Consider the following 144,179-nt stretch of genomic DNA (forward strand, 5'->3'; position numbering starts at 1 on the left):
CAGTGTGGAGTTGTAGAAAGAGTGTGTGCTATGAAATGAAGAGGACCTGGATCAAATCACAGCTTTGCTGCTTAGTAGCTGTGTATTTTGGGCAGTTTATTTAACCTCTCTGAGCCTAAGTTTCCTTACCTATAAAATGGAGATAATGACTCATTATAGGGTTGGTGAGAGGATTGAAGATAAGGTATGTAAAGGACCTGGAACAGATATAATAAGCATTTAGTGAATAATTGTGGTTTTGTAATCATGACTGTCCTGCCAACTGATGATTGAAGTGGCCATTCCCAGTGACATGAAATTCAGTAACTGCTCAGGAAGCCCCCATCTCGTGTTTGGAGAGCTCTTTGGTGTTAGTTCTTCCTTTTACTGGGCCTAAATCTTTTCACCTAGAACTTTTATCCACTGTTCTCATTCTCGCCAGTGGGGCTGTGCAGGTTAAATCTGTGTAACTCTATTAAGAATGTAGTCTAGAATGGAATGTATGCTTTACGAGTGGTGTGACCAATGTGGATACTATAGATTTATCAACACAATTTAGGGTCAAACTAGCTGTCTTTTCCTGGCACCTACCCTTTTAATACCTATTAAATTTGCTGTTAATTAAAGCCTGTTCATCTTCTTCACGAGAGCTGTAGCCAAAGCGTGGGTCCTGCGTGCTGTACCTGTCGTAGTTTTGAGGGGGAGACTCATGTGCAGAACCTTACAATTAAATCTTTATCATATTGATTAACTGGTAAAATTCCATCTGAGTCATGCAAATACATTTGAGTATTTAATTAGTTATGATGTCGCATGGCATACCTGTAAGGTAATGTAACTGACAAATGGACAAGAACTTAACTGCATTTTCTTTAACAAACACTTATATAGCTTTTAATATGTGCCAGGCACTGTTCTAAGTGCTTTACATGTATTAAGTCATTTAATTCTCACTCATAATAACCCTATGTAGAAGTACAATTATTATTCTCAGATAAGGAAACTGAGGCACAGAGAGGATAAGTAATTTGTCCAAGGTCAAATGGCTAGTAAGTGGCAGAGCTAGAATTTGAACCAGGCTGTCTAGTTCCAGAGCCTGTGTTCATGCTCATTATGCCCTGTTCTCAAATTTGTCAAAATTTTAAAAAATTCTGTTGCATGGACTGTTAGGGCTCCTTAAAAGCAAGAAAATCATGATGAATTAGCACTGTTGGATCTACAACCTCTAAACTTTATAAAAGCACTATTAGAGTATATCATTTGAGTTGCTGTGGATTTGATTTATGAGAATACAAAATGTTGACTGGAAGCAATATTTAGCTCCATTCTAAGACTAGGTTTCTAATAATGTTTCATTTTATATTTCAACTATATAAATGAGAAGGAACTGATGAATGCCTCTGAATTTTGATCTTTTAATATGTACTTCATTCTGATAAAAATTGTCTTCAAATATTAAAACAACAATACATCATATTTTAGTTTTATTTTTAAATTAACATGGTAAAATTGTGTGTGTGTACGCATGTGTGTACAGTTCTATGAATTTTAATACAGTAGGTTCATATAACCACCACCACAATCAAGATACATAACAGTTCCATTATCTAAAAACCTCCCTAGTGTTACCCCTTTATAGTTACTACCTCAACCCCTGGTAACCATAGATCTGTTCTCTATCACTATAGCTTTGTCTTTATGAAAATGTCATATAAATTAAAGCATACGGTATGTAACGTTTTGAGACTGGCATCTTTTACTCAGCATGCCTTTGAGATTCATCCAAGATGTTGCATATGTCAATAGTTCATTCATTTTTATTGCTGAGTTGTATTTCTATAGTAGAGATGTACCACAGTTTGTCCATTCACTCGTTGAAGGACATTTAGGTTGTTTCTAGTTTTTGGCTATTATGCATAGAGCTGCTGTAAACATTTGTGTTTAGGTTTTTGTGTGAACAGATGTTTTTTTTCCTTAGAGTAAATACCCAGGGTTGGAATTGCTAGGTTATACGATAAAAGTATTTTTAACTTACTGAGAAACTGCCAAACTGTTTTCCACGATGGCTGTACAATTTTTTATTTCCATGAGAATGTATGAGCATTGCATTTGTTCTGGATCCTCACCAGAACTTGATATTATCAATATTTTTTATTTTAGATATTCTAATAGGATCTCATAGGTGGTTTTATTTGGCATTTCTCTAATGACTAATGATATTAACATCTTTTCATGAGCTTCTTTGCCATCTGTTTATCCACTTGGGTGAAATGTCTGGTCAAGTCTTTTGCTCATTTTAAAATTAGGTTGATTGTTTTCATGCTGTTGAGTTTTGAGAATTCTTTATATATTCTGGATACAAGGCCTTTGCCGTAGGTGATTTGCAAATATTTTCTTCTAGTCTGTAACTTACTTTTTTATTCTCTTATCAGTGTCATTTGTAAAGTGTTAAATTTTGATCAAGTCCAATTTATCAATTTTTTTCTTTTATGGATCATGTTTTTGGTCTCATGTAAGAGCTCTTTGCCTAATCCCAGATTATGAAGATTTTCTTTAAAGGTTTTTTCTAAAAATTTTATAGTTTTAAATTTTACGTTTAGATCTATGATACATTTTGAGTTAATTTTTGTGTAAGGTGTGCGTTTTGGGTTGAGGTTCACGTTTATGTTTACGAATGTCCAGTTGGTCCAACACCATTTGTTGAAAAGTCCATTCTTTGGACCTTTGTCAAAAATCACTTGGCCATATTTGTGTGGATCTGTTTCTGAGCTGTCTGTTCTGTTCCACTGATATAAGTCACTATCCCTTCACCAATACCAGTCTTGGTTAATCTAGTACAACTTAAAAATCTGGTAGTGTGATTCCTCCCACTTTATTCCTTTTCAAACTTATTTTGGCTTTTCCAGTTCCTTTGAATTTCTACATTATTTTTAGAATCAGCTTGCCTGTATCTACAAAAATTCTGCTGGAATATTTAATGGAATTGAGTTAAATCTGTACATCACTTTGGGAAGTTGAGTCTTGCTGTCCCTGAACATGATATGTCTTTCTATTTATTTGTCGTCTTTGATTTCTTTCATTAGTGTTTTGTAGTTTTCAGCGTAGGGACCCCGTTCATGTTTTGTTAAATTTATTTCTAAGTATTTCAATATTTTTTGGAGCTATTATAAATGGTATTGTTTTTAAAATATCAGTTTTGGTTGTTCATTGCTGGTATACAGATATAAAATTATTTTTGTATTTTTACCTTATGTATTGTGACCTTACTTAATTCAATTCTAGGAGGAGTTTGGTTTCAACTTTTGGTTTCAATCATGTCATCTGCAAATAGGGACATTTTTATTTCTTATTTTCCAATCCATATGCCTTTTATCTCTTATTCTTGATTTATTATACTGGCTAGGAATTCTCGAATAATGTCAAATAGCAATGGTGAGAGAGGACATCCTTGCCTTGTTCCTGATCTTAGGGTGAAAGCATTCAGTCTTTCACCACTGAGTATGTTATTAGATGTTGGCTTTTTGTACACGACGTTTATGAGGTTGAGGAAGTTCCCCTCTATCTTAGTTATCTGAGAATTTTTTTTTTCTTGAAAGGATGTTGAATTTTTTCAAATGCTATTATGATTATGTAGTTTTTCTTTAGTCTGTTAATATAGTGGATTACATTGATTGATTTTTCAAATATTGAAGCAGGCTTGCCTTTTCAGGACAAGCCCCACTTGGTTGTAATATGTATATATTTTTTTAAATACCTCTGGGTTCAATTTGTTAAGATTTTGTTTGATTTTTGTATCAATGTTTATGAGAGATATTAACCTATAGTTTTCTTTTCTAGTACTGTCTTTGGTATCAGAACAATGCTGGTTTTATAAAGATGAGTTGGAAAGTATTCCCTCCTCTACTATGTTTTGGAAGAGTTTGTGTAGAAATGTATCATCTCATCTTTAAATGTTTAATAGAATTCTACAGAGTAACCATCTGGGCCTGGAAAATTTTTTGGCGAGGCTTTTAACTATGAATTCAATTTCTTTATAGTTATAGGATTCTTCAGGTATCTATTTTCTCTTTGATGAATTTTGGTAGTTTGTTTCCAAGGAATTAGTCCATTTCACGTAGGTTGTCATGTTTATGCATGTAGAGTTCTTCATACTTTTCCCTTATTATCCTTTTAATGTGAACAGGGTCTATAGGGAAATCCTCTCTTTCATTCCTGATATTGATACTTTGTATCTTTTCTTTGTTAAGATTTATGGATTTTGTTCGGATTTATGAATTTCATTGGTTTCAAAAAAACAGTTTTTTTATTTCATTGATTTTTCTCTGTTAATTTTCTGTTTCCAATTTCATTCATTTCTGCTCTTAAGTTTTATTTCCTTCCTCCTGCTTGATTTGGGTTTATTTTGCTCCTTTTTTATAAGTTTTTTAAAGATCAGTGAGTTGAGACCTTTCTTTTTTAATATAAGCATTTCATGCTGTACATTTCTTTCTAAGTACAGCTTTGGCTGAATCCCACAAATTTTGATATGTTGTGTTTTCATTCAGTTCAAAATTTTTTTTACATTTCCCTTTTAACTTCCTCTTTGATCCATGGATTATTTAAAAGTGTATTGTTTACAAATGTTTGGAGTTTTTTAAAATTTTTCTGTTACTCATTCCTAATTTAATTCCATTATGATTTCAATTCTTTCACTTTTTTTAGGCTGGTATTATGATCCAGATATTGTCTGTCTTGGTGAATGTTCCATGTACATTTAAAATAATATGTATTCTGCTATTGTTGGGTGGAGTAATCTGTAAATATCTATTGGGTCCAGTTGGGTTGATGGTATTGTTCAGGTCTTCTATATCCTTGCTGATTTTCTGTTTACTAGTTCTATCTGTTGCTGAGAGAGAAGTGTTGAATTTTCCAAATATAATTGTAGATTTGTCTGTTTCTCCTTTCAGTTCTATCACTTTTTGATTCATGCATTTTGTGATGTCTTTCTTAATCTCTGATAATTTTCTTTCCTCTGAAATCTACTTTATCTGATATTAATATAGTTGCTTCTCTTTTGTTTTGATTAGTGTTCACATGGCATATACTCTTTCATCCTTTTATTTTTAACACACCTATATCAATATATTTGAGTTCAGCTTTTTGTAGACAACACATAGCTGGGTCATGTTCTTTGTATCCATTCTGCCGATCTATGTGTTTTAATTGGGATGTTTAGACCATTTCCATTTAATGTAATTATTGATATATTTGGATATAGGTCTACCACTTTGTTTTCTGTTGGTTTCCTTTTTTTCTTTCCTTTTTCCTGCCTTCTTTTGGGACATTTGAACATTTTTTAGTATTCAATTTTATCTCTTGTGTTTTTGACTATATGTCTTTTAAAAAAATTTTTAGTGGTTGCTCTTGGGATTAAAATATAAATATTTAATTTTCCACAATCTACTTAGAATCAACATATCTAACTATTTCAAGTGGAATGTAGAAATCTTCTCATCATTTAGATCCCTTTACCCTCTCCTCTTTATATTGTAGTTGTCTTATGTATTGCATTTACATACATTGAAAACCCCACCAGACACTGTTATCGTTTTTGCTTTCAAATGGGAAATATATTTTAAGGAACTCGAGAAAAAAATAGAATTTACCATTTTTGTTGTTCCTCCTGTATTCCTGATGTTCCAAGTTTCCCTATGGTATAATTTCCCTTCTTTTCTGTCTAAAGAACTCCCTGTAGTAATTCTTTAGAGCAGGTCTGTTGTCAATGAATTCTCTTTGTTTTCCTCCCCTGAGAATGTGTTTATTTCATCGTCATTCATGAAGAATATTTTTGCTGGATTTAGAATTCTAGATTGATAGGGTGTCTTTTTTTTTCCCCAGCACTTTAAGTTGTTCTGCTTCATTCTACCCTCCATGGTTTCTGATGAGAAATCTTCAGTCATTTGAATTGTTGTTCCCTTATAAATAAGGTGTCATTTTTTTTTCTTCCTGCTTTCAAGATTTTTTTTTTTGTCTTCAATTTTCAGCAGTTTGATTATTATGTGTTTGGGCATGAATCTCTTTGGGTTTATCCTCTTTAGGATTCACTCAGGTTCTTAAATCTGTAAATGCATGTTTTTCACCAAATTTTGGAAATTTTCAGTCATTTTTTCCAGATATTTTTTACTGCATTGTATTCTTTTTCTTCTTCTTCTGGACCTCCACTGACATGAATATTAGATCTTTTGGTTATGTCCCACTAGTCTCTGAGGTGCTGTTTATTTTTTTCCCAGTATTTTTTCTCTTTGTTGTTCAGATTGAATAATTTCTGTTGAGTTATCTTCAAATTCATTGACTCTTTCCTGTGTCATCTCCATTCTGTGATTGAGCCCATCCAATGAGTTTGTTATTTTGGTTATTGTATTTTTCATTTCTAAAATTTCAATTTAGTTCTTTATATCTTCTATTTCTTTGCATTCTTTTTAAGAGTATTTTCCCTTACTTCCTGGTACACTTTTATAATAACTGCTTTAAAACCTTGCTTAGCTAATTCCAGCCTCTTTGTCATCTCAGCATTGACCTCTGTTAATTGTCTTTTCCCACGTGAGTTGAGATTTTCCTGGTTCTTTGTATGCTGAATAATTTTGAATTGTATCCCGGACATTTGAAATGTTATAAGACTCTGGGTTTTGTTTAAATCCTATGGAGACTATTGATGTTTTTCTTTTAGCAGGCAATAGAGCTGGTTGAGTTCAGGCCACAAATTCCAACCGACCTTCTGTGGGTTGTGGTTTCAATGTCAATTCTGTTTTCAGAGCATTTGTAGTACTATTTGGATCTATCTTCTGTGTGTGCCACCACTCAGTGATCAGTCTAGGACATGTATGGTGGTCCTCTAGTTCAGTCTCAAAGTCTTTGGTATGTTGTTTAGGATCAGATCCATCCTTGTGTAGCCTGAGGGTGACCCTAGGAGTTTATAATCAACTTATCTGTTACTTTCCTGAGTTCCCCCCTCTTCATTATCTCTGGTACTTTCTAGTTCCCTGGACTTCTTCTTTTATTTATTTATTTTTTTTTGTGAGGAAGGTCAGCCCTGAGCTAACATCCCTGCTAATCCTCCTGTTTTTTGCTAAGGAAGACTGGCTCTGAGCTAACATCTATTGCCAATCCTCCTCTTCCTTTTTTTCCCCAAAGCCCCAGTAGATAGTTGTATACCATAGTTGCACATCCCTCTAGTTGCTGTATGTGGGACGTGGCCTCAGCATGACCGGAGAAGCGGTGCGTCGGTGCGCGCTCGGGATCTGAACCCGGGCTGCCAGCAGCGGAGCGCGCGCACTTAACCACTAAGCCACAGGGCCGGCCCTGGACTTCCTCTTTTAGACCTACAGCCAGAAAGCTAGGGTTTAGTTATCTGGCTCTGCTGCATACTTTCTGGGACTGTGCGATGCCCAAGGCCAAGCAGTGGAAGGACAGAAAGAACACAACTGGCGTTGTGCCCACCCTCTTGGGACCACAGCTTCTCCATAGAGAAAGTTTCCCTCCCTTAGAGATTTTGGTGCTGATGCATCCCCACTGCTACAGCAGTTATTGCCACTACTTGGACACCAGGATTTCCTGGGGCCTGGGCACTAGAGAACGAGAGAAAAGAACAAAACCCATCTGATTTCCATAACACTGTCTAAGCATTAGGAGATGCTTTTCCTGCTTCTTGAGCCAGAACTGGAGGGCTTCTCCTGGAGCTTTCTCTCTCTGTGCCCTGGTGCCCATTCTGAGTTTCAGGCTACCTTAAGTCTAGACCAGGGGATTCTGGTGAGGGAAAAAAACAAGGCAGAAAACTCACTGCTGATTCAGCGGTGCTTTGAATTCTGGTCTTCTTCCCCAGTTCACCTGCTATTCTTTACCTCCCAGAGTCCTCAAATAGCTAGCCCTGTGTTCCATCCAGGTTTTATAGCTATATTCAGTGAGAAAGACAAGAGGGAGTGTGCTTATTCCAACTTACCCAGAATTGGAATAATATATCATATTTAAATTGCTATTATGAACTGAATGTTAGTGTCCCTCCAAAATTCACATATTGAAGCCCTAACCCCCAATTATGATGGTATTTGGAGAGGGGGTCTTTGGGAGGTAATTATGGTTAGATGAGGTCATAAAGATGGGGCCCTCATGATGGGATTAGTACGCTTATTAGAAGAGATACCAGAGCTTGCTTGCTGTCTCTCTCCCCCCTCCCTCCCTCTGTCCCTCCCTCCCTCCCTCCTTCCCTCCTTCCTTCCCTCCCTCCTTGCCATATGAGGACACAGTGAGAAGGTGGCCATCTACAAGCCAGTAAGAGAGCTCTCACCAGGAACTGAATTGGCCATATTGATCTTGGACTTCAGTGCCTCCAGAACTGTGAGAAAATAAATTTCTATTGTTTAAGCCACTCAGTCTATGGTATTTTGTTTTGGCAGCCTGAGCTGACTAAGACAATTGCTAAAATATTCATGAAAAAAATTCATGGCACTACATATTGTGTCACTCTTCCCAATTCAATCACCACTTTTCCCCATAGTTCTACCTGAACATATTTTCTGCAAAATTTATTAACAATTTATACATAGCTGAATATCCAGACAAAAAAAAGAAACAATCCCCCAAAACTAGACTGTAGCTTTAGTGATCCAAATAATTTTTTATTGTTTGGTTATAACAGCTCAAATATATGTTTTGGTATGTCTATATTTTAAATTAATTTACTGCTTGATTGTTTGGTCTCTGGTCTCCTTGACTAAATTTGCTCAATGTTTCACTGTAAATAATCTCAAGGCTGAGTGGCCTAGGTCCTGTTTGGGCCCATTCTTTTTATTTTTTATGTCTTTGAGAAGCTTACCTCAAAGTACATATGGTTAAAAGCCCATAGTCCATTTATTTCACTTACAGCATGGTAAACTAAAAGAAATGAGAGTAGTGCTGAATAAATATAATTGAGTAGAAGGAAGATAAAGGAGTTTGCCTATCTTTTGCAGATAATAGTTTTAAATAAATTCATATATGAAAATAAACAAAACACTAATAATTCTAGACCATCAAAAATGAAGGGCAAGTCTTCATAATTGGAGTGGAATTAGGATAGAACTAAGCTATTGTCTCAAGTGGGCCGAAGACTCTAGAATAGATCAGTGAGCTTTGGTACCTAAGGCAATTTCCTGTTATGCTCTATTGGTCTCTACCAGATGGACTTCTTTCTTTTCTTTCTCCCCCTACTAATTTTTCCATCTCATCTGTTCCATTTTCTTTTTCCCTTCTTCACAATTTTTTACATCTATGAACCTGGGTTAATCGTAGGTCAGAATTTTTTTTTTTTTTAATTTTATTTAGTTATTTTTTTTCCCCAAAGCCCCAGTAGATAGTTGCATGTCACAGTTGCACATCCCTCCAGCTGCTGCATGTGGGACCCGGCCTCAGCATGGCCGGAGAAGCGGTGCGTCGGTGCGCACCCAGGACCCGGGCCGCCAGCAGCGGAGCACGCGCACACAACCGCTAAGCCACGGGGCCGGCCCCGTAGGTCAGAATTTAAAGAAGCTGCTGATCCTTGAGGGGAATGCCTTTCCTTTATCCACCTCCACCTCCCATCTTTTCCTTGTTGCTCGCTCCATTCCATTCCTGTTCTGCTCTCCAGATTGTCCTTCTCCCCAGGTGCCAAGCTTTAGCTCCGCCACTGTTAGCCAGAAGACATTGCTTAATTCAGCTTGGCTCACTTGAGAATAAAAAGGTTATTACTTATTCTGGAATAAGAATACTGTAGTTTTCCCCTCCTACACTAGAGGGGAATGCTTTTATTAAAGCATTACATTGTTCCAGAGTTGTTAAGGGGAATTTGTGAAATAAATCTCAGTTATGATTTGGCCACTTCCATCTTAGGGAAAATTAAAAGATAAATATTAGAAAATGATAATTTCATCAGACCTTGATTGAAAGAGAAAATTTAGCTTCTTGAGTAAAATTAGGAGTCCATATTCTGGGGAATTTTGGTTATTTTTGCTGCAACTGAGGACAAGGTACATTACTGTGTTTGCTTTATGATTAAAAAGGCCTCATAGACCTTTTTTCCTCCCTTCAGGGCACAGAATATTTAACTAAGTCTGAAATTTTCTCTGTTGATGGTTCCTTTGGGAAACAAAAGATGAAAATAGTTATTAAGGTCTTTCTAGATAATATCCCATACCAAAGTATAGAAAGGAAAATTTTATATGGTATGGTAATGTTATGTAATACATGGATGATATTATTATCTAAGGATTATATTATATCCAGCTGATGTTATATTTGTATGTCTAAGTATATATTTGAAAAAGTGTTTAGTCTTTTAGTCATTGAGTTTATAAATACTTAACTGAGTGTCTATCTGATATGTGAAAAACTGTGCTAGGCATTGTGAGAAGTACAAAGGTTTACACAAGAATTTTTTTTTTTAACCTCTAAGAAACTTCAGTGGAAAGTGGGAGTAGCTTCAGTGAAGCAAAGACTGAGATGTAGTTAGGGGTTGTCAGGGCTTAACCTAGAGAGTCTTAGATGAAGTTTTGATTCCAAGTATCACAATACCTTCTGGCGACTGTGAATGAGGCTGGTTCTTGGGAAGCCTGTGCTGGTTTGCTCTTTGCACAGTTCAGCTGGGACTAGCATCCTTCTGGTTTGTAGGAGACATTATCCAGGAAGCTATCTAGTCCATGGGGGAGGTGACGTCTCCTGAACCTGGCCCCTACAGAAAACTTTGAATGAGAAAAAGGAGATTATGTGCATTCTTGCTCATGTCACAATGTTGGACATGTGACTTAAGAGAAGCATGTGGCAGGTTAATATGAGTAGACCATTTCATTACCAAGCCTTGACTCTAGAGTGACTCAGAGGTAAATGCAGCTTATTTAAACTCTTAACTGAAACATTGATATGACATAAGATTATATCAATAAAAAACATAAAATTACTGTTTATTGGGGACATCTTGAAGGACTGGGGGAATCCTATTTTCTCATCATTTCCTGTTTCGTACTTGTTGATAGTTATTCCTCATTCATTCAGCATTTACTGAAAGCTTACCATATGTCAAACAATATGCAAGGTGTCAGAGATGGCAGCAGGGAGAATGCAATTGAATGAGATATAGTATCTGCACTCAAGAATAATAACAGCTAACATTGAGCACTTATATAGTGTTTACAATGTGCCAGTCTTGGTCTAGGTAATATATACACATCCTCACTTAATCATCATGACAACCCTATGAGGTAGATACTATTATTATCCCCACTTTACAGCTGAGGACACCGGGATAACAGAGAGATTAAGTAACTTGCTAAAGATCTCACAACTGGTAAGTGGCAGGGCAAATTTTGAAAGCAGACAATCAGGCTGTAGAAATGGTGCTTTTAGCCTCCACGCTAAATAGCTTCTCAAGGAATTTATGATCTGAGTATCCTTATCTTTTCAGGGTAAGGCAACAGGGAATGGTGTATAGGAAAGCAAAAAGTGACTCAGGTTAAGTGTTTCCTGTAAACTAACACCAAGAGTGTTTGACTCAAGAAATGCTTCAGTCTGTGCTCCAAAGAGAAGAATGGAGTAACAGTAAAGTATTAAATGCAGCAAAAAGTTGGAAATATTTACCAACAGGTGGCAATTCAGTTTAATTTTATGTTCTAGGGTAGAACCCTGCATCTTCCTTTCACATATACATTATGAGGGTTAATGAATACAATCAATCCAATAACATTTCTTTTCTCCCTTTATCTCTCCTTTGATAGAAGTACTTGTATAAAGGCTGCTTCACTGTGGAGGTTTGGGCCTGTATGGGCATGTCTGGTGAACTGATGGGATGGGTCTGCTGGGAGAGTCCTTGCAGAATAGTGGGAACCTTAGGGAGAAAATTCCTGAAGGTGGAAAATTATAGAAATGATAATAAAGCCTCAGCTGTTATAGGAAAGGGATGATTTCAGTACTTGTGGCAGTGAAGCAGTGTAGGGTCAAATTGTAAGAAAAACATGAGGTGCATTTCTGTAGATCATACCTATAGATCATTTAGTAGTAGTATGTAATCAATAAGTTTCATTATTATTTGTATCACAGTGCTCACTCCAGGATGTCCTTATAGAAACATATTTGCAGAGACCTAGGAGAAAAAATGTAAACATGTCAGGAGTCTTCATAAGACCTTACATATGCCCTTAGTGACCCTATACATTTCTAAATGTTATCAACAAATATAATAATAAATGGTGGTAGTTATTATCATTATTGCTCGGATTATGTCCTCATTTTATATTATCACTAATTTTATATTGGGGTCAGTGAGAAAATAGGATTTAATTTTCAAAATATTCAAATATTTAAATAGGTTTCTCTACACAGAAAGAGAGGAATGAAATTCATATGTATAGGCAAGGAACTTAATTGTCATTGCTGAGCATATGGATTTTGCTTTCCTACAGAAATGAACTCCTAAACTATGATTTTATTATCATAGAATTAATTTCTTGCTATGAGTCACTTTCTGCTTGTCTCACTATTGGATATTTGCTAGATCACTAGTATTTCTTCTATCTATCCTTCCTATATAAGTAAATAAATACTTTACTTCCTCTTTCCAGGCAAGTAGAGATTTCAAAAAAATGATGAGGAAATCCTTTTCCTTCTAATTGGTTCTTTGGCCTTTTAATCTCTCTTCTGCTCCCATTTAATAGTCATTAAAATGCCTCAGACAATTGTGGAGACTTCATGATCATAACTGTGATATGATCATGTTACACACCCATTGAAAGTTCTCAGCTTCAGGGCCAAGGTTTGGGTGATGTCACACAGCCTATGGACTTCCTGCTTCCTGGACTGGTTTCTGTGTTGTGAGAACAGGAAATGAGAGAAAGACGACCCCACTGTAATTTTGAGGTTCTGATTTGACTAGCATCTGGTAAATCTTGAGGTAATTCCATGTTGATAAATTGATCTAATTTATTCTTTTTAACTTGGTGTATAATATTCTAGCATATGAAAATAGTACATTTTATTTATCCATATTGATGGACATTTAGGTTCTAACTTTTTGCTATTTCAAATAACATTGCCATGAACATCTCTATATATGCTTTCTTGTGCACATGTATGAAAGTTTCTCTAGAGTAGGAGTCTTTAAATTTTTTTGTTAGCTTGTCCCACAATTTGGAAAATCTTTTCCTAACACATTTTATTTATTTATTTATTTATTTATTTATTTATTTATTTATTTAATTTTTTTGTGTGTGAGGAAGATCAGCCCTGAGCTAACATCCTTGCTAATCCTCCTCTTATTTTTTTTTGCTGAGGAAGACCGGCTCTGAGCTAACATCTATTGCCAATCCTCCTCCTTTTTTTTTTTCCCCAAAGCCCCAGTAGATAGTTGTATGTCATAGTTGCACATCCTTCTAGTTGCTGTATGTGGGACACGGCCAGAGAAGCGGTGCATTGCTGCGCGCCCAGGATCTGAACCCAGGCCGCCAGTAGCGGAGTGCGCGCACTTAACCGCTAAGCCACGGGGCCGGCCCCTCCTTACACATTTTAGAATTGGAATTAAATTTTTCATAAGTTTAAGCAGTTGCAAAAGAAATAATTTCCTTGTGATATTAACATTAAAAGTAGAATTCTTTTTTTTTTTTGGTGAGGAAGATTAGCCCTGAGCTAACATCTGTTGCCAATCCTCCTCTTTTTGCTGAGGAAGATCAGCCCTGGGCTAACATCCATGCCCATCTTCCTCTACTTTATATGGGACGTCTGCCACAGCCTGGCTTGACAAGTGGTGTGTTGGTCTACGCCTGGCATCCGAACCTGCGAACCCTGGGCCACTGAAGCAGAGCACGCAATCTTAACCACTGCGCCACCAGGCCAGCCCCAAAAGTAGAATTCTTAAATGTATCCAATGGAATATAAATACCATAGTGAATTGATATTTACCATAATCCATCAAAACTTTAACAACACAAACAACCTCTTCTCTTACAGTGGAAAATTGTATATCACTCCTTTTTCTGTTTGCACTTGAATTTTCTTTCTACTTCTGCCACAGATTTTTATCTGAATGTAATATACATTATATGTGAATATCATTTATGATCACTATCATATTTCTCTGCAACAAATTTTATATGTAAATTTAAATTGTTAAATTTCTTTGAGCATAATATTCCTATGTTCAAAATTCTTCTGAATTATCATTAATTATTTTTATTGATTAATTGATCAATTAAGTAATTTTAAATGTTATAATTATTAAACATAAAGAAAGATATGAATGGAAATTTTAAAAAATTGGCTTGCACATCATAAACGAATTTTATTTATTTCTAGAAGGAGACAGGTTCGGCATCAGTTTATCCCTAGTTTTTGCTTTTATATTGTAAATACTGAGGAATATTGTTCACGTAAATAAGTTGATGGTGATTGGAAGGAATTGTTTTAGTGATGTCACTCATTTATTTGAAAGCTTTCCAAATTACATGCCACACATAGTAATTTTATTTTTAAAGATTTATCAGTGGACAATTTGAATAGGTCTTCCTTCAATTTACTAGAAAACAAGCAATGTTAAACAATCTAACTTTCAAAAAGGTTAGTTAGTCAGTAGAATCATTCAGCTTCTCAACACCAATATCATTATTTCAGATTGTCTCTTTAGCTCCTTGCAAGTTTTTACACTGTGGGGTGGTACATTGTTTTAGCATTCAGACAGAGGTATACCTTTCTCTTTTAAAGTGGCAGAGAGGGCCCCTGTGAAAGGGGAGGTGGGGACCAGGAACCAGAAGGGCCACTTGACTACACTGGTTCTCAGGTAGATCAGATTGAAGAGGAAGTATATATAGAAATTAAAGATCTGGAATTGATCCCTTTAAACTGAGTGTCTCAGTTGTCTAGTTTGAAGACCACTACTCTGAGTTTTACTCAGAAGTAGAATTGCTAGTGTTGGAGTCTCCTAAGCTGTATGACTGTTTCACTGAATCCACACCACTGAGGACGTTGCTATGCCTCTCAAGGACTGGAAAGAAATCCCTCTGAAAGTCTCTATTTGTGAGTCATAGGAGTTTTCTAACTTTGGGAAAATCCCATGGTCACTTTATTTAAATAACTGGTGGCCAATGAGTAGTAACCCACCAGAGACACTTAATTTCTTTCTATAATTTGCTTTGTGACAACCTCTGGAAGTATTTTTATTCATAATTTTCCTTTAAAGGGCATCCTTAGTCTACATCAACAAAGATGGTACAAAGACAGCACTGTACTTGGTTTGCATTCTATGCCCTGAAGCAGAAATGCCTTTAAGGCCTCCTTTACTCTCTGTTAATTGCAAAATAAACAGATGTCTAATGAAGAAGGTTATTAGAAATATTTTATGCAGTTTGGAAGAACTAGAGGTCAGGATTGCTTGACCTAGCTTCTCATAGCAAACCCAAGCCAAGTAAGCTACCAAGGTAAGTGTACTACCAAGATAGCTTACAAAAATTAGGGCAATTCTTAGGGCAAAAATTTTCTGATTTACAAATTTCTGGATGTAGTTGAAAAGGACAGTACATTTCAAAAATAGAATAATGACCATTTCAGGCAGGACCCAGTTTAATTCTACTTTAAAGACTAAGAAGATTTAATGTGCCAAATTCAAATCATAAGGAAAAGTTGACCAGTTAATAGGACATATACCTCAACACTGTAAAATAAACAGGATTTGATATGCAGACATTCCTATTTTACAGTTATAAGTTATTTTAAAAATCATTGTAAAGACTATGGGGCTGGCCCGGTGGTGCAGCGGTTAGGTGCGCCCACTCCGCTTCAGCGGCCCGAAGTTTGCAGGTTCGGATCCCGGGCCCGCACCAACGCACCACTTGTCAAGCCATGCTGTGGCAGCGTCCCATGTAAAGTAGAGGAAGATGGGCACAGATGTTAGCCCAGGGCCAATCTTCCTCAGCAAAAAGAGGAGGGTTGGCATCGGATGTTAGCTCAGGGCTGGTCTTCCTCACCAAAAAAAAAAAAAAAAAAAACATTGTAAAGACTTAATATAATAAAGACTTAATAATAAAATATAATATTTTACAGTTAGCAAGTCCAGAAGAACACATTAATAATAAGGCATATCTTAATTAGGGCTTCAACAGGTGATAGGAAGAGGTTGGTCCCATGAGATCTAGCAGCCAATGGCCTGGGGCTACACTCTGGGAGGCAGCCAAGACAAAGGTACTATGTCCAGAAGAGAAATTTCAGATAAGACTTATGGCTCAGTGCTAGGTAAATGAGGGTTTTTTTTTTTCCCCTCAGAAAATAGACTTTCTATCCATTAGCTTTTTCCCAATTCCCTGGCTTCATGAAATTTATGTTAAGGATTTGAAATATTCCCAAATTAATTTTTTTTTTTTTGTGAGGAAGATCGGCCCTGAGCTAACATCTGCCAATCCTCCTCTTCTTTTTTTTTTTTTTTTTTTTTTATGAGGAGATCAGCCCTGAGCTAACATCCGCCAATCCTCCTCTTTTTTTTTTTTTTTGCTGAGGAAGACGGCCCTGGGCTAACATCGGTGCCTATCTTCCTCCACTTTATATGGGACGCCGCCACAGCATGGCTTACCAAGCAGTGCGTCGGTGCGCGCCCGGGATCCGAACCAGCGAACCCCGGGCCGCCGCAGCGGAGCGCGCGCACTTAACCGCTTGTGCCACCGGGCCGGCCCCAATCCTCCTCTTCTTTTGATGAGGAAAACTGGCCCTGGGCTAACATCTGTGCCCATCTTCCTCTACTTTATATGGGACGCCGCCACAGCATGGCCTGACAAGCGGTGCGTTGGTGCATGCCCGGGATCCGAACTGGCGAACCCCGGGCTGCCGCAGCGGAGCGCGCGCGCACTTAACCGCTTGCGCCACCGGGCCGGCCCTCCCAAATTAATTTTTTAAGTACCATGACCTTTGCTTACAGACCTCCTTTTCCTCTGGAGTTTCCTGAAATGTAAAACCTGTACATCTCTTAGGAAATGCAACACATTTGAGTACAATTAAGTAGCAAAAGTCCACAAAAAAGAACTGTTCATCTATTGTATTTAGAAGAGATAAAATTTCCCTTCTAAGCAAGGTCTGACAACATTAGGTTTTTCTATGATATTCTTTCTGATGTTCCTACAAGATAGAAAAACCTAAATCACAATGAGATCACCTAAATCACCTTTTGAACTTTTTTTTTTAATATTAAGACATTGTTAATAAGAAACATAACTGGTTAAAGTCTCGAACTGCTTCATTTTGTCATTAAGTGGAATTATACAGTGGCCCACCATTGGGCCACCAAGGCTAGGTTTAAAAAAAATTAAATATAAATTAAAGACACTACATTCATGTGGTCGAAAAATCAAAAAGCCTGAAACAAGAGCAACACGTACAATGTGAATTGTAGCCCTTGGCGCTGTGTCACTTGGTCGCCCTGTAAATGTCACCTTCCCACCTGGTGTCCTAGCATATCAGTTTCTTGTATATTAATAAGGAGAATGTTTCAAGACAGGAGAGTGGAAGGATGGAAGGAAGAGCATGTCTTAGTCTGTTCAGGTTGCTGTAACAAAACACCACAGACTGGGTGGCTTATAAACAATGGAAATTTATTTCTAAGTTTGGAGGCTCAAAGTCCGAGATCAGGGTGCCTGCATGATCAAGTTCTGTGTCTAGTGAGGGCCTGCTTCCAAATTCATAAATGACTGTCTTCTAGATGTAACCTCATGTGACATGGTGGAAGGGGAAGGGAGTTCTGTTGGACCTCTTTATACGGGTACTAATGCCATTTGTGAGGGCTCTGCCCTCATGACCTAATCACCTCCCAAAGGCCCCACCTCCTAATACCATCACCCTGGGGGTTATGTTTAAACATAAGAATTTGGGGGAGACACAAACATTCAGACCATAATAGAAGGGAAAGACTAGGCTTTATACAAAGCATCAGCAACTTTCCCCCAGCCATCTCTTGCAATTATTCTTTGTGTCTATATTTGAAGAAGAGGAAGAAATGGGAAGAGTAAAAGCAAAGAAAAAAGACATTTATGTGGGCAAGGGTAGTGGTGAGCCACTTGGAATTTTTAACCACATGCATGTATTACATGAATAAACTTCTTTGTATTGCTTTTTCCTCTCGTATCACTTATCTCGTCTCCACCAAGTATATTTTATTATTGTGAAATTTAGGTTTTGGGAAAAAATTCAGAGCTAATAGGCATAAATACTCGTGGAAGAAAGGGAAGCAGGGATGCAGGCCTCTACCACCCTCATACCAGAGACAAACTAACCTTTCTCCAGCACAAATTGGCCTGATGAAATCCAGAATTAAACTTTCTGTCTCTGCACTGACCTGCTAGACTGCAAATAGATGCGTTAACTGATTTTGAGCCCTGCCGAAGATGCTACCTTTAACCATGTGCGGCACCATTTTCATTGACTCCAACTCTTCAGCAGGTGGCAGTGTTCCCCTCTATTCCCGGAGGGTTTTGGCGTTTCCGTCCTTTTGAAAGAGCATGGTCCCTTTTCTTTTTTTCCCTCCACATATAACAGCTGCCTCCTTTCCATCCTTGTTTGGAAGATATTCTCCCAATGATCTTAGGAACTGAGGAGGAGAAGCAAATTTGCAATATGCAGCAATTCATGTTTTCATATTTGATCTTTAAGGCCCTAATCCTCATGGTCTAATTTCAGGACACTTAAGGGCAGAGAGTAAACATCAGTAATTGTATTGTTTACCTGTCTCTGTCTTCCCCTATTCTAAACCCTATTTATTGTCTCTACCTAGGCAGTCTTCTTGTTCCCTTCATTCACTCCTGTCCAAGGCTCTAAAATACCATTAAAAGCCATCTCTAATCAAATTTCTCTCTAATTACCTTACTTAGGTTTCTATAAAAGCAAGGTTTTTTTTACATATTTATTCACTGATGGGATATCAGGAAATTTCCCAGGCTCCAATCCAAGATGCCTCATTGAGTAAGTATGTAAACTGGGCATGTAAACCCTTTAGGCTTCAGTTTCCTCGTTTGTAAAATGGGATTGGGGAACTGAAGAATCTTTGGGATTTCTTGGATCGTAATCTAGTCTGCCACTGCCTTGAATGGTGGTGGTACTGTGGAACCAAATGATTATTTCTGGAGGATATTTTCTTTGAGCAGCAGAAGTCATTAAATAGTACAAAGAATAAAGAGTAGATCTAGTTGAGAGAGTTGATCTAGGAAGAAAGGGTGCTCAGGGTAAGATACAACCTGTCTACTACACAGCATCTCTACTGGCAGCACTTATGACAGATATTCTCATGTATTTCTGTGGTGCAGCAGACACCAAACAGACCTTTAGGCTTAAATACTGGAAATTCCTTAGCTTACTTATTGGAAAATGAAATTAGAGTTGAGCACTCTCCCTGGTTTGTTTGATATTCTTTTGATAATAGGCATTTGTTTATTTTTAGCCTTAATCCTATTGGGTGAAATCACTTCTTTACCTTATGAAAATAATAAATAATCATTGTAAAAAAACCTGCAAACCATACAGAAAGCAATAAATGAAAAGAGAAATTCCTTTTCCTCTGAAGCCATTCCTCCCCATCCTAACCTCACAGATAACCAGTGTTATCTTTTGTTTATTCTTCCAGATATTTTCAATGTATTTATGCAAACACACATATGTATATATTTATTATCACTTCTGTTTTATTTCACTGAATTTTAATGAACACTTTTGTGAAATATGTTAATCCTTGAGTAGAATTATGCATATACAATAGATGAGTGAGCAAATGAAGAAATTACAAGATTAAGAAATAAAACAAACTGAAAACATTCAGTTGCTAATCAAATTGTCAACTGATAGTGATGATTCTTAAATATTAGAGAGTCTAGGCAGAATTGACCATGGAAAACTGTTTTGAGGAGTCATTTATAGGGGAGAGAGCAAGGGTCATTGTAGTAGATGACCTCCATCTCTCTACATGCTTGCTACCAAGGGGTAGAGTCTATTTCCCCTCCCTTGAATCTTGACAGGCTCTGTTACTTGCTTTGGTTGATGGAATGAGGCAAAATGATGCTGTTACAGTTCTGGGCCTAGACCTTGCAACTTTAGTTTTTGCCAGGAAAATAATTACCATGTAAAGAAGTCTGGCTACCTTGCTAAAAACAAAGGCCTTATAGAGGCAATGTGCCTCTGGAGGATAAGAGGCTAAGGAGGGAGATAGGTCCAGCCAGCCCCTAGGTATTTCAGCCACTCCAGCTGAGGCACTAGCCACCAGTGATGGAAGGCACCTTGGATTCTCCAGCCCAAGTGAAGCCACTCTAACCAATATGTACATGAAGGAAAGACAAGCTGTCACCACTGCATCCAGTCCGTATTGCAGAATGGTGAGCGAGAAAATGGTTGTTGCTGTTTTAAACTGCTACATTTTTTTTTAAATGCTCATTTATTTAAAAATGAAAGTAGGGGTAGTGTGTTATGAACAATAGATAACGGAAACTGATCTCTGAAAGTTGGGGGCTAACATAACAAAAATCTAAAATGTGGCACTGGCTTTGGGACCAGGCATTGGGTGGATGTTGGAAGGGTAATGAGGGAACTCTAACTCTTAACAAAAAAATTAATTTAGTTTAAAAAATTTTTATTTTGAAACAATTTTAGACTTACAGAAAAGTTGCAAAAATGGTACAGAGTTCATGTATATTCTTCATCCAGCTGGCCTAATATAAATAAATTACATAGCCATAGAATAATTATCAAAACCAGGAAATTAACATAAGGTACAGACCTTATATGAACTTTACCAGTTTTTCTAGTGATGTTCTTTTTCTGTTCCAGGATCCAATCCAGGATCCCATATTTACATTTAGTTAATATGTCTCCGTAGTCTGGAGAGGAGACTCTTTTTAAAAATTTTATTGAGGTATAATTGACATATAACATTATATTAGTTTCAGGTGTATAATATAATGATTCGATTTGGTATACATTGTGAAATGATCACCACAGTAAATCTAGTTTACATCTGTCGCTACACATAGTTACCAAATTTTTTTTCTTTTTTTCTTGTGATGAGGATGTTTAAAGATCTACTCTTTTAGCAACTTTGAAATAGGCAATACAGTATTATTAACTGTAATCACCATGCTGCACATTACATCCCCATGACTTACTTATTTTATAGCTGAAAGTTTGTATCTTTTGAACCCTTTCACCCATTTCACTCACCCCCCACACCCTCACACCCCACCTCTGGCAACAACCAATCTGTTCTCCGTATCTATGAGCTTGTTTTTTTTAGTTGTTGTTGTTTGTTTGTTTGTTTTGTTTTTTAGATTCCACATATAATTGAGATCAGATTGTATTTGTCTTTCTCTGTCTGAGTTATTTCATTTAGTATAGTGCCCTCAAGGTCCATCCATGTTGTCATAAATGGCAAGATTTCATTTTTGTTTTTATGGCTGAATAGTGTTCTATTGAATATATATATCACATCTTCTTTATCAATTCATCCATTGATGGACACTTAGGTTGTTTCCATATCTTGGCTATCGTAAATAATGCTGCAGTGAACATGGGTTGCATATATCTTTTCAAATTAGTGTTTTCATTTTCTTCGGACAAATATCCAGAAGTGGAATTGCTGGATCATATGGTAGTTCTATTTTTAATTTTTTGAGGAAACTCCATACTGTTTTCCATAGTGACTGTACCAGTTTACATTGCCCCCAACAGTGCACAAGGGTTCCTTTTGCTCTGCATCTTCGCCAATACTTGTTATTTCTTGTCTTTTTGCTAATAGCCATTCTAACAGGTGTAAGGTGATATCTCATTGTGGTTTTGATTTGCATTTCCCTGATGATTAGTGATGTTAAGCATCTTTTCTCATTTCTGGGTTGGCCATCTGTCTGTCTTCTTTGGAAAAATGTCTATTCAGATTCTCTGCCTGTTTTTAATTGGATTGTTTTTTTACTGTTGAGTAGCATGAGTTCTTTATCTATTTTGGATATTAACCTCTTATCAGATATATGATTTGCAAATATTTTTTCCCATTAAGTAGGTTGCCTTTTCATTTTGTTGATGGTTTCCTTTGCTGTGCAGAAGCTTTTTAGTTTGATGTAGCCCCTCTTGTTCATTTTTGCTTTTATTGCCTTTGCTTTTGGAGTCAGATCCAGAAAATCATTGCCAAGATCTATGTCAAGGAGCTTACTGCCTATGTTTTCTTCTAGGAGTTTTATGGTTTCGGGTCTTCTAATCAAGTCTTTAATGCATTTTGAGTTAATTTTTGTGTACAGTGTAAGATAGTAGTTTTATTCTTTTTTTATTTTTTTAAAGCTTCAGTGCATAGTTGTGTATCCTAGTTGTTAGTTTAATTCTCTATGTGAGTCACCTGGTTCCACGACCAGGAAACGAACTCAGGCCACAGCAGTAAGAGTGCCAAATCTTAACCACTAGATCTCCAGGGATGGATCTAGTTTCATTCTTTTGCATGTGGCTGTCCAGTTTTCCCAACACCATTTGTTGAAGAGATTATCCTTTCCCCATTGTATATTCTTGCCTCCTTTGTTGTAAATTAATTGACCATATAAGTGTGGGTTTATTTCTGGGCTCTCTATTCAGTTCTGTTGATCTCTGTGTCTGTTTTTGTGCCAATACCATACTGTTTTGATTACTATAGCTTTGTAATAGAGTTTGAAATCAGGGACCATGATGCCTCCAGCTTTGTTCTTCTCTCTCAAGATTGCTTTGGCTGATTGGAGTCTTTTATGGTTCCCTACAAATTTTAGGATTGTGTGTTCTATTTCTGTGAAAAATGCCATTGGAATTTTAATAGGGATTACATTGAATCTGTAGATTGCTTTGGGTAGTATAGACATTTTAACAATATTAATTCTTCCAGTCCATGAGCATGGAATATCTTTCCATTTATTTGTATCTTCAATTTCTATCATCAATGTCTCATAGTTTTCAGTGTACAGGTCTTTCACCTCCTTGGTTAAATTAATTCCTAGGTATTTTATTCTTTTGGATGCAATTAGAAATGGGGTCGTTTTCTTAATTTATCTTTCTGATAGTTCATTGTTAGTGTATAGCAATGCAACTGATTTTTTTGTATTAATTTTGTATCTTGCAACTTTACTGAATTCGTTTATTAATTCTAACAGTTTTTTGGTGGTCTTTAGGATTTTCTATATGTAATGTCATATCATCTGCAAATAGTGACAGTTTTACTTCTTTTTTCTGATTTGGATGCCTTTTATCTATTTTTCTTGCCTAATTGCTTTGGCTAGGACTTCCAGTACTATGTTGAATAACAGTGGCAAGAGTGGGCATCCTTTTCTTATTCCTGACCTTAGAGGAAAAGCTTTAAGGTTTTCACTGTTGAGTATGATGTTAGCTGTGGGTTTGTCATATATGGCCTTTATTATATTGAGGTACCTTCTCTCTATACTCACTTTATTAAGTGTTTTTGTCATAAATGGATGTTGAATTTTATCAAATGCTTTTTCTGCATCTATTGAGATGATCATATGATTTTTATCTTTCATTTTGTTAATGTGGTATATCATACTGATTGATTTACGGATGTTGAACCATCCTCGCATCCCTGGAATAAATTCCACTTGATCATGATGTATGATCCTTTTAATATATTGTTGAATTCAGTTTGCTCATATTTTGTTGAGGACTCTTAATGGAGGCTATAAGAGTAGTAAGGAAATTGCTATTGGAGGCTGGAGAAGTGGTGTTATGTAGTGGCAAAATGTTTAACAACACTTACTTGCACTTGTGTACCTAATGAACTTGTAGATCTGGCGAAGGAGGTTTTCAGGCTGAATGTTCAAAGTGTCAGTTGGCTTCTTGCAGTGATGTACTTGTGATGTATGACAAAAGAAAGATATGTTAAAAAAGGAACTATTCAGTTTTCAAGCAGAATATAGAGGAAATGTACAGGACCTAGGAGAATCTCTTAACCAGCAAAAGAGCCTCAAATTAAGAAGTGGCTTCAGGAGCCTGCCTATTAAACGTAGCCTCAAGCTAAAGATCTAATCAAGATTCTGTGTTAAGGCTTCTAAAAAATTTAACATATTGCCTCATAGACCCTCTCATCTAGACAAAAGGACTTCTAAGAATCTTAAGGATGGTCTGACAGCAGCCATCTTGACAAGGCCCAAAGTAGACAGAGTTTTGTTTTTGAAAGAATTATAGATGTTGCTTTGTGGGAAGGAGTGAACTCCAATGAGAGTCATAGAAAACCCACAAAGTTTTAAAGAGAATCGTATTGATAAAACCACCACCAGCTTGGACTAAAGAAGGAGACAGTTCAAAATAAAAAAAAGCCTCTGGGCTCCCAACTTTCTATGGGCAGGAAGCAGGCTGAGAGAGCTATTCAACTATAAAGGGCAGACAGTTTCTGGTGGACAAGAAAGATTGACTCAGAGGTCAAAGCTGGACCTCAGAGTGGGGAGCCAAGAACACAGTGGCCTAGGAAACTACTCCAGGAAGATCAACCAGGCCCTAATGGAGAACTAGATCCTCAGAGTCAGGGTGACAGTGCTTGGCTGGCTTTCAGAATTGCTATGGACTAGTGACTGCTCTGCGCCTTCCGTTTTCCCCCTTTTTGAACAGGAGTGTCTATTGCAGTTATCATGTCCCTGTTTCAGCATCGTGTGTTGTGTATGTAACTTGTCTTTTTAGTTGACGGATCTGCAGGTAAAGAGAAGCAGCATCTGAAATGCCTCATCCACATCTGGGCCTAGTGTATATTACTAGGTCTTGGACTTAGAGCCAATGCTATAAAGAATGATAATGTGGGGAAAGGAAGTAAGTGTATTTTGCATGTCTGTGTGTGGGTGTGTATGTATATTGTTGTGGCCAGAGGGTGGATTATGATAGAGTGTTTCCAAATATGACTGCCAGTAATTTCTCCCATCCTGGCCACTCCTTCCATTAACAAGTAGAGTCTCTTTCCTCTCCCCTTGGATCTGGGCTGGCCTTGTGACTTGCTTTGGCTAAGGGAATACAATGAAAGTGATGTTCTGGGACTTCCAAACCCCGGCCTGAAGAGGCCTTGTAGCTTCTGCTTTCTCCCTCTTAGGATGCAGTCACTATGTAAAGAAGCTTGGGCCAGACCACTGAATGATGAATGGTCACACGAAGAGAGGGAGGCCATGAGCAATTTCAGCTGCCCCAGCTGAGGTGCCAGACATGTGAGTGAAGTCATCTTGGACTTTCCAGCCCCAGCCAAACTCACAGCTGAATGCAACCACATTCCTGACCCTAGCTGACATCATGGGGGAGCAGAAGAACTGTCCAGCTGTGCCCTTCCCAGATTGCAGAATTGTGAGAAGATAAATGGTGGTTGTTCTTTTAAGCCACTAAGTTTATGGTGGTTTGTTATGCAGTAGATAATTGAAACAGTTATCAAATGTTAGGCTATTTTCTGTTGCTTTAACTTCATGGGCTGTGAAGAAGTTGCAACAGTGTCAAACAGTCAAAACTTGTCTTGTCATGTTAGGTGTTTTTTCTCACTCTCTAGTCCAAGTCACAGTTTCTGAGTGCCACTTGGACATAGCGATGCCTCATCTGCTCTGTGGTTCTCCCAGGAGCTCCCAGCCCAACGTTTATTTCTCTGAAAGTGATAATTTCATAACAGCACACGTCTCTACTGAGATGTGAAAGGAGACATAGTGCCATCTGAAATAGCTACAGGAGAGATTAAGGACACAGAGCTTACAGACAATAATGGAAAATTCTCTTTTAGGATATAGTTACTTGTATGATCCATATCAGTGCCTTCTGGAGAAATGTCATGGGCAAAATATCTTTATTTAAAAGAACAGCAATATTTGTAATTAGGATAAATGAAATAAGGGAAAAGCCTTTGGACCACTGGAAGAATGGGGTGGTTTAAATTCAAACCTATAATTATTACATTTTTCTATTCTGTATTATTTAAAAAGCAGTGGTTAAACAGATAAAAATAGAGAAGACTGCTTAAAAATTAAAGCCATTGATTTAGATCTGTATTTGAAAGGTCAGTGTGTGGGAGATGAGAAAGGCACTATAGCAATCAGAGTGTTCAACAAAAGACATTTTAGCAGCAGGACCTACAAAGGACCCATCAAGTATATCACCCACATCAAGTTGCTGGTCATTTCACTTATCAAAGAAAATGAGAAAGGAATTTTCTTTGGATATTATGTGGGTATAGTAACCATACAGTTTTGGAATCAGCTGTTAGAAACTATAATTAAAGCTGGTTTATCATGTTCACTAATTATTCTATATAGTCAGTCTCCCTGAAGCTTTATATAATTCTCCATTTGTTACAAGCTTCTGTTTCTCCCTAGGACGTTCTAAATCTGGACATCTAAAGAACTGAAGTGTTTAGAAACCAATGCACAGTTGGCCCTCCATATCCACGGGTTTTGCATCTGCGGATTTAACCAACTGTGGATCGTGTATGTACTATGGTTACAATCACGGCTGGTTGAATCTGCGGATGCAGAATCTGCCAATACAGAAGGCCAAGTAAGGGACTCCAGCATCTGTGGATTTTGGTATCCACTAGGGTTCCGGGAACCAGTCACCCCGTGGATACTGAGGGATGACTATTGTAATATCTTTGCAACTGAATTTGAAAAAAGTATTTTAAAAAACTTTCTGTACATTAGATAGTAGAGGTTTCAGCTCTACCACCTGGGTAAGCAGATCTCTTGAGTAGAAGGAAAAAGTGAAGGAAAATAAAAATTGAAAAAGGATACATCAATATTTCCTTTAGGAACCTACTTAATGCTGGGAAGGGAAGGAAAGGAGGTTTTTATTCAGCAACTCCTAATAACCACCTGATATTGGTGTCAGGCTGGCCAAATATCTGCCAACATCGGTGAGCTTTTCATTCAACACTAGAGAGAAGTAGAGGAACCTAATGTTTAGAGTAGCAAAAAACTCATTTCCCATTTTCTTCCTTCAGCAGATGGAAGTGTTCATGGGCCAGTCTCGTATTCCAGCACTTTAGTGCTGGTGACGCACACCCTCTCTGCTCCAGAATAACTGTGCCCTGGGAATTGAAAAGGATCCTCTATCCTCATGCCTAACACAAACAGGGCAGGAATTAATCCATTTTCTTTCCTGGAAGTGGATTTCAGAACTTCTCAGATGCTGTGAGACTAACCCTCACATAGCGGAGGCTCCAGAGGAGGGGCAAAGTAGGGCAGTGCTAATAACATGGTTTCTGGGGGACAAGATCAGCAACCTGAGAAACAAACCTGGGACATTTTACCCCTCCCCAATCTACTTCCTTTCATTTAACTTCATCTTCATTTTCCCTTTCCCCACCTAGCAATAGTTGACTCTCAACTGCGCACAGCTCAGATTCTTACCATGCAGTCTAGAGGAACACCTAGAAATCAGGGACTCCTTATCCTTGGTTATTTGTAAAATAAAGAAATCTCTAGCTCACACTAGCCTGTGTGGACAGGATTTTCATCTTTGGAAACCAAATGGAGGCCTTGCACCTGCTCTTTCCAGGTTGCTCTCTATTTCCTTTTCCACTTGTGACCTTTGCCTCCCCCAAGCTGGCCAGGACCATGCACAAAACCAGCCTCCAGTACATATCAACACTGAAGATTCAGCAGGTTGCTAACTCCTGCAGAGCTCTTTTAAAAGGATGTTGTATATAAACGCAAAGTTTTACGGAGCCTCAGAGATCTCTAAGAACACTGTAAATACCCCTGGTTTAATTAGTAGTCTTGGAGTTAGGTAATGGCCTGTGGCTTCTAAGCTAGCTCTCTTGGGGTTTCTAGTCTTCAGGGGCTGCCTGCAACTATGATGTGCTCATATACAATCATCTTTCTCATAAACTGAAGAAATCCTCTTCAGACCTTCCTAGGCACCTACTCACAATTACTGCAATACACATGCAAATTGATTCCCATTCTCCCAGACCTGAAATACGACCCAGTGCCTCAGCCTAGGTCTCAACTCAGATACTTTTGGACTTAAATTGTCTCCCGGAGTTCTCTTCCCAGAGGAAAGAAAAGGAAGAAATTCCTAAATTGGTGTTGATTGATGCCCCTTCTGTCCAAGCAGAAAGTGGACAACTCGCTCTGCAACTGATCAATGTCGAGGTAAATGCGCTCCAGTTCTCAGCATTTCTGAACCAGTTCTCTCACGGGGATAGGTCAACCAATCGGGGCTGTAAGCAGACTTGACAGGTTTGTTCTGGGCTGACGGCCATTGACTGGGTTCTCCGACCAGAAAAGTCACTTGGCTGAGTCTACAGTAGGTGGGGCGCGCTCACCAGCTCAGGTGTAGTGACTGGAAGTTTGTTGCAACATCGGTGAATTCAAGCCGCGGGCTGCTGCAGGAGATACCCTTTTGCCCCGCGTAGCACAGCACCACCAAGTTTCGCCCTAAGGGGCAGGACGCTATCGAGGGAGTTGCGCCAGACCCCCGGGCCCAGCCCCTTCTCCCACGGTTGGGAACGCGCAGTGTTAGCCGACTCAGAGCAAGGAGTGGAATGTCTCGGCTTTGTAGCTTCTTCTGTGGGTAGCAGGCTAAGTATGGGACCAGCTTGGGAACTCTCGCTCGGTGGTCTGCAAGAATCAGCGGCGGCGGCCAGCGGTGCGGGGAGGCGGGGGCACGTGCTTGGATGTGGGTGCTTGTGTAACCAGCTCCCCAGGCGCCAGCCCCGACAGCGCTCCGGCGGGAGGCTCACCTGAGCCTGTTCTTCCGCCAAGACCCCGGAGGCTCTGGGGTCCCGCTGCCCGCACAAGGCGGGAGCACCCCGAGTGAAGGAAGAGAAGCACTTGGCTCTCGAGCTATCACAGGGGAATGGGAATTTGGAAAGTTCCCCAACTAGGAGCACACGTGACCGCCTCCTGAAAGTAGTTCCGACTGTAGCCCGTGTATCCCTCCACCTCCTTTTGAACCCTCCTAGGTCTCCTCGGCCCCGCCCACTCACAGGGGCTGCAGCTTCCTACCGTTCCGTACTTCACAGTCGGGCGCAGCAACCCGGGCTTCCAGCGTGCACGGCCCGGCTTGGGGAGCGCAGAACCTGGCCCCGGGGCGATCCACCCAGCCGGGTTTTCTTAGCGGCCCAAAAGGGGCGGGGCGAGGATAGCCTCTAAGGATCAAGCTGGAGTTCGACGCGGTGAACCGAACTGGAGCCCCGAAGGGAGAGATGCTGGGCTCCCCTAGGGGCAGATGTAGGGAGCCGCGGCGTGTATCCCATGCTTGGGGATCCGCTTTCAGTCCACTGGGATAGTTGTCCTTTGGGACTTAGATATTCAGGGGCTATACGCTCGGCTAGGAGCTTTCATTTTTAGGGCAAATGAACCGAATTAGGGGAAGCAGGAGGTGGGGCAGTGAAAGGGAGCCGGATGAGGTGATACACACTGGAGACACAATAGGGGGTTGTTCTTTGTGCTAAGACTGACACCTTGAGGACATGGGTGGGGGTGGGGGGAGAGGTGGAAATTCTCGGCAAAGGCTGCTGCAGTTAAATTCCTGCGAACGATTGTGATCCGACAGCGGTGCAAAAGGAGAGTGAAGCTGCAGGCCGTGCCAGGGAAATCTGGGGGTGGGGGCAGGGGGAGGGGTGTCCTCGCTGCAAGGACTGTCTCTGCGTTTCCCTGTACGCTGACCAGCGCAGTCACCTGGTCCTTTCCATCTGTGCACAGGTAACCTCAGACTCGAGTCAGTGACACTGCTTAACGCACCCGCCTCAGCTTTCACCTTCATTCCCCCCACACTTGCCCCACAACAGCCTACTTTGCCTCCGGCTGGGTTTCTGAGCAGAGGCCGAGGCTCAGCTCGTCCTCCCCGCCCTGCGTTGCTGCAGAAGCAGCCGCGGCAAGTGCAGCTACTGGCGGGCGCCTCGGAACAAGCCCAAGCCAGCCCCCGGACAGTCACACTGGGCATGCTCAGTGGCGCTTGCAGGTCCGGGGCTTGGCGCTCGCCCCCGGAGCTGTCGCTTCTGCCCGCTTCCTACCGCCCCTACCCTGCCCAGCCCAGTTCTTCCCTCCCCCGGCGGGGTCCCGTCCGCCTCCAGCCTCCCCTCGGGGTCCCGAGGCTCCCGGCGCGGCGGCGGAGGGGGCGGGCAGGCCGGCGAGCGGTGATGTGGCGGGACTCTTTGTGCACTGCGGCAGGATACGCGTTCGGGCGCCGGGACGCGGCTGCGCTCAGTTCTCTCCTCTCGGAAGCTGCAGCCATGATGGAAGTTTGAGAGTTGAGCCGCTGTGAGGCGAGGCCGGGCTCAGGCGAGGGAGATGAGAGACGGCGGCGGCCGCGGCCCAGAGCCCCTCTCAGCGCCTGTGAGCAGCCGCGGGGGCAGCGCCCTCGGGGAGCCGGCCGGCCGGCGGCGGCGGCAGCGGCGGTGTTTCTCGCCTCCTCTTCGTCTTCTCGTCTAACCGTGCAGCCTCTTTCTCGGCTTCTCCTGAAAGGGAAGGTGGAAGCCGTGAGCTCGGGCGGGAGCCGGCTGAGGCGCGGCGGCGGCGGCACCTCCCGCTCCTGGAGCGGGGGGGAGAAGCGGCGGCAGCGGCCGCGGCGGCTGCAGCTCCGGGCAGGGGGTCGGAGTCGCCTGTCACCATTTCCAGGGCTGGGAACGCCGGAGAGTTGGTCTCTCCCCTTCTACTGCCTCCAACACGGCGGCGGCGGCGGCGGCACATCCAGGGACCCGGGCCGGTTTTAAATCTCCCCTCCGCCGCCGCCGCACCCCCCCTGGCCCGGGCTCCGGAGGCCGCCGGAGCAGGCAACCGTGCCGAGGATTATTCGTCTTCTGCCCATTCCGCTGCCGCCGCTGCCAGGCCTCTGGCTGCTGAGGAGAAGCAGGCCCAGTCGCTGCAACCATCCAGCAGCCGCCGCAGCAGCCATTACCCGGCTGCGGTCCAGAGCCAAGCGGCAGCAGAGCGAGGGGCATCAGCTACCGCCAAGTCCAGAGCCATTTCCATCCTGCAGAAGAAGCCCCGCCACCAGCAGCTTCTGCCATCTCTCTCCTCCTTTTTCTTCAGCCACAGGCTCCCAGACATGACAGCCATCATCAAAGAGATCGTTAGCAGAAACAAAAGGAGATATCAGGAGGATGGATTCGACTTAGACTTGACCTGTATCCATTTCTGCGGCTGCTCTTCTTTGCCTTTCTGTCACTCTCTTTTATAACGTGGGAGTAGACGGATGCGAAAAATTTCCATAGTTTGGGTGACTATAACATTTAACCCTGGTCGGATTTCTAGATCAGATATATCTTGTCTCTTTTGAATGCATTCAATCTAGGGCGTGTTCTGCTAGATGGAACTCTTGCCTGGTTGCAAGTGTCAAGGCACCGATTGCTTTCTTAGTCTACCTGTGGGGTCTTTTTCTAAGTGCTATTGTCCGTTAACACAGAGTACAGTACACTGGTAGTGGATTAGTGAGCTCGGTGATCCGGTCTACTAAATGAACAGAAAAGTAGGCGCTTTGAGATTGAGCATATTTCGATTAAATCTTGGCTTTAGGCCCTAGATCAAGGGTATAGATCAGATTAAAATGAAAATTAGTGTTGCACGTACGCATGTTGCATCAGAATCTTGCAGTGATTGTTTTTAGTTTCCTGGGTTGCATTGATAGATTCTTTTAAAATGTGAGTTGTGGAGTGATTTGCATAACTTTAAGAATCGGAATCATTTTCAGCCTATGTGGTGCTCATTTGAGGCAAAAGTAGGTTTGTGTGTTTAAACTAAGTTAATTACAACTTTGAACGGCCTTTAGAAGTTTTGTAGTTTGAAATCAGTAGTGCCATAGTATACTTCGTAAGACGCTCTTATCAGATCTTGGTTAAATTTGCCTTTTTCTCTCCTGATGGGGTGATGTAAGATAGGGCATGAAATTTGCAGTTCAGTAGCATTTTGTATTCAGTGCGCTTGTCATATGTAATAGAAGGTAGATTGAGTGGTTTTTGACCCCAGATGATAATGTGTAGGGTCAAGGGTATTGTGTATAGCCAATGGTGATTGCAGAGATTAAACTTCAGTTCTCGCTTGAAATTGAAGTATTATTGTGATGCCAGAATTGCTGCTCACCTTATTTAGGTTTCAGGTCCTCTGACACCTTTGGGTATCCGTTAATTTTACTCTGACTTGTGTAGAATGTCAAGTATAACTTACCAGCTAATAACCAGAAATTCTGGCAAGAGTGGATTAGTCCAGCTTCAGATTCTAGATATGTTAGCTGTTTTCATACAGTGTATTAAATTTACTGAGTCAGCTTGTTGAATAAGACAGAAACCCAAGAATTTTAACGGTGTATAGTTTTGGTTGTCTAAAAGTTAGGTCTTTGTACTTCAAAAGATAGTGGTTATCAAAGGCATTAACTTTGCAGTTTCAGGTATAATAAACTGGTTTTGATCAAGGATGAGGATAGAGCCCTCCTGTTCTGCAGAATGGAAAGTATCACAGGAATTGAGAGTTACTGGTAGGCCAGTGTATAAGGCATAAAAAACGGAATTAAGTTATTGGTCTGAGGTGACTGAAGCATTTTATTAAGGCCTCTATTAAAGCCAAAAATTTGGTGATGTGAATTGTAGCAGTGGACAATATTTAGTTAAAATTATGTAATTGTGTAAGTGTTAATATAGTATTTTTAATAAAAATTCTCTCAGCAAATATCAGTAAACATTTTGTTTAAACGTAGGGTGACACTAAAGTGTCTATATGTCTTGCTAAAAATTGTGGAGAAGATTTTTTTTGGAAGAAAATGTTTTGTATCTGAAGAGGTTTTATTCCTTTGGATTATGCAGCTGCACATAAATGTGCACAGCTAATTTTGCCTAAGTTTTTGTTTTGAAATGAAGAGGAAGGTTACTGAAGAAGGCTTTATAGTGCACAAAACTTAACAGTTTTCTGTTAAGTTAAAAAATAATATTTTAAAAGAATATTTGGAAATTTTGGAGTCTGCGTTAATTGAAAAACTTTACTGAGGCTGGACTTGACCCGCTTGCCTAGAAGATAATTAATTATGGAAAAACTCTTCTGATTTGTAACTTATTTCGAAAGCAGTCTATTATTGGTGTGAATTAATGACAATCATCTAGATATATAGGAACAAATTAATTAAATGTTTATTTAACTTTCTTTTGAAAGCCCTCATTGAAAAAAATTTCTAGAATGCTGTTTGGTAGACAGGTTGCTTTTAGTATTCAAAGTACATTTATGCTATTTTTACTCTACCCATTTGATTTAAAATTACCAAGGTTATAAGACTAAAATTGTTCTACCACGTTCTTAGAAATGTGAGCAATGAGGTGATTGTCAATTTTGCCTTTCATTTCGGAGTATATGTGCCTCTATACATGAATTTTATGTGACTTAAAACTTTCTCTAAAACTGTACTTGTAGTTATGGTATGCATAGAAAGCAGTATCAAATATTGCATCAAATGACTAATAACACTTAATTTCTAGAGTTGTGGTTTTATTGAGCCAAATGTTAATATGAAAAAAAATCACTTGGGAAAAAGTCGGTGAAGGGCTTGCTTTTTTGATAGTTGCACTTCCAATAATTTTGATATGCCACAGCACTTTGGTTTGCTTGGTTTCACTTTAGTGTTTTGTGTTTCTTGTCAGGGAAGAAATTAAAATGGCCATTGAAGACTGTCTCTGGGAGGTTGTAGTATCTATTTCAGCAGCTAACCTGTTAAAAGTTAAATTCCTTAATGAAAGTAGCGATTGGAGTATTTTTATCTGATAAAGATTAATGAAGTGATTTCTCTGAAGAAAATTGAGGACTATAATTCAGTTTTAAAATATTTTCACAAATTATTCTAAAAATAATTTGTTGGTAGGGTTTTATTCTTAATGTTAGTCTGGAAAGTAGTGCTGAACATGAGACTATAAAAATTTAGTCTTTAGATTTTGTGGAAACTTTAGGCTTCTGTTGTATTTTTATTATTTGTTTGCGTCTTTTCAAATATTAACCTTCATAGGGAATATTTTTAACTTGTAGAGAGTACAGTGACTATTGAAGTTAGCCGTATTATCTTGAGATTAGTGATTACTCAAATGACCATATTGTGAGCTTTTTAAAAAAAGATTTTATTCGCAGTTTTTATTTTACACTGTTTTGTATATGCTAAGTTGTATTTCTTTCCTGAACATGACTGGGCCACCTAATTGCTTTATGATAATTTACAGACTCATTTTCATAAAGCTTATTCAAGAATAAAGCATATCTGAAAGGAGAGTAATTTACAGTTTATACGACTCAACGTAAGGAAAAAGGAATTTTATTGCTGTCCGTTGCAAAAGTTTGCACAATAGTACAGTCATCAATGCAGATTTACATTGCTTATAATATACTAAATAATACTCAGTGAGTAAACATCATAAAATATGGTGAGACATAATCACCTTAATTTTAAATTTAGTTTTAGAAAGATAGTAGAGAAAGATGCGTTTGTATTTTAGAATTTTATTTTAACAACATGAGAAAGGTAGCTGCTGATGTTTTAATATTTGTGTGGAACAATGTGTCTGCTTTTTCCTAATAACCACATAAAATATGCAAACCTCTAAAGGTTACAGAATTCCTTACTTTTTGGAAGTGAAGTCTTCAATTCTCATTTTCAAATGTTCTTATTTTGATATTTGCCCCATATGCTATTTTATTTGGTGATAGCTTAATACTTTTTAATAATTTTTAAGCTACTTAAGAAGTAATCACTTCAGTGACTTTTAATGCAGGAGTATTTAGTATGGGAAAATCAGTTCACAAAGTTGAAACATTAATTCACTCTCAGTAAACATTCTAGCTTAAATTTTTACCTCAACCTTTTTAGTAAGACAGAAGCGTAGGAGATGTTTTTGTATTAATATCGTATGTGAAATTGGAGTTTATAAAGAGAAATTTAGAAGTGTACATGCAGTTTTTCATTTACTTGAAATGTTAGGCCTTGGCCGTACTATAAGGATTTAGCTTCCAGAAGATATGTTATTAATGATAGTACAAGAAATTTATTTGATACCGTATTTTTTTCCTGTAGAGACCATTAGTTCTGAAGTTTTATTTCTATTTCATAGAACCCACACTCTATTCACCTTTTCTTCCTCCCTCCCCTCCTGTCTTTTTTGGTTAAACTTGATTTTAAGTAGTCAGTATTGGAGAATTCTTTTGTGGCCTGAATTCATTTGGAAAAGGTGTTAGAATTTGTTCTAAGGGTAGTGTCTTAAGACATTTGTTATCAGCTTGTGAGATTGAGGTCAGTAATGATTTCAGTAAATATTCAGTTCTGTTTTACAAGTGCTTTCTAGGAGGTAGCTTTGAAATTAATGCAGTTGCTGTCAGAGGTATCAGTAATGTTGAGGTTAGACTGAATAACCTTAAGTTGGTAAGGATTTGCTGAGCAAACTGATATCCTTAATTCTTTATATAAGCCATATTACTGCCACATGGGTTCTTTGCTAGGTGGTCAAAAGTGTTTTGGTTTGTAAATAATGATTCTCTTTGTAAGTATTGAATATATGCACTTGCTAATGTAAAATACTTTCATTTGTCAGGGAAGATGAAACTGGTATATTGGATTTAACTATTCACCTGTCTCCTAATTTTTTGAATTTTTTTCATTGATTACAGAAGCGGTATTAGCAATTTCGTTCTTCTAAAATAATTTGCAGTAGAATAAAAAAAGGCTGTTGGAAAATATTAATATAAGAAGAATAAATGTAATTTAGGGTTGAATTCATTTTGGATGGGAAGTTTTAATTTAGTTCAGTATAGTTAAGATAGATTCTCTTCATTTGCAGCAGTTTGCATTAAGAGAGGGGTAGACATCTTCAGGGTATTAGGTATACCTTTGTTGGTAGTGTTGAGAATATTGACAGATGGATACTGTGGCTGCATCTGCCATCAGAAGAATTTTCTTAACCTGTACATAGTGTGGAAAAGAAGACTGTTTCTGTCTTATATTTTAAATAGTTATACACTTAATTATCATCAGGAGTTATCACTTCAAATATGGACAGTGAATCTAGCTTACAAGTATTTGAATACTCTGTGTATATATGTAAATAAATACAAAGTTAGAAAACTCATAATATTTCTTAGAAAAATGACCTTCCTTCTCTTTAAAGAAGAGATTACCTTGGTTGATATTGTTTTATAATTTTCAAATACCTTTAAATCTATTTTAAATTACATTAAAAGATTGAGTATTAGTTTTATCTGCACAATGTGTGTACATTGTTTCATTTTAGGGTGGCAGTGTAGGCTCTGAAGTCAGACTGCCTGTCTTGATATCTTGGCTCTGCCACTTAGTAACTGGATGACTTTTCATAGGTAAATTAACCTTTCTCAATCTATTTTATCTGTAAAATGGGGATATTGGTACCTCCCCACGTAAGGTTTATCTTGAAGAATAAATGAGATAGTATAAGTAATTCACTTAGCATAGTACCTGCCACATTGTAAATACTTAAATAGTCATGGCTGCTCTTAAAAATTATAATTTCAGATTACCCATGTATGAAAAATTATTTGTACTTTCATTTAAAGAGGAGCAGTGATTGTAATTGAATTTCCTCAGTTTTGGATATGATAGAATTTTGATTGGTTCAAGCTATGGGTGATTTTTAAAATAGGGGTATTCTTTTAGGAGCTCTGAGTGTAATGTGTCTGTGATTTTGCTGTTTCATCACAAATAGAATATAAATCTCTGCTCACTCATACCATTGACCAAAGAATAGTTAATCATGCTAAACAAAAAGTATTTGCTCTAAAATACTAAGGTAAGATGAAAACTTCCTATTATGGCATAACTAAGTAGAAGTTTTAAAAGAAAAATTTGTTACAGTATTAAATTTTCTGTCGTGTTAAAGGTAGGTCAACTAAAATGTCATGTATTTTTATTCACAAAGAATAATCTCTGCCTCAAATGAAAGAAACCTTGTAATGTGGGATATGAGAGTTATGTAAACTGTTTATCAATAAAGGTATATTTCTTAGCATTTCTTTTTAAGTTCAGATTTTTGGAGGAGTCATGCAATTTTGCATGCCAAGTTACATTTATTACAGTGTAATTTACACTTAATATAATCTGGCAATGCATTAATATAATATAGGAATTTAAATTTAGTGTTAAACCTTTGTTTAATTGTGTCCTATTTTTACATTTGATCAAGATTATTAGTATAATTTTTGGCCCTAGAAATGAGAAGAAAGAGCTGAAGGATTTTTTTCTTCATTCTTAACAAGTATGGGAAAGGATGGAATAAACTTGAGACCTGCCTAGTAAAGGCCATTACTTGTGTATAGGGATCATTCTTTTTTTTCCTTTGCCTTTGCTGGTTTCCCAGCTGTATCACAGTACTCTCAATAGTGATACACTTGATTTCCAGTGAGTTTTTTGTGCTTGCTTATTTGTTTTGCGTTGCAAAATGAATGGTGCTCTGTCTAATTATATATGTGATTTTTACATGTTTTGTTATGTGTTGTATAAACTAGCTGTATTTTTGGTCCAAGTCTAGGACCAAATTGTAGAATTGTAGAATTGAACTGTGCATTTTGACATCATCTGGGAAAATAGAATTGTCTAAAACTCTCTCACTTCCTCTCTCACTCTCTTTAATGCTACATGCACTTAGGTTTTTGCTTTATACCATTACCCCAAACTTATAGTTGATTTATATTATTAAAGCCATTCAGAATGGTTTCGGATTTTATTTCCTTTGATTTTTTAGATTTTCAATAAGGTTCTCTCTTTTTTAGTAGTAATTGCAAGGATTGCATTCTGCTAATTTTATATGTTTAAGATTTTTGATCTTTTGAAGAGGATATAATTTAAGATGTTATAAGCATTGCGATTTGAATCAGGTATTCTTTAAATGAGATGTATTCTTTTTGTTTTTGTTTTTGTGAGGGAGATAGCCCTGAGCTAACATCCATGCTAATCCTCCTCTTTTTGCTGAGGAAGACCTGCTCTGAGCTAACATCTATTGCCAATCCTCCTCATTTTTTTTTTCCCCCAAAGCTCCAGTAGATAGTTGTATGTCGTAGTTGCACATCCTTCTAGTTGCTGTATGTGGGATGCGGCCTCAGCATGGCTGGAGAAGGGGTGTGTCGGTGCGCGTCCGGGATCCGAACCCCGGGCGGGCCACCAGTAGCGGAGCATGCACACTTCACCGCTAAGCCACGGGGCCGGCCCTAAATGAGATGTGTTCTTAAAGTGATTTATAAATATAGCATGCATGTTCAAAGTTGCAAACAACTCTGCCTTAAAATGTATGCAGTTTTTTTCCACTTAAAATTCTTTTGTTCTCATGAATTAGTGAAACTTTTTGAGTATTCTAGTTACTCTGAACTGATTGGAGAATAAATAAATAGAGTTGAGGGGCCAGCCATGTGGCGGAGTGATTAAAGTTCCGAATGCTCCACTCTGGCAGCCTGGGTTCATGGGTTCAGATCTCTGGTGCAAACCTGCATCTCTTGTAAGCCATGCTGTGGAGGTGACCCACATACAAAATAGAGGAAGATTGGCATAGATGTTAGCTCAGGACTAATCTTCCTCAAGCAAAAAACAAAAAAAAAACAAAGAGGAAGATTGGCAGCAGATGTTAGTTCGGGGTGAATCTTCTTTAGCAAAAAAAAGAAGATAGAATTGAAAACTTTTCTACTTTTAAAATGAAGTTTGGGAGATGTTACTAAGCTTGATTTTTTGGTGTTTATTTTTTTAAATGTGTATTGGTGAATTACTCTACTCTGAGTCTATCAGAGGAAAAATGGGATGCCTGGGCTTTTCTGGTTTTTTTAATAATGTCAAAACAGTACTTTGCCGTGGTTAATTTAGCCATGTTGGAAAATTTATTTACCATTTTTACTTGATCATTTATGAAATATGAAAAGAATGAGGACTTGTGTCAGCAGGGCTTTTTTCTTTTTAATTAATGTAATAGAATTAGCTAGCATATACCCTAACAGTGTCTTGTGTGTGTTTTGTATTTTTTTATTAACAAAGCCTTTTCTTAATCATTAGCTCATTTGATTTCGCAAAGAAAAAAAGAGGTAACCTAAGAAATAGACAGAGCAAGCATTACTTTCCTCATTATTTTGTAGTATAGGAATCGTAGCTCCAGTCGAATCAGTAACTTGTTAAAGGCTGATAGAAGATTGAGTCCAAAGACGGGTGCAGGATTTTTGGGCACCTGGTGCAGTATTTTTCCCATTATGTTGCTTCAGTGGTTCTCAAACTTTAGAGGGCATGAGAATAGCCTGGAGGGTTTGTTATACCATAGATTATTTGCCCCACCCCCAGAGTTTTTGATTGGTTAGTCGGGGTTGGGGTCTGAGAATTTGTATTGCTAACAACTTCCCAAGTGATGCAGATGCTGGTGGTCTGGGGATCACACTTTAAACCACTGTATTACATTATCTCCCTTCAAGTGAATCCTTAATATATCAGCTCCTTTAGTTAGTAAAATTTGCATGTACGTTATCTAATTTGATATGTAACCTGTAAATAGCTCAACATGGCAGATATCCCAATTTTTAGAAAGGCAGCAGAGTGGAATAGAAGGAGCATAGATTTGGGAGTCAGCTAGACCTAAAGGTTAGCTTAAATCCTTGCTCAGCCACTTATCAGATGTGTAATAAAAGGTACACTAATTAACCTTAGTGAACCCTAGTTTCCACATCTCTAATGTGGTGGTGAAAATCCTTAACTTGTAGAGTGGTTTTGTTAGAAGTATAGGTTAGATGTTTTCAGAATACTGATTGCCAGCTGGGAGTGATCCCCTCCCACTTTGGGCATTTGGCAATGTCTGGAGACATTTTTGGTGGTCACAGCTAGGGGGTCGGGGTGGGGTGGTGATACTGTTGGCTTCTAGTGGGTAGAGGCCAGGGATGCTGCTCAACATCCTACAACGCACAGAACAGCCTCTCCCACAACAAAAAATTATCTGGTCCAAATTGCCAACACTACCGAGGTTGAGAAACCCTGGTTTAGAGGTAAAAAGTGTTTGGTACATAATAGATAAGTGTAATATTCAGTAAAAGTCAGTACCTTTGCCCTTAGGTTGTGGTATTTAAGAAGGTCAAATTTCAAATAAATGATGAGAGTAGGCTTTTAACATCTAGATTTTCTAACTGCCGCTAGGCCAATATTCTTTATAATAAGAACTTTGTCCACAAAAGATATCCCTGGTAACAAAAAAGGTTTATTTGAAGAAGGCTCATGTGTTATTCGACTGATTGTGAAAGTGCTGCTTTGAACTTCTTTTAGAAAAGGCTGAAGATGTTTTCAATAAATGTGTAAGTGTAATGCACTGTATTGAGAAGGATGTTACATAGAACTGCTCCAACAGGATGAATATGCTTCATTAAAAGAAAGCATTTTTTTCTTTTTTATATGGCCAGTAGTTTTAAAGTAATCCGTAGCTTGTTTCCTTTAATTATATTTGTTGAGCTGATGGGAGATACGTTGCTCCCAGTATACTTGTTTTTTGTTGTTTAATGCATTCTTTAATCTTACACTTCTTTATTTGAAAGCTGCCTTTCTTATAGTCAGGTATGGTGAAGTTAAATGTGCTGAGGTAAAATGGCAAATTTCTGACGAGTTATAAAAACTCATTTCTTTCCAGATAAAGAAAGTAGGGCTGACTCTAAGGTTCTCTGATGTGTGTGTTACATTCTTTTCTGGACCCTAAATTTGCTATGTCAGCCCGTTGAATTACAGTGCTTTATTTATTTAAATTAAAAACTTGCATTAATGTGAAGTTTTTAGAAAAAATTGAGATGGAGTTTTAGATTAGTCCAGAGATAAGAAGATGCCAAGGGAGTAGCTTAGTGGATTCTGAATTTTGTTTTGTTTTGCTTTTAGGGCAAACATAATTACGAAAGTGTTCTAGGAATGGATTGTTTGCTATGATTTTTTTCTGTTTGCTTGATTTTACAATTTACTTGGCCTCTCACTTAGCACAAGCAGAATAAAATGTCAAGGCCTATTTTAATAATTCTTATGAAATTTAAATTTTGACTGTTATGATTCTTTGTGAAATTACAGGAGGTATTCAGAGATACTGATAAATATTTGAAAACCAGGGCTGCTAATCATATGATTAGCTTCAAATTTGTTAAGAAAAACGGCATTCGTTGCTGTAATTTAATTGAATAAGGCTTATGGTGTTTATTTCAGTATCTGAATAAAAAACTCCATTTGCTTACTGTACTTCAGAAAATTTCTTTCATAAAATCACAACAAATTAAAGAGAGCTAAAAAAATATTACCCATTGTCCTACTTCTCTAAAACTTCATGTTTTCGTATTAGCTTCTAGTTTCGTTCATATGTATCTATTTTAAAATATAATTCAGCATAGTGAACTTAGAGGTGTGCGAGTGTGTTTTAACAATTTCCAGAGCACCTTATAATTGCCTTAATTATTTTAAATGGTGAAGTCATCAGAAATATTTATTTCCCTGAAGTTATACATTAAATTTGTTTCCAATATTTGGCTAATATTTTTTTATGCTATTTTCTGATTTTTCTTTAGAGTGGATTTAAGATGACCTAAGTATTAGGAAATACTTTCATGATTTTGTTTCACAGAATCATAATCTGTTACACAAAAAATTGCTGAAGTGTTGGAGTTTTGAAGCTTTTTTCCCTCTTATTTACTTATAGGAAAGCGATTGCATATTGAAAATTTTAAGCATATTTTACTTATTTAAGTGAGGCAAAATAAAATTTATTTAAACACTTTTGACCTGTCAAATTCCCTTTCCATATTGTAGGAATATTATATTGTGTTGAAATTAAAGTGGATATAGAAGTGATTCGAATAGACTGTCACATCGTTTTATACTAAAGTGGTTATAACCCTTGTTGCTTTCCTGTCTTTAATCAGAAAGGATATGGCTTGTCATGATGTTACTGTACCCTGGAGTATATTTTGAATGATATAGTTTATATTTGCATAGTTGCCTCAGTAATTGGTGATATTAATTGATGAATGTTTGTGCGTTGGCATTTATAATCAGTTTTTGTGGTCAAAAATTGCATTTGTTAGTTTATGTCAGATTTTATTTTTAAGTGCCAAATACTAAAACAGAGAAATAATTTTAACCATACTAGCTAAATGGTAATTCTTTCTCAATGAATTTATTAATTCATGTAGTTAGAACAAAAAATATTGAGGAAGTAACAAACTCTTCTCTTTTTTAAACAAAATTACTCGTTAGAGTAACGTTTTTCCAAATGGGATAAAACTGTTTCAATTCTTAAACATAAGAAAATTTTGATCTGGGTGTGGTATAAACTTTCTTGGGTGCTAATGAAAACATAGGGAAGGCAAAAATATTTTGTTTGTGAGCGTATGCATGTATGTATTTTGAAAACTCATGAAGCAATCTAACATCTGAATAGTTTTCATGAACTAGTTGTGGGAAATCTATATAAAATAAATAACTTAGTATACAGGAAGTATGATACAGTTCTGCATATCTATGTTCTGTCCAAAGTGATCAAAGTTATGTGTAATATTGTAAAATAAGGTGCTCGTTATTAAGGCTATTTGGGTTCTTTTTAATACTGAAAAGGTCACACAGATTGTGATTATGGTGAAGTGTCCAAGAACGAAGGCTTGCCATCTGTTACTCAAAATAGGAAAAAGTTAAGATAATCTAGTGATATAAATGGTTTATGACACTTCTGTTTTTGGAATCATCTATTAATTACGATTTTTAAAAACTAATATCAAATTTTAAGCTTTTGCAAAAATGAAGCTTAATGGTTATGTTGGTGTTTATATTTTTCTACTAAAATACCAAGACACTGGTGGAGAACTAAAGATTAGTAATGAAAGTCTGGCTTTCAGTCATTTGCTTTTACAAGATGGGATATTTAAGTGGAAACATGATGTTTTAACTTGAGATATCAAGTTATGCAAGATTTTGATATTTTTAAACTGTAATTTTCCTAACAGTTAATATATAGGAATTCTTTATTACAGAATTTAATTAGGGAACTGATTTGATAAGTATTTTTTAAAGATTTGCTTTAAATATTTTTTCAGGTTCTCTGCTTTTTTCTCCTACAACCCAATTCTTGTCTGTATGCTCGTAAATGAGTTTCCCCATTTAAAATTTTGTTGTTGCGTTTTAAGCCACTACAGAAGTTGTTTCTATAAGAATTTCTTTTTACCCCCAAGAACTTGGTCTTGTCAAGTTGCATAGAAGTCTTTAAAATTGCATATTGGGCTTAATAGGATCTGATTAATTTTAATCTACTTTGTTTTATTTATTATGTTGACATTGTTTTTATTGAGAAGTTTGTTGTGCTAAGTGATTACTGTGATCAGAAATAATATTTCAGTTTAGGTATGGTTTTGAATTTATATTCTCAAATGCAACTTTGTGCCTGGGGCCTCTATTTTTTGTGCAAGAAACATCTTGCCAATTTCAAATTAATGACTGATTAAAGTAGATTGTTTTACTAACATGAGTTTATAGAATTTGTTTAGGCCTGAATTGTAGGCCATGAAAAGAATGATACCTTTTTGGACCTTGTTGGACAGACCTAGATAATGTGTACATAGATTTTCTCTCTTACATTAAGTGAGGCACATATGTAGGTGAGAATTTATCCAAATACTAAAAGTTTAAAAGTCTTTACCTGTTTTGTTTACTTAATAATATTCAAAGAGTATGAGATGTTAAGAGCTCCTTTCCCTTGTTTTCATTTCTATCCCTCCCATCCAACTATTGGTAATTTTGTCTCTCTGTATGTTAAACTTCATGTTTTTTAAATGTTTATTTACTGGTTTAAAAAGTTGACTCAATTTGTTTTTTCTTTTACATTTCAGCTTAATTATTTTCTAAAGCTATTTAGTATGTTCTCCTTTGAGTATGAAGATTCCACAACCAATCATGATCAGTAATTGTAGTTTTTTTCTGCACTTGCGATAATTGGATTCATACTAAAGCGGTATCCCTTCAGGAACAAGCATTTATAGGTAGCTGACTAAAATTAAGAGTGTTAATCTGTTCAAACCAAGCAATGTAGACTTACTCTCATCTGTTAGTATGTTTTAAAATTGCCTGTTATTAAATTTTAAAATATGAATTTTGACTAGTATTTTAGTATATGTAATTTCAGATTTTTTCGATAATCCACTTATCCAAGCAATTATAAAGTTGATATAATGATTAAAGTGCCTTCAGTGGGAATATAAATCATATTTTACAATATTAGCACAAGGCAGTTATCATAAAATCAGTAGTATGATGCTTACCAATATAGTAATGAATGCCAGTATGTGTGCCTTCATATTTTAAAATCCATGTGTATTTCAGTTCATATTGTTCTTATTCAAATTAAAATACTGCACTTAAGCAAAACTATTTTTGCCATTTGGAAGAAAAAGCAAGCAATTTCCAGGTTTAAGACATTGAATAAAGAGACTTGATTTTATTATATTAAAGCCAAATATACAATGAAGCAGTCTAGTACACACTTGTTTGGAGCTTTTCTTCTTTAAAATGGCTTCAAATTAACAAAGCTTTTTTTGAAAGGTAAATTGGATTGTTAGAAGTAAATTTAAAAATTTTGCAGTTTTGGCCTAATTAATAGGAAAAAGAAAACCCACTTGCCAGAGAACCGTTTGTTCTAATACTTAGTTTTCTTTTTTTTTTTTCTTTTTTCCCCCAAAGCCCCAGGAGATAGTTGTATGTCATAGCTGCACATCCTTCTAGTTGCTGTATGTGGGACACGGCCTCAGCATGGCCAGAGAAGCAGTGTGTTGGTGCGCGCCCGGGGTTCCAAACCCGGGCCGCCAGCAGCGGAGCGCGCGCACTTAACCAATAAGCCACGGGCCGGCCCAGTACTTTGTTTTCTTATTGCCTTGTGCGTGTGGTAGTTTTTGACTATTAGGAAATTAGTTCATGGTTGCATGTAAAAGATCAGTGGAGTTGGAAATCTTGGAATCTATTATTTTTTTCAGAATGCAGTTTGCTAATATTGAGTGAATTGCTACTAAATATTGCTAGGGCTTTGTTCTCAAACTACTGACACATCCCTTGGCATCTTCTGTGCCTTAACTGTGTGAATGTCTTGTTTCTGTAAAAGTTAGTGGCCTTTTGTCTTTTTGCATAGCTATAGAGTGGCCAAAACCTGGTGTTTTAGGTAGTCACTTCTAGTAAAATAAATGGTAAAAGCATGGCTTTTATAATAGAATGATATTACAGAAGTAACTTATAAATCTAATATTGAATATAAAGATTAGAGCTTAAAAGATATTCTATCTACTTTATACTAATGTTATAATTTTAACTTTTATAATCTTTCGTATGCTTTTATGATTTTTCTGTGGAAAATTAGTTAGCATTTGGCTTAGTTCAAGTATATAATGTTGACAAGTATGTCTAATGCCTATTGTTGAACTGATAATCTTTTTGAAAGTTGTTTTGTTAGTTATAGCCATATTTTGTTTGATTTGTCATTGGTAGTCAATCTTGCATGTTTTTTAGTGGGAGCAAAACCGTAGGGGGGTGTGTGTGTGTATACATGTGTATTTTAACAGCAGCAGAGTTCTGAAACAGGAAATCACTCTTATCGTATTCATCCAGAGACCTAGGAAGAAGGTAATTGTTTGGTATACTCGTTAAAACCAGTTAGTTGGGCAACTTAAATTTTTAGAGGTTCACAGATGTAGCCTTGAACAGTTGTAGATACATTATTTCATAATTAACAACTACTCTGAAAAAAATTGATTAAATTAGTTGAGGGGAATAATAATCCCTCAGCTAATGCAGTAAAAAAATTGTATTTTGGATTTTAGAGTAGTGCTAGCATTATCAGTGACTTGATAAGGATTTTTCTGTGGTTCTAATTTGCCGAAATTTAAATAAAGGTCAGAGTGCCTTGATTGTTCCTTTAAAAAGTAGTTTTTTTAACTGAGTATAATCTTAATATATCTGGCTTGAAATGCCTTCAAAATGATTCTTAAATTTAAACAATTCAATAGAAATAAGTTAATTCTGTTTCAAATGTTTGTCACTGGAAATTATCTTTCCCTGTTTGTTAATGTACATATGCATATAATTACATACTTGTAATCAGTGTTTTCATACTAGTCCGTGGTCTCTCTTTTCACAAATTAATTCTTATCTGTCAATGGGTACTTGTCATTTTTAAAGCTGTGTAAGTAAAATTTCCTCTAAGTACCGTGGTGTGCTGCTGTGCTTTTAGGGTTATTTCCATTTTTTTCTTTTATAAACAGCACTATTGTGAATATCTTTGTATAGTTTGCTTTTTTTTTTTTCTGGTCTGTTTTCTTAGAGTATATTGGTAGAGTGGGATTGCTGGAATAAAAGGTATAGCAGTTTCATAGCTCTTTGTTACAGGTTGCGTATTTCTTGTCAAATGCACCAATTTATAGTATTACTACTGGGTGGAAGAGTTACTAGCAATTCTTGATGTTACCTTTGAAGAATGTGATCTTTTCATTTAGAAAGTGAGATCTAAACTATTTCCAAGCAAAAATGTATGTAAACTTTTCAGTCGAGATAAGTTGGTATAATAAAAAATATGAAAGTTGTTAGGTTCAGATTGGAAAAGTAGAAAACTTCAGTAGAGTTCATAAATTATTTGGCAGTCAGTTTTCCTTTCTGGTTTGGCACTGCTAGCAGATAATTAAAAAATGTTAAAAGGAACCTAAAATTTATGCTGAAGTGAATTTAAGTTAATATTTGAGATTCCTTCTTTTATAATTTGTTTATAAAAACACCATATTGAGTTGCCTTGTGATGAGACATGTAAATTAAAATTAAATAATAGGACGTTTCTAACTCATGCAACCTCAAGTAATAACAGTCTCTTATTTATAATTGTAGAGCCCTTTGTGCTTTTATAGATTTAAAGATATTTCCAGATATCTGCTTTGATCCTTGAAACAACCAGTGAAGAAGTTACAGCAAGTGTTATTATCATTATTTTACAGAAAAACGAAACAAAAAACGTGAGGCCTAGATATTGAGTAACTTACCTGAAGTCACAGGCTTTTAAGTTGCAAAGCTGAGAATGGAACTTTGGTCTTCTATATGAAATGAGAATATGCATTCAGTGCTTAGTACAGGGCCTGGCACCTAGTAAATATTTAAATGTTCTGTGTCCTGTGTTGTTCCTTCTTTATTCTTAAAATCCTCATTTTTTGGAGTATTCTTCCTCTTAATATTTCTGTAGTTCACGCTTTTGTACCTATGCACCCTTTTCACTTTAGAAAATAAGATTTTAGGCTGCATTAATTTGGTCTGTACAGGAATGATTATATGCTTTATATATTAGGACAAATTGTTCTTCAATAATGAACAGTTAGCGCTTGATCAACTGGAAAATTCAAGGAACTCCTATTTCTGCTTTCCTCTCAATATGAATCTTCAATTTAGAGATCAGGGTTTAACATACTTAATAGGGAAAAATAAAATCTAGTAAGAAATATAAAATCTTTCATTAAATGAGAAAATCATAGAAGTCCAAGAGAGTGGCTGGTATTTAAAGCATAATTTGATTAGAAAAGTTGATAATATGGATCTAACTGTGACATATATTTGTTTCATTTAAACTCCTTAAAATTTGTTGAAAGAAATGTAAACCTGATGTAGCTTATGCGTCGATAGCTGAATTTCTTTTCCTCTCACCTGAGGTTTAAGTGTCTGTTGGTTGAAAACACTGACAGAAAGCAGGGCAAAAGCTCCAGAAATTCCTGGAAAATAAAATTAGATGGTGAAGTCCTGATGTTTGCTAACGCGCTTTCGATTCCTGTTGTCTTCTCTTGTTAGTCTGGCTTTTTTCATTCCTCACTCCTGCTGCCGGTTTAGCCTCACTGTTCCTCTTGTGAGCCAGGCAACTTCAGATTAGTTTTTGATCACTACCTCTCTAAATCTGTATGTCACTTTCTATTTGTCCAGTCGTGTTCCATATATGTCATAGCTTCATATTGTTACTGTAACTTTCAGTTGACTAGAATTTTAAAAATAGCTTATTTATATGTGATCTGTGGATATAATTTTCCTTAAAATAATTATGGCGGGGAAAAAAGTAGTTATTGCTTTGTATACCAGCACTGCATTTTAGTGTGTAAGTTGTTTAGGGATAAGCATATATATTACATTGAGCACTATAAAGAAACTTGCCACAACTGCTTTCTTTCAGTAATCATCATACTTAAAATAAGATTTAGTCTACATGTCAGGAACACATTGCTATAAAATAGATTTAGGAAGCTGTTTTTGGTTATTACCCTCCGTTTGAAAATTCTAGTTAAATTTATAGTGTAAACCCCTTAATTTCAGCTCACATGAAATTTTGAGATAAGGTCGACTCATGAGATCTCAACTCACAAGTTGTTTTCTAAAAGATGTTTTGTTAGGTGGAACTTGGAACATATTTTTAGTGTTTTAAGTTATGATTGGATGCTCAGAACAGCCAATAAAAATTTATTTAGTTCATATAGTAGCCACATTATTTTATAATAGGTCAGTTATATTATGGGTTAAATTGACATCTGTGGACAGTTTATAACTTAATTTACCATTTATTAATTTTTTCTTTGAGACAGTATTCTGTGGTGAGAAGGGATTGTTGTAGCACTTGAATCAAGACTGTTTGTCCAAACATGATACATACAATTTTCAAAAGTCATCAGCTAATCACTTAAGATCTGTGTATTTCATCGTATGTAAATTATACCTCAATTAAAACAAAACAAAACAAATTGAAGGTGTTTGCTCAAAGGGTGGGGGGAAGACTGTTCAGTTATCTCAGATCTCCTGTAGCTATGTCCATCTAACCTAGGCAAGATAGGAAGTACCATATATGCATTTTTTCCACCTCTCTCCTTATTGCATGTACAGTAGCCACTGATATTATGGGGAAAGAAGCCTTTTTTTCCTTTTGGAGTAATAGTTTACATATGTTCTTAAGTTAAATGCTTAAAAGGCAAATTGATATAGTAAAGATTTCAAAGAGTAAAGTTTCTGTTAGGCTTTCATGCTCTTTAGAAGGATTAAGTTATTTTGGGTTTAAAAAAAAACCCCAATATTTCTGATAGGCTCTTATGGTCTAGGCCTGAACCATTTGTTCAACTGATAGACAGCTATTGCCGTATTCTAGGCATTGTTCATGTATTAACTCATTTAATCCTTTAACAACTCTAAATGATAGGTACTTTTATTTGCCCGGTTTTACATAGGAAACAGGCACGGAGAGAGGTACTTTTATTTGCCCGGTTTTACATAGGAAACAGGCACGGAGAGAGTACGTTAACATGCCCAAAGTTACTCAGTAAGTAAAGCTGAGGTTCAAGTCCAGGCAGCTTGGCTCTAGTGCGTATGTTCTTAACCATGGTGCCACACTGCTTGCAAGTAGGTCACTAGAGGGCAAAAATATTTGGCTTCCATTAATGACTTAGTTAATATAATTATGCTTAGTACTTATAAGTCATTAGATGAAAATTTCATATTAAACACTCCATTTCTTTTCTTTCTTTCTTTCTTTTTTTTTTGTGAGGAAGATCAGCCCTGAGGTATCATCCGTGCCAATCCTCCTCTTTTTGCTGAGGAACACTGGCCCTGGGCTAACATCCGTGCCCATCTTCCTCCACTTTATATGGGACGCCGCCACAGCATGGCTTGACAAGCAGTGCATCTGTGCGCACCCAGGATCCAAACCCCGGGCCGCCAGCAGCGGAGCGTGTGCACTTAACGACTACGCCACGGGGCCGGCCCCTGGATACTCTATTTCTTATTGAAAGAAATATCCAATAGGTGCAAGTTAAGGCTATTCATATTAGAAATCATCTATATATATTTTTCTCAGTTATTCTTATTTGGTTTAAATTGTCAATATGTCATTAAAAATTTTAACATATGGGGAAGTAAAATAGTCATATAGTATGTTTTGTTTATTGGTTTAATTCTTGGAATATGAAATATTTCCCTAAAAATTCAGCACTCATTAGTTGCTGATGTGAGTTTTGGAAATGACAGTAGATTTTTGCAGAATTGTCTTGTAGAAATTTTTCAGTTTTAACATTGTATTAGTAAATCACTTTCATTTGAACCTGCTTCCCTTGAAAATTTTGTATTTTTATTATTGTAAATATAAAAAATCTTAATCTCCTTTTGTGAGGCAGCATGGTATAAAAAGCTTTGAAATTTTGTACATAACGGATTTGAATCATAACTTAAACTACTTAGTGGCTTTGGCACCTTGGGCAAATTACCCAATCTGTTTGACCCTCAATTTCATCATCTATGAAATGCTAATATTACTTTGTAGAATTGTTAGGATTAAATGAGCATGTATTTGGCATACTGTCTGGCACATCTTTCTAATTTGTAATGGATGCCAAAGTCTGGGGTAAAATCTCAAACTATGAATAAGGAAGGTGAGAAATCTGAGGAAAATGAAAGCTTAAAAACACTGAATTCCTAGATTCTGTTTAAAGGAAGGATTGGATTGTTGCTCTGCAAGAGACTACCATGTTGATCCTTGGCCTTTGACTCTTTATCTGATTAAATTGAACTCCCTGCCAAGGATTCCTTAAAACTAGTTCTAATTTTTTGTCAGTCCTGCCACCTTCTCCATAAAGCTTTGTGTGTGAGCTGTACCGGACTGGTCACTTTTTCCAAATATTTTGTGTATTTCTGTATCTCTGCTCTGTCCTATGCTTGGATTTTTACAATTGCTCTTGTTTCTTCTTCTGTCTACTGATGTTTGACTGACCTCTTAAGAATTATCTAACATATTGCCTGCTTTGTGAAGCTTTATCTGTGCCTCTACAGAATTATTCCCTCTCTCTTTAGCTCTTAAAATATCTTGCTCTTAAATATAATAGGGCCTCTGGCACAAGTGTAGGTCTGTGTGTCTGTCTACCCTGATAGAACTCCTTGAGTGTGGTAGTCTTTGCTTACTTAGCCTTATATTCTCAGTGCCCCTTGTGCAGAATGTTCAATATGTGTTTAAATAGTTAAGTGAATGAAGGAGGGGGCCAATTGAGTTTACTTTAATGAGTATATAACATCCCCATTATGTACAGTTATAGACAAATAGTTTTCTTAAGTAAATTTACCAAGTCTTTTGCAACCTAGTTAGTATTCATAGTACAAGGATAAATTTAAGTTTAGTCCTCGTTAAAATGACTGCATTTCAGGGGGCTTTATACATCTATGCTTTTCTATAAGGCTAAGTTCCTTCATTTTATAAGTTCCCTCACTTTTGCTGCCTCCTTTTTTTTTTGACTGTTATATCCTATTTTCTTGTGTTTGTGCTCCAAGACAGAGTTAAAAAGTAAAGATTATTCACTTTGGGGAATTGTACTGCTACAGGCTTGATTTGAGCCTCCATTCTCTTCTGCTTTTTTTTGTCATGAGTGGATATAATACCCTAAAGCATTCTGATAATTGAACAAGAGCTATGTTTTTAGGTGGGGCTACTTTCTTATGTGAGAATAATTGATGACAACTAATATTTATGATATTAAAAATGATAATCCTAACAGTTGTCTTTTGGAGTCTTTACGGTAGAAGAACCCTTTAAGGTTGGGGGTGAATTTATGTATTCTTAGAGTGACAAAAGTCGTTCCTAGCACATAGTAAATGCTATTTAAGTCTTAGGTACTTTTATTATTATAATTATTTTTGGTAGAAATTTAGCATTTTTAAAAACTACTTACAGAACTTATTCTAAGTCATAGAGAGCAAGCCAATATTTTGTCATGACACTTATTAAATAGACTTAAAGTAATTATAAACCAGACGTAATCATGGGTGCCCATGGGAACTTGAAGATATGAAGATGCATAAATAAATAAAACATAATTTAAAAAACCTATTATAGAAACAGTACAGGTGCTGCAATGTACCAAAATTAGAAAATACAAAACAAGCAAAAATGAGAAAAAATATGTATTCCCACCACCTAGAGATTATTACTTTCAGTACCTTAGTTTGTAATCTTGTGTCTACATATGTCTATATGGATATATATGTACTCTTTTACCAAAATGGTATCACTGTACATTCTCTTTGAAACCTTTTTTTTTCCGTCAATAATGTCTACTTTTCCATTTCAGTAAATTTTCATCTCATCCAAGATCCAGATCATATTAAATTTTCTCTAATTGGCTGAAAAGTGTGCTTTATGGCTGGTTTGTCTAAAACAATATCCAGAACAGCATCGTACCTGTGAACCTAGCTGTTAGAACCCTAAGTCTTTTTAAATCAAAGATAGCTACCTATCCCTTTCCTCTCCACCTTTTAAAATGATATTTGACTTTTTAAAAAAGATAGTTGAAAAGAACTGGGTCGTGTCCTACAGACTTTGAATTTGTCCAGTTTATTCTCTCGTAATGTCATTTAGCTTGTTCTTCTATCTCATCTATTTTCTATAAATTAAAATTTCTATCTAAATGCTTGGTGGATGCTCAGGTGAAGGTAACTTGGCTATCACAGATGGTGCTGTGTCCTTAATATTGCATCACACCAAAAGTTGTATGATTTCTACTTGACTTTCTTGGTGATGCTGAGATTGACCACTGAAATTGGGTGATGACAGTCTTTTCTGCCCATGTTTAATTATATTATGTCTCCTTGCATTAGAAAGTATTTTCTGTAGTGTTATTTGGCTCTGTAAGCAAGTTCGGTTCTTCATCATCCACTCACCTATTGGTTTAGCACCATTTGTTGATCCTTTTCTGAATCAGTGATTTTATTAGGACTTATGAAGTGTGATTTTTAAAATTCTATCCTTTTACCTTTATTAACTGATGTTTGTCTGTAAAGTAGAGCTTTACCTTATGAAATGGGGCTATTTGGTTGCCCTGAAATACAGTTCCTACAGGAAAAGCAGAATCTCCCCTTTACCAATTTTCAAAGTAAAAGAACTATTCCATTAGCCACCTCAAAAGGTGATAAATGAAAAGAATTTTTGTTCTTACTTTTTCTCTTTTGAGTATCTTTATAGACTCAGGGATTTTCATTTTATTCAGGGTCTTTTAATTTACTACCATTTAAATTTTTTCTTTGATACTCAACTTTAGTCATTGGGACGTCCTTCATGCTAGCTCCTGTGTCTGTTTTTACAGACCACTAATCTCTATACACCTTCCTTGCTCTCTGGCACAGAAAGAAATCCCAGGCTCACCTTGTACTTTCCCTGCCCCAGATCTAGCATAAACTGTTTTTCCAAGGAGTTTTGTACTTTTTAGTGTATTATGATATTAGAGATGAAATCTGGGTTCTAGGAGTGTTTACTACTGCTAAGATGACATGCTTTCAGGCCATTTCATTGTAAAGACCTAGAAAATAATAGATTTTTACAAACATGAGTTCATATTGATATTTTCAGTTAATGTTTTTACTTGATTTTTTGATTTTATAATGATATCTCTTTTCTCTTACACTAATAATCATGAATCTTAAAATCATTAGCATAACTTCATTGCTTTTTCCTACAATATAAAAAAAAAGGTTTGAGGATATCAATACTGTATAACTAAAAACAAACTGTCAGAAGAAGTTTAAAATTTCTTTGTAGTTCTTTTTGTTCTTAGAATACTTTCTACCAAGAAGTACAGTAAAATTGCAGTGTCCAAATAACCCTTGGAATAAGTACCTTCTCCTGGTTACCAATTAGATATTTAATCAGTTTTATTTGTTTCTGGCTGTTTTCAGTGTATGCTTCTCCCCTTCCCTCCCCTTCTCTATGAAGCAGCCATTTTTGTTAGTTTCTCAGTTATCACTCGTGTGCATGTGTGTGTTGTGTGTGTGTTGGGAGGGGTTTAAAGTCAGGCAGATATATGTTTAGATATTCTTTTATTGAAAAAGAAAATATTTCTTTTATAAAATATTATTTTTTATACAAAAGGTAGCATACTGTATACCCTGTTGTGTGTGTTTTTTCCTTAAAATATTCGTAGATCTGTCCAATCAGTCCGTAGTAATCTTATGCCTATATAGAACATATAGTACATATGTAACCTTTTCTTATAATATCAAAATAAAAGCTTTCAGTAATTTGATAATTATTTTTGGATTGAAAATAATACTGAAATCAATTCAGTAATGTGAATGCAGCAGCAAGTAAAGAAAAAAGATCTTTCCAAAGGACACTGAATTTGGTGAATTTTGAATTGTATTTGGAAGATGAATGGGTCCAGAAGTAGGTGAGTGGAAAGCTTTAGAGATGGTCTTGAAGGGAGACTTTAGGCAGATTAGTTTGGCTGGAGTGAAAGGTCTGTCAGAAAATCATGAGATTAAAGAGGATTTGTGGCGCTCAAGAAGAAATGAGAAGCTGTTTGATGGACAAAATGCATAGAAATGTAGATTGTTGGTGGTTTTTGTAGTTAGTTTGATATAAATTCTTCTTCAGTGTGGAAGTTTGTTTTCATGCCAACAGTATAAGTGAATAGAATGGGCATGCTAAATATTGATTACCTTGATTGGAAATGAGAGTAAGTTTCTACCTCAGTTCAGTATTATCAAGTCATAAATACTGAGGGCTAGAAGAGACCTTAGTGGTTGTCTCGACCTAATCATCATGTAGAATAGGAAATTGAAGTCTAGAAAGGTTAAGTGACTTGTCCAAATTATATAGCTGGTTAGAGGCATAGCCAGCTCTTAAATCTGACTTCCTAACTCTTAATTGTATCTGCTTTTCTCTACACCATGGTACTTTTTATAACCATGAAAAAGTAGAAGTTGGGGCTGGCCCCTTGGCGCAAGCAGTTAAGTGTGCGCGCTCCGTTTCGGCGGCCCTGGTTGGCGGGTTCGAATCCTGGGTGTGAACCCACACACCTCTTGTCACGCCATGCTGTGGCTGCATCCCATATAAAATAGAGGAAGATGAGCACAGAAGTTAGCTCAGGGCCAGTCTTCCTCGGCAAAAAAGAGGAAGATCAGCGTCGGATGTTAGCTCAGGGCTGATCTCCCTCACACACACACACACACACACACACACACACAAATTAGAAGTTGTGCAGCATTTTTGGTTTTTGTCCCAAAATACTTTAGTTCTGTGATTTATAAAATCTGAGGTTTTTGTTTTGCATGTATACCTAAATACCGTAAATATGGAAGTTACCTTTTACCTTAGGTGCGTTTTTAATGTATTAAATAGAGGGATTTGAAAATTATTTTTACCATATAATTGCTTTGAGAATCTTTTTTGGAATTAATTATTTACCTCTATTTTTTAATTACACATGATGGTTTATAAACAAGTACATTTGACAACCTTTTGTTAGCGTAGCTGTAGTGGGGAAAGCTTTTTATAATCAGCTAATGGTTTTAAAACTTGTACATGTAATTTGCATTGTTGCGTATTTCAGATATTTCCTTAACTTAAGTAATCAGATATTTATCCAAACATTATTGCTATGGGGTTTCCTGCAGAAAGACTTGAAGGAGTATACAGGAACAATATTGATGATGTAGTAAGGTAAGAGCTCTTAATTTTCTATTTCAAATATTAATGTATTATAGTCATGTTGCATTTTCATTTAGAAAAGATTTCTAAACCGCAGAAAAAGATGTACTTTGTGATGTAAACTTAATTTTCGTTATGTTGGTGCTCTGTAACTGCCTTTTTTGCTTAATGTACCTAATGGACTTCCATGAGATACAACTCATTTGATAAGAACTAACATTTTACATAATCAGGAATATGTGATATGATTTCATGGACTCTATAAAATGCCTCTCACCAGCTTAGTGTCTGGATTCCATTACAATATGATTTTTGTCTTTTATTTCACAATTGGGGATTAGGCTTAAAATCCTTGAGTGGATTTATTCACTTAAATTTATTCATTCTGAGGTATAGATAACTGATACCTTATTATCAGTTATATCAGATACTGATACCTGTGTATTTTTACATAGAACAGTTTATAATTGAGCATAGGTGTACCAAGCACCTGTGTTTCATACAAGGGATCTAGAAAGGAATTGCTGGGCATACCAAAGCCTAATTTTGTCCATTTTGTAATTTTCTAAGTGTAATTATCATTCAGTTCAGAACAATATTTCTCAAGACCCATTTAAATAATTTTTTAATACATTTATGACCTAAGAGTACATGGTATATTTTGTGAGAGAAGGAATTTGTGTCTGCTGTGTAAATAATCTTAATATATATTCTGATTTAAGAGCAAAAATATATATGTATGAATAAATTAAGTATAAATTGTCAGTAGGAACTTTAATGGCTTTTAAAAGTTAAAATTTTGGATTATTCCCTTTACCGTCTTTCAGAAGTATCTTTCTTGGAGACTTTCAATTTAAATATTTGGTGGTTATGAGAATTAAAAGTTATAATGGATGGGAAAGTACTTAGTAAAGCACTATGCAGATGTGGAATCCTTTTATAATAGTTGTGTAAGTATATAAGCCTACCTACATCCTTATATAAGCTAGCTGTAAATTGTTTTTCTAAGTGGTTAATTTTTAGCAATTTGCTTGAGCCAAAGTACAAAGTATATTTACATTTTTTCAGTCTTTAGTTGTGTTTAGTTGGATTTTTGTAGTGTTTATATTGTGTTCAGAATTAAATTTCAGTATGTACAAAAACTACAAAAAAAACTTCCCAAACTACTTCTTTGTAGTTTCTATTGCAGTTATAGGTGGTACATAAGGCTGTCAGAGGTACTGTTTAAGAACTTGAAAATAGGGAAATGAATTTGCCTTCTCATAGTTAGGCAGGACACAGTGGAAGGATGCTTAGCATTACAGATCCGTGAGAGCAACAGCTTGATATGGCTTAGTCAATGATAATACACATCTGCATAAAATGCAATGGGTGATAGAAAAAAGAATGAAAGAAGTAAATTTTGAATCAAGAGAGATGGAGAATCTGGGAAATGAGCAGTGCAGTCACCAGACACATATTCCCTGCTGTGGTGCAGGAGTGTTTATCAGACCTCTTAATGGCCTAGATGAACTATCTCACAAGATGTTTAACTTCACATTATTATAATTCTGTGTTTAGCCAAGTACTAACTCAACCAAGTCAGATTAGTACTCATACTGAAAAAGAGTATTAATACTCTGAATAGAGGACAAGTTTTCTGATCACTGTAAGGATATTCTTATGGTTAGTAAATCTGGTGTGCTAGGTTTTATATTATTCTTTTCTGAACGTAAATTAGTCTCTTCTGACTGTGAATTAGCCACTGAGGCTGATTGATCATCTTTTAGGTTACTGATCAAGTCCAGTTTCTGGATCTATACATTTGGTCATCAGACCTCAGATTGTAATAACTTTACCAAGAAAATACTGTGCTGAGAACTATTTTGATCTGTCATCTTCTGACTTCATAATCCCTACCTCTATGCCTCTGAATTAAGATTCACACATTTAGTTACTACCCAAGGTTGACATTTATTCTGTCTTCTTTAATGTATCTAGTTTATCTTATCTAGCTTTTGTTCTTTTTTTTTTGGTGAGGAAGATTGGCCCTGAGCTAACATCTGTGCCCATCTTCCTCTATTTTGTATGTGGGACGCCGTCACAGCATGGCTTGATGAGCCGTGTGTCTGTCTGTGCCAGGGATTCAAACCTGTGAACCTTGGGCCGCCAAACCGGAGCACGTGAACTTAACCAGTATGCCACCTGGCCGACCCCTCATCTAGCTTTTGATTTTTCAAATCTGTTATTCCTAAAAAAAAGTTTGATATGTATGGATTGTTATATTTAGTTAATGGTTACTTTAGCCAACTGATCTTGTCCCCCTATGGTAAGGGTAATAGCATATAAAAATGAATTATCAGCTATGCTGTGCTTGTGTTGTCTTGCTTGTCTTTTTTTTTTTTCCCCGATTGGGGTATAAATGGCCAGTAAGGCTTTTTGGCTTCAGTTGCTCACCCTACTCTCCTTCTTTTATGAGAGAAAGGATGAACAGTGACTGGGAAGGAAGATGTAGTTTTTCCTATGGACTAAAATGAAAATAAATAACTCCTAAGTAATTTGCGTGTTAAAATTAAGCTCTCCAAGGGAATGGCTGTCTCCAGTACCTAAATGATTGATTTCCTTGATTGGTTCACACTATATTGGAGACAGGAGTGATTCCTTTTTAGTTCAAAGATGATAACGTCTCAGTGAAAAATATCTTTATTTTCTTTTAGCTTTTCTGTTAACAGAACTATTTTCAGTTGGATTTTCTTTTGCTCTCTCTGTTGAGATGTCTAAAGAATATTTAAAATTACCTTTTCTTCTCTAATTCCATATTTTTCCTATTATTTTTCCACCAAATAGGAAATATTGTGCAGAGTTCAGACTTTGTTGTTGTTGTGCATCACTGAGTAAAATAAACTCGAATTTCAAATACTTACATGCTTAAATTGTCCGGTATTATTTAACTGTTTGGGGATATGGTTTGTTACGGCAACGTGAAATTTTGTACTTGAGGTACTCAAAGTACTTTTGTGACAAATATTTAACTTCTTTCGAAGTAACTTCCTAAGATCAGGAATTAATGTAAAAAATAAACACAAAGGGAGAAGGGGAAAAGTGAACCAAGGCGAAATTTTTTACTCTTAACTGCAAATATTTTGTTTAATAAGCAATCAGAATTGACAGGACAGGAACATCTCATAGAAGGGAAGTTGAAGAGCTATCTCTTCCCAGATTGTTTTTTATTCTTTTTCTCTTATTACCATCTCTCTTCACCTTCTTTCTTGCCACTAAGCTCTTGCTCTGACTAGCTGGTAATATAAAACAATGTTTTATTCAGATAATTGATTATTCTTTGACATATATGTTAATCTTATCCCTCAGGCTAATATTGAAGTTATCTAGTTTATATGTTATCTGTTATAAATCTTAAGCAGTCTCAAAAAAAGTGACACTTCTTGTATTTAACAGGCATAGCTTGAGAACTACTATTCTGTACAGGAAAATGTAGGTTTAATAGAGGTGAACTGGCTTTCTTACTATAGAACCTTTTAATATGCTACTATGCATTGTAAATTGCCCAAGAGGGAAATTCTAACATGCTGCTTTCCTTTTCCTTTTTCTTTTCTTTTCTTCCCCTTTCTCTTCCCCTTCCTTTCCCCCTTCTCTTTCTTTTCTTTTGTAGTATATTAAATAGCAACTCTCTAAACAGTGTTCCATGGAGCACAATTTGGGAAATGTTGAAAATGAAAAAAGAGGCATATAATAATATTTTCCCCTACTCTGAATCAGTAGGAAATAATTGAGTTCCTCCTTTTTTATGGGAAAGATTTTAGATTTGGGAAGATTCCCATTATTATAAGGAAATGTTTGTAGTTCAGTCTTCTGATATGTAGTGATTTTTTTTTTTGAAGACTACCTATTGTTTTATATACTATTAGCTTTTTTTACCCATATATAAGCAGCTGTATTACTGATTCAAGAGTCCGTCTCCTTCCTTCTGTGCTGTTTTATACATTTTCTTCCTGAAGAAACTTTTTGAATATTCTTCTCTTAATTATATATCGATCTCTCAATCAACCTTAGTTGTATGTTGATCTTCAATAAAAAAGGAAGTGTTTGTCATCCCAACATTATCATTATTGGCTATTCAGTTAAAAAGAATTGAAGAGAGATTATTTAGAGGAAAGCTTCAAAATAATTTAAGAGGAAAGAATATCAATTCCATTCTTCCTTTGCAACAACTTTTGACTTCTTCCCTCATTGCTTCTCTGTTTCCTGTTTTTTTTTTTATCTTGAGGTAAAAATCATGTAACATAAAATTAATCATTTTGAAGTGTACAGTTGTGACATTTAATACCTTCACAATGTTTTGCAACCACCACCTCTATCAAGTTCCAAAACATTTTTATCACCCCAACAGAAAACCCTGTATCTATTGGCTGCCTCCCACTTCTTTTGTTATTCTTATTTCCTTACAAATAGCAGAGCCTCGATGGATTTGACAGTGTTTATATTATCCGCACCAATCCAATTTTTGATATTTTAATAATAAGTAACATTTATTGTACATTTATTTACATACATATATAACTTGTATAAGCAGTTTACATGTGTTGTCTTATTAAATTTCTACAGTAAACTTATTCCCATTTCCTAGATGGTTTAAAAGAAGTTAGCTTTCCCAAGTGCTACAGCTGGGAAGTAGTGAAGATGAGGATTGAGTTCAGGTCTGTCAGATTCCAAAGCTGATTTCCTTAATAAAATATAATCCTGTATATCATAGGGCAAAAACTGGAAACTCTGGAGCTAATTCTAGCTTATTTCTGTCCTTTATTTGGCGTAATGCAATGTTGGTCTATACACAGTGTAGGAAATCATCAAGGAAGGTCTTTTTTGATATTATACCAGAAAATTTCTTTAGGATTTGAGTCTCCAGATTGAAAAGACCTATATAGTGCCAAACACAATAAATGAAAACAGGCCACTGCTAGGCAGATTATTATGAAATTTCTTTAAGAACACCAGAAATAATGAGAATATCTCAAAAGCTTTCAGATCATTGTAGAAGTATTAGAGATATATGAATGGCATCCACCTTCTCAGCAGTAGAATTAAAGATAGAAAATGGAGGAACAGCGCTTCAAAAGTTCTGCTTTCAGCCTAGAATTCTATATCCAGCCCAACCATCAATCAAGTACAAAAGTAGAAAAAAAACACACTCAAGGATTCAAAAAAATGTATGTCCGTGCAATATTTCTTAGGAGATTGCTAGAAGATGTGCCCCAGCAAAACAAGAGAATAAACCATGAAAGAAAGGGGCTTCAATAAACAGAGATCCAACTTAGAATCAAGAAGGGAAAGTCCCAGAATGACAACTGTGACACAAGCTGAAGAACAACCAGTTCTGATTGGAGCAATAGGCCAGAGGGCTTCAGGGAAAAAAAAAATTGAACTGATAGGTGGATATTGAAATATTTGGGGGGAAAATGCAATAGATCCTTAGAAAACTAGGTGATTTAGAAACAGGAAGCAGTTATTAACATGGGTTGGTTGGTTTAACCCCAAATTGTGATATTGCCCTTTAAGAGGGATTAAGAGAAGTGAGACATGGGGGTACTACTGGTTTTGTAAGTCTCCTTTAGCATGGCAGAAAATGTGTAGGTAATTGATAAATCTACAAGAAGTAGTATTGTGTATGTTATGTAGAAATGCTGAATTAAAACTAGGAAAAAGAATCCGAGTAGTTGAGGGGTGGTTGCTTGGCGGGGGTTGTGGGGTGGTGAGCAGAAATAAGGGGTTTGAGGATGAATAAAGCTGGAGATGAGCAATTTTTTTTTTATTGTGGTAAAATGTACATAAGATAAATTTTACTTTTTTAACCATTTTTAAGTGTACATTTCATTGGCATTAAGTGCATTCACATTGTTGTGTAACCATCACCACTCTCCATCTCTAAAACTTTTATCATTCCATACCCATTAAACAGTAACTCCCCATACCCCGTACTCCCAGCCTTGGCAACCACTATTCTATTTTCTGTCTCTATGTATTCTACCTATTCTAGGTACTTTATATAAATGGAATCATACAATATTTGTCTTTTTGTGACTGATATAATGTCTTTGGAGTTCATCCATGTTGTGGCATGTGTCAGAATTTCCTTCCATTGTATGCATATATCATTCTGTTTATCCGTTCATCCGTTGATGCACACTGGGGTTGCTTCCACCTTTTGACTATTGTAAATAATGGTAGTATGAACATGGGTGTACAGTATCTGAGTCCTTGCTTTATTAGTTTGCATGTACATTCAGAAGTGGAATTTCTGGATCAAATAGTAATACTGTGTTTAATTTTTTGAGGGACTACCATACTGTTTTCTACACTGGCTATACCATTTTACATTCCCATAAGCAATGCACATGTGTTTCAGTTTCTCTACATTCCTGCCAACATGTTATTGTCTGGGCTTTTTTTTTTTTTTTTTGGTAATAGCCATCCAAATGAGTGTGAAGTGGGTCATTGTGGTTTTGATTTGCATTTCCCTGATGTTAAGTGATGCTGATCATCTTTTCATGTGTTTGTTGACCATTTGTATATCTTCTTTGGAGAAATGTTTAATTCATTCTTTTGCCCATTTATGAATTGGATGGTTTGTTTTTTTTGTTGTTGTTTTAGGAGTTCTTGATATATCCTGGATATTAATCCCTTATCAGATATGTGATTTGCAAATATTTTCTTCTATTCTGTGGGTTGCCTTTTTAATACTGTTTGTTAATACTGTCCTTTGATGCAGAAAAGTTTTAAATTTTGATGTAGTTCAATTTATCTGTTTTTTGTTGCCTCTACCTTTGGTGTCACATCCAAGAAATCATCTCTAAATTCAATGTCATGAAGCTTTTCCCCTATGTTTTCTTTTAAGAGTTTTATAGTTTAAGGTCTTTGATCCATTTTGAGTCAATTTTTTCATATGGTATATGATAATGGTCCAACTTAATGCTTTTGCATGTGGATATCCATTTTTCGTAGCACCGTTTGTTGAAAAGACTATTTTGGGGCCGGCCCGGTGGTGTAGTGGTTAAGTTCGCACCCTCCGCTTTGGCTGCCCGGAATTTGTGGGTTCGAATCCCAGGCGCAGACCTACACACCGCTTATCAAGCCATGCTGTGATGGCGTCCCATAAACAAAACAGAGGAAGATTGGCACAGATGTTAGCTCAGGGCCAATCTTCCTCACCAAAAAAAAAAAAAAAAGGACTATCTTTACCCCATTGAATGATTCTGGCACACTTGTCGAAACTTATTTGACAATGTATACAAGGGTTTATATCTGGGCTCTCTGTTCTATTCCATTGGTATGTGTCTGTCCTTATGCCAGTACCACACTTTGTAGCTTTGTAGTAAATTTTGAAATCAGGAATTTTGAGTCCTACAACTTTATTCTTCATTTCAAGATTGTTTTGGTCATTTGGGGTCCTCTGAGAGACCATATGAATTTTAGGGTGGAATTTTTTATTTCTGCAAAAAAGTCATTGGGATTTTGATAGGAATTGCATCAATCTGTTGATTGCATTGGATGATATTGAAATCTTAACAATATCAAGTCTTCCAGTTCGTGAAGGTGGGGTGTCTTTCCATTTAGGTCTTCTTTAATTTCTTTGAACAGTGTTTTGTAGTTTTCTGTGTGCAGTTTTCTGTATTTCACCTCCTTGGTTAAGTTAATTCCCAGATATTTTATTCTTTTAGATACTATTATAAATAGAATTTTCTTTTTTTTTTTGGATTGTTTGTTCTTAGTGTATAGAAATGCAACTGATTTTTGCATGTTAATTTTGTATGCTGCTACTTGGCTGAATATGTTTATTAGTACTAACAATTTTTTTGTGGAATTTTTAGGCTTTTCTGCATGTAAGATTGTCATCTGCAAACAGATAATTTTACTTCTTCCTTTCCAATTTGGATGCCTTTTTTTTCTTTCCTCTTGCCTAATTGCTCTGGCTTGAGCATTCGATACTATGTTGAATAGAAGTGGCAAAAGAAGGCCTCCTCTCTTGCTCTTGACCTTAGAGGAAAAACTTTGCCTTTTACCATTGCCTATCCTATTAGGTCTGGAGTTTTTTTTTTTTTTTTTAAAGACTTTATTTTTTAGAGCCATTTTAGGTTTACAGCTATATTGAGCAGAAGGTACAGAGATTTCCTGTATACCCCCTGCTCCCACATATACACAACCTCCCTCATCAGTGTCCTCCACCAGAGTGGTATATTGGTTATAATTGATGAACCGACATTGACACATCATTATCATCCAAAGTCCATAGTTGACATTAGAGTTCACTCTTGGTGTGGTACATTCTGTGGGTTTGGACAAGTTTATTGTGACATGTATCCACCGTTATACAGTCATGCATCACATAATGATGGGGTTACATTCTGAGCGTCGTTAGGCGATTTCGCCATTGTGCGAACATCATAGAGTGTACTTACACAAACTTAGATGGTATATATAGCCTACTACACACCTAGGCTATATGGTACTAATCTTACGGGACTACTGTTGTATATGCAGTCCGTCGTTGAATGTAACATTGTTATGGAGCTCATGACTGTAGTATCATACAGAGTAGTTTCACCACTCTAAAAGTGGTCTGTGCTCTACCTATTCATCCCTCCCTCTCTCCAGCCTTTGGCAACCACTGATGTTTTTACTGTCTCCATAGTTGTGACTTTTCCAGAATGTTATATAGGTGGAATCATGTATGTAGCATACAAAAACTCTGCTCCTATACGTTATGGCAGTATGTGAAAAGCCCGTAGCATGCAAAATGGTTCAGTCACTTTGGAAGACAGTGGTTTTTTATAAAACTAAACATACTCTATCTATACAATCAAGCAGTCGCACTTCTTTGGACATTTACCTGAAAGAGTTGAAAACTAATGTTCACACAAACACCTGTATATGGATGGCATACTTCTTAAATGTCTGGCTCTCAAAAAAGGAAAAGAGAAAAAATTGAAGGAACAAAATAGGCTCTGAATCTTTAAATCCCCTGGAAGCTGTTTCAGTCATGGGGATTGTAACAATGGCGACCTGCTTTAGTGTCTGCACATCTGTAATCAGAAGCAGCGGTCAGCGATCAGAGCACAGATCTCTGATATTTGGAGGACAAGGTACCACAAGCTGATACAGGCTGCTCTGGGAATACGTGCATCACTGCCTGCTGGGGGAGTGAGGGGTGGGTAGCCACTACCACATTAAGAGTTGAAATTGACTGAAATTAACTTTGATTTATTGTGCAAGCCTTCCTCTGGATGCTGCAAGCTTTTGAATAGACTCCAGAGTTCCAAAATAGTTACATCAGACAGATTATGCCAGTACAGTTTTTGTCTAGGTAGGGAGATGGACTCCTGGTGCTGCCTACTCTGCCATCTTCTCTTGACTAAGGTTTTGTTGCAAACTTTTTATATCTTTTGAAATATATATGTTTAATGTATTATTTTGACACATAATTTTTTTTTCCTTTTTGGTGAGGAAGATTAGCCCTGAGCTAACATCCATTGCCAATCCTCCTCCTTTTGCTGAGGAAGACTGGCCCTGGGCTAACATCTTTGCCCGTCTTCCTCTACTTTATATGTGGGACGCCTGCCACAGCATGGCTTCATAAGCGGTGTATTGGTCCGCACCCAGGATCCCAACCCATGAACCCTGGGCCGCTGAAGCGGAGTGCACGAACTTAACCACTGCGCCACTGGGCTGGCCTGACCAATAATTTTAAAATGCACTTTGGCAGCTTATTTAGAACTATTTCATAGGAATTCTTTGAGGAAAGTAAAGACTTTTTAAAAATAAAGACTTCATGTTCACAGCTGTCTTTAATCAATTCATATTTTTATATACTGAAATTATTTGAAGTAAGGTATAATTGTATTAGAGAGATTTGTATTCTAGGTTTTTTAAGTTTTGAAAGTATTAACTCTCTGCTCTTGTCTAAGTTGTTAGTCTCTACTTTCCAAGTATCTACAGTTAAATTTTCCCATTTCCTTTTGGAAAGTACTGTTTTCTTGCTTTTTTCTGCCTTTCCATTGTATCAAACTTATAAGGCAATGAGCCAGTTGTGGGCATGAAATTCTTGGGAGGAGAAAGGAGGAAGTGGGAGGGGCAGCCATGGTGAATGTTTCCCTAAGTAATATTCAAGTTCTTTGAGAGAATTTACCTTCCCCCCTTTTTAAAATGCTGTGATATTTTCTTTTAAATAGATTGTTTATTCTCTTGCCAGTCTAACTGTTGCCCAAAGTGCTAGATAAGAAATCTTGAAGTTCAAATATTAAAGGGAGCACACAAAAAAGTATGATTTCACCAACCCTCACTCAAAAAAAAAAAAAAAGCTATAGGAAAATACTGTTAAAGAAAGTCAGGATTCTTCATTGCACATGACAGAAAGTAACTCTAATTAACTTAATCAGAAAAGAATGTTTTGAAAAATATTAGATAACTTATAGCTTATAACTAGAGAACCAGGCTTGGAAGACTTGCAGAAGCTAAGGGAAGCAAGGCTTGGTTAAGAGGTTGCAATAAGACCAGTGTGTTTAGTACACTGCTTCCTCGACACTTGATGTCCCAAGTACTGCTGCCATGACTAGATATTGGTGACTATGCTCATAAACTTTCAGCTCCTTTAGAGATCTCTCTGAATAATCTGACTTTTCTGCACCCTCCTCTCACTACCTTGGAATCAGTGTCTAGAGTAGGAGGACCTAATTGGTCTTAGGCATGCACAGTGGTGAGAGAAAGATGGGGAAGGAAGTATTTGCTTCTCACCTCTTGAAATTCTCTCCAAATTGGAATGGTTTTGGATGCTTAGCAGCCTAGAGATGACAAATATCCACTACAAATTTCTACTTTAACCTCCTATCCTTAGATCCTCTTCCCAAAGATATCTACAATAAAAAGTTTCATATAGTCTTTAAAAAATTGTTTCATCTTATACCCACTTTTTAAGAAAAACAAATGGGAACATACTGCATACTCTTCTGCATCTTGCTTTTTTTCATTTAACATGCTTAGGAATTTTCCATATTGACATGGAGATAAAACTGATTCTTTTATTGGCTGTTTTTTATTTCATCTTATGATCATACCATAATAAACAGTCCTTTCTGATACACATTTAAGTTGTTTCCAGTTTATTGCTATTGAAAACTGCTCTAATAAACATTTTCATGCATGTATCTTGGTGTCCCTTTGCAAGTATGTCCTTAAGGTAAATTCTTAGCAATGGAGTTGCTGGGACCAGTGGTCCATGGTTTAAACTTTTACCCTCAAAAATGATACCATTTTATATTCTCACCAACATGTGTGAGAGTGTCTTTCCCCCCTCACAACCTTGGCAAACTGAATATTATCAAACTTAAACTTTTTGCGGTTTGTTGTAATTTGATTTTTGCATTTCCTTAATTACGAGGTTAAGCAACTTTGTGATATTTATTGGCCTTACGTATTTTTTCTTTAATTTGTATGTGCGTGTTGACCCTATCTTCAACTTGTTTTTCTTTTAGGTTTTTTTCCTTCAACTTATTTTTCTTTTAGTTTTCTTTTTTTTTAAGTGATTTTTATGAATTCTTTGAAATGTGAGAAAACTAGCAATACTCTTTCTTCAGACAATGATTCCCTGCCTCTCTTGCCATTTGAATTTTATGACTGCAAGATTCAGATGAAGCAGTGATAAAGAGCTTGGTGGATTGTCTCTGTTTTGAATTATTGATTGCTAACTCTCTGCTTTACTAGTATGTATAATCACAGAATATTATCAAAGATTTTTTTGTTGATGGCTGTTGGTTAAGAAATATTCTTTAAGAGAGAGCCTTGCTTAAATAGCAAATAGAAAATGCTTTTAATCCAGAGAAATGTCCTGTACCCACCACTCTTGAATTATTGAATCAGAGCAACATGCTCTTGGGCAGAGAAGATGAAAGTAAAAAGGGAATTTAGGAGTTTCTGCTTTTTTTCTGCCTCTAGCATTATACAGCTGTCTAACTTGTGGAATTCTACCTTATTTATTGTTCTCTTTCGTCTAAACATTTCCCCCACTCCAAGCCTTTTCTTTTTTTTACCGTTTTTATGCTCCTTTATGTATATGCTACTCTTTTGTATTCATCTGTGATCATTTCCCCTTTTTTTCCTGATTGTTATATATATACCTTTTAAATCTGAACTTTGTGGGTAAATTCTCTGCAGGTTATGTTGATTGGTCTTCTTAGATAATTCCTGTTTTTCCTCTTTTGTCTTTTTTAAACTAGATCATTTGTAAATGTTTATACAGATTTTTCATTTTTAAAGGCTCTCTATAGTCTTTCCTTTTAGATTTTGAGTTATGAATTCATAGCCTGTTATTTAAATGAAGCTTTTGAAATCTGTTTTACTGATCTGTATCATATCTAACTATGCCAGTATTTCCTTCCTTGTCTGACGTGAACTCTAAAATTATATGAACACTTTCTCCCTGTTTCCTGGCATTTCCACTCAAACTTGTTCCTCATTCTTGGTTAGAAATACGTCCAGAGTTGTAGTTTCCTTCTTTATTTTATTAATATACTGATAAAAGAAAATTAATCAGACATATTAAGAATTTGTTAGAAAACTGCATCTAGTTGAAAATATTTTTTCAGTAGATATTTTGACAGTTTTGAAGTCCCCAGTTTTTACTGTATCTTTCCTCTGTTTTAATTTTATGCTCTATTCCAAGAATATACTCATTTCTACCACCTTACTAAGAGGCATGTATATTGTGTTCCAGTGGGTTTTTTAATAAATATATATCTTTTAGACTTGTGCTATCCAATATGGTAGCCACTAGCCACATGTGGCTATTTAGGTTTAAATTTAAATTAATTAAATTGAAATAAATTTACTCATTTTCATTTGTACTAGTCACATTTCAAGTGCTTAATAGCTACATGTGGCTAATGGCTACTGTGTTGGATAGCACAAGATATAGAACATTTTCATCATTGTGGAAAGTTCTGCTGGACAGTGCTATTCCAGACAGTGCTGTTTTGCTTTTCATTCTAAAAAGTTCTAATTCCTGAAGATGATGTACACCTTCTATTGCTATCTCTGGTATTAATCAAAATAAATTTGAAATTTTTTGAGGTGAGTTGCATTTTTATAAATTGGTAGTTATAATCATATTACTCTTAAAGATCAACTTTACTGAGGTATAATTTATATGCAATAAAATGTACCCATTTTAAGTGTATAGTTCAGTGAGTTTTGACATATGTATACACTCATATAAACATCACTGCAATCAAGATTTAGAACATTTCTATTACAGTAAAAAATTTCCTCATGCCCCTTTGCAATCAGTCTCTAACTCTGGTTCCAGGAAATCTTTAAATCTGCTTTCTCTCACTGTAGATAAGTTACTAGAATTTCATATAAATGCAGTCATATAGTATGTACTCTTTTGTGTCTGGCTTCTTTCTCTTACAATATTTTTGAAATTCATCCTGGTTGTTGCTTGTATCAGTGATTTATTTCTTTTTACTGCTGAATAGTACTCCGTTTATGGATATGATATAATTTATTCATTCACTTGTGATGGACATTTGGGTTATTTTCAGTTTGGGTCTGTTATGAACAAAACTGCTATGAGCACTCATGTACAGGACTTTTGTGGATATATATTTTCATTTCTATTGGTTAAATACCTATGAGTAGAATTGCTGGGTCATATAATATGGATCAATGGAACAGGCTAGAGATTCCAGAAAAACTCACATATACATTTTTTGACAAAGGTGCCAAGATAATTCACTGGGGAAAAGGACACTCTTATTAATAAACGATGCTGGAACAACTGGATGTCAGTATGGAAAATGAAATGAACCTTGACTTATGCTTCACATAATAGACAAGAATTAACTTAAAATGGATTATAGATAGAAACATAAAAGTAAAATGTATAGCTATAAAACTTGTAGATAAAAACACAGAAGGAAATCTCAGTCACCTTTGGCTTAGTCAAAGATTTCTTAGTACATACAAAATTAACCATATAAGAAAAAATGGACAGGTTGGACTTCATCAACATTGAAAACTTATGTTCTTTGAAAGACACTATTAATAAAATGAAAACGCAGGCATAGTCTGGGGGAAATATTTGCAACGTGTCTCTCAGGCAAAGGACTTGAATCCACAGTATGAAGATGCTCTTACAAATTCATAAGATGACAACCCCAAAAACAAAAAGGACAGAAGATGTGAACAGAAACTTTTTAAAAGAAAATATGTAAATGTTAGTAAGCATATGAAAAGATATTCAAAATCAGTTATCAGGGAAAATGAAAATTAAAACACGATGAGATACTGTTTCATATTTACTAAGATGGCTAAAACTTAAAGGGCTAATCAGTTGGCAAGGATGTAGATCAACTGGAACTCTCATCCATGTTGGTAAAAGCACAAAACAATACAACAACTTTGGAGAAATGTTTGGCAGTTTCTTATATTATTTTTAATAGCCTTCTAAATTTTTTCATTGGGTTATAGGTCACTTCCTCCACTGTTTAGTTCTTTTCCCTCTAGTTTTATACCTCTTTAGAGAGAGTAGATCTTCCTGAGTACTCGGGATGACTATCTTTGAGCAGAATTAAAATAAAGCTCTTATTTTTGCTTTTCCATTTGACTTAAAGTAATGTAGGAGAAAGCAGTACTGTGCAGGGAAGAGTTGAAAGTACATTTTCAACAAGATACTTATTTTCCTTGTACTGGATATATAACTGATTTTAATTCTGACAACCTGAAGATGACTAGGACAAAATATAGTTAAGGACTAGAATTTTTGGAGCTTGCCTGTGTTAAGGCAGAGATGATTTATGTGTTAAAAAGAAAAACCTAATTTTATGTAGTAGCAGTAGCAACTGTAGGTATATTAGGGTTCTAAGAGCAAATGTTGATTTAACGTGAATACAGCAGAGGAAATAAATATGGTTACCAAATAGTGAGTTAGCTATAGAAAAATGTTGCAAATAAATAATTTTGCTTTTTTCTTTTCAAATGCTAATTTTAAACCTATTTTTAGATTAATAGGAGCTGTCCAGTGTTCTTAGGCTGTTTTCTGAATGGGATACCTTAAAAGAAAGTTTGCTACTGTATTTCTGTCAAGCTGCTAGGAACATTTGTTATTATGATTGTGATTGTCAGTTTTGTTACCACTATATCTACAATAGTGCTTGTCACAGCCTGTGCCCAATAAATATTTGTTATATGAATTTTTATCAATTCCTCAAGCACTTGAAGATGATATAGTGCTCCAATGAAATAAACTTAAATATCAATACTTGCTGGCGCCAAGCAGAGATAATGCCAGTTCACCTTTAAGAAACAGAATACTGGGGCCAGCCCGGTGGCGTAGTGGTTAAGTGCGCGTCCTCCACGTTGGCAACCCGGAGTTCATGGCTTTGGATCTTGGGCGCAGACCGATGCACGGCTTGTCAAGCCATGCTGTGGTGGTGTCCCATATAAAGTAGAAGAAGATGGGCACAGATGTTAGTCCAGGGCCAATCTTCCTCAGCAAAAAAAGGAGGATTGGCATTGGATGTTAGCTTAGGGCTAATCTTCCTCCCACACACACACGAAAAAACAATGCCTCTCTGGCCTAACAGTAAGACTTGAATTTGATCTGGTGGAATATCTTTAGTTTGCCTACGCCTTTCAGTGGAAAGAAGGATTGGTTAGCTGTTGAAACATGGAAAAAGCATAGCCAAGGCAAGGGAAGCCTTAGTGAATGAACTTTAGATATTTTTGGCAAGATCATTCCTATTCTGGAGATGGAAACATCAGAATGTCTTAGTCTCTTAAAAATTACTTCATTTAACTAATTTCTCTTGTTTGATTCCACATTTACTTGGCAGCATTCTGATTTCACTTCTCATAGTTTGCTTATGGTGAGATATTGAACTGGTCATTAAAATAAGAATAATTTAGTTCTTGTGGCAGTTGGATTTTTTAAATAAATTAATATATTTCCATTATGGTCATTATGATATTTATACCTCAGTCATATGATATGAGTTCTTTTAAGAGTCAGTATAAAGCTCAGCTTGCAACCCAGACTCTTTCCCTTCTACTGGAATGCATTTAGTAGCATAGTATTAATGTACAGAGCAGCTGGATTGAGTTTTGCATTTGATTTATGTAATCTTCCTTCTTGAGCATTGAATATTGCATAGTATATTGATTTGCCTGTAGAGTGCTCCAACTTGTATAGCAAGTCTATGTAAATATATTTATATATACTATATTTCATAAAGAAATTTTATGAAGAAGGTCAATTTTGAAGTGCTTTATAATCACTAACTTTCTTAATTGGAGTTTTTATTCCATTTATATTTAATATAATTATTGTTATGTTTTGTTTAAGTCTACCATCTTTCTATTTGTGTTTAGTTGTTTGTTATTCATTCAGTCATTCTCATTCACTCATTCCTCTTTTCCTGTTCTCTTTGGGGTTAATAGAATATTTTTAGGTATTCCATTTTAATTCTTCTCTTAACTTTTTAGCTATACCTCAAATATATATATATATATATTTAGAGATTGCTCTAGGCGTTAGAAAATGCATTCTTAGCTTACTGCAGTCTTCTTAGAGTTAATATTTTGAGCATTAAAATATAAGAACCTTATAACAGTAAAATTCTATTTCCCTCCATTTCTTTTGTATGATTTTTATCATGTATTTTATATCTACATATGTAATAAACCCCAGAATGCAACATTATTTTATTTGCTTTAAACAGTCGATTGTCTTTCAGAGAAATCAAGAGAAGAAAAAGATATCCTTTTATATTTACTCCTATATTTACCACTTCTGATGCTCTTCATTTCTTTCTCTAGACCCAAATTTTCTTCTGGAATTAGCTCCCTTCAGCCTGAGGGCAGATTTGCTGACAATGAATTCTCTCAGCTTTTGTTGATCATTTTTGAAGGGCATTTTGCTGGATGTAGAATTCTAGGTTGACTTTTTTTTTTTTTTTCCTTTCAGCACTTTAAAGATGTCATTTTATTAGATCTGGTAGTCTCCTATATATAATGTGACTTTTTCTCTGTTTTTGTTTTTTTCCCTGTTATCTTTGGTTTTCAGTGGTTTTGACTATGGTATGCATAGTGTGGTTCTCTTTATATTCTTTATGTTCTCGCTTGGGGTTTATTGAGCTTCTGGTATCTATAAGTTGATGTTTTACACCATGGTTGTGAAATTTCCAGCTGTGATTTCTTAAAAAAATTTTTTTCTGCTCCATTCTCTTTCAACTGTCCTGTGACTACAATAACGTATGATAAACTGCTTTGTATTCTTCCACAAGTTACTGATGAGCTGTTCATTTTTTTTTATTTCTTTCTTCTGTTCTTCAGATTAGATAATTACTAATTTGTTGCCAAGTTCATTATCTTTATGTTTCAGTTAATATTTATGCATAACAAACCACCCCTAAACATAAATATGACATAGAACATTTATTTTTTTATACTCACAGATTCAGTGAATCAGGTATTCAGATAAGGCATGGTGGAGATGGCTTGTCTCTGCTCCACAGTATCTGTGGCCTTAGTTGGGAAGACTCAGTGACTGGAGATGAGTTGGCAAGTTGGGGGCTGAATCATCTGAAAGTGTTTTCACTCACATGTCTGGTAAATGCTGGCTCTTTGGAGCTTGAGTTGGGCTATTGGGCAGAAACCCTATACTTGGCCTTTCCAAGTGGTCTCTCCAGAGGCTAGTTTGAGTTTCCTCATAGCATGGCAACTTGGTGCCAAGAGTAAAGATCCTGAATCCAAGGTGGAAGTACGTGGCATTTTTACATTTGAGCCTTAGAAATCACTTAATGTCACTTCTGCCATACTCTGTTGGTTGAGGTAATCACAAAAGTGTACCCAAGTTCAAGGAGGAGGGACCGCAGACTCCACCAACTTGATGGGTGAGGTGTTAAGGTTGTGTTGTATGAAAAGCATGTGAGGTGGGAGATACAGTCATTTTTGGAAAATATAATCTGTCTTATCTTTCTTCTGCAGTCTCCAATCTTCTGTTAAGACCATGCAGTAGATTTTTCTTTTCAGATACTTTTGAGGCCTAGAATTTCTGTCTTTTATAGTTTCTATATCTTTTCTGAGACTTCATCTTTTTGCTTACTGTAATCATTTTCCTTTACATTCTTGTATGTATTTATAATGGCTGCTTTAAAGTCCATGTCTGCTAATTACAACATCCGATTCACCTTGGAGTCGGTTTCTACTGACTGCTTGTTTTCTTGGTCATGGGTCATGTTTTTCTGCTTTGCATGTCTAGTAAATTTTAGTTGTGTGTTGAATGTTGTGGAAGATAAGTTGTAGGGAGTCTGGATTGTTATTTAAGTGTGCTGAGTTTCATTTTGGCAGGCATTTAAATTAACGGTTAATTTTCTTGTATTGTCAGGCTTGGTTTTTCTTTGTCAAGGCAGGTCTATTTTAGTCTTGTCTTTTGTCTTAGATGTGGCCTTTCTGGGGTCTCAGCTGAATACCTGGGGTACTCAATGAGGTCTCTCTATTCTGGTTGGGTTAGAACTCCTTCTCCCAGTACTGTGCTACCTCTGGGATCATCTCCATAATGCTTTCAGATCCTGCACATATGCAGCCCAGCTCTTGGCCAAGGACCTGAGGTGAATTTCCATACAGACTTCTAAGGCCCTCTTTCTATTCATCCCCTTTTCTCTGCTGCCCTGTTCCACAAATCCCAGCTACCTTAGCACCCCAGAACTCCAATCTCTGCCTGTTTACCTCAGTGAAACCTTTGTTCCATTTGTTCCATTCTGCTGTGTCAGAAAAGAGCCTCTAAGCTGAAAGCAAGGCATTCGTAGGGGTTGTTACCTCATGTTTCTCTTTTCTTAAGGATCATAAGCCTGTGCTGCCTTTTTGTTCAGTGCCTAAAAATGGTTGCCTCATACATTTTGTCTAGTTTTATAGTTGTTTATAACAAGAGGAAAATTCCTATATCAAATACTCTATAGTGGTCAAAAGTGTATAAATGCTACTATCAGCAGATTTTTAAGAGATGGCCCCTTTTTATGGAATACCAATATAAAAAAAGATTTTTAGAATAGAATTACTTAAGGCCTATTAGAAACAGTACTTTAATCTGGTTACAATAACTTTGCTACTATATAACAGTCTATAATGTTCAGATTTTACTTTTTATTGAGTTTTACTCTTAATTTATATTGATTTTCTCTAGAAATGACAAATAGAGTGAAAATTTTTAGATTATTCTTCTCTCTCACTACTAGCAGACATTGCTATCAGTCATGATATTCTTTCCCAGGCTCCAACCTAGATGTTGTCTTAATAGCCTTAATATTGCACCCCAACAAGCCACCATCAATTTGACACCTATTTGCCATTTCTAGTGTATTTCCATTTTACTAGCTAAATCAGTATTATTTTGTGAGATATTTAATTTTATGAAAAGTTACCGCAATAGATAATTTTCTTTTCTAGAATTGAAGTGATTAAAAAAAAATGCATGTTATAAGGAATCAAATGACGCTATTTAGTAAGTCCTTAGTACTTCTCGAATGAAACATAGAAAAATAAAAGATTGAGAAGCAGAAATTCTAAGCAGTTGTACTTATAATAAGTAATACTTGAGGGGGCCGGCCCGGTGGCACAAGTGGTTAAGTGCGCGCGCTCCGCTGCGGCGGCCCGGGGTTCGCCAGTTCAGATCCCGGGCATGCACCGACGCACTGCTTGTCAGGCCATGCTGTGGTGGCGTCCCATATAAAGTGGAGGAAGATGAGCATGGATGTTGGCCCAGGGCCAATCTTCCTCAGCAAAAGGAGGACAGTTGGCAGATGTTAGCTCAGGGCCAATCTTCGTTACACACACACACAAAAAATACTTGAAATTTAAAAGAGAATAAAAAGTTGACTTTGAATATACGTTAAAAACACGTAGCTAAAGTAACATAAAAGTGTCTTGATCAAATTAAAGAATAGGCTTTCTATGACTGGAGCCTCTAGGAGAGATTTAAAGAGATAACACATTACCAGCATTTTAACAAATTGTTTCTGTTCTGTTGGGTAATCATCATTTCTTACTGAGGTCAGATTTGTGATTTTGTGATAGTGTGTGCCAATGATTTTTTAAAAATGTCATCAGGACAGGCTCAGTATGAATGAAGATATAATTAAGAAAAATCTCATGAGTCATTATAAACAGAAGTTGCATGATTCTCATTAAATCTAATTATTTCTCAAAGAAGACTGTTGTTACATAAAAAAAAACTCTGGTTCTTATTTTTTTCTAATTCAAAAATAGTACATGGAAATATGAATTTTATGTAAACTCAAAATATTGTTCAAAAGAAGCCGGACTTCTGTTTTAAGCTCATCAAGCCCACTTTTTGGAGATAAAATAGTGTGATATAACTTGAATTCTATACGTTTTTGGAAACGACAGTAGGGCAGAAAACTTGTTTTTTCTTTTGAAAGTAGTATATGCTTATGTTTTAACAACACAATTGCAGAAGTGTTGAAAGTGAATAGTAAAAACCTCCATCTCTTGTTGAACACTCGTGATAACGGCTATAACCACTTTGGTATGTATCCTGTCAATCCTTTAGACTCCAGTTTAGGATGTATGCAGGATTGCCACGTGTGAATAGTGTCCCCTGGAGATGGGCACTGGGATGTGTGTATTCCTGTTAATATAGTGTTGGTTTATATATTTGGATTCAAAACTTAAAATTACCAGACTCAAAATGAACTTAAAATGAACTATTAATCCTCCAAAATACTTTTTTTGCTCACATTTACATTATAGGCTTTCTGTGAGAAAATAGTATCTTGCAGATCATTTCTTGCTTATTCTTTTTCTGTCAAAAGAAACCCATGGAGGAAGATATGGCAGGTAGCAATGAGTTGTTGTTTTCTAAATTTTATAATCACTGTCTTGCAAATCATTTGTCCTTGTTTTGGTTATTCTAATTACCCTTAACATTTATCTAAATTTCCAACCAAATTAAAATACAAACTAAGGAAAGGCTAAAAGTATAAAACTTCTAGAAGAAAACATAGAGAATATCTTTATGAATTCTAGGAGTATGGAAAGATTTCTCAAGAGAGGATGCAAAGTTCTAAACAAAAGAAAAATTTGATATATTGGATTTTATCAAAAATTTAAATTGTTGATTGTCAAAAGGAAATGAAAAGTCAAGTCACAGACAAGGAGCAGATATTTACAATACATATATCTGACAAAGGACTTGTACCCAGAATATGTAAAAGGCTTCTATAAATCAATAATAAAAGACAAATAATCCAATTTAAAAAAATGAGCCAATGGCTTGAACAGACATTTCACAACAGAAGGTATAAAAATGTCTAATAAGCAAATGAAAATATGCCTATCATCATTAGTCATCAGGAAAATGAAAATTAAAACCACAATAAGATACCATTTCATCTCCATTAGAAGGGCTAACATTCAAAAAACTGACAGCAGCAAATGTTGATGAGGCTGTGGAGCAATTGGAACTCTTTTAAAATGATAGTAGGATGGTGAAATGGTACAACTGCTTTGGAAAACTGTTCAGTAGTTTCTTATAAAGTTAAATATACACCTACCCTATCTACCCTATGACGCAGCACTTCTACCCCTAGCTATTATTTACTCAAGAGAAATGAAAGCATATGTCCCCAAAAAAACTTGCACAAGGATGTTTATGTACTTTATTCATAATATCCCCAAGCTATAAACATCCCAAATATCCATAAAAGGAGAATGGATAAACAGATGGTGTTAAATATTTGTGCAGTGGAATAATACTCAGAATAAAAAGAAGAAACCATTGATACATGTAACAACATAGATAAATCTGAAAAACATTAGATTAAGTGAAAGAAATCAGTTACAAAAGAATACATATTATGTGATATATTTATATGAAATTCAAGAACAAGACCAAACTAATCTATGGTAATAGTAGTAGCTACCTGGGAGCTTGGTGGGGTTTGACTACAAATGGGCATGAGGGAATTTTCTGGGGTGGTCGAAGCGTTCTCTATCTTGATTGAGATACTTATAAAACTCATAGAATTGTACACATAAGATCTGTGTATTTCGCTGTGTGTAGATTTAACCCCAGTTTAAAGAAAAATCCAAAAGTACAAATTGAAAAAGGTACAGGGATGTGGAAGGTAAAGAAGGGTAAAAGAGACAGAAGTGAAAGGGTGTGTAACATAACCACGTTTCCCTGTAGTATATTCGTAGTTCAGTAGAAGTCTTGTTAGCAGAATCAATGCTTCCGTTGGGTGAAGTAATGGGTTAAAACAAAGAATCATAAAAAGTGACACATACCTTAAATATTTACTTTAAAAAAAAGGAATGTGTACACATGAAATATTAGAATCAAGTAGTTCTATAGGGTTTATTAACAACCACCCCCACAACAAAAAAAAAAGGAGTTACTTTATTTCCCTCTGCCCTTTGGCAAGAGTTCTTAATCTTTTTTTATGCCATGTACCTTTTTGGCAGTCTGATGAAGTTTATGAATCCCTTCTTAGAGCAATTTTAAATCCATAAAATAAAATTCATAGGATTATAAATATACCTATTAGTTTTGATTATAACAGTTATGAAAATACTAAAAAACCAAATATCTGATATAATAATATAGTTATTAATATTAAATAACAAACTTTTGACAGGTCTAATGACTATGATAATTGTAAACAATATTTCCATATCTGCAACAACTGTAGTTTGACATAAAAATATGTCATTTCAATTAGTGACAGAGTTACAAGTACTGCTGTATTACTGTGTAACATAATTTTTCACATCCAAGTTTATGGACTCTCTTTCTTTTTTCCCCACCCCAGTCACACATATTTTTATACTTCCTACCCATTCTCCCTCCTTTCAGTAGTTCTATTAATTTTGGTGATATTAATATTGGATTTTTAAGTGATTATGACTAGATAAATGCCATTAGGAGTTAAGCAATGTAGTATATGATGACTGATTTTTCCTGCACATTTTGTTTTCCTTGGAGCTACAATTGTCTCTCTCTCTTTCTCTCTCTTTTTTAACTTATTTAGTTTCTGTTCTTAACTTTAATTAATCCCTAAACTTGAACTTTAATTAATCCCTAAACTTGCCCCCAGTTGTATAAATCTCTTGACATGTTTGAGCACATTTGGTATTACATGAATTTTATCTTCTCCAGGAGCCTTCTGGTCTGCCCTAATCTGGATTAGTTCTTCTCTAGGCTTGCTGTATGGCTGTCTACTTGAGATGTCCATTCGCCATCATTCTGGGGATTCTCTTTTCCCTTCTCTTGAGTTGGATTCTTCAGTTCCAGGAACTTGTCATTTTCTTTCATCGTTTTCCACCCTTGTTTGGTGGAGCACATCTTCTAGTAACTTCCTGAGAGAGAATAGATGGGAAGCAAAATTATTTGAGACTTTATTTAAAATGCCTTTATTATACACTCACACTTGATTTATAGTCTCTCTTGGTATGGAATTCTAGGCTGGGAATAATTTTCCCTCCAAGTCAGAAGGTTTTGCCCGACAGATTTCTAACTGCTAATGTTGCCATTAAAAAGGGCAATGTCATTCTGATTCTAGATTCTTTTTATGAAAACTGTTTCCTCTCAGGCAGCTTCCTAGGGTCTTATGTTTGTCTTCTTCATTCTTCAAAAATTTCACTGAGATATATATGCCTTTAACTTGTGTCTATTTTCATCATTTTTGCTGGACACTGATTGTGCTCTTTCAGTTTAGAAACTGTGCTCTTTCAGTTTAGAAACTCACATCCTTCAGTTTTGGATATTTTTCTTGAGTTATATCTTGGATTTCTTCTCCTGCATTTTCTGTTCTTTTTCTGAAACTCCTACTTATATGTTGAACCTCTTAGATTCTAGTTTTTACGGATCTTCTCTTCTGTTTTTCATTTGTCTTTTTATTCTATTTATTCTGTTTCCTTGCCTTATACTTTTCTAACCCTTCTATTACCTACCTCATAGGATTAAACAAATTTATATACATAAAGTACTTAAAATAGTGCCTGGCATGTAGTAAGTGCTGTGTTAGCTGTAATTGTTGTTGTTGTCTAGTTTCTTAACTAATTGTTTTGAAGGAGAGAGATTTGGTCTTGATTCTTTGATTTATTAGCTGTATGACATTGGGCAATTCCTGTAATTTCTTTGATACCTACTTCCCTCCTTTGTAAAATGTGATTAAGCTCTACCTCTCAGATGTGAATATATATGTGAAAATGCTTAATAAACTTTATACAGAGTTAGTAGTTACTACTTGCATCTTTTAAATATCAAAAGTTTTTAGTTTGAAAGAAAATGATGGCTGAATTTTCAGGGTTATTTTTAAGATTAAGTACACATGACTGTTTCTCACAAATCTCTATGAGCTAGGTGAACTTGAGCTAAATGCTAATGCTACCTTTTAAAGAAGTTCTTTCTTAATACTCAATCTCGCTATGTTAGGCCAAAGAGAGGAGATTATGAAAATATTCATTCTATGAAAAGCTCTGGCTTTACTTCAGATTGTATAAATCTGTGTAATGTAATAATTATTTAAGAATGACCTGATTACTAGTTTAAACCCATGGAAGGAATATTTATTGGAGTTTATTTACTTATTTTTCTTAAATGGTATTTGAGATTAGGAAAAATAGAATCTGTCTTTTGGTTTTTCTCAATAGTATTAATGTAATTTCAAATGTTAGCTCATTTTTGTTAATGGTGGCTTTTTGTTTGTTTGTTTTGTTTTAAGGTTTTTGGATTCAAAGCATAAAAACCATTACAAGATATACAATCTGTAAGTATGTTTTCTTATTTGTATGCTTGCAAATATCTTCTAAAATAACTATTGAGTGAAAGTTATTTCCTTGTTAGAATGAGGTAGAGCTAAAGATATATTTTAACAGAATTGTATTCCTAAAACAATTAGTTCAAGAAGTCTGGTTGAGAGCATTGTTAGGACATTTAGAAAGTGTAATGATGAGGTAAAACAATATTGGCACAGATTCATGTTGCTTGATCTGCTTAAATGACTTGGCATCTAGCCCATCTTTGAGCCCATAACCATGTGGTAACTTGAAGTGTAATTTATAGCAGAGCTTTTGTTAAAGGATTAATGACATCTTCCATGGAGATATGCTGCAGAGTGAATATAATTTTGTTTATTCTGTGTCTCTAGATCAGTTGGTTGAAACAGCTATTAGGGTGTTCTCTAACTATGTATGACATAAATAAGTTACCTAAAATTGTTGAATTGGGTGGTTTCTCTTGTCTGGGGTGGGGCATGGTTGTAAGGATTGCCCACTTGATACAGCCAGCTGACCTTATCTTTAACCTTTTGTTTTTTCTTTTGACTTTGTGAGTAGAGATGTGAAAAGGAAAAAAAGAACAAAAGAAAAAATGGGAAGAAAATATTTTACCATTTTTGTCATTGAAGACTAGTTTTCCTTCCCCAAATATTGACCATTTTCTAATTTTTAAAAAATGGCATATAAAATGTGTTATTTTTCTACCTGGACTTTATGTTTCCTGTTAATATCTATAAATTATGCAGTAGGAAAATTTTTGATCTAAAGTTATGTGTACTAATTCACTGTTATAATTTCTGTAGAGTTTATTTATCAAATATAAGAACAAGGTTTTTTTTTTTTGCCCTCAGTGGGCATTTAAATCTTCACTAAAAAGTATGAAAGATTAAAGGTTCTCTGTGCTTTGTTGACTTGTGGGATGTTGCTTTTTTATCTTTAATTTAGTGATCTTTCTATTCTGATAAGACCTCAGAATGAAGTAGACACCAATATTGTTTCTCTTAGTGGGTTTTCACTAATTTCCTCAGATTCACAAATGAACAAACATTTATTGAGTGCTCGCCACATGTTAGACATTATAAAACGTATTGGCAGTACAGAGGTGAATAAGATGCAGTTCCAGTCCTCAGGTAACTTACAAAGGTAGATGAAGTATTATAGAAAATAGCTGTGTAGAAAACAGTAGAAATAGTAACTGTACCCCATAGGGAAGGTTTCATAAAGAAAGACACGTTTGAGTTGAGGTGAAAAGAATCAACAGAGGTTAACCTGGCCTAGGAGGAGGGGAAATGGCATCGCAGGCAGAAAGAATGTCACATAAGAAGCTTGTTGGTGTTTAGAATACTAGTGTTTAGAATACGGCAGATAAGCCATTATGGTCAGATTATGGTGTGTGGTGTGTGGAGGCTTTGGTGGTAATGGGTAAAAAAATAAAAGAAAGTAAAAGGTGCTATAGTTGTTTAAAACAAGTTTAGGTGGGCCCCAGCTTACAAATGACCTATGCATATATCTTCCTCTTTTCCTGATTAACCTCTCTTACAACACCTCTTATTGCTGATGCCATAGTGTTTCTGTAGAGGAAAATAAAAACCACAAAGCTTTGTACTTTTCGAACAACTGGATTCAGAAGTTAGTAAAAACAACAACAGGATAAGAACTGCCAAAGCTGGAATCCATTAAATGAGTCACTCAGGCTTAGACTCTCAGGTTTGGGCATTTAGAGAGTCTCGAAAGGAGGTTAGAAAGATACTAAAGACAAATTCTGTCTTTTTCCAAATTTTATATGAGTTTAATATTATATCCAAAGAAAGGAAAGGAAATTCTTTTCATTCTTGTGTGCAGTGGCTTCCTGCTTCCAGAATTTAGAATTTAGGCTTGTACTATCAGTATTGTGGATCACTTACATTATTATGGTTAAAGTTGGCTTTGGGAGTTAGCCTGGGAACTTGACTGCCTGTTTGTTTTTGTATTTCCAAACACTGGACTCCCGAGTTAATAACTATCTCGTTATTAGTTGAGAGGAGTTTTGGTGCGTATATTTTAACTCCCCTTCTCCACTCCATTTAATGGAATCATAGACTTTCAGAACTGGAAAGTACCTGAAAGAGATCATTTAGTCCAACCTTCTCATTTTACAGATGGGGAATCTGAGGCCTAGAGAAGTTAAGTGAGTTGAACAAGGTCACACAGGTACATACGGTAGCAGACCATCCACTGTTTATGCCAATATTCCCCTTCTGGTTTTGTTTGTTTGTTTGTTTGTTTTAACCTCCCCAAATTTTACTTACTTCAGAAGTTTCTAGAACTACCAAGTTGTAGCATGTTTTGATTTCTGATGTCACTTTTCAATCTTCTTCACCTTCTTTCTACCCCTGCTTATGTTTCTGGCTCTGGGTAAGTGAGTCTGACCAGCAGCAGATGTTTCTATTTTATTTCTTTTATTTTTAGGTTATTAATTACATGTGATGTATGTCTTTGCAAACATATATAAATTGAAAAATCTTAAAATATTTGCACTAGACATACTGTATTTAATAATATATTAAACTTTTTCTGGCATTTATGACATACGTGGATGAAGAAGAGTTCTTAATGTGGACTTTCTAATAATTGACTGTATCTATTTATATTTGTGTTTTATCAGGGATCCAATAAGTTATTTAAAGAAAGGGCAAAATTAGCCTTATATCATTAACCAAATTCAAGTATACTGATACTCAGTAAATTAGTCAAGTTTTGTTTTGTGCAAGTGTGTGTATTTTATTTTTGTATGTTCCTGTGTGTAATCTGTACTATGGTGGGGGTAAGGGAAGGAGGGGGGTTATAGGGAATAAAGGCGTAATAATAGTTCTTGCCTTTGAGGAACTTAAATGTTCACTGGATGTTAATTTTTAAAGAGTTTACTGTATTTCATTTTATCTTCTATTTGACATACAACTCTCCATCATTTTGTGGTAAACCTTTAGCTATTGTGAATTTTTATCTATTAAGTTTTCTTTTGTAAGATAGGGATAGCTTCATTGAAGAGAGTAAAGAAGAGACCTACATGCCTAGCTGATTCTATGGCAAGTCTCACTTCTCTGGAAGCTTTTCCTATTAATCTTACCCTTTCTTCACTTTCTGTCTACTGCTTCATAAAAGCTCTCTCTTCCAATGTCTCTTCATAGCCAATATGAGGTAACGATAAAAAAATAGTATCTGTTAAGTTGAGTTTTACTTCTAAGGAAGTATAAGTGGTTAGATCTACCTAACACTTGTTTTAGATCAATTTTGGTTTGTTGAGAGACTTGTTTTATCACTAAAATACTGTAAAAAAATTTACAGGAAACTGTGTGCGCGCGCACACATGCACACACTCAGATATCAGAGAAGGTTTTAAGAAGAGAGTCTTCATTCCTACCCTATCAACTCCTCCCCAGATTATTTCCATCACTACTAGTCTCAGTATATGTTCTCACATACTCCCTATACGTAACTGTAGAGATTTTTATAACTTTTTCATGTTTTTCATTATTACTGTTTGTTGGTTCTATCTTCTGTGGCAAATATTGTTCTTGTAGGAAGGCTGACTGTGACTAAATTTGTTATTGCTTTTGGTTTTAAAACTGTTTTCTATTTTTTATTGTAAGTGGAAGTATGGAGCAGTAGTGGAAAAAGTTTGACTTGTAGTCAGAGGTACTGGGCTTGAGTCCTAGTTCTTTCATTTACGTATTGTGGTTTGGGCCAAGTTTTTTAACACTCTCTTAAATCTTAACTTTCTCATATACAAAAGGGAGATATAGTAACTATTATCATATGGTTGTGAGGATGAATCAAAAAAACATGGAAACTTCTTTGTAAGGTGTGCGCATCTGGTAGACATTTAGTAGCTCATTATTTCCACTTTCCCTTCATTTCTTCCTCTTAACAGTAGTATTTGAGAATCAGTTTATGAAGGTAGTCTTAAGGAGTGTTTGTCAAACCAAACATTTTGAGCTCCTGAGAAAGCGTGGGAATTTTAGAGAACTGAAGCTGCATGAAACTCAAAATGTTTATTTTTTGTTGTGCTGTCATGAGACCAGCTTCTTAGAATTGTGTCCTACCCTATACCTCCCCCTCACCTCCTAAGCCCTATCTTTACATGATTCTTTATAAAATATTCCATTATGGATTCGTCACTGTTGACCATGTCTCTTTTTTAATCTGTACCACAGAAAGTGTAAAATGTACTATTTTCTTGGTCAGTCCTCTTGTTCCTACCTGTCATGTTTTTTTATATGAGTAAGTATGAAATTATTTAGCAAGGTTGCATGTACGTGCATAGGTCATTACTAAATAAATTTTCTTTCTAGCAAAACTCGGTATACTAAATTATAATGTACTAAAGCTTAGAAAAGCTTTGTTTTGAGTGATAATATGCGAGTTGATTTATTTCAGGTTTGACCAATTAGAAACTAGTGGATTGCAGTTTGTTTATAATTAGTTCAACTTTCATGTGGATTTGGGTTTGAAAACTGTTTAAGGTAGAGGAACTATACAGATAATTTCAGGATTTCTAGATGTAAAATACAAGTTCACAGTCGATTATTTGAAACTCTTGGGGTCAGTTGTGTTTCAGTATTCAGAATTTTTCAGTGTTCAGAAAGGTAACACGGAAGCATATAGTTTGCATTACATAACACCCCAGTGAGGTTTGGAACAGTACCTAAAATGAAATGTTTGACTCTTCACTCTAAGGACTGCATACAATCTCATAAACTCAGATCAGGTTCTGCTGCAATTGAGTTTGCCATAAATTTAAGAGATAATTTTAGATGTTTCAGACTTTTGGGATTTTGGAATTATGGATTAAGGGATAGTGGACCTTTACTTGTTTTAAAATGCTAAGTTTTTAATTTAAATAATGTTTTAAAAATCTGGGTTATTTAGTGGTTGGAGTTACCGGGATGCTGCTGACCACAAACTAATGTATAGGATCCCTTTTTGAGCCTATTAATGTTTATAAATATGGCCTGTTAATCATGAGTAAGCCAGTGCATGATAATAAACATGTCACTACTATTGGGAAATTTTAGCATGCTCTAAGTAATGCTAAGTCAACATTTTACTATTCTGTATTAATGTTACTTACTACTCTTTCGTTACTCTTCAACTTTAATTAAAACTTGTAATCTGAGAGAGTATCAAAAAAGGTGACCTTTGACTTATCTAAAGAGAGAAAGGTCTGGTTTAAAAAATTTATGTGTTGTCTTAGTAGATTAGCATCATTCAGTTTCTTTCTTTACTTTTCCTCTCCCCTTATTAATGTTACTATTTTTAACATACTTCTTTTTAAATAATAGTTTTGAGAACTGTGTATGCTTAATTGTGAGGTAAAGATAATATTGAAACTAGTCAGTTGTTTATACATACTTGTGAAATCAAAAATAAATTCCATTAGCATGCAAAATTTCCATAAAGGAAATTTGAAGGTATATATGCAGCTGAATTTGCAATGTTGTATATTAGTGGCATCACAAGTTTTGTAAGCAAATGTATAAGCTCTAATTGCATACGCTTAACATTTTTAAGCCTCAATTTCCTTAATTGTAAAATGGAGATAATAATAGTACCTACTCCATAGGATTATTAGGATTAAAAGCAATAGTTAATATAAAACACTTAGCATAGTGCCTGGTACATTATAAAGGTTCAGAAAATGTTTGTTAATATTATACTTTTTTTCTCAAGTGCAAAAGATAACTTGATTTCACATTTAAACTTTTCTTTTAGATGTGCTGAAAGACATTATGATACCGCCAAATTTAACTGCAGAGGTAGGTATAAATATACTGTATTATGTTATATAACTGAAAACCAGTAGACTAAATCTTAGTGTTACAGCAATAATGAATATCTTAAGTGAGGTAAATATTTATATTAAAGATAATTTAGAAAATTTGAAAAATAAATTTAATTTTGCTGTTGTGTTTTAGAAAACAAGGATCATGTAAACCTGCCAGTAGTATTAGGAAGATTAAGTTGCAGAATAGGCTAAGAATTAGGAGAAATTCCTAAACTAACAATAGAATAAGGAGGACGTTATATCTACTATTTGAGGCATTTGGTGTAATAGTAAGAGATTGCAGGGAGAAAGCATAACGACTTAACTCTATCGAGGAGCATGACCTAAAAGGTGAAAAAGGGTATAACAAATGTGGATACAAGGAGCCTAATAGATGAGAGCAGGGAACTGCTTTAAATGCGTTCTTTTCCAGGTATAGTAAATTCTGTCTCAGAGCCCACAAAACTTTCATTTGTGTTTGTGGAACCCCTTGAGCCATGAGAGAACTGGAGAGTTGTAGGGAGCTTGGCAGATGCTGCCATTATAGAGAAAAAGAACAAGTGAGTGCCACGAGCTCCAGATTGATGTATGTACCGTTGATCCCTCCTGAAAATCTAGAAGGGGGTTTCAAACAGTTGGTTTGAGAATTCAGAAGCACTAATAGCTGAGAGCCACTGTAGATTCACTAAGAATGTTTCTTTTTTGGTGAATTTAGGCTTCTGCTTACTAGGCAAAGCGTGTTTTAGTTGAGGTTTGTCTAGCTTTAAGTAGATGTTTAACAGGTTTTCCGGGATGTTTTTTCATGCCACTGGGGAAATGAAGATGGGATATAGTACAGTCGGGTATATGACTAAGTGAAAGCTGTCCGTATGACTCCCTGTGATGATCGTCATTGTCTACCAGAAGAGCTTTCCTGTCATAAGTAGTTTTTTTCAGTTTCTTTTGTAAATGGCTTTAAAGTCACCTTTGCAAGACCATTTTTAAATAACACACTTAACATTTTTATTATATGAAGTGTTAAATGTAGTCCTTTCCATTGTTGATTTATTAGTAATCTATACTTTCTTTGGAATATATGTTTTGTTATGATGCAATATTATAAGTATTATTACTCCTTTTGTTAGAAGATGCGTTGAGATCCATGACAAGAGGCCCGTGTGACATTTCATTTTGAGTTCACCTCCTTCATAAAGTGGGGAAAATAATACTTGGCCTCCCTGTCTAATGGATGAGTTTGAGAATTAACGAGACTATTTTCTATTCAAAAATTAGAAAATTATCAGAAAATAAATTATTTTTCTCTGGAATTCAGTTTTTCTTTTTAAATACCTGTTAATATATGCAACATTCCTAAAGTTAACCTACTTTTAATAAACAATTCAGGAGAGATTTTTTTCTTATTCTGAGGTTATTTTTTTACCACAGTTGCACAGTATCCTTTTGAAGATCATAATCCACCACAGCTAGAACTTATCAAACCCTTTTGTGAAGATCTTGACCAATGGCTAAGTGAAGATGACAATCATGTTGCAGCAATTCACTGTAAAGCTGGAAAGGGACGAACTGGTGTAATGATTTGTGCATATTTGTTACATCGGGGCAAATTTTTAAAGGCACAAGAGGCCCTAGATTTCTATGGGGAAGTAAGGACCAGAGATAAAAAGGTAAGTTATATTTGATATTATTTATTGGAAAACAGATTTTCTAAAAAGATAGTTGGTAACCCTTATTTCTTTCTTCTAAACATTTAAATCAGTTACTACCTTAACTTTAATATGAGCACATGACTGATTCACTCAATTTTTATGTTCATGCTAGCATTTTCATATCATGCTAGCAAATCTTACTTATTAATTGTATTGCGTATTTGGTCTCATAAAATCCTTACAAAACATTTTAAAAAAACAGCACTATGATCAAAAGTAAGCTTATTATTTCTGAGGCTTGCTTGAGAATAAAGTGTCTTTGGCTAATAATGTGGATGCCATGACCTAGTAAAGTGTGATCTTTACTTTTGTAATACATAAAGATTATTCTTTGATATGAATATTCTTACATGTAGTTATAATTAAGAGTAGTCGGAGGTTCTTCCCTTATTCAGAAAACTAAGGACAATGTTGAAAATCAGTGACAAATTTAATTTGTGTAGTACATTCGAAAACAAAAAGTGGATGTTTGGGAGAACTTTTACAGTGATTTTTAAAGGATTCATTTCTTTGGATGGTAAGTATGACAAAACATGTTTATATTTCTTTTTAATTTTTTTAATTTTTTATTTTTTTGTGTGAGGAAGATCGGCCCTGAGCTAATGTCTTCCAATCCTCCTCTTTTTTGCTGAGGAAGACTGGCCCTGGGCTAACATCCATGCCCAACTTCCTCCACTTTATATGGGACCCCACCACAGCATGGCTTGACAAGCGGTGCGTCAGTGCGCGCCCGGGATCTGAACCTGTGAACCCTGGGCCACCGCAGCAGAGCATGCACACTTAACCTCTTATGCCACTGGGCCGGCCCCTATATTAATTATAAAGAGATTCTGTGCATTTTTCTGTCTCCAAGAAGTAAAAACCTCATTTAGAGAGCTCTACTGAGGGAGACATCACAACTTTATGTGAAAAATTTATTCTAGTTTTAATAATTTTTACAATCAGGCAGGTTCTCTTCCAGTTTAAGCTAATTTCTTTTTAATTTAACTTCAAAACAGAAACGTAACTGATCACATCCATCATTTTGAACTAGGTAGTTGCAGTGATTCCTGGTTCCTTTACTCCTTCCTTATTTCTTGTTTTATTTGTCTTTTTACTTTTGAGTTATATCTAAGGATGCCAAAGTACTGTTCATTGGTGATAGTTCACAAAATGGAATCTTATATTATTGCATGATTTTGGTGAATGTTGATTATGATAGATTGCCTTACATTTCTGTATACTGTTTGCACCCTGGGATGATTCACTGGAGTGATTCCAGAGTGGAGGACATGAGATGTTTACTTTGGTTCATCCTTTCATCATCTAGAGGGAAACAATTGCTTTTACTTATTAAAAATATAGAAAGTAAATTGTTTTAAGTGAATAAATGCAGGACAGCACAGGGTAAAGAGACTGAGTGGAGAAATAGGTCAAATTAAAATACAGTCACAGAAACAGTGGTAGAAATTTAAAACAGGGGTTGATGAGCAGCAGACATTTTGTAGTGGAGAAGAAATCAGGTAAAAAGCATTTAAAATAAAAATGAAAAGTTGTATAATGTGGAGCCAGAACACTAGATTTAAGCTAGGGGCTCTTAAATTGTTTATGATATATACCTTTTTTTTTTTTTTTTCCTGAGGACGATCAGCCCTGAGCTAACATCCCTGCCAATCCTCCTCTTTTTGCTGAGGAAGACTGGCCCTGGGCTAACATCCGTGCCCATCTTCCTCCACTTTATGTGGGACGCCGCCATAGCATGGCCTGTCAAGCAGTGCACTGGTGCACGCCCGGGATCCGAACCCAAGTCGCCAGCAGCGGAGCGTGCGCACTTAACCACTACGCCATGGGGCCGGCCCCTGATGATATATACCTTTTAAAAATATGATGAAAGCTATAAATATTCTCCCACAAAAAATGTGCATGGTATAGATGAACATAAAATTTTGCTTATAGTTTTTAATTGCACTGAAAATTATTTTTTTTAACATAGAGGGTAAAGGAAACCTTCATAGGAATTATGTCTGATTTTTTTTCATGCAAAAATCAGTGGCCACTACTTGAGAGTGATGAATAAATCTAAGTGGTACAAATTAACCAAAATTAAGCTTTCGTTCTGTTCAATAGTAAATTGAGGCTGCTGTTATTTAGCTTTTAAATGATGCATTGTAACTATGCCATTGCTTTTGACTTGGCAACTTTTATGTCATCTTTGATATCCAGTCAATTTTGACTTTGTTTTTGGTGGAAACAAGTGCTAAAAACCCTATCTCACAAAAGAATGAAAGTGAATGGAATCTGTAGATTGTTTTGCCAGATGAAAGTAGGCTTGTGTCAAGAAATAAGAATTCTCTAAAACTCTTCAGATAAATTCATGTTGCATCATTTTCTTTGCCTTCTAGTTAGTGAGATCGTTGTTGGCGACATCCTGACATAATGCTGTTGTTAAGGAAGGAAAGGATTATGACTCCACATTTTAGTTTAAAGGTTGAAGAGTTAAACTGTATAAATGAGTTTGCATTTTATCCATTTAACAGCCATTAAAATTCTGGCTGTAGAATTTGTCTTCTGAAAGCCAGTGAACTTATATGTAGCAAAGAATTTCATAGTTGCTCCCACTTCTTGACAAAACCTCTTGAGAAGCCCTTGATTGAAAGCCTTGGCTTTCATGAATTTGGCAACTTTCACAACAGTAGATTTTTCATGACAAATCCTCTTGCACAGGCTATGATTCAAGGCTTGGCACTCATGAAGCAGTAGAATACTTGCACAACAATAGATAAGATTTCTCTCAGGATTGATGGTAGAGTCTTGCACCCCACTGCACACTGATGAACAAACCAATGAGTCACAATGACATGTAGAGCTTCTGTCTTTACCAAAGCAGCAAAACCAGATGTTTTGCCAGGCATTAAGGTGTACTATCTGTCTACAGAATACTGAGATTTCTTCAGGAGAAGTTTCTTTTGGCAAAGAAACCTCACCATTTTGAAAATGCTAATGTCCCCAGAAGTTTCCAAAAAGGACTCCAAAATAGGAATTATTCTTTGGTTGTGTCACCATGCATGTATTTGATGAAAACTAGTAGCTGGCTAAACTGAGAAGTCATATGCTGAAGGGAAGTGGTATTTCCAGTCCTTTCATGATCTGCTTCATAGTTTTAGAAAAAAATGTCAGTTTTTTTGGAATGGATAAAATTGTTTGATAGACTGTTTAACAGTCTTACTTTTCTGTTGCAAAGTACAAATATGTTTGACCATTTCTAAAATATTTGCCTTCACCATGTTCAACTGTGTGACTTTTTTGTTTGTTTGGCATTAGAGCCATCAGCTTCGTAGGGTGCTTTAATTAAGGGTTTTCAGGTGAGAGCAAGTAAAGGTTTTTATAATGGTCTAGCTTTTCTAACTAAGGTTCGCTCTCACATGTTCTCTTTTTCCCCTCTCATTCCCCCTTCTTATGCACACTCACCCACACATGTATGCATGCATACTCTGTCTGTTGTAGATGCTTTTCAGAATAGTTGGCTACGTGCTTCTGATAGTGAGAACTAGCCATACAAGAAGCACTTGGGATATTACATCCCATCGTGTTCAGAGAAAAAAGTAAAACTCGAGGATACTTAAACTTTATTATTCTTTATTTTCTCTATTTCCAGTTTAAATTAGATCCAAGAGAAGTCTCCATAATCAAAAAGTGAGGATATATTTCAGTTTATCAGTGGGAGGATATATTAGTCATCCCAATCTGTAATATTGTCAATTCTGTTTCTCTGTAGAGGTGAGGTGAGGAGAGGCGATTTGATGAAATGGCAAGCCCCATGAGATATTGTTGTCAAATAGAGGCCAGAGTGAAAAGTTAGCAAGAGAACTATTTATGAAAATAAAATGTAAAGACTCTAATGTCATGTGGTAGAATAAAGTAGTACCTACATCATCAGCAGAACTACTCTAGACACAGTTCAACCTCTTAAGAGGTTGGAATCTCCCCTGGGTGAAAGGTGATAGACTAATAGAAAATGGAGCTCTGTACATAAGGTTAAGCATGTACTCAGTAAAATTATGTTTCGCTGTTATGTGATATCAAGACTCAGAGTTAAGTAATGTAGCCAAAATTGATCACTTTTAGCTTCGTGGAGTCAAAATAAATCATTGAGATCTGCTGTGCTTTGCTTATGATTGATTAATACGCCTAGACCATTTTTTGGATGAATTATTCACATGGTCTAGAGGAGTATCCTAATGTGCTCCTAACTTTATCCCAGTGTATATATTAAAAATGTTGATGAAGCTGCATTTTAGTAAATGTTGCCCTGTGCATTTTAGGTTGAAACAGCATTAGAAATCTAGGTATAGTGGGTAAAAGTCGTAAGATTATAAAGTTTTCTTTGCAGGAGTTTTTCTTATTTTGTAGATGATAAAACTGAGGCCCAGAAAGATGAAATACTTTGATCAAGATTATTCAAACAGTTTATGACAGCATTCAGAGTAAAATTTGAGTCCCTTGACACACTGTTGAACTTCTTTCTACACTATCAAGTCCACAAATCCTGAAACTGCAAAAGAATTTTGAGACCGTTCAGAATTAATCTCTGTACAGCGTCAAGCTCTCCTGAAAGGTCATACACTGCTGATGAAATTGGCCTATTTTGACAAGACTCCTCAGTTTCTACCCTTCTTTACAGATGCTAGGGCATTTAATGACCTCTGACTTAAGTAGAATAAGGACAGATTGAGGTTGTTGGTCTTATAAATATAATGCCTCAGGCTCCCTTTAAATCCTTGAAATTTAATTGTCTTAAAACTTTCAAATATATCACGTTCACCTAATGGTTAGAGTGCTAGTGAAATAATATATTTTTAACGTTTAATGACTGTAACTAATTTCATCATAAGAAAACTTAGCTGTGCATGGTAAAGCTGTTGTTATGCAACTGTGGAATTCTTCCAAAGAAGTATCTTATAATAAATATAATTGATTATCCAAAGTAGTTTTATTGTGGAAACATCTGCTAATAGATTTATCCTCTTGCTAATATTTCCTTTTAGGTTGAGTCTATAGATTTGCATTTGTGTAATTGTGAACCACTAATACAAGAGATACATACATTTTATCAATTTTTCAATTTGTATGGGATTAATTTTATTAGAGGTCTTTAATGTTGTCTTGCTTGTATCTTTAATTTTACTTGTAGAGAAATATTAAAAAGCTAAAGGAAATTGTGTTCTGATGACATTGATGTAGGAACAGAATGTTTCTTCTTCTTCCTCCTCCTTTTCTCCCCCTCCTCCCCCTTCCCCTCCCCTGTTTTGAAGAAAGAGGATCCAGTTGTCATGTTTTGGTGAAGAATTTGTGGACTTTGCAGAGACTCTCCTCAAAATAATCTGGCACAGAGTCTTGACATTTCCTCAGCAGGCTTAGTGCAGAGTAGAAAGCAGAGTGGTGGGTGCCAGCTGATCATAAAATGTGCCATTGTGTTAGTAATACCCAAATAATACTTCAGATTTTGAATGTTGTGGAGAAGTCAAAGTAAACTGATACACCTCCTATGAAGAAATTTTTTTTTCTTAGAGTGGGGTAACTGCTTGAGGGAAGGAAGACTCCTTTTATCTTTTATTCAGTAATTTATAAGAAGAGAACTACGTTACACTTCCCTAAGGGTCAGTCCTTTGAATATTTGATCCTTTTGCTTTATGAGCATGTGGCAAACTCTTTTAAAACAAGCAATCAGGGGCCGGCCCCATGGCATAGTGGTTAAGTGCGCATGCTCCGCTACTGGCGGCCCGGGTTCGGATCCCGGGCGCGCACCGATGCACTGCTTCTCCGGCCATGTTGAGGCGGCGTCCCACATTACAGCAACTAGAAGGATGTGCAACTATAACATACAACTATCTACTGGGGCTTTGGGGGAAAAAAAGGAGGAGGATTGGCAATAGATGTTAGCTCAGAGCCGGTCTTCCTCAGCAAAAAGAGGAGGATTAGCATGGATGTTAGCTCAGGGCTGATCTACCTCACAAAAAAAAATAAATAAAATAAATAAAAGAAGCAATCAATGGTTTCTCCATCTCCAAGAAAGCATGGTGCAGGGCAGCTCCTAGGGTTGGTTCTCATCAAGTCCTATACCTCACACTGTCTGCATTTGCGCTTAGGTTTCAGAATTATAATTGATAACACAATATTTATTGTAAACTATGAATAAAGAGTTAAAACATCCTATGAATGCCAGTAAGTATGTATTGTGGAAAGAGTCCCAAAATTTCTGGATTTAAGAAGGCAAACTTCTATTATATGACAAGCTTACCCAGAATCTGCTACCCCTCTCTCTTTTCCTTGTCTCAGCGTCCTTCTAGAATGGTGGTAGGTAAAGTAAGCATTATTTTTCTTTGATTAAACTTGAGGGAAAAACTTTGAGCTTTTGATTTTCTTTTTTTGTTATTTTTAAAGCAATTATTAGAGATAAAAATCCTATATATTATGATCTCTGTACATGAGTTCATTAGATTTTTTTTTTTTTTTGCTGAGGAAGATTTGCTCTGAGCTAACATCTGCTGCCAGTTTTCCTCTATCTTGTATGTGGGTTGCTGTCACACCATGGCTGGCGAGTGCTGTAGGTCCGTGCCTGGAATCCAAACTTGCGAAGCCAAGCACACCAAACTTAACCATTACACCACAGGCCAGCCCATTAGCTTATTTTTCATGAAGACTTAAATCTTCTAGAAATAATAAATATTAACTTTATTCTAAGTGATTCCAAGAAGAGGAAATTTTCTAGTTTTTCTGAGGAATGAATTTTTATGCCCTAATCATATAATCAGGTAATTTTTTTTTTCTAGTCTATTTACTAAATTTCCCCATATGGTAACCTAATGAAATTTTCTTATTTTCTCTTCATTTAAAACAAAATAAGTTAGAATTATCCTCTTTTTCAGCTTTGAAAAAAACTAATATAACTTCCTCATTTTTTCTAACACATTAATTCTCCTGGGCTAAACTGTGTCCTTCTAATACGTGGTGTTTAAGCCTATTATCCAATCTATATATTCATAAAATGGTAAGATTTTTATACCTAAAAGAACCTTAGCAATTATTTAATTCAGACCTATTCTAATATGAATGATAAAACAGATTTGTAAAGATCAATCTGTCCTAGGTCATTTGATCTCTTTATGTAATAACTCAAAACCATATCTCCTAACCTCAAATCCATTATTCTTTCTACTGTACTATGTTCTCCTGTCCATATTATTTTGATCCCCAAAGTAGAAATAGAAACTTAAAAAAAGCACCTGTACTATAATGTATTAGAACTCTTTCAGTTTGAAGTCACAGAAACCCAACTCAAAATAGCTTAAACATAAGGAGATATTTATTGGCCTATATAACGCTAAAAGCTCTGGCCTGGATCTAGATGCTTAGCAAATGTGAGGAATCTCTTTCTCTCAACTCTCTCCTTTCCTCTGTATATTCTTTATTTTCAGGCAGGCTCTCTGTGATGGCAAAGTGTGACTCCTGGTAGCTCCAGGTTTACATTTTGTCTGCTTTAGCCACTGCAGTGGGAAGAGAGCTACAATTTGAGCAAAAATTCCTAGATTAAGTTCTGATTTACCTGGATTAGGGCATGTACCCATCACTACACCAAACATTCTGACCAGATGCTTGGAGCAAATATCTGAAGCTGAAGAATAACATCCCCCCAACCCCCAAACCACGGGAGAATGATAGCTTTCCAGAGGGGAGAGGGTGCTGCAAGAGAGAAAAATACTAGTTGTCTGCTTCATATTATTCTCAAGGATTCTGTGATTCTTGCACTACTATTTAATACATTACTTAAAATTAGTTTCATAGAACTGAAGCACTATAGTACTCTAAACTTTGGAGATTTTTCATAGATTGGAAAAATGAAGTCAAAGAGGTTGTGACTTCTTTTAGATCATGTAGTTGGTATGTGTGCTATTAGTAAAACCCAGGACAGAGGAGTAAAAAGTTTTAGAATTAGACTCACATTTAGGTTCAGATCCTGGTTTTGGACAGGATGATTATGTGCACTGGGACTGTTTTCTTATTCTTGAAATAGAGGTATTAGTATCTATCTTGTAAAGTTGTTTTAGTGTTAGGGATATATGTAAAATATCTGGCACATAGCTTAATATACTGACTACTGTTATATATTGTCATTTAGTAATAGCTATTTCTAAGAGCCATATTTCTGACTTCCTTGAATTACTTTCCTGTAATAATCTTATTGTCATCATTCTGAAATGTACATTTCCAAGCTTCAAGCAAACATTATTATGTTAAAACATCCACATTATTTCTGAGTTTAAAAATGCCAGTGAAAAGTTTACTGAAGTAGAAAATTACTGTTTTAACTGAGGAATCTAGATTGTGAATTCATCTTAGAGAAGATAATCTGAGAGTACTGATGCACAGAATATAACAAAACATTGCGTATCTTGTGTTGTGGTATCTAGGTGGTATTCTGGTCTGGTAGTATGGCAGTATTCTAGGTTTGAAAGATGCGGACAACTTGTACTTTAAGTCTCTTTTTGAAGAGATTAATCATATACAAAGAGTTACATAAAACAACTCACATTAAAAAAAAGGGTTCATGAAAGATACATCAGGCAAATGTACATTTGAAAAGCAGATGACAGGATATCAGTAGCAAAGTACATTTATAGCAAAATACATAAAACTGGATCGAGAATGTTATACATTAACACAGGGTACACTCTACAATGAAGACTTAGCAGTTATGAACTCTTACTTGCTAACATAACATCAAAATATGTTAAGCAAAGTTGGAAGAAATGAAAAAATTGATAGAAAAACAATGATAGGAATATTTAATATGCTTTAAGATCAAGAAGGTACAAAATAAGAAGATATTTAGATGGCTTGAATAATATAATAAAAAATAGCTCATAAGATGTATTTCCTTTTTTTGTTGTTATTTTTATTTTTTTTGGTCATTCACAAAGCAGTTACCAAGATTAATAATTTGTTAGGCCAACCACAAAGAAAATCTCACCTCCAAGTAGAAATATATAAACCCCATTCCTTGCTTATAATTCAATAGACCTAGAGATTAAAAAAAATAAAAAAGTTTAGTCAAACAAAAGCAACCATTTGGAAATTTAAAATCACTTACATAAATAATTTTGGGTCAATGAGGAAGTACAGATTCATATTAGAGATTATTAAGATAATAACAATTAGGAGAGAGGGATTAATAAAGGTGAAAATATAAATTTGTGAATTAGCAAACAGTAAACCATATGAACTAATAAATCCAAACATTGATTGTATTAAAATGCCAATAAAATCAATACATCTCTTTTAAAGCCAATCAAAGGAAAAAGAAGAGAGAGAAAACAAAAATTAGATGTTAAGTTTGAGAAAGGAGATAAAACTACGGTATGGAAGGGACATTAAAAATTATATTCAGGCTTATGCTAATGAATTTGAAAATTTCAATGGGAAACAGGCAATTTTCAATGAACATGTTATCATAAATGCTTCAAGATGAAATACAAAATCTGAATAGACCATCCAAGAATAAAAATGTGAAGGAGCCCTCAAGAAGTACCTGGTCTGAATTGCATTTCAGGTAACTGCCATTCAAACCTTAAAGCATCAAAGAATTATGTTATCTAAATTGGTCCAGGTGTTAGAAAATCTATAAAACTTCCCAGATGACTGCTTGCATAGTCCTTTTACCTTAATCTGATAAAGATAGCATATTTTAAAAACCAATAAGTGTAATATAGGGGAAATTAAATACTTCAGTTTGGCCCGGAGTAAGAGTACATGCAAGGGAGTTGTGAGAGGTAAGAGTGGGGAAGAGGGGCCGGCCCCGTGGCTTAGTGGTTGAGTGAGTGCGCTCCACTGCTGGCAACCCGGGTTCGGATCCCGGGCTCGCACCGACGTGCTGCTTCTCTGGCCATGCTGAGGCCGCATCTCACATACAGCAACTAGAAGGATGTGCAGCTATGACACACAACTATCTACTGGGGCTTTGGGGGGGGAAATAAATAAATAAAATCTTTAAAAAAAAAAAAAGAGTGGGGAAGAGATTGGGCTGTATTTTTATGTTGTTATGCAATTATAGTGTGTGATAAATTTGTTTTTATTTGGATAGACACTGGGAAACCATTTAACATTTTGAATTAATTGGTAATGTGATTAATCTTATACTTTTGTAAAATTAGTCCAAAAGTGGTATAAAAAAGAGATTGGAGGGGGCCGGCCCCGTGGCATAGTGGTTAAGTTCACACACTCTGCTTTGGTGGCCCAGGGTTCACAGGTTCGGATCTTGGGTGCAGACCTACACACCGCTTATCAAGCCATGCTGTGGTAGGCATCCCACATATAAAATAGAGGAAGATGGGCACACATGTTAGCTCAGGGCCAATCTTCCTCAGGAAAAAGAGGAGGATTGGCAACAGAGGTTAGCTCAGGGCTCATCTTCCTCACAAAGAAAATAATAATAGATTGGAGAACAGATAAATCAAAGGCTGATAATCAGTTGGCTGTTGCAGAATTGCAAGAGGTGACTGAACTGGAATGGCCACAGAAAACCAGAACGGGTATTTTGAAAGGTATTTCAGAGTCAAAATCTGGATTTTTGGCATCTGAATAGATATGTAGGAATCAAATATGAGTATTCTAAATGAATTTAACCTCTGGTTTGTCTTCCATTTTGTGTGTAATGTGTGTGTACTGTGTGTGTGTGCAGGCACACATGTGTTTATGTATGTATATGCCAGATAGTTGATATGCTGACTGATATACCGATCTCCACCTCCACTCTGCTGCCTGGACCTTTGCTGTAATGCTAGGGTTCCCACATGTCTCTTTTTTATAACCCTATGTATATCATTGCTGTCTCTCAGATTGTTTCCTTTACTATAGCAGGAAGAAGGTGGCAGGATAGGATAGTGGTTGAGTATAAACTCTGTAGTTGGAGTGCTAGGGTGAAGTCCAGTTTCACTACTTATAAGATGTATGACCTTACCTCATCAATAAAATGATATTACTAATAATACCCACTTTATGAGTATTAAATTATATATTTATGAAAGCATTTAGAACAATGCAAAAAAGATGGTAAGGGCTCAATAGCAGCAGTAGCAGTAGTATTAGAAGAGGTTTTGGGCTCAGGTGCTAGAGAAAATAGTGAATATCATTGACAGAAATAATAGAGGTTGGTCTATGCAAGAATACGAAAGCTTCAATTTTTGGATATGTTGTGTTTTAAGTGCTTCTGAGATTTCCAGCTAGAAATATCCGGCCAATTGTTGGAAATTCTGGACTGGGAGTTGGGAATAAAGTCATATTGAGAGACACAGGTTTTGGAGTTGATATATAAGATTGATAATTAAAATACTGCAATAGATAAGATTGACATAAAGAGGGGATAGCTAGGATCAAATTTTTCAGATGTGCCTACATTTAGTTACAAGAAGAGAAGAGACAGCCAGTAAGGATAGGAGAAAATCCTAGAGAGTATGTCCTATGACAGAAGCAGGGAATTTTCAAAATGGCAGCAAAAAAGTGAGCCAGGATGGGACTAGGAAAATAGTAGAAACTGACCATGAGTGACCATTAAGAACTAATTATCATTAAGAAATCAACCTCATAATAACAGATTTTTATGGGTTAAGGAGTAGAGGGTTCTCTTTGAGAGTTTATGTAGAGAGGGAGGATGATAGCTTGAGAGAGAGACATGATCTGGAGATAGTGTGGGTTTTTGGTCTTTGAATTGTTTGCTTGTTTTGGAAAAAGGATAAGCACTACCTGAGCTAATTATTAGGAGGAGACAGGTGGAGAGACAAACGGCAAATGCCAGAGAGGAGACAATTAACAGAATACTTGCGAAAATGGAACCTAGGTGAACATGAAGAGACACTTTTATAAAATATCACGAGTGAAAAGATTTTAAGATGGGAGAAGGGAGTTTTGAGAGTTTCTCACATTGGATGACCTCAGGGTTCCCAGTAAAGTAGGAACTGAATTCATTGAGGATGATGTCTGAGACAGGATAGAAAGAGGTGGGGTGAACAAAGCACTGAAATCTTTGTGGTCAAGAGTTTAATAAGTGCACATCAGAAGAAAGACTGACTGAATGATAGGGATTTGGAATAGGTGAGACTAAATAAAGGCAGTGGAAAAGTGAGCTGGAAGGAATAGTGGGAGGAACACCAAATACTCCCCTGAGTCCCTCCTCCTGGTCTGTGAACATAGGGAATTGAAGAAGCAGTGGCTGCCTTTTGAGATGATGGCCAGGAATGTGGTGCTAAGTGGACCTGAAGAATGCTAAGTTTGGTTAAAATTAGAATGTTTTGAAAGTTATATTAGAGAAAAAGTGGTTAAGAGTATAAATAATTAGAGTGGAAACAGGAGAGTCATTTGTGGTAGAACTTTACTTTGGGGGTATAATTATAGACCAGTTTAGCTTAAAAGTTCTTGGTTAAAGAATAAAACTGATTTTTATTAGTCTTAATTTAAATGAAAAATGGAAGTTTTGAAAACATGTAGTATTTTTTAATCTCCAAGAGCTTTAAAGGTCAGCCCTCTTTTCATATGTATAAAATAAATTTTTAAAGATCAGTAAAATGTTCATTTCTTAGATTTTTAAAAAGATACATATTTTAAATTAAACCTTCATATTGAAGATGCTAGAGGTAAAACATGCACATAAATTATTGTTTTCAGTGTATACATACAGGAAATATGATATTTGAAGTATTACAAATTGCGCTGTCAATTTAGTGTGGAAATTTTAGTCATTTTATTTCAAATCCTAAATTATAGCATGATTCATTTATTGTTAATTAAATTTTAGTAAGAGTGTATCATGGCTATGAGACATGAGAATAGAGTGAGGAGGACACATTAAAGCCTATGGTGCATACACATTTGGGTCTTCCAACTTTTTTATTTCTGTTAATCTGGACACATTGAATTTGAGGTGCTGGCAAGCTAACAGGTAGATAAGAATTGCAAAGTTAAGATTTGTTGTTGCCATCTGGTTGATTCTGACTCATACCGACCCCCTGTACAGCAGAGTGGAACCCTGTCCAGCCTTTTTTGCACCATCCTCATCTTCAGCGCTGTATCAGTCAATGCTTTGCTGCTATTCATAGAGTTTTCATGGCCAGTTTTTTTGGAAGTGTGTGGCCAGGTCCTTCTTCCTAGTCTGTCTTAGTCTGGAAGCTACACTGAAACCTGTGCACTATGGGTGATCCTGGTGGTATTGAAATACCGGTGGCATAGCTTTTAACATCACAGCAATATGCAGCTGCCACAGTATGACAACCAACAGATGGGTGGTGTGGTTCCTTGACTGGGAAATGAACCCGGGCTGCAGTGGTGAGAGCGTCGAATTTTACCTGGTAGACCAATAGGGCTGGCTAAAAAAATGTTAAGATACAGAAAGCTAATTATGCATAATTTGATAGTAAAATAATAAATTAATTAAATTTACAATTGTGCTTTTCAGTGTTTTCTTTGAATTGTGTCAGTAATTTTGGTTCAGCTTGTATTTACACACAAATTAGTCATCCAGTGTTGACAACTAGTAGATTCATCATTCTTTCTCTACACATTTGCCTAATCCTTTTTGCTAAGGATTAACTGAGTGTATAAACACCTATATTATAGATATGCTACCAATCACTTGCTATGTGAGAAAATCTAAAGCTTTGAAAACCTTTTAATTATTGCATACAAACTTATACCATGAGTGGAGATAAAGAGAAAAATATCATCTATCATTCCACTAAACCCCAATAAATAACTTGATAACTGGTCTTACAAACTTCCGTTAATTTAATTTATTTAATTTTTAGACTAGATAATAAATTCGGTTGGTTCAAAACAGATTCCCTGCCACCCATCCATCTTCTATTTCCCTAAACCTGCTTTGCAATTCTGAATTTTATCTTGATAAATATGAATAATAAGTTGTTTGCTGAAGTGGCATTAAATGATGTGGTGTAATAAACCATTTTAAGTTAAGTTTAAACAGTTTTTAAAAATTTATTGATAATTTTTAACATTAATTTTTGTAGCGGCTCTTCAGAGTACTACTACTTTACTATTATTTCTCTAAGAAAATACATAGAACTAAAATTCCAGCAATTCCAAAACTATACTTCAAATATAGGTAGAATTTCCAAAACCGTTAATTAGGATTTGTGTAGCATTTTGTAGTTTTAGTGTGCTTTTGTGTAACTGCATTTAGTGTTTAATCCTCATGAGAATCCTGTGAAGAAGGCAGAGGGTACGTATTACTGTCCTCATTTTCCTGAAGAAACAAATCAGACTTTCTATTTTGACTGTCAGCATTCAAATCCAGGTCTTCTGATTGTATGGTCTTTGCACTATAGCCAAAATCTTAAATCATTTTTCCTGATTTGAAATGGCTTTTATCCATTTTTTGACATTTTATATATTTTTTAATTGTCTGTAATAAAATCATACTAACTTTTAAAAAAATACTGAGAATACTATAGTGAATACCTACGTACCTGCTATTCAACATACCTGTCTTTAAACTCACATAAATATACTTTATACTTTTCATTAGAAGGAAGAAAAGCATTTGTGTTCAGAGTTTTTAACACATTGGAAGATTTAGATTCTAATAAATTAAAAAGAGAAATACAGCAAATTCTTTTTTCTCTTGAGTTTTAAGTTTTCTGCAAGTCACTTTTAACTGTCAGACTTCTTAATGTGATTATTTGCCTTGTATTTCTAAGTTAAATGGTTGAATTTTTCTGAAGTCACATTGTGTAATAGGAAAAGAAACCATAGATAAGTGCTCTAATTCCTCATTTATTCAGCATTGTTAGTGAATGTATTGCTGCACACATTAGATTTTTTTCTTTGGATAAGTCGGGGTTCCCTTTTAAATACCACATGAATTAAATATACTTTTAGTATTTGTAATACTTTAATTTTCTAAAACATTATATATTTTCGTGGTTTCTTAAATGAAGAGTTGCATGTAGCTCAGGGACATCTCATAAGTATCTCTGTTATTGGACTGTTGCATACATTTATGTCAGCCACATACTCCTGTTTTTGTTGGGCTCTAAGGCTAGCATCACTTTTTGCTGCTGCTTTTTCTGTCTCTTAAAGGCAGAGTATGCCTTTATCTAGTTTGCTGGTTCTGATATGCTTTTGCTTGGAAAATGGGTAACCATATTTGTGAGGAATTGTGTGTTTAATAAAAGTCCATAAATGTGAGGAGCCCTACGTGTGAAGAGCACAGCTGTGGTGCAGAGGCCTTTTGACAGTTATTTTGGATATGTAGTGGCCTTTGCTTATTGGGCTCATGGGTCAGAGCATTGTTGTGACCATTGAATAAATGGGGATGTTATGATAATTGTATTTTAAGAGAGAAGAGTTATTCTGATATTTTCCTTTGTATTGATGTTGCTCTGATTTACTCTATTATTGAACTGGTTTTAAATATTAATCATTTAAGGTCAAATTTCTAATGTATTTATGTTCTTCAATGGGTACAACCCAGTTACCATAACAATTTAGTAAAATAACTATAATGGAACTTTTCTTTTGAATTTGGCTTTTCTTTTTTTTTCTGTCCACCAGGGAGTAACTATTCCCAGTCAGAGGCGCTATGTGTATTATTATAGCTACCTGTTAAAGAATCATCTGGATTATAGACCAGTGGCACTGTTGTTTCACAAGATGATGTTTGAAACTATTCCAATGTTCAGTGGCGGAACTTGCAGTAAGTGCTCTAAATTCTCATCCTTCCATGTGTTGGAACATGTTTCTTAACATATCTAGAAGTTTGTATAAAAATCTAGAGAGAAATTTACCACACTTAAAATTTATGCAGGAGTGTATATTTCTGAAGTATCCAAACTAATTAATTAGCTTAGTTGTTCAGCACATTGGGCTAAGGAAGCCAAGAGCAATGGGTTTTAATGTCTTAGAAGCCAAATTATATTTCTGAAAAAAATGTTCTGTACTGCAAGTACAGCCTAAATTCTGACCAGATGGCTAAAAAACCTGTCCCATCAGAGATCCAGCATGAGAGTAGCAGTGGGATTCATTAGTTTACTGGTGTCAGGGCAGGGACCAATTCCTTCATATCTTAGGAAGACTAGATGTTGATAGTAATTAAGTGACAGGGACGTAAAAAGGAAAGGAAAAAATGATAAGACATGGCCACGAGCTGAAGTATATTGAGTGGATAGGGTTGAGTCCAAGTGTGTGGAGTATTAGAGAAAACCCGGATTTAGATCTGTGTTCCAGTCCTAGATCTGTCATTAACGTACTGTATAACTCTGGGCACACCATCTACCTATCTTTGTGTTTGCTCATCCATAAGATGAAGATATTTTGAAACCTGAAACTTCCTAGATAAGTACTGAATAGAGATTATGTCATTGGTATCTGCCTCTAATTTATTTCTCTTTTACCCTTACCTTATCCTATTCTGTTTCTCTGCTAGTCTTGGCCAAAAGTTCTTAGCTAGACTGATAGGAGCCTTAGTTAGTTAATACCTAGACCCAAAGCAATTAGTCAAGGGAGAATGCACAGAAGGAAGTATTATCCAGCCCTGTGAAAAACTAGGCTGTTGCTGCTTTTTTCTGTAACAGAGTTTTGTATTAGTTTCTACCTTGGCAGTGATCAGTCAAGTTTTCATGTTTAAGAAATGTTTTTTTAGAGTGCAGAACTGCAATTTTGTAGTTTTCATATAAGATACCACTACATTATTTCTTTTACTACCTCTAATAGTATTTCAGTGATATTTTGCAATTTGTTAGTGATTTTAGTTTTTAACTTTGAGTTTTGCTTCTTGAAAATATTTATGTAATTAAAAAAATTTCTATTCCTAAATTAATTTATACCTAGGAAATTAGTTTATTGATGTTGTTATCTTTGTCAGACAGGTGTAATCACCTTCATCAGATCTTTCCTGTATTCATAAGCAAGGCAACATTATCTAAGACCACAGATTTATTAATATAGCATGTTAAAGGCTTCTAAGAGACTTCATTGATCCTTTTGTCCTCTCAGTACAATTGTAAAACTGCTGAGTGCAAGGCACTGGGCTGTCAGAGGTGATTGACATAGAAACTTAGCAGATTCATAGAAGAGAAGGAAAAAGGAAGAAGAAAATTCTGCTCTTCCTATAGGCTAGATATCAGTATAGGAGCCAAAAGAAAGGTATAAAGTATTAGAGAGAGAATAAGGGAGAGAGAACATTCAGTTCAATAATCTTATCTAGTATAATTTTTTTCACATTGGCCTCTCTAATAAAAATCTATCAGCTCTGCTCTGCCTGCCTACGTTTAAACATTGGGGTTTTTTTTTTTGGTCTCTCAGTATTACATTTAGACTTCTAAAATTACTGACTACTGAAATCTTTTTAATCTTTGCTAATTTTCTAGTTCTCTGTTTATGCACTGTGATTTAATACTATGTAATTAAGCTGTATAATAATACAAGTAATGTATAATTAATTGGGAGGTTGTATGTATAAATTACAAATGGCATATTCAGAAAAGTAAAAAGTTTTGGGGGGGTTGTTGAATAGTTTCGTGAAAGAAGTCCAGCTCTTTATTGGACATTGGAGAAAGCATGCAGTTTAGATTGGCATTAAAACTGAAGGAAGTATTATAGGCAATAGGAAATAGCTTGAATTGAAGCACAGCAGAAGGAAATGAGCTGGAGAAGAAATGTAGATACAGAATAGAAAAGGAATAGAATGTGTGCCTGTTAGAAGACCTTGAATGGCGATATCAGACTTGATTTGATAAATACTACAGTGTCAATGATAATACTAGAGGCTTAGGCTGTATTTTAAGTACAGTTGTGTAGAAAGTGGTGACTGCAAGAAGGAAAAAAATGGTGGAAAGGAAACCAGTTATGTGATTTGCTTTATGCCAGATGTGCTTTGTTTAGGGCAGTCAAATGGGATTTGATTAGTTTTTCTTTTACCATTTATAGCTAAAGATTTTGTCAAAGTTTTGATCCTGGTCAGGATTAGTCAGGTGACTAATTCACAGAAAAGGGAAGAAAGAAAAGTGAATCTGAGACTTGGAGACATGAATGTTGATATTTTGCTTTTAAACATATTTTAAATCAGGTGAAGGTAAGCTGTTTACATGAAGATAGTCAGTGGGTACTTGAAAATATGGTTTTGAATCCTAGGTGAGAGAAATGAAATGTTTGATATTGGGAAGCATCAGGAAGGAGATATAGTAGTTAAGCCTTTCTGTGCATATGATGTGTGGCTAGAGAATGGCAAGGCTCAGAGGGAAACAGAGGGTGAGGACTGAGACAAGGAGAATTACAACAGTTTGGGTTCAGGAGGAGAAAGACGAAATTAGTGAAGAAAACAAAACTTGTGAAAATAAAGTATCTTCTGCAGAAGATACTTGTTGGGTTATCAACCTTTGTCCTACTTGATTATTGTCTTAATATTTCTAAATAAAGGAAAGGTTACTGTATTTTATACATCTAAAAGGGTTAAAAAATGTTAAAAGATGATCAGTGATTTTCTCTCAATACTACATCAATATGCAAGAAAATTTAATTCTGATTTTTGTTTACTAGATATCGATCTTGTCATTTCTTTATAACACAGTCAATCATATCAAAGGATATATATGAGAATTGTGTTTTAGAAGTCAACAAAACCATACTAATGTTGGACTTCTGATAAGTTAGCTCTTATCTATCTAAAATGTGAAATTCATATTGTAAAGAAAATTATTTTCTTTAGTGATTTAAGGAAATCTTTTCCACTTACTTTTATTAAAACGTTTGAGCTTAGTTTTGGGGGGAAATTCTAAGTAACACTGATTTGTAAGTAGTATATGAATTGTTTATACAATTCTAAGATTCTTGAAGATATACATTTTAGATGTGGTTTAATTGAAATCTGGGTTATATAGTTAATTTAACTTTTCAAGTCCTAAAATCAGGATTATCAGATTCTGAATTGGTGGAATTTGAATTAGTAAGATTACAAAGCATTTTCATCTGGTTGATTATCGCAGCTTTGAAAACATACCTTGTTTGTTTGCTTCTTCAAGCTAGACTTCCCAGTAAAATTTTCAGTCTCACGTAAAGTCTTGTAAAATGGCTCATTGTACTTTGAATCTTTAGTCAAGGAAGTGAAAATTATTGACAGATTGTTAGTGTAATGTTTCCCTTTTTTGGAGTGCCTTTTTCTAATGATAAATGTCTCACAAATCCATATTAGAATAATCACACATGCTTTTATCAAATGTGCTATTTATTATGTGATTACTGATACCGCACAGATGAGCCAGTAAGAGTATATTAAACTGGAAAATTCATTTAGCTTGGATAAGCTTTTTGCCTTGTTCTCAGTTGTTGGTCATATTGATAAAGAATATGATGCTTTTTTCCATCTTTAAGGATGATGCCTTTTGGTGCTGAGAATTTTTATGTCTGTATGTCTATATCTATCTATATATCTAATATCTATATGTCTAATATATATCATGCACTTTATGCAAGCTTATGTTTTAATTTCTCTCTTTTTTTTTTTCCCCTGTGAGGAAGACTGGCCCTGAGCTCACATCTGTTGCCAATCTTCCTCTTTTTGCTTGAGGAAGATTGTCCCTGAGCTAACATCCGTGCCAGTCTTCCTCTGTTTTGTATATGGGATGCCACCACAGCATGGCTTGATGAGTGGTGTGTAGGTCCGCTCCCAGGATCCAAACCTGTGAAACCCAGACCCCTGAAGTGGAGTGTGCAAACTTAACCGCTACGCCACTGGGCCAGCCCTATGTTTTAATTTCTTAATTGTCTTGGCATGTTTCCTTCAATACCCAGTTCTGACCTCTTAAGGTTAATCACTTTCTTTTTAACGAACTCTTGAGTTTTTTAATTCAGTGTACTACAAATGAATTACACTTTGTCAAGTTATTTAGATAACTTAAAGTTTTTAAATTCCTAGGATCTTAACATTCATGTCTTTAATTTCTATCATAATGTCATTAGGTATAAGTGTATTTATGCAGAGATTTAAAAAATAAAACATATAATCCTTCCCTTTCCACACTTAACTACCTTTTAGTTGCATTGCTAATATATAAGCATAATACATTTTGAGAGGTCATATTTTACCAGTTACTTTAAAACAGACTTGGGCCAAAGCCAAAATACTGGGTACTGAAAATGGAGTGTGTTTTGGAGGGGAGTGGGAGTTGTGCTACAATTTGTACTTGATGTCTGTTACATTTCTTTGCAAACATTTCAAATCTCTTTCTTCTTGTTTTTCATGATGAAGGCTTTATATACCTGTAAAAAATGAAATGTGAGCTATAGGTAAAATGAGTGATGGCTGATATTTTTATAAATATTGAGGCTTGTGTTTATGAAATTTATTATAACTTTGTTGTAGATTATGTTCTCTTTTGTCCTGTGAACATATAATGATTTGTATTTTGTGGGTTTTGTTACATGGTAGAAACTTTAAAATACTGCAGTAAAAACTTATCTTTTCTTCAGTTCATAAATGTGCCAGAAAATTGTTGAAGCATTTTAATGCTTAAAATAATTTATATTAGATTTTTGACATCATTTCAATGTTAAAGTTTTGATGTTACTATAGTTCTAGAAGTCTAATTTTGGGACTTACTATTTATGAAATAGAGAACATTATGTTGAAGGTTCAAATTAGGGAAAATTTTATATTGATTATATTTTTTGATCCAATTTATTTCCATTGATTTGTTTTAGATCAAGGTTATAGATGCAGAATTACTATTTTGTGTGTATTACTAATATTAATCATTAAAATAGTTTTTGACAGTTTGACATTTAAAGGCATTTCCTGTGAAATGATACTAGTATGTATTTAACCATGCAGATCCTCAGTTTGTGGTCTGCCAGCTAAAGGTGAAGATATATTCCTCCAATTCAGGACCCACACGACGGGAAGACAAGTTCATGTACTTTGAGTTCCCTCAGCCGTTGCCTGTGTGTGGTGACATCAAAGTAGAGTTCTTCCACAAACAGAACAAGATGCTAAAAAAGGTTGGCACTTTACTTTTATTGGGAAAAATATCCAAAATAGTCATACCTTGGGTAGTAACTTCAGATCTTTTGCTTAAAGCATTTTGTTAGGCAGAAATAATTGTGTAAGGAGAGATTAAAAGATATATTTTATTTTATGACTGACACCTAATGAATTATAATTGGTTTTCTATTAGATCTACACATGCTTTGCTTACTATGGCATTGATGAGCCATTATAATGGTAAATAATCCTATTAGGAAGAAAAGGCCACATGGCATTGTAATTCGAGATGAATTTTCCTTAACTTGGGTTATGCAAAGAAATTTTGTGAAACTATTGAAGATTGCGTACATACCCCATTAAATCAGTTATAATCCTCTTAGAAAGAATGATTAATTAACTGAGAAGAAGTTAGCATGGGACCATGAGTTTGAAAAAAATTTGGTCGGTGTAATAAGATCTGTTCCACGGTCTTGTGTAATTACACAAACCATTTTTCCCCTATTTTGGTTTATGTTTCTTGAGACTGGGTCATTTAATATTTAGCTTCCTCAAATTTACTGAGTATTTTGATTTTTAGCTAGGAGAGAAATAGGTATGAAGAGGAAGTAATCAAGAATGAAAAAATGTGGTATTATTTAAATAATGCAGGTTTAGAAAGTTCGTGAGGTTTGCATCTTACTGAGCTATATTTAAAGAATGCAAGAGCTCATTTTAAAACAAACTGTCTTGGTTTAAAGTACTAAATGTGAGCATTTAAGGTGAGCCAAAGGTGCAAAATTTTTAGGTAGTAATGAATGAAGACACTGGCTTTTGTAAATTGTTATTGCCTCGTTAAACATACTAGATGGTGTATTGCCAATCTTTAGACATTTTCGGTAATAGGATTGATTTAGTTTTCCTATTCTTAGCTTTTTTTCGTTTTTGAAAGAAAATAAGGAAGTTTCATTTACTACAAAAATTTTAAACTCTGCTTTGACTTATCAGAAGAAATATACTTTCCTTTATCCAGAATCCAAGTAGCTGGAAAATCACAAAATGTTAAACTTACTTTTTCCCCAGAAACCTGTTTCCTACCTGTTACGTGTAAATAAAAGTAAAATATATCTCCGTAACTTTGAAAAAAATTTTTTCAGTAATCCAAGAAGTGTTAGCAAATGTTTTAAAATCAAGCTAATTTTTTTCTTCTATTCGTTGTAAGACTGGTACACATAAAATTTTATACTTTGCTTTTAAAAATGGCACCTGCATCACTGTTTCCCTGTACCCTTAGGAAATGTGCTAATTCTCTCTCTCTCTTTTTTTTTTTTTTTTTTTGGTGAGGAAGATTAGCCCTGAGCTAACATCTGTTGCCAATCCTCCTCTTTTTGCTGAGGAAGATTGGCCCTGGGCTAACATCTGTGCCCATCTTCCTCTACTTTATATGTGGGATGCCTGCCACAGCATGGTTTGACAAGTGGGTATGTAGATCCACGCCCAGGATCTGAACCTGCGATCCCTGGGCCGCCGAAGTGGAGCACGTGAACTTAACCACTACACCTCTGGGCTGGCCCCTGCTAATTCTTATTTCAGTTCTTTATCATTTATACATTACATTAACACATGTAAAATTGAAGATTAGATTAAATATTTATCATACATTTTTGTATCTTGGATTACTTTACATATATTTTCATTTTATGTGATTTTTCCTGCTTATTATAAATGTTTGCTGTGATTTAAACAAAAACAGTTTTAGTATATTCAATACATATATGGAATCCACACTTTTGGAAATTTAAATATTACTAGCTTATTTTCTTCTGGCTCTTAGTAAAATATGTGTATAGTTACTAATTCAATGACTTTGCTAAAATAATTGAAATTAACAAATATTTTTAAGAAGACTTAACGTATAAGATTGCTTTGCCAGGTGCTGTTAAAAGATACAAAGACATTTAAGATGTAAGATACTTAAGGGTCTTACCATCTTCCCGGGGAATAAAAACAAAATTTGAAGATAAATTAGAATAAAAGATTTAAATGGCAATTTAAGGCACCAGATAAGATGTTATAAGGCTGTACATCATTAATTGTCAAATGACCGTAGAGGCCAAATTCTAGTAATTAAGAGAAGAGAGAGAACATTTTCTATGTTGATCAAGAAGGGTTTGAAGTGAAAGTTTTTGATTAACAAGACCTCATATTATTAGTAATAAGTGATTTTTTTTTTTACAAATAGACATTTTATAACAAAAAAAGTCAGTACTTATCCACCTCCCATATTTCATTATGAAAGTTTTCAACCATACATTGTCATGTAAGAAACTGGCATTGTGTTGCTATAGAAGTAAAATGTGTCTGCTTTACTTTATGGGGAAGTTGTATGACATTTTAAGAACTTTTGTTAAAGTAAGTTTTGTAATAGCTTGTTGAAACATAGGGAAAATTAAATCTATTTCTGAATTTTTTTAATACATACATACATATAAACTCAAAACATTTTTTAAAGCTAGTATTAGACTGGAAAGGAGATATTTTACGTAAAGTTTTAAAACAAAAGCAAGTTATCTTAGAAGTTGTGGAATTACATTTTTGGTCTAAAATTTGAATAAAAGAAAAATCATTTGTGAATTAAATGTGACAGGTAACCCACAGACTGCCAAGTATTAGTTTTTGTGTTTACCTTTATTCAAAATAGCAAATAACTTATGGCTTATTTTGTTGACTTCTTGGGGCAAATGTTGAATATAGGTGACATATATACATATTTTCTTAATTTAAAATGTCTTTTTTTTTTTTTTTAGGACAAAATGTTTCACTTTTGGGTAAATACATTCTTCATACCAGGACCAGAGGAAACCTCAGAAAAAGTAGAAAATGGAAGTCTATGTGATCAAGAAATTGATAGTATTTGCAGTATAGAGCGTGCAGATAATGACAAGGAATATCTAGTACTCACTTTAACAAAAAATGATCTCGACAAAGCAAATAAAGACAAGGCCAACCGATACTTTTCTCCAAATTTTAAGGTCAGTTAAAAACATTTTGAGGAGTTGGTGAGTGGCTCTGTGTGTGTGTTTATTTTATTCTAGATGTATAGCTGGTGAAGGACTTGCTTGACTATTTCCTAAATTAAATCCAGTATTATTTGGAATGTTTATGTATCAGTAACCTGAAAGTGTCTGACGAAACTGAGGATGCACACAGAGTCAAAAAAGCTGCATTTTCCTTACCCTTTTCTTTCTTATTGTTTGGTGAAATCTAGGGCAGAGGTTGGAGAGGGGAGTTAAGTAAGTGAGATATGAAGTAGGATTGGGGGAAGTGTAAAGGAACTCATTTATTTGAGAATGATTCATATGGAATATTCTTACTGCTTCCACTCATGTCCTTCTCCAATTTATTCTCAACTCCTCAGAGTGATCTTAAAAATAGACTTGACTGTGTCACTCCTGCTTACACTTCTTAAAGACCTTATGGTTTTTTGATATGACCTACAAGGACCTGCATAATTTAGCACAAGCCTACCTCTTACATCAACTCTAACCAGATTCTCTCCCAGTTCCCTGCAGTTCACCCATACTGGTCTCTCTTCACTTCTTCAAAATGTTAAGCTCTCCACCAGTCTTTTCAGTTCTTTTCCTTCTCCCTGTAACTGCACCCTCAGCCTTTCCTCTACCCTTCCCATGGCTATCCTTCTCAAATTCAAGACTCAGCTTCAATTTCGTGTGTTCTGAAAGGCCTTCTCTCATCATCCTCCCCTGCTCTTTCCTTTTTAAAACTGTCTACTTCCTCATATTATAGAATTATTTGATTTGTTTTACTTTTATCTATATGTAATATGTGTGTGTGTGTATTTCTATTTCTAATTATAGATAAGAATTCTCCAGGTTAAAATATCTGACTTGTAAACATTCCCAAATGGTGGTTTGCCATTTTTTCACCCTTGTCTATTCCTTATTCTACTTGATTTGCTCCCCTTCCTTTTACCATACCCTACTCCTTTCTTTTTTTTTTAGATTTTTTTGCTTCATTTCATTTTTATATCATGTAACAAACCTAACCATAGCTTATAAGAATATTGCTAGTAATAATAAAAATATGGGGGGGCTTCATGTTTTAAGTGAAAATAGATCCAGTATTAAGTGCCTTTAGATCTGATATTTCTTTTAAGTGTTTAGAAGTGTCTTAGAATCCACAGGTTTCCATTTACTTTCTTTTCTCTAAGTCTGCATTTTCCTCAATCATTAGCTTTTAAAGTGTGACCTCCTCTAGTTTTATTGTTTTCTGTTTTAATATTACAAGAGGTTTTATATTTGTGATTACAAATAAAAACTATTTCAATTATCAATAAACAAATATAATATTATATAATGGTAAGTGCTATGAAAAAATAAACAGAGATAGGATAGAGAATGATGTTAGTGTATTTTTTAGCTGGATGATTAGAGAAGGCCTCTCCAAGCAGGTGACGTGTAATCAGAGACCTAAATGAAATGAGGGAGGTATACAAATATTCGGGAAAAGAGGAAAAAGCAGATGCAAAAGCCCTGAGACAAAAATGAGCTTGATATATTTGAAGAGCAATAGATAAGAAGTCGTTTTAACTAAAGCACGCCAGTCTGAGTGTGAAGACATTAGAGTGTTTTCAGCACGAGAAAAATGTAATCCAAGGGCCAGCCTGGTGGTACAAGGGGTTGGGTGCGCGTGCTCTGCTGCTGCGGCCTGGGGTTCGCCGGTTCGGATCCCTGGTGTGCACCAACGCACCGCTTGTTGGGCTATGCTGTGGTGGCGTCCCATATAAAGTATAGGAGGATGGGCATGGACGTTAGCCCAGGGCCAGTCTTCATCAGCAAAAGAGGAGGACTGGCAGATGTTAGCTCAGGGCCGATCTTCCTCGCCAAAAAAAAAAAAAAAAAGTAATCTGAATTTTGTCTTTAAAAGTTCACTCTGTCCAATCCTTTAAAATATAGACTGGAGAGGAAAGTAGGGAGGGGGGCAATAATGGAAGCTGAGAGATTAGTTAAGAGGCTGTTGCAGTGGTTTAGTTCAGATGAGAGGTGATGGTTGCTTAGACTAGATTGAGGCAGTGAGAGGTAATGAGAAGCTGTCAGATTAGGTATATATGGTATTTTGAAGATAGAACTAAAAGGATGTACTGATGGAGTTGATGTTGGATGTAAGAAAAGAAGAATTGATAATGACTCTTGGGTTATGGGGGAGGAGCTGTAGATAGAATAGAATGAGCAAGGGATTTGAAGTCAGATCTGATTTAAATCCCACACCCACCACCTAATAGATATGTAGCCTTTAGCAAGTGTCTTAACCTTTCTGGGCCTTAGCTTCCTCTTCTTTAAAATGAAAATACCTGCCTTGTAGAGTTGTTTTGACAATTATTTCAGCTCTGCCTGTAAAGGCCCTTGGTCTCCTGTTTACATCACTGTATGATAGCTTTCTTCTTCTTCCTCCCATTAGGTGAAGTTTTTAGGGCTAATGGGATCCTAAACATGATTGTTGATCAGTATTTTATATAGTATAATATTTGTATTTGTTTAGTATTGTTTGTATCAGAAAGCACATTGAGTTTCAGACAAGAAGTAAAACATTCTTTTGGAACTCAGCTATGTGTAAATTGAATTTTGTGATTGAAAATATATTCTGTGAACTCTTGATGAACTTCAGTCTCAGTACATTTCTTTTATAGAATTATTTAGTTAATGCTTGCAGTTTATGCTTATTTAAAAAATAGTATGTTAACATTCCAGTTTATCTTTTCTCAGTATATAACAAGAAAGAAAATGTAGGAAATCTTAAGAGGGTCATTTAAAAGGCAGTTGCCTTTAAAAGATCATGTTTGTCATAGTACTTAAAAATGAATCTGCTAAAAGTATATATCTTTACTAACTAATTTAAGATTAGTCAGATTTATGGATTTTCCATTTAAACTTTCTCTTCTTTCTCTAGGTGAAGCTGTACTTCACAAAAACAGTAGAGGAACCATCAAATCCAGAGGCTAGCAGTTCAACTTCTGTAACACCAGATGTTAGTGACAATGAACCTGATCATTATAGATATTCTGACACCACTGACTCTGATCCAGAGAATGAACCTTTTGATGAAGATCAGCATACACAAATTACAAAAGTCTGAATTTTTTTTTTATCAAGAGGGATTAAACTCCATGAAAACAAACTTGAATAAACTGAAAATGGACCTTTTTTTTTTAATGGCAATAGGACATTGTGTCGGATTACCAGTTATAGGAACAATTCTCTTTTCCTGACCAATCTTGTTTTACCCTATACATCCACAGGGTTTTGACACTTGTTGTCCAGTTGAAAAAAGGTTGTGTAGCTGTGTTATTGTATATATCTTTTTGTGTCAAAAGGACATTTAAAATTCAATTAGGATAAATAAAGATGGCACTTTCCCATTTTATTCCAGTTTTATAAAAAGTGGAGACAGACTGATGTGTATACGTAGGAATTTTTCATCTTGTGTTCTGTCACCAACTGAAGTGGCTAAAGAGCTTTGTGATATACAGGTTCACGTCCTACCCCTTTGCACTTGTGGCAACAGATAAGTTTGCAGTTGGCTAAGAGAAGTTTCTAAAAGATTTTGCTACCTTCTAATGCATGTATTTGGGTGAGGGGAATGGAGGGAATGCTCAGAAAGGAATATATTCTGTGCTGGACTCTGGACCATATACCATCTCCAGCTATTTACACGCACCTTTCTTTAGCATGCTACAGTTATTATTCTGGACACTTGAGGAATTGGCCGCTGTCACTGCTTGTTGTTTGTGCATTTTATTTTTTTTTAAGCATATTGGTGCTAGAAAAGGCAGCTAGAGGGAGTGAATCTGTATTGGGGTACAGGAATGAACCTTCTACAACATCTTAAGAATCCACAAATGAAGGGATATAAAAATAATGTGGTCATAGATAAGAAACACAGCAACAATGACTTAACCATATAAATGTGGAGGCTATCAACAAAGAATGGGCTTGAAACATTATAAAAATTGACAATGATTTATTAAATATGTTCTCTCAATTGTAATGACTGCTCCATCTCCTGTGTAATCAAGGCCAGTGCTAAAAGTCAGATGCTATTAGTACCTACATCAGTCAACAACTTACACTTATTAGTTTTCAATCATATACCTGCTGTGGATGCTTCATGTGCTGCCTGCAAGCTTCTTTTTTCTCATTAAATATAAAATATTTTGTAATGCTGCACAGGAAATTTCAATTTGAGATTCTACAGTAAGCAGTTTTTTTTTTCTTTCAAGATTTATGATGCACTTATTCAATCCAATAGCTGTCAGCCGTTCCACCCTTTTGACCTTACACATTCTATTACAATGAGTTTTGCAGTTTTGCACATTTTTTAAATGTCATTAACTGTTAGGGAATTTTACTTGAATACTGAATACATATAATGTTTATATTTAAAAGGACATTATTTGTGTTAAAAAGGAAATTAGAGTTGCAGTAAATTTTCAACACTGCACAAATAATAAGGCATTTACTTTTTCAGTAGAAATTGTCCCACATAATGCTTTTATTGATTTGCTATTGAAAGGATAGATTTTTTTTTTTAATGTGCAGTGTTGAATCATTTCTTCATAGTGCTAGTTAGGACTAGGGCTTAAATTTCACTTCTTAAATATCGTATATTTGATATGCCCAGACTGCATACGATTTTAAGCAGAGTACAACTACTATTGTAAGGCTAATGTGAAGATATTATTAAAAAGATTTTTCCCACAGAAATTTGGTGTCTTTCAAATTATACTTTGACACATTTGAATATCCAGCCAATTTATTTCTAATGGTGTGAAATCTCATTTTCAATAACTTATTGGTGCTGAAATTGTTCATTAGCTGTGGTCTGACCTAGTTAATTTACAAATACAGATTGCATAGGACTTGCTCACTAGAGCGGCATATGTAGAGTTTGATGGTAAATAGATTAGGCAGAACTTCATCTAAAATATTCTTAGTAAATAATGTTGACACGTTTTCCATACCTCGTCAGTTTCATTCAACAAATAAAATTTTTAAATTTTTTAACAAAACTCTTAGGATTTACACATTTATATTTAAACATTGATATATAGAAAATTAATTGACTGCTCATAAGTTAAATTGGTAAGGTTAGAGAGACAACTATTCCTAAGATCTCACCATTGAAATTTATATGCCACCTTGTGTTTCATAAAAGCTGAAAATGAAAATCAACATTCATGTTTTGAAGATAGTTATTAATGCCATTATTTGTTACAGTTTTGGGCACAGTGTATTAAAACATAACTTGTATTGTTCCAATATGTAACATGGAGGGCCAGGTCATAAATAATGACATTATAATGGGCTTTTGCACTGTTATTTTTCCTTTGGAATGTGAAGGTCTGAATGAGGGTTTTGATTTTGAATGTTTCAATGTTTTTGAGAAGCCTTGCTTACATTTTATGGTGTAGTCATTGGAAATGGAAAAATGGCATTATATATATATATTATATATATATAAATATATATTATACATACTACTCTCCTTTATTTCAGTTACCATCCCCATAGAATTTGACAAGAATTGCTATGACTGAAAGGTTTTTGAGTCCTAATTAAAATTTTATTTATGACAGTATTCATAATTAGCCTGAAATGCATTCTGTAGGTAATCTCTTTGAGTTTCTGGAATGTTTTCTTACTTAGACTTTTTGGATGTGCAGCCGCTTACATGTCTGAAGTTACTTGAAGGCATCACTTTTAAGAAAGCTTACAATTGGGCCCTGTACCATCCCAAGTCCTATGTAGCTCCTCTTGAACATTTTTTGCCATAATTATTAAAGGGTAGTTGAATAAATAGCATCACCATTCTTTGCTGTGGCACAGGTTATAAACTTAAGTGGAGTTTACCAGCAGCATCAAATGTTTCAGCTTTAAAGAATAAAAGTAGGGTACAAGTTACATGTTTAGTTCTAGAAAATTTGTGCAATATGTTCATAACGATGGCTGTGGTTGCCACAAAGTGCCTCGTTTACCTTTAAATACTGTTAATGTGTCATGCATGCAGATAGAAGGGGTGGAACTGTGCACTAAATTGGGGGCTTTAACTGCAGTGTTTGGCAGAGTTTGGCCTTCTACCCTGCCAGTTCAAAAGTTCAATCTGTTTTCATATAGAATATATATACTAAAAAATTTCAGTCTGTTAAACAGCCTTACTCTGATTCAGCCTCTTCAGATACTCTTGTGCTGTACAGCAGTGGCTCTGTGTGTAAATGCTATGCACTGAGGATACACAAAAAAATATGATGTGTACAGGATAATGCCTCATACCAATCAGATGTCCATTTGTTATTGTGTTTGTTAACAACCCTCTATCTCTTAGTGTTATAAACTCCACTTAAAACTGATTAAAGTCTCATTCTTGTCATTGTGTGGGTGTTTTATTAAATGAGAATATTTATAATTTAAATTGCTTAAATTCATTGAAATTCTAAATAATGGGCAGCCAAATGTGATTAACTTTTTCTGTAAATTTTTTTTCTGCTGTCCTTCAAAGCCTACAATTATGAAACAGGGCCTTTGTCAACTTAGGAGTGGAGTATCAGTCTACTCATGTTTAAGAGGCAGTAATTTTTTAGGGCCTTAGTCAACACTTAAATTGTTTTAAGCACATTAAATAACATTCTAATCCTGAAAAAGTTCAAGATTCTTGAAAAATTGTGCATATATATGTATATATATATATATTTTTTACTAAGCCAGATGTCTGAAGATAACTCCTCAGAATGTATTTGATACTTCAGATTTCAATTTTGTGGCTTTTCCATCTTTTATGGTTCTGTAGTCTGCTGTCAACATATGGGAAGCTTCATCTACTCATTGTGACTTGTGCCATTTAAAAATTGATATTCCAGAATAGTCTAAAGGACTTTGTGTACTTGAATTTAATCTTATTATTTCTAATATTCTTAAAAGCTTAAAGACTAAGGCATATCCTTTCAACAAAGCATAATGATAATAAGTGAAAGTGTAGCTTGTACAGATGTTTTGAAAATGAAGCAAACCATTTATGTACCAGTGGAATTTAATACTATTTCAAGTTTACGGTTTCCCCATGTCACTTTTTAAGAGTAAATGTGAATGTATAATAACATAAAGTATGAAAAGTGTGTGTGTGTGTACACACATTTTATTTTTTCTCTTCAGGTATCTTAAATATGGTTGAAAACTATACTGGAGTCTAAAATTATTCTGTTTTATAAGAAGATCTTGGTGATGTCTGAAAAATAAGAATTTACTGGCAATTTTGTTTTTATCACGTGCTCACTACACTGTAATTTGAGCTAGTTTGGTTAAATGAATGCCATCACCATTTCCATTGAGAATTAAAAAATCACCAGTGTTTAACATGCAGGCTTCCAAAGGCTTACAAAAAATCAAGACCCTTAAATCTAGTTAATTTGCTGCTAATGTAAAAACCTTTTTGTTCTTTTATTCTTGCCAGATAATTAGCCACACATCTAAAACTTAGTCTTAAATGGCTTAAGTGTAAGTTTTGATTAGCAGTGCTGTTACTAGTGCAGAGAGAAATGTTTGTGAATGGAAATAATAAATATTCAAACTGGTGTAAGGACAGCACCTAAAAAAATAGCAAAAAAGGTAATAGAGAAAAATATTTTAAAACTTTTAAAGATATGTTAGAGACTGATTTTCCTATAGGATCATATAGCTATAGGAAGCCTAATGATGAAGTTGCTTATCAGTTGTTTTAAATTTTAGAGAAAATCTATTCTTGTATGACCATGATCTTGCTATTTTTCCATCTTTCAAGAGATCTTCCTTCTTACAAGTATATCAGAGTGTAGATAGCCACTCTGACAAATTCGTATTGGTTGGTAGCTTTAAAAGTTTGTTATGTGAAGACAGGAAAGGACAAAATAGTTTCATTGGTGGTAATACCCTTTGGTTCTTAAGTTAGCTATTTTGAGAATACTTTCCCATAACAACAACAACAACAAAGTAATCACTTATAATCCCACCACCTGTAGACACAGCCTTTATTAATACTTTAGTGACTATACAATCATTTTTTCTGTATATTCATGTACATATTTTCTTTAAAAAATGAAATTTGTACTGTGCATACTCTCAAACACTTTAAGCTTATTATTTCCATCATGGATTTGTAAAATGTTCAGAAAATGGGCAGTGATTTGATTCTTTCTAATGCTACAGATGCAGTTCATGTGCAGTTATTGAGAGCCCTTTCCAGTTCAGTGGGTTGGTTAATCATGAATGTTTAAATATTGCTGGCATCAAGATGGTATATGTCTAAGTAAATAGAACAGTTACATTTATTTAGCATAATAGACAAGCTTAACATTGTAGATATTTCTCTTCAAAAACCATTTTAAACATTTGCATTTTGAAATTGTGTTAAATAGTTAAACAATGTGTGAAACACTACATTAGTAGTTAACTTCATCATCACTTTTCTATTTCCCTTATAGTTTGGAAAAGAAGGATGAGCTTTTCAGTTTTTGTAGTTCCCAAACAGTTGCTCAATTTAGAGTGAATTAGTTCAACACCTGCAAAAAAAGAAGAAAAGCTACTACTGGTTTATCACTTAGTTGTCTTCGAATCTGTGTACTCATGTGACTTCCATCACATCAAAAACAATATTTCATGAATGGTTCACATTTTGCTCTGGAACTTAACATGTTTAGTATAATGGTGGGCTTATAACAGTACATGTAACTTTTTTGACAGTTATTTGAGAATTTTGGTGAAAAAAAATTTAGCTGGAGGGCAGTACATAGCTTATAAACCAATGTATTGATATTTTAAGAACATTTTTACATATATGAGTGAAGTCAACTGCCATCTTTGAGCATTACCACATTTTAAAATAAAGCTGCATATTTTTAAATGAAGTGTTTAACAAGGATTTATATTTTTCATTTTTCTAAATTAAAAATAATTTATATCTCCTTTGTTGCATGTGGATTCTCATCTGTCCTTGAAATGGTTAGAGATTTTGTTTGTGTGGAATGGAGCAAGGCTTCTAGTCATGGCTCTGGTGTTTTAGTTTGTCAAATCTGTTTACAGTAGTGAAATTCTTAAATGTTTAGGTGTGGCTTTCTGTAGCCTATCATTTATTGGCCTTTATGTGCACTCCTTTAGGATTTTCTGCCTACTCTATACAGTTGTCCAAGTGATATCCCACATTTACAAATGTCCTTTCAGTTTCTATTTTCTTTTTCCATTAAGTTGTCCCAGTGCCCTAATGGGTAGTATGTGAGTGTGTGTGTGCATGCGTGCGTGCAGGCGTTAGTGTGTGAGTGTGTGTGTGTGAATTAGATTTTGGAGAATGCTAGACTCCAACTTTAGAGATTAAATAGTTTGATTCAGGCAAACAGTTTTCGCTGGAATTTCATAATTCGTTGTAATGAAAATGATGTTAACCCTGGATGACCTTTGACATACAGTAATGAATCTTAGATATTAATGAATTTGTTAGCATCTTGATGTGTGCATTAATAAGTTATTTTCAAAGTTGTGCATTTAGCCAAAGTTGGTGTGTTGGAAATGTTTATATCAAGTTCCATTTGGCTACTGATGGACATAAACAGAAATGCTTTCCTATGGAGAGTATTTTTTCTTTAAAAAATTAAAAAAGTTATTTTGACTATTTCGTTTAAAATTTTTTATTCAACAAATATTTATGAAGTCCCTGCTATATATAACAAATGTTTGGAATACGTTAGTAATCAAAACAGACATACCCTTTCTTGCCCTTGAGGAGCTTCCACTCTAGTAGAAGAAATAGACTTTATTAAAATAATTATAAACCGTGATACATGCTGTGAAATATAAGGTGCATGTAATGATCACCAGTAATGATCACCAAACATTCCACATGCTTCCTTAAATTTCCACTCCCTTAAGGTTAGATGGGGCCATCGTAACTAGTTAATTCCAATGAAAGGGCAGTGCAAGTGATGTGACACTTCCAAGGAAAGGCATTAAAAATAAAATCCCTTGTACAATCCCTCAACTTCTCTCTTCCCCTACTGCAGTGACCAAGGATTTGAGATGTTCCAGATGGTGCAGCTCTGTCAGCCTGGGTCTTGAGTGACTATATAGAGCAGAACTCCCTCAAATTCTCCCTTCCCCCACATTGAATGTGTTAGACATTAGCATGAGCAAAAACCAAGCTATTAATTTACACTGAGATTCTGGGACAATTCATTACCATAGCATAATTAATTACATTCTAACATGCTTTGGAAAGATAAGAGGACGGTTACTTTAGCAATGAAGAAGGAGTTAAGAATGAAGCAAAACGAAAGGTGACATCTTTAAACAAACAACATGATGCAATAAGGAAACTTGCAAGTCACTCAATAGTCATTGAGCACCTAGTATATGTCAGGCACTGTTCTAGATGCTTGGGATATAAGTGGGTGAACAGCAGATCCCTGACCTCATGGAGCTTATATTCTATCAAGAAATACCAGATGATAAACAATAAACATACCATTTATAAGGTTATAAGTGCTGTAGGGGGAAAATGTGGAAGAGGGTAAGGAAGATCAGGTTTGCAGAGGTGGAAAGGTTACAGTGTTGTATAGAGTAGTCTGGAATAGGCCTCAAAAAGAAGGTGAGAATTGAACAGACCACTGAAACAGTGGCGTTAGGATTTTCTTTCATCCTTTCTATCAGCAAGATACACTCGTTATCCTCTATAAAATTTTATTCTCACCGTTTACAACTCTGTATATTAATTCTTGAGTTTTTAAGATTATTACTGGTATATGTAGGAAGAATTTTTAAGAATACCACCCAAAATAGTCACAATGTTCTAAATCATTTTGTTTTCTAAATTGATCTGGCAAAATCTATATAAACAATCTGTTCCTCTTGATTCTCTGAGTTGAGTTCATTTTCAAATTTTTCTTACAGTCTTACTAAATGTGTTTGTGCTTTGAATATACTTGATATCGCTGTTCAGTAGAAGTGAAAGTTCTGTTATGGCCGTAAACATTTCTGTAAAGCTGAAAGGAAATGTCATTTATGATTTATTGATAGGAAACAAGTTATAAATTTTGAGTTACTCAAGAAACAAAAGGGGTAAAATTTATGGCCTATACTATATGTTTTAATTCTTAACTCACAAGCAAAAACCTCTGGAAAAGTACCAATATCTAAATAGTAAAAGAAATATTTTTTCACAAAGAGGGACCCTCCCCCCCCTTCTCCTACCCTATTTCAAGACAAGAAGTTTAACTTTGTGATCAAGGGAAAATAGTATAATTGAGTTAATTTGATACAGTAGAAATTTGCAACTATTTATCAAGACATTATTAACTGTTATTTGCCAGTGATCGGTTTCTTTCTCCCATCAGGGCAGATACCTACAACTGGGCATGAAATTTTGAAAGCAAATGTTAACTATTAGTTTTTCCTTTTTTCATCCTTAATTTTAAAGTAGGATTTTAAGTGATTAAAAAAAGACATTTTCTTTGGATATTTTGCATTTTGGTTTATTCTGAGTCTGATGAGCCTTTTTTCTTTTTTATATTTTATTTTGCTTTAGAAAGAATTTAAGGTAGCTGAATGGGTTTCCCCAATGTGAGGAAAATTGTCATGTAAATTTAGGAAAAACTATTGCATATATCCTTTTTTCTTGGCCTATGAGTTAAACTTTACTTACTGGAAATGTCTCCTGAATCAACCTCATTGGAATTTCAAAGTACATTCCAATAGTATTGTGAGTTGCTCCTTTAAACATTGATAAATAAACCTCAAACTTTATTTTCAAGGAAATAAGCCATGTTTTTACAGTAGTGTTTACTCTTCTTGAAACACCTGAGACTTGGAAAAAATTTAGTTAATATTTTTCTATTTAATAATGTTTACAGTTAAATGTGACCTATAGATACTGTGAAACTTACCAAAAATATAATCTGTAAAAATACTCTCTAAGTATGACAATACTATGTAATAAAACTTAGCTAAAGTAGTCCAATTAACTGACATTAGAACACAATATGACATGTAAATTAGGAAGAACTATTAGCAAAGTAGAGACATGTTCATGCTTCTCTTTTCAATTATAACCATGTTTTTGAAATTAGAGGTCTCCTAATTTTCCAATTCTTAGTATCTATAAGAGAGAGAAATATATTTAAATTTCACAGAGGGGGGTAAAAATTAGCAAATTTCTTAGTTTTATTCAATATTTCCACGAACATGTCATTGGCAGGAAAGCCCGACATTTTGCATGGTTATCCTCAACAAAGAAACTACAAGTATTCTTTAAGTAATTAATCAGCTAATAGTTTGTGTACTGTGTACAGCCGTCACAATTCATATGAATAATGTACGGACTTCTTAGGATTATTAGTATTGTATATTAAATGAATGTTTGAAAAGGAAAATAACTTTTAGTCTTTGGTAAAAGAGTAGGCATAAGGTAAAATTTCCCTTTTGCTAGACTCAGCAAACACCGTTTAATGTGTTTAGCTGTCCTTGGAGAAGACTGAAGCCATTGTTTCTATAAAAAAATCCAATAAAGTTAAAACAAAAATATCACTATAAACATGATTTACTGAGGTAAAATCTTGGCTAGGAGGTACTTGAAAACCTCAAGCAATGTGAATCTTCCTCAAGAAAGTTAAACACAGTTCTACCTCAGAAAACCTGAAGACACAGGAACTTAAAATTCATAGGAATTCTGTGATAAGTCAGCTACCCAGAGACCAAAGTAAAGGAGTATAGGGAGAGAGGAAGCTGAGTTAAGAAAAGAAGGGAAAGCAGGAAGAAAAGAAGCATGAGAAGAGCTCAAACTAATTCTTAGTACTGCAGGGCTGGTAGAAGGATAGGCAAATAATATTATTTTGAGCCTGCAGTACGTGCCAGACACTGTAGTAGACATTTCACATGCTTTACCCACCCTTCAAGGTAGCTGGTTTTATCTCATTTTATGTACAAAAACTGAAAGAGTATTTAAATTACCCAAGCCTCACAACTAGTGAGTAGGGAACTGAATTTGAACGCAGGGTGGTCTGTTATTTTTACCATACTATGCTACCTCTTAAACAGAATCAAACTTAAAAAGAAAACAAAAAACAAAACCCTAAACAACTAACGAGTAATGGAGTCATGCCAATGTTCTTTATTACTGACAGAAGAAAAGCAAACTTTAGTACAAGATATAAGTCCTGCAAAATGAGTAGCAAAGAGAAATACCTAACGATTGTTCAAGCCATGAAAGAGAAAACAAAAACTCTATGTATCTTGCAAAGTTCTTGACAGGTAAGATGGTAAAGTGTTTGCACATATTTTTATATCAAGACTCAGAATGAGAGGTCTTTTATTTGCTAGTTTAGTGTTAAGTCTATTGAATAAATGTATACTTTATTTTTGCTAGAACTGGAATACTCAGTTTAAAGGGATTGGTTCTCAGTTAAGCAGGCCAACCAGCCATCCAACAAGTATGTGTTGCATACCTACTGTGTCCAGCTGGAATTATGGTAGTACAGAAGTCAGAAAAGGTCATACAGTTTACATTTTAGAGTGGAAAAACAGATTTTACACAGAGGGAAGAGCAAGTGCAATGGCTTGTTGTAGGAACAAACTTGGCCATTTAGGAAACCATAAGAAGAGAAAAGCTAGAGCAGGGTAAGTGACAGGGGAGAGAGGTGGAAGATAAGATTTGAAGTAGGCAGGGGAGCTTATGGTTTCAGCCAAAGTGGAATAAAACCACTCAAGCCCATCTCTCCTGCTGATGACAACTAAAAATCTCTGGACCAAATGCAATTACCTAAGAACTCTGAAAAGTAAACAGAAGCAGGCAGATTGTGAAAGAGAGTCAAAACTTGGAAAAGCAACCTTTATGAGAATGTTTCTCATATTTTTTTCTTTTCTTTTACAGCTTTGCCCCAAGGTGGGCCCCACTTGTGGAGCTGCACAGCAGTGGAGACATGAGAAGCTAAAACTCTGAGAGAAATCTAGATTTTTGGCCAGAAGAACCAGGAAAAGAGTCTCCTTTTGGCCAGAGAGCATGGGGTGAGGGAAGTGGAAAACTTCTAAAGAGGAGAGACCTGGAAAAGGGAATCCTGTAATTCTGTGTATGAACTTCCACAAGTCCTGGGCTTACTCCTGAGCTGACATGCACAGGAAGGATGGAAGGAACCATAGCAAAGTCTTCGAAAATGAAAATGAGATTGGAACTACCACTCAAAGAACTTGAGACAGAATTTGCAACCTAAGCCTAACTGGGTTGATTGCCTGCTTAAACAAACAAACAAACAAACAAAATATTTCTCAGAAAATTCTAACAAAACCCAGAGTTGATACAATGTAGTATCCAAAATTACTTAACTAAGACGAACCTGGAAAATGTGACCAACTCCAAAGGAAAAAGATAATCAAGAGGTACTAGCCTCAAGATAACCCAGATGTTGGAATTATCAGACATAAAAGCAGCTATTATAATCATGCCCCATGAGATAAAGATAAACGCACTTGAACTGAATGTAAAATTAGAATTTCTCAGCAGAGAAACAGAAATTATTTTTAAAAAACTACATGGAAATTTTATAGCAGAAAGTACATATCTGAAATTAAAAATAAAAACCACTAGATGGGCAATAGAAAAATGGAAATGACAGGAAAAGTCAGAAAACTTGAAGATAAATTAACAAATGTCCAATTTTAATAATGACTTTAAAGTCTTAAAGGTGGATGAAGCTTTGAAAAGCAAAATATATCTGATTATAATTAGCTATAGGGAGTCATACTATTAATCCAAGTACATGCATGTGGCTCCGTCAGATACATATGAAGACCTTCCTGCTATTTGTCAATTACATTGAGCAAGGAATTAACATTATCAGAGGTTCAACCATGATGATTGTGCGAATTTTCTGTTAGTGTTTTACATGGGCTTAATATGTAAAAACATGTTACAAATACTCTATCTGTGGCTTATAATGTCCAAGGTGATGTATGCATTGACAAAGAAAAGTTTTCTAATTGGGTCCATTAAGTTGTGTACCTGCAGTAAAAGCAATTTTGAAACAGAAGAGTCATCACTAGATAATTGCCAAGCTCATCATCAGAGTCAGTACCTGGTAAATTGCTTTGCTCGCCTGTTCATGTTAACTCTTTGATTCAGCTTTGCAGGAGGGACTTTTCCCAAATATGATGTTATTATAGAGAAGTCATATGAAAATTGACCCATCATGTAGGCACAATACACGCTTGTCAATTTTATAATAGAAAAAAATGCAATGTTTAATGCTCCTAGTACTTAGAAATCTGTTATGAGAAAGTGAGTTTGGAGAAAAGCTAAACTGGTATTATGTTTGGAGAAATGACTTCCTGATGAAGGAAGAGAATTTCAAGGCTTTAGAATATCTCCCATTGTTATATTAGCACCATATTACTCTTAAAAGGTAGTATAAATTCTTGAAATGGTGATATAATTCTGGATTTAAGAGTTTAACAAGTGGTACCATTTAATTCTTATAAGGTAGAAAGTACAATTACACCCATCTTATACATGAGGAATTGAGGTACAGAAAGGATCAATAGCTTGTTCAACATAGCAAAACTAGTAGGTAGCAGAGCCAGGACTTAAATCTAGGTCTATCTGATTGCCAAGCCTAGGCCAATAACTACTGTATTATATATGTTACTTCTAATAACAACTTAATGAGACCTTTTGTTTTCTTTAAAGAGCATAGTCTTCAAACTGGAATGGGCAGAACGGTGGTGTAAGCAACAGTTGTGAAGCTTTTTGGTCTCAGGATTCCTTTACACTCTTAAAATTTATTGAGGACCTCAAAGAGCTTTTGATGGTGTGAGTTATGCTTATTGATATTTATCTTATTAGAAATTAAAACTGAGATGTTCTTTATAACCTGAGAAATATTTATTAATTTTAAAAATAACAATAATAGACTCATGTTAACATGATAACATTTTTAAGAAAAATAACTATGCTTTCCAAAGCAAAAATTTAGTGATAATGATGGCTTTTTTTAAACATTTAAAAAAATCTCTTTAATATTTGGCTTAATAGAAAACAGTTGGATTTTTATACATTTTCTGCATTTAAACTGTTGTGATATGTTGTTTAGGTTGAGTACAGGAAGAAACTATCACCTCACACAGATATGTAGTTAGAAAAGGCAGAAGTATTTTAAAAGCTTTTTCAGATAGTTGCAGATATTCTTATTTGATACTACCAAACTCATCAAGTTGTGATTTCTTAAAGGTTAGTTGCAATGTGGAATTGGAAACCCTCAATGAACTTTTTGTACTCTGTTTAATTCAACCCCATGGTTTATCTCATTCTTTGGATGGATCTTTTACCCATGCATAATTTTGTAACATCATGCATGGGTTATTTGGAAAATACTGGTTCACCGAGTTGTGTAGATCTTCCAAATGTTGAGACATTTCGGTACACAATGTAAAAATAAAAAAACACATTTGCTAATATCACCCTGAGCTCATCAGGAAAGTCTTTATTGGGATGCTGTCAAGTTCATGGTGGCAGATACAAGTTTTTAAAAATATTAATTTTTACTTAAAAGTTTGAATTCTAGTTCGGCAACAATTACAGTTAGTTGTTTTCCTGAGTGTCTCAATATCCCACAGGGGCTGCAGGCCACGCTTTGAGGATCACTGCTGTAAGAGCTTTGATTGAGAAGAAGCAAGTAAGAGAACATTTACCTAAAAGGCCCAAACAAATTAATTTTCAGGGTGCTGAAAGAACTTGAAAGTGAGGTCTCAGAATCATTAGCAGTAATCTATGATAAATTAGGGGAAATGGGAGAGAGTTCAGACACACAGAAATGAGAAAAGATTGCCTTAACTCTCCAGAGGAATGTATTCTGAGTAATAAAGGGTAATATGTTTAACACTGATTCCCAGAAAAAGACTATACTATATTCTGTAGCAGGCAGTTTAAGAACATTAGAAAATAATTCAGTGGTTACCAGATGTCATGAAGCCTAGGTCATCTAAAATTTCATTTTCCTTTATGATCATCTGATACAATGCTTTACATGGTATACATAATAAAATATTTGAATAACTACATAAAAACAGTTGAATAATAATTTGTATGAGTACTGCTTGTACAAACTGCACAAATTTCATTTGATTAAAAACCTTTTATAGAGTACCTGCCATAAGCAAAATGTCGTTTTAGGCAAAGGGCAGGACTGAGAGGTACATATGAGGACAACTAAAAAAATTTTCCCTAAGAACAGAAGCCCAAGGGTATTTTCAAATGTTGTAAAATATTTGAAGTCTACTATGTGAGAGAAAGTAGTGTGGCATTATGGGAAGAGCATAGCACCAGGAGTTAGAACATCCGAGTGCTCATCTTGGCTTTACCATCAACTCAATGGATGACCTTGGGCAAGTTACTCCAATTCTAGACCTATGTTCCATATCTGTAATATTAAAGAGGCGAAGGCCCCTGAAAGGGATGGACTTGTACTCTCCCATTCTGTGGAGCATGACCAGAGTTTATGAATGGAATTTTGGAGAGACCAAGTTTGCATCACAATGAGTAACTTTCTAAATCTGTGCTGTCCAATACCGTAGCCACTAGCCATGTGTGACTACTGAGAACTTGAAATGTGACTAGTCCGAATTGAGATTTGCTGTAAGTGTAAATTACACATCAGATTTTGAAGACTTAGTATGAAAAATGGAATGTAAAATATCTCATCAATAATTTTTATATTGATTACATGTGAAAATGATAATTTTTGGATACATTGGATTAAATTAATACTGGTTTAAATTAGTACTGTATTAATTTAATCTCATCTCTTTCTTTGTACTTTTTGCAACATATGGCTACTGGAGAATTTAAAATTATATATATGGCTTGCATTATGTTCCTATTGGAAAGTGCTGTTCTAGCTAACAGAGTTTCCAACAAAAGAATGGTAGCTTGGAGAAGAACCTAATTTTACTTAACTTTACCTTTTGAGGTATATATGCAGAGGCTGGGTCACAGTTTTGACAAGAGAGCCTCAAAGAAGACTCTATTTGCTATGCATTTGGTCTACATTGTGTTCTCAGATGAATGCTAGAGCTCTATGAGCCCTGCTGCCAGGATTTGTCAGTGGTGGATGAGTGAGAGGACCAAGAGGGATGCCTGATCTGGGGCCTGGGAGACTCTCTCCTCCTTTCCTCTATTCAGGCAGAGAACTATTCACTATATATTAATTGAGTAAATGAATAAGTGTACAAAATTGTTTATATTTCAGATAAAATGATGATGGTTTAGGGTTCAGGCTTTGGACTAGGTCAAGTCACCAGTTTGATTCTCAACGCCACTGCTTACTAGCTCTCTGACCTTGCCCATTCTATGCCTCACTTTCTTCATCTGTAAAATGCAGGGTTTGCATGTACAGTTTTGAGTAGAGCACAGTAGATTTCCCTGGAAACATGGCACGCTACTAAACACATTTGGCAATGCTATTGCATAAATCATGTCTCGCAAGAAAAAATGACACACAACAACAAAAGACCCTTTATAAAATATCTTGCCTGTAAACAAGTTGTTAAACATGTTCTCACATCCTTGCTCTGTCACCACCTGTGCAGCATGTTTTTGAAGCAATTTCACAGTGCTTGTGATTAAAGCAGATTTGTACACTGCCTGGACACCCTTAGCAACTTGATCTTATGATGGGAGAGCCATTTGTGGGGCGGTGGAAACTTGATATTCAGTAAAGACCTGTTAGGTGCAAAGAGATGCAAGGTGCTCTCTCTCTACTTCTGCCTTTCCCATCCAAAGCGGACCCGGGCCATCCTGGCAGCATGGAAAGGGGAAATAAAGTGTTTATCTCATACACCCGCTATCTGACTCTTAGGATTCTAAAATTTAGGGCTAGATTGTGAGTAGCAATTATTTTTGTAATGTAGAACTACTTGGCAATCCTCTGATACTCCTCTGCCCAGCTCTCTCCCATTCCTCAGACATTCACTGCCCTGCTCAGTCTATCCCTCCCATCTCATCTGTTCTCTCTTTCAGCCTATGCTTGCCTTCTACCGAGTAGAGAAAATTAAGGCTATCATACCATAGGGATGGTCTCAACTTCTTGTCTTTCTTATCTCCATCATCAACCAACACTCCACCTCCCTCAATCTGTTTCTCTCTAATTTTGGAGGAAAAAATACCTTCCCTCTTTTTTAAGGCTAACTTTTCAACTGTACTCTTATTCCTCTCTTTCCCAGGACAAAGACCATGTTTTATTGGATTATCTTTTTCTCTTCTTATTTTCAACATTTTAGTCTCTTTTTGGATAATTCCTTGGAGTCTATAAGTATTCTTAAATCCCTCCATCTTTTTTTTTTTTTTTAAGTGAAGGGAGGAAAAAAGAAGGCCTTCTCTATATTGCATTCTATTCAGTTATTACTCTCCTTTTTTTAAAATCAAGCTCAAAAAGAAAATCTACCCTTGTCTCTACTTCCTTACATCTCATTCACTCGTTTTTCTATTTATAATATTTAATATATTAATTTAGTTACAAATGCACATTCAAAAATCATATATGTAAAATAATATATCAATTTAGAATTATTCTAGACCTCATTAAACTATCAGTCAAGTATAAAGGTAGAATATACAAATTTTCAGATATTTAGGGATTCAGAAACTTTATTTCCCATGCAACCTTTCTTAGGAAGGTATGGGAGAATATGTTCCACCAAAATGCAGAAGTAAACTAAGAAAGAGGAAGGCATGGGATCTGGGAAAGGGGAGGAAGAGCAGCAAAGGGAAGTTCTAAAAATAAAAGCTGTGTAGCATGCTTAGAGAAAAACCAGCCCGGATTGAGGCAGAAACGTGGAGTCCTCAGGGAGAAAAGTCTCCAGGGGAAAAAAATGGAACTGATGTATTTGAATGTATGCCAAAAGTTGATAGGTACGTGACAGAGATGTTAGAGCATTTAGAAATAAAAGTCTTAGAATTAGAGGTACTTTGAAAATCAAACAATTGAAAAGATGGGGTACTTATCAACTCTGGGAAAAATGAAATGTTGAACAAGACAGGATGTATGGTTACAAAGGTTCCTTAGAAGCTATTATTTGGTTCCCCAGAAGCATTGCTCTACATTATTTTAATGTAAACACTGATTAATGATTCTACAAAAAGTTGCTGAGATGTTGTTTGGGGTGAGGTGGTGGGATGGGGAGAAGGATGATGTTGTAGAAGAGCTAAGTCCTCGTCTACCATAATGGGAAGTCAATAGCTAATACCTAAAATCTAAACTCGATGAATCAAGAGATAGAAGCATAATGTTTAGTTAAATATATGGAGGCAAATACCAGGGAAAACAAGAATAGTTGAGAATGGATTTGGGACACTGCCTCTGGAGAGTAGGGCTGGAGCATGGACAGTGGTAGAGGTAGGAATGTGTTCTTTTTCATTATAACCCTTTCAGTATTATTTGAAGTTTAAAATTATGTACATGTGTTATTTTGATACAAAATAATTAAAAGTTAGGCATAAGATTATGATGTCAATGTTCTCCAGGATTCTAACCTTCTCCTTCTTCTCTTCTTTGACACCAGCAGCCTGCTTGGGTGATTTCACCTACTTCATGATATTAACTGTCATTAGTAATCTATAACTGATAACTGGCTGCCCTCAAAAGGCACTGCTTCCCCTGTGTCCCGCTCAAGTGGAAGCTGATTTAACTTTACATTTCCAACAACTCAAGACTTGGTAGGGTTGGGGTGATGGGATAGGCACGGACCTTGCTCCTCATTGTTACCTCTTTAGTCTGAAAAAAACCAAAAACAAAAATCACATCACTTCTGAAATTTATGCCATGAGATGTTACAATCCGATACTCTTCCATGTTGCAATTTCCTGGTCATCTGCTCTTCTTCACTGATGACTTTAGTATCCAGCTTACTGTTTTCCTATCCACCCCTTGCTGTGTTTTTTGGTAGATTATCTATCCAACCTTGGACTCACAGTTGCTCCCAGTGTCATAGACTTGATCCTGTCATTTCCAATTATCAAATTTCTCCCAAATCTCTGGTTTTGAGCATCCTACTCTCTATTGCTCGGATATTTTCACTCGCTTATTCTTGTACCACTTCTACTCCAGCATATTTTCAACCTTATAAGACCTCCAGGCCATTGACCCTACCACTTTTTTATTATTTATTTCCCCCCTTACATCCTTATGTAGAGTCATACCTATTTTATGGTTCATCATTATAATTACCCTTTTGTAGCACATTCTTAATTTCTTTGACACTCTCTTTCTCAGTCATTTGCCTGGCAAACCCCGAATTATTTATGTACTATGTACCTGCACCTCAGCAGCTAGACACTGAAGGGTAAAACAAACAACCATGCTTACTGGTTTCACCTTGCATTAATTCCCACAAATCAAAAATAGACATTACAACAACCCAGCATTGCTGGTAAATTTACTTTCTCATTCTCCAATAGTCCAAAGACTATTTCATACCTTCTCACTCTTCAAACCTCCGAAACCTTGATCAGTGACCTAAACTAATATTTTGTGGAAAGCATTTAAATAATCACAAGCTAACACTCACATCTCCTACCACAGAATCTAATAACCTCTCAGAATCAGTACCTATGCTCTGTGACTTTCTTCTTGTTGCAATAAAAGGGAAAATTTTGCTCATTTCAAAGACCAAGCTCTTCATATTGGCCTGAATCTATCTCTTCTAGTGATTTTAAACCTTTTTTCTGCAATTATTTCATTTCTTTCATCAATGATTCTTCCTTTTGTACTTGATCATTCCCATTACTATATAAACAAGCTTGAGTATTTCTTTCAAGTAAACTCCCAAATCCTTAGCATAACATACAAAAACTTCCGTGGTCTGGCTGTTGTTTATCTCTCCATTTTCATCGTTCTGTATCCTACTTTCCAGTCACCTTGGACAACTTGCTATTTGCCAAATAGCTCTTCTATTATATGTGTCCAGGTCTTTGATTACATTCAGCGCACAAAAAACAGGAAAATATGACCCATAGCCAGGAGAAAAATCAACCAATAACCCAATCATGATAAAAATCCTCAGCAAACTAAGAATAGAGGAGAACTTCCTCAACTAGATAAAGCATATCTACAAAAAATCTCTAACACTATCCTTATTAGTGAGAAACTAGAAGCTTTCCCACTAAAATCAGAGACAAAGCAAGGATGAACCCTTTCACCCCTCCTTTTCGACATCATACTGGAAGCCCTAGCTACTGCAATAAGACAACAAAAGTAAATAAAAGTATATAAATTGGAAAGGAAGAAATAAAACTGTCTTTGTTGGCAGATGACATGATTGTCTATGTAGAAAATCCAAAAGAATCAACAAAAAACTCCTGGAACCAATAACTGATTATAGCAAGGCTGCAGGATACAAGGTTAATACACAAAAGTCAATTGCTTTCCTATATACCACCAATGAACAAGTGGAATTGAAGTTAAAAACACAATACCGTTTGCATTAGAGTTTACTTTATGTCTCTATAGATTTGTCTAGTCTGGGCACTTCGCATAAATGGACTCATACAGTATACAGCCTTTTGTATCTGGCTTCTTTTCCTTAGCATTATATTTTCAACTTTAATCCATATTGTACTTCATTCATTTTTGTGGTTGACTAATATTCCATTGTGTGGATATACCACTTTTTGTTTGCATTAGAATTTTAAACATCCCTGTTAACAATGTATAATTGAATCAATAAAAGACCAGGTGATGTGATATAGTATACATTAAAACATAAGTCCTTTTTAGGTTGCGAATTTGAAAAGGCCTATTTTTAATATATTTTACAAGAATATTTAGATATGAGTTAAGCACATTCAGGAGAATCAAGAAAACTTGCCAGTTACCACAGACTTCTGGGAAAGATGGTAGCTTATGTATAAGTTTTTGAAGCTTTTCTCAGAATTGGAAATGGCCAAGGAACATTAAAGAAACAAAACCAAAATACCCCCAACTAATTTGTTTTGAAACTAGGGAATGGTGCCAACCACATTCCACAAAATTCGAAGAATTTCTATTAGGTATGGTGCAATGGGACCAGATTGAAGTGACACAGAAGAAAGGAAATCCTGAAAACCCTATTGGCACCCCTTAATTTAAAGTGATCAAGGTCAAGAGTGAGGGTGGGAGATGTGGCTATAACAAGAATATGACACACAGCTTATTGCACTGAAAAGGAAGTTGGGAATTTTCTTTGACCCATCTGCTCAGCAACTTAGGTCTTCACATCAGGGCAGATATGGACTTTCCCAAACAGGGGTGGTATCAATGCCTACTTTCTCATCAAGAGGATGGGAGACTGTTCCAAATGAGTGGATGTACCAAGAGTGGCTACCAGGCCAAACAATAAACTAGACATGGAAAATTACTTTTCTATGAGAGAGAATGAAGTATGGAAGTCAAACGACAAAGACAAATTCCCCCATGCCAATCTGATCCTAGGCAGGCTCTGGCCTCAGTTCTCTCTGGCCTTCTGTAGAATTCTTTTGGAGTGGTCATGAGAACATACATCATCAGCCTTCTAATTGTGTCTAAGAGGTGGGGTAAGGGGTGCTCAGGATTAGCGAGGAAATTCAAGGAGAATCCATGCACACGTTTTGGGGCAAATATCTGGTCTGGTATTTACCTCCATGTTTCTAAATAATATGTCAATACTCAATCTCTTTATTTTTTAATTTTAGAGGTTATATTGACTTCCCATTTTGGTAGATTCCATTTAGTGCACACATCCCCAACCCCCAATTCTTATCCCTTTCCAATCCTCCCAGTATAGTTATATCACTATTAAGTATCTGCAACTGGACTAAATAAATATTGCTCTCTGCTTTGTCAAGCAGTGTCCTGATTGTTTCTTGTATGCATTTTGTTTCTCTTGATTTATTTTTCCTTGTCTATTTCCTTGTACGTTGTACCCTGTGCTGTTTTTTCTCCTTCCTTTCAATATAATGTTGCACATGGTCAAATCTGGCTGTAATCTACCCATTCCATTTATTTTCCTGGAGATGTTCTTTGATCTTCTCTAGTGGCCCTCTTGGCCGGCTGTACTGCTGTGATCCTGGGACTTTCCTCTTCTTTTTTCTTGTGTTACATTCCCTATTTCCCTCTATCTTCCAATTCTTTCCTGGCTACTGCATCTTCCTCTTTCTTGGTTTAATCCCTGTTTTAGTGGTGCTCATAATTCTGGAGCTTCTCAAGAAAAGAGAGAAAAAATTTTTCTTCTCAAGAAAGGAGAGAAAAAAAAAAGAGAGAAAGTAAATTTTTTTTTGAGATTTTGCATGTCTGAAAAGACATTTTTTCTATTTTCATACCTGTTTAAGAGTTTTATTTAGGTATTGACTTCTAGGTGGTGACTCATTTACCTTTAGGCTTTTGAAGTCTTGTTCAATTTGTCTTCTTTAAATTTATTTAGAAAATACCTAAATTGCAAATATTAGGTGCCAGACACTAATCTGAGCCCTTTATGAATATTAATTCATCTAATCCTCGTAACAGCCCTATGAGGTAAGTACCGTTATTAATGCCATTTTTCAAATGAGGAAACTGAGGCACAGAACGATTAATTAACTGTGCAATGTCACATTGCTAGTAGGGAGTAGAGTCAGGATTCAAATCCAGGCAGCCTACTTTTACACTTTGCTGCCACCTCTGATGTAACTGTTGTAAAGTCCAACAGCATTTGGATTTCTATTCTTTATAGGACCTGTTTTTTCTCTCTGGGAGCTTTTAGGATCTTTTTATTTCTGATGTTCTAAAATTTTATGATCATGTTCCCTAGGGATCTTTTTTATTCATTTTGTATAATAGTAAGACCTTTCAATTTATAGTTTCATGTCCTTTAATCCTAGGAATTAAGCCCGCGCGCGTGTATTTGGTAATTTCTCTCTCACTATTTTCTCTGTTCTCCCTGTCTGGAACTGCTCTTAGTCATATGTGAACTTCTGGATTGATAGTTAATTTTAAAAAATCTTTTCTTGTTCTACTTTCTGGGAAATTTGTTTTGACTTTATCTTCCAATCCTTCTATTGATTTTTAAAAATTATTTTAGTTATATTTTTACTTCCAGGATCTCTCTCTTGTTCTCTGAACTTTTCTTTTGTGTGGCTTTCTGTTATTGATTTATAGACACAACATATTCTTATGATACTGAGGGGAATAATTACAGGTTTTACAATTTCAAAGTTTCTTCTGCTCTTTGCATTGTATTTTTTCTCTTCTTGTTCCTTTTTACAGTGTGTTTGGATATCTTATTTCACATTGGTGGAGATGTCTTTGCAGATATTGCTCGGTTGTCCATTCATATTGAAGAACAAGACATCCCAAATCCCAAAGCTCCCTTTTCAGTATTATGCCTCCTCCCCTCCCCCACCTTCTGCAACACCAGACAACTCTGCTTCCTGCGTATTTTCAGGGTTTGGCAGAATAAGTTGACTTTCTTCTCATCAGTATCTGTCACTGCAAACATTTAAGTTTCACTTTCTACTGTTCTGATAGGTGGTTAACATTCTTCCATATTTTTTCCACTCTGCATATTTTTGTGGTTTACGAATGTCTCCAGGATTCATTCAAGTTAGAATTTGTGTTTCTCTTCTCATTCTCCTTGTTGTTTGGAGGAGATTTCTGAGAGGAAGAGTGTGCAGAAGTATCTTTACTTTGCCATTTTAAATGGAAGTCAACCACTCCTTCTTGAAACACCTTCCTTTCTTGGCTTCAGTGACTCCACAGTCTTCAGGTTCTTCTCTTGCCTCTCTTTTCCCTATAACACGTCTGAATTTTGGAGTCCCTCAGGCTGTGCTGTTTGACTACCTACTTACCTCTCTCTAGACTTTGACCCAAAGTGCTCTCTCTACTCCATTCATGTGATGTTAAATACCTTCTGTATCCAGTTGACTCCCAAATTTATATTTCCATCCCAGATTTCTCCTTAGTCTCAATCTTGTCTATTTTTCAAATGCATCACAAACTGAACATGCCCAAAACTGAACTCTTGATGTTCAGCCATAAACCTATTCTTCTGCTAGTCTATCACATCTCAGTAAATAGGAGCACTATCCACCCAGTTGCTCAAGTCTAAAGCCTAGTAATTTCATCCTCTTGTTTAACGAACCCCTCCTCACCACATTTAACCCAGTCCATTTAATCCAAGATTCTAATTCCAAAATATATCTTGAATCCTTTTGCCATAATTTAAACTACTATAATTTCTCACTTGGATTACTGACATAGCCTCCTGACTGGCCCCCTGCTTCTACTCTTGTCCTTTGATCCCATGCTTCAGGCAGCAGCCATAGGAAATTTAAAGCGTCAATCAGATTAGGCACCTTTTTCCATAAAGTTCCTGGTAACTTCTCATAGCATTTCCAAGAAGATCCAAGTACAAGACTGGGAATAACCTGGTTTTTGCCAGCCTCTTTAATTTTGTCTCCTGCAGAGTAATCAGAGTAGAGAGGAGCAAGAGTGTTTCCAGCCTCAGGGCTTTTGCATGTGCTGTTATTTTTACCTAGTTCACTTTTACACACTTTCTTCAGTTGGATTGCTCATTTTCATCCTTCAAATCCTGTCTTAAATGTCACTTCTCAGCAGGTCTTGTAGATCACCCAGTCTAAGGCAGATTCCCCTAGTTATTCTCTTTCATAGGACTCCCTCCTTTTTCTTCAATAACTTGGCTCAATTAATATTGGATACTTATTTTCTTACTTGTTTAAAGTCTGCCTTTCACACTAGAAGATGAAACTGTAAGTTACTGCTAGGATGTTTTCTTTTTACCATTATCCTTCCAGTGCCTGCCTTGTGGAGATCCTCAATTAACGTATTTTTCAGTTAAATGAATGATTTCAAAAATAAGTAAAAAGCAATGAAACAACAAAAATGGAATATATGAAAAAATTCTGCCACATAAAATTAGAGGATTACCATTGCATTTCAAAACCAAAGGATGAGCATACTTTAGGAAGGACAATTAAATTTTAGGGAGCATTTGCTTCACATTTTCAGGGTACTTAAAGAAATTGTGAATTCTTTGAATAACAGAAAAAAGAAGTTATGGTGAGACAACATAATGAGAATAAAAGGGAAATGTAAGACTGAAATGTAAAATGTAAGGAAACAAGTAAGACCGTAACAGAAATTATGATGGCATGAGAAGCGATAAAAAGCAGAATCAACACTGCAGAGAATAAAATCAGTTAAATGAAAGACAAGTATAAGAAGCTCTTTAAGAACCCAAAGGAAAAGGACAAAGAGATTAGAGAATTAGAAGGAATGTAACAGACATGAGAGACAAATAATAAAGATATAACCCGTGGCGCCTGGCCCCTTGGCCGAGTGGTTAAAGTTTGGTGTGCTCTGCTTTTGACGGCCTTGGTTTGCTGGTTTGGATCCCAGGCATGAACCTACTCCACTCACCAGCCATACTGTGGTGGTGTCCCATGTACAAAATGGAGAAGATTGGCACAGATGTTGGCTCAGGGCTAATCTTCCTCAAGCCAAAAAAAAAAAAAAAAAGAGGAGGATTGGCAACGGATGTTAGCTCAGGGCGAACCTTCTTCAGCAAAAAAAAAAAAAAGATATAACGTGGATAAATAGTGATCTTGAAAGGGAGAGAACAAACGGAGCAAAAATGCCTCTGAGCAAAAGAAAGATCCAGATATGCCTGTGCATGAGGTAAAATTAATGACAACATTAACTACACCTGGAAATATCCTGGTGACTTTCTCAAATTTCAAGTTTATGAAATTAATTATTTATACTTTGTCTGCCTAGCAAACTCTGACTCATCTCTAGAATGTAAGCTTCTTGAGGGCTAGGGCTATGTCTCTATTGTTCCCTATTATGTCCTTTGTGCCTGGTACGTAGTAGGTACTCAATACATATACACCAAATTGATCATTCAAAATCCAGCTTAATTACTCTCAGAAGCTTTTTCTAGCTGCCTCAAGATTCACTTCTGCCTAATTCTACACACGTACACACACACACACACACACACACACAAACACTTTTTTGGGATGATTGTTATATCGGGTTGACTTAATACTTCTACTCTGCAAACTTGGATTGCAGAAAGTCAGGGGGAAACATCTACAAATATTTGTGACCCAATAATTTTATACCCAACCAATTTGTCATTCACAAAGCAACAGAATGTTGTTTTCAGATATTCAAAGATTCAAAATGTATACTATACCATACACTCATATGAAAAAAGTAACTCCAGCCTATGTATATACATAGGCTCTATATGCTACGTGTATACACACACACACACACACAATGTTAACATGAGCAATAACATATAATGTACTGGGACAGAGATTCCAAATCTTACCACCCCCAAACTGGCAGTGCCAGGCACTGTTCTAAATGCTGGATTAAAAATGTAAGAACTGGCAAAAATACGCCATGCAAATACAAACAAAAATAAAGCAGTACTCCCAATTTTAACACAGGAAGTTTTTATATTCTTATAAAAACCAACAAATAGAACAAAGAAGATGACTGTTTTATTGTTGACATATGCAAACATAAATAAATGCTTACTGTAGTGAAATTATATGCACTGAACAACATAACAACAAAATACAGAATGCAAAATCTGTTTGTAATATGTGAAGAAAAGGATCAAAACAATAGTGGAAGGAAACCTTGTCATAATTCCTTTGAGTCTTTACCTAACCAAAGAGGCAAAAGTATATATGATTATAGAAGAATTGAACAAAATAACTTATGATTTATTTAAATATATAACAAATTTTATTCTTTGCAAAAAAACCTCTTCTTTTTAATGTCTATGGAACACTAAATGACAAATTTTTAATGAAAAATAACTCATGGGTATACTACAATTTTATTTTTAAAAATCTATATACATATCTACAAATATATTCCTATAGATAAAAATAAAGCAAGATGGAGACTGTAGTAGTAACAGTGTTTTCTCTGGGTGATGGAGTTTCTAATTATTAATATTTTCTTTTTAGTTATATGTATCTTCTAATACTTCTACAATGAAGATGTATTGCTTGATAATTAAGTGGATGGGGAGAGCTGACCACTTTATGCTAAAATGAAATATTATTAGAAGAGAGATGGACCATGATAAGAGAGAGGTGATCAGTAGGACGTAGGAAGTGTGCACAGGGACAAAAAACACTTCAGTGTGTTTTGAGAAGATTTATTAAACTATAAGAACTGAGAGAAATCCAAGAAAAATAATTAGTCCATACATGGAAAAGGAAGCCAAGTCAGTACAAAACTGGAATGAAAGCTCCCATCATAGGCGGAAGGTGTTCCCAAGCAGAAGATGCAACGAAGTAAAGAACAGAAAGAGAAATAGATCTCAAAGGAATATAAAGATATTAAAATTGATACTAACCCTGGAAGAATTATATTACTATGCTGTTGGTTTTGAAAAGTGAAGAAAATTTCAAGCCTGTTAAAACGGTAGGAGATGCTGTGGTGTAGTAAAAAGAATTGTGTGGAATTAGGCATACTTGAATTGGAATTCTCTCAACCCAGCTTGTAACCTCGTTATTTAAATGTCAGAGACCCTCAGTTTTCTCATCTATAAAATGGGGATAATAATATTTTCTTTGGATGATTGTCGTATTGAATTATCAGAATAAAGTATATATACATATATGTCTACATCTATCCATATATCCATATGTATGTATGTATGAATATATGTATACATACACACATGTATGTGTAGCATCAGGATTAAGTGAATTCAGAGTTGGTTAGGAAAACCTTTAGAAAGAAACTGAACTGGATCTTGGAGGATTAATTTGGTATATGTGTATTGAGTATTTACTACACACCAGGCATAGAGACATAGAAACAATACAGACCTCGTCTCTGTCCTTATGAAGGTAATATTCTAGTAATGTGTAAGAGTTTTCTATGCAAAGAAGGTGAATCCCTTAGCTAAAGAACAGTGAAACTTGGATTACATTATATACATCAAATACTGTATAAATAATTATAAAAAACCTTGTCCCAAATTTGTCTTAGTTATTTCACTAAAACCTTTAAAGCAACAATCTACCTAGGACAGCAATTTATATCCAGGAGAAATGCATTCATTCAACAAACACTTAATGAGGGTCTTCCATAAGCCTAATACTCTGATAGGTCCTGTAAGATGGCGTAGTAAGAGCATCTGCATTTTTTTCTTAAGGACCTTGTAGCGCAGTAGGAGATTTAAGACATACACAGCAACGTCTATAAATGCAGTATAAGATATTATAGAAGGAACTACATTGAGGACGGAAAGATTATGTTGGGCAGGATAGCATCATGGAAATTTCATCGAGGAGATGTTGGCGTTTGAACTGGGCCTTAAAGGAAAGCTAGAATCTGGACCTACTAATCCATGGGCAGGAGGAAGTGTGATAATGTACGCTCCTGTGATATGAAAAAGGATGAAAAAAGGCCAGAGAAGAAAAGTAACAAATTCTCAACAGAGGGTAATCTGATTTGGTTAGATCAACAATAATCATAGCATCATTTTTTTTTCCCGCTTAATTTCAAAGATTATTGCTTGAGATGACAACACAGGCATATAGAATTGAGTAGGTGATTAGGGAAAGTTGGTAAAAATCAAATTCTCAAGTATTATTTCTGCCTGTCTGCCTGTGACCAGTATTTCTCAAAATGAGTGAGAAATAAGTACCCACATGCTTAGTAAGATGTTCATGAGAATGTCAGGGAGCTTGCTTGTCAACCTTAATTGACAACTAATGTTTAAAAGACAATAGCGTAATTCTCATAATTTAATGGGAACATATTGCTATTTACTGCCAGAGTAGGAAGAACTAATATATGCAAAAGCCTGTAGAAATGAGAAATGTGGACAAAATAATCCCCTTTTTGTTTCAGGAAAATGTAAAGTAGTGCCCCAGGGCTTGTTGGCAAATATTATCATCTTTGAAAGCTACTACTTAACACAAAATCCGGGAAACCAGAGACTTCTGGGTAATGTGAATCACAAAGAAAGAATGCCCCATTTTGTAGCTGAAACATTTTAATGGAATACTGGTTGATCTTAGTGAAGAAGGCCAGAAGCCAGGGTCAGTTTGGAGAAATTTTCTGCCTACATATGACCCTTCTTTCTTGGCCTGTCTGACTGGAGTGTTTCATGGGATCACCTGCCTGTGGCAGCCACTCACATCTCTAGGGATGTGGTTCTTGCTTCTTCTCTAACATATAGAGTTATATGTGTAGGAATGTTGCTTATTTGAGACAGAGCTTAATAGGGCTCTACTCATTCTTTAAGTGAACGTTCATTAACGACTGGTTGCATACGTGGTTCCTGCCTTTGAGGATCTTGATTTAGTGGTGGTATATATGAGTCAGGATCTACTCAGTAAACAGAATCACTCTACATTTTAAACCAGAGGGTATTTAATACGGGGAATTGGTTACAAGATGAGGGAAAAACTGAGATGGCAAAGGGGATGGTGAGGCAACCCAAGGATTAGTAAGAGCAGGAAACTGCTATTCCCCTAGGGCAGAGGCACAGCAGGGGGAGATAGTATTGCCAGAGCCCAGGAGTCCAGCCTGACTGGTGGGAGTTGGTCTTGGTGGGGAGCAGCAAGGGACAATGCCAGGAACATCACAGGAAGCTGAGAGGGAGGGGAGAGAAATATCTTGACTCCTTCCGGCTTCCAGCTTTCTGATCTTTCATCAGTGTCTTCCATTGGCCAAACCTATCCAGAACCAGAGAAAAGGGAACCTGGGAAAGGTAGCTCTCTGCAATACAGAGTAGAGCAGGGGGCGATTGAGGCCACTGATGCGCACTGGGAGAGAGATGCGTAAACAATGATTGTAACGTGGTCAGTGCTGAATTAGCTTTCTACAGTAAATCCTATGCGAGCAGGTTGCATGAACCTTTGCGTGCTGGGGATGGCTTCAGAAAAAGATATTATTTGAGCCACTTCATGATGAAAAGGTTTATGGTAGGTAAAGGCAGGGTGGGGGGTAGGAGAGGAAGGGCACTTTGAAAGAAAGGGTAAAATTCTTGGAGGGCGAAAAGCTAAAATTAGTGCTGTGGCGTCAGGACATCAATGGATGGCAATAGTGTAGGCGTTGAGGCTGGAAAGAGTTTGGACCTGTCCAGGAACTCCTAGTGCTTAGACAAGGAGTCAGCATGGCTAAAAGTTCCTGCCCAGATCAGTGCCAGCGTGAAAATGTGGTGTTGAGGAGAGACTGAAGAGAGGGAGGTCAGCTAGGGGGAAGAGAGAGAGGGGAGAAGGGCCGAATTTGCCAAGGTGGAGCACACAGAGAGGAGGGGAACCTAATGATATCAAGGATGTAGAACGTATAGGATTTGGTGA

The 144,179-nt window shown here is 35.6% G+C and overlaps 2 protein-coding genes across 2 annotated transcripts; one reads left to right on the top strand and one right to left on the bottom strand.

The window, feature by feature from the left end:
• Positions 1-25,973: 25,973 nt before the first annotated feature.
• KLLN (killin, p53 regulated DNA replication inhibitor) lies at positions 25,974-29,883 on the bottom strand. The gene is given in 4 exon segments (XM_058544374.1): positions 25,974-28,584; positions 28,586-28,927; positions 28,930-29,240; positions 29,400-29,883. Coding segments are annotated over 4 exon segments (1,464 nt in total). The 3' UTR covers positions 25,974-28,257.
• A 396-nt stretch (positions 29,884-30,279) lies between these two features.
• PTEN (phosphatase and tensin homolog) lies at positions 30,280-121,452 on the top strand (the record flags this gene model as incomplete). Its single annotated transcript, XM_058544375.1, has 9 exons — positions 30,280-31,066; positions 55,330-55,414; positions 80,188-80,232; positions 85,994-86,037; positions 87,471-87,709; positions 103,349-103,490; positions 108,621-108,787; positions 111,557-111,781; positions 114,714-121,452. Coding segments are annotated over 9 exons (1,920 nt in total), but the record flags the coding sequence as incomplete, so codon positions are not given.
• Between the last annotated feature and the right edge of the window lie 22,727 nt (positions 121,453-144,179).

The sequence above is a fragment of the Diceros bicornis genome, chromosome 6 (genome assembly GCF_020826845.1).
Source record: "Diceros bicornis minor isolate mBicDic1 chromosome 6, mDicBic1.mat.cur, whole genome shotgun sequence".
Taxonomy (NCBI): Eukaryota; Metazoa; Chordata; class Mammalia; order Perissodactyla; family Rhinocerotidae; genus Diceros; species Diceros bicornis.